Source organism: Aquarana catesbeiana, linkage group LG03 (genome assembly GCF_042186555.1).
Source record: "Aquarana catesbeiana isolate 2022-GZ linkage group LG03, ASM4218655v1, whole genome shotgun sequence".
NCBI lineage: Eukaryota > Metazoa > Chordata > Amphibia > Anura > Ranidae > Aquarana > Aquarana catesbeiana.
Window position 1 is genome coordinate 729,613,108 of NC_133326.1, and position 109,044 is coordinate 729,722,151.

Sequence of the window (109,044 nt, forward strand, 5' to 3'; positions counted from 1 at the left end):
TTATTGAAAAAGCTAAATATAGCTAAATTAATCAAGAGCCAATGGTTCATATAAGAAGCAAATCAGAAAAATTAACCACCAATCAGGATCGATATTTTTCGGTGAGTATACCTTCTGCACCATTGGAGCTTGAGATCCCAAAAGATAAGGAACACCTATGGGGCAGGAAAACGAACACTTACGTTGGAAATGCTAAAAGCATTCTGAGCATTTTGGCATCTCAAGCTCCAATCGTGCAGAAGGTATACTCACCGAACTATCGATCCTGATTGGTGGTTAATTTTTCTGATTTCCTTCTTATATGCACCATTGGCTCTTGATTAATTTAGCTATGAGTAAGCATCAAACGATGTGAAACGCATTAGCCAGTTATCCCTGTTTTGTCCACATCTTCATTTGACTGTCATGTTGGATTTTAGTACACTTTTTCAATAAAGATGCCTTTTCACAGAGTGCGGCAGTCCAGGATCTTTTTGCTTCTATAGACTTGTGCAGAGCCAGCACCTGAGAGTTCAGAGCAAGACGGGAGCACCAATTAGGGTCCGGAGGCTTGGTGAGCGGCTTTCCTTTTTCGGCTTTCACACTGGAGCGGTGCGCTGGCAGGGCGTCAAAAAAAGTCCTACCAGCAGCTTCTTTGCAGCGCATTAGGAGCGATGTATACACCACTCCTAAAGCGTCCCTGCCCATTGAAATCAATGGGCAGTGCCGACGAACTGCCGGCAAAGTGCCGCTGTAGCAGCATTTTGCGGGCGCATTTAACCCTTTTTCGGCCGCTAGCGGGGGGTTAACAGCACCCCGCTAGTGGCCGAAAAGCGCTGCCAAAACTACGGTAAAGTGCCGCTAAAAATAGCGGTGTTTTACCGCCGACGCCCGGGCGCTTTCAGTGTGAAAGGGGTCTCAGGGCTTCCAGTTGGAGACGGCTCCACCCAAGGGAGACAGGAGGTCTCCAGGAGTCATAGAGTCTGCACGTGGGTCTGCAAGACCAATTGCAGCCTGAGGACGAAAGCCTGAAAGGAGCTGTGTGCATTAGTGTGAAGCCGTCCACACTGAAGAACCAGTGAAGAGAAGAGGTACTGTGATTAAAGATGAGTGAAAGCTTAGTAGCCAGGGCTAGCATTTTCATGTGATTTTTACCCTGTGTGGGAAACATTATATGGTGGACTTTTGCTTTATTTTTATTTATTTTTTTAATAAATATGGGCTGCCAATACCTTAAATATAGTACCTGACTACCATGAATCACTAGAAAACGCATCAACCACTAGAGCTAATGATCCCCCTGTGTTACAATAGTTATAATACCAGTAAATGTTCGGACCACTAATTAATTAATGGGTAGTGACTGTTCAATGATGATGTACAATTAGGTGTCTATGACTAAGCACCGTGCCTGGTGTGAAACATGTCAGCGGCAATAATAATGTGTAAATGGGTGGTGATTGTTCAATGATTTTTTTTTTAAAGCCCATGGTGTGTGAACACACTCCAAAAACTCCACCCAGTGCCAAAAAAAGTGCACACACATAAAGAGTGCTACACAAAACGTGCAACGGGTGTACACATAGTCCTCCAAAATCGAAGGATCTTGCCTTGATCCCCCTGCGGTGTTAGGCTCCAGACAGGGACTGGGGTACTTACACTTGGTCCATCTAGCCGAAACCAGACAGACCCCGTTCTCTGGGAGGTCTGCCGAGACAGACCCACCCAAGCACTAGGTGGGGCTCCCCCGAAGGGAGACCCCATGAGAGAGGGCAAACTAAGCCAAAAGGCCATGTCCAGCCCCTCCCAAGACTTTCAGGGCAGGCCCAAGGACCTACACCCTACCAGTCACACATGCAAAACAAACAAAACAAAAAAGTGTACAAACAAAAAAGACAAAAAAGTGACAAAGGGCAATAAATAAAATAAGTGGAGAGAGGAAGTGAAAGTGACCATTGTGTAATACAAAGGCCAGCCCTTTGGCCAGGAATAAAAAAAATCCCCTGGTCCTAGACAGGCTTGGCCCTAGAGGGAGGTGTGAAAAAAGTTTGTGAAGTGCAGTGACCTTAGTGCCATAATTCAAAGTGACACTCACTCACTCACTCACTCACTCACTCACTCACTCACTCACTCACTCACTCAGACGTTACGGCACCCATGGACTACAACTCCAGGAGCACATACACCATGGGCTTCTTTCGGGCTCAGCCGGACCAATGCAACCTCTGTCCCTGCCAGATAGTGAGCCCTTCTAGGTTTTCTTGGGGAGAGCCGCAGACGACAAATACGGACCCAATTATCCCAGTGGATTTGGATGGCAACACCCCAACCCGCCCAAAGGTCAGGGTGACCGCTCCTCCACCAGGCGCTGACAGCAACAGAGACCAGATTGTTCAATGATTGTGTACTAGTGGGTGGTGATTGTTCAATGATAATGTACCAATAGGTGGTGATTGTTGATCAATGAGGGTGTATTGGATTTCGTTCTCTAAGTTATGGAGGCTTAGCAGCACATGTGGGTGTCTGTATGCAAATACAACCTGCCTGGGAATGCCCACTCCTCCAGACTGACCCCCACCCATCAAGGGGTTGTGATTTTTGCCTAACTTCTCCCAATGCTTCCATCAAGACTGAGAGCTCTTGAGAGGAGTACTGAGGTCAGGTGCTGTGATGTTTTCAGGAAGCCATGTACATCCCCCTGATGGCCCCTCCCACCAGCCATGATCTGCCTGGATTGCATAGAAGCACATGAGCCCCATACCCTCAAAAATATAAAATAAATAGAGAACATTTTTTGTTTGAAAAAAAAAAAAATCAAAAAGTCATTGTTGGAAAAAAAAAACAAATCCTTAACATCTGGCCTTGTCTGCCAATGGAAATGAAAGGGTCAATGCTTATGGTACAACCACTTCTTATGATATGACACGTGTCTATACTGTGCTCAGAGGCTCCTGTTGTTTCATCTCTGGTATTGTGCAATGCTGATCTCACTGGGGGTGGCAGGGGAAGGAGGAGGAGGAGGTCTGAGCAGATGGTATAAGACTCCTTTGTCTTCTCATCCCACCATTTTCTGAGCACTGAGAGGGGCTGAGGCTGGAAAAACGGAGATAGATTCAACCAGACCGATAACACAGGGATCGAAGGTAACGCACAAATGATGGGGGTTACATTAAATGTGTATGTGGTTATTGACCAGGAGTGAGTATGCAGATAAGAGAAGTCAGAAATCAGCATAACAGCCAGGAACCTAGGAGGAGAGGTCACCATATAGAGAAATCTATTATCCTGATATCTGTACTCCTAGGAGGAGGGGTCACCATATACAGAAATCTATTATCCTGATATCTCTACTCCTAGGAGGAGGGTCATCATATACAGAAATCTATTATCCTGAAATCTGTACTCCTAGGAGGAGGGGTCACCATATACAGAAATCTATTATCCCGATATCTGTACTCCTAGGAGGAGGGGTCACCATATAGAGAAATCTATTATGCCAATCTCTGAACTCCTAGGAGGAGGGGTCACCATATACAGAAATCTATTATGCCGATCTCTGTACTCCTAGGAGGAGGGGTCACCATATACAGAAATCTATTATCCCGATATCTTTACTCCTAGGAGGAGGGGTCACCATATAGAGAAATCTGTTATACTGATATCTGTACTCCTAGGAGGAGGGGTCATTATATACAGAAATCTATTATCCCAATATCTGCACTCCAAGGAGGAGGGGTCACCATATACAGAAATCTATTATCCTGATATCTTTGCTCCTAGGAGGAGGGGTCACCATATACAGAAATCTATTATCCTGATATCTTTGCTCCTAGGAGGAGGGGGTCACCATATACAGAAATCTATTATCCCGATATCTGCACTCCTAGGAGGAGGGGTCACCATATACAGAAATCTATTATCCCGATATCTGCACTCCTAGGAGGAGGGGTCACCATATACAGAAATCTATTATCCTGATATCTGTACTCCTAGGAGGAGGGGTCACCATATACAGAAATCTATTATCCTGATATCTGCACTCCTAGGAGGAGGGGTCACCATATACAGAAATCTATTATCCCGATATCTGCACTCCTAGGAGGAGGGGTCACCATATACAGAAATCTATTATCCTGATATCTGTACTCCTAGGAGGAAGGGTCACCATATACAGAAATCTATTATCCTGATATCTGTACTCCTAGGAGGAGGGGTCACCATATACAGAAATCTATTATCCTGATATCTGTACTCCTAGTTGGAGGGGTCACCATATACAGACATATTTGTCTATATGGACGACCTTCATTCTCCATCTTTCCATTCTGCAGCAGCTGACCTTTGTTAAAGGCCAGGGTCTCGACAATAGACTACTTGACCAATCTTTACTCCTTGGGGTCTACTTTAGGTTGCTTTCATACTGATCCGCTTTTGCATTAAAAAAAGCGAACGAAAAGCACAAGACCATGAAATCCTATGGAACTTTTCACACTGATCAGTTGAAGGTTTGTTGCATTTGTAAAATCCTGCCTGCTGCATTTTTGGTGCATGTTTGTTTCCCCAACAAGTACCTACGTCCCCATTGAAATAAATGGAAACTGCATCAAAAATGCACTAAAAATGCACTAGCGGTTGCATTTTTGGTGCGTTTTTTGAGTTTCACGTCCTTTGTTCACAGGTGCAAAATGAAAAAAACAACTCTTTTTGCAAGTGAGCAGTGTGAAAATACCCTAATTGTTGTTAAATTCTTTGTACATTGTATGAAAAGATACATTTGTTGTACACTGTATAGCTTTATTAAAAATATTGAAAAAAAACAAATTAATACATTTACACATTTTTGCAGGAAAATGTGCATTTATTCTTATTTTATTTTATTTAGCTATTTATTTATTTTAAATCATGCATTTTAATAGTTTTTTTGTCATAGAAAAGTTCCAGCAATACGAGACATCAAAGTACAGGGTTAAATCTCTAAGCCACATATCACTGACATACAAATTACAGCTGCAGATGTTTCTCTAGTAAACTGTTCCATACTGTACAGATCTTGAAGATATTGTATACTGACAACAAGAGTCATTTTTTTCCGTTGACCCATCAAATCGCTCTTCCTAACCCCTCCATAAAGAAGGGAAAACCAATCCTGATACCTCAAATCACTTTTGCAACTTTGACCTGTGTTAGTAAATCTGTACACATCATCACAACTACTGAGTGTATCCAGGTAGATTATAGCGCGTTTCTTTCAGGATGAATTGTTCTCTCTTTTGGTGGTAAATGGTAATGGATATTTCCAATTTTTTTTTAAATTATTATCAAAGAAAAACTGACCCAAAATAGTAAGAATTTTTTTTTTTTCAAAATGTAGCATTCAATTTCTTGCTTTTACCATGACCTGCCACCAAACAACAACCCAGAATAAATTCTCCTGCGTCTGACGATTGCAGAGATACCACTGGTGGCCCACCCATGTGTGCCAGAATCACCCACTGCTCGCTCCATGGGGCCCATACAAGCACAATGGGCTCACCCACCCTGGGTTCACTCACCTCCCATGAGTAGCAACCCATCTGCCCGCCAGCCGCACACATGGTGTGCCAATAACATGTGGCCTGAACTGTAAAGCCCACTCACTATGCTACTGGTCTCTCTCTTGACAACCGCATGTCTTAGTGCCAGGGATATCAGGTACTTCAGGCCTGAAGGTTTCTTGTGTTTCCAGGATAGCGTCTCTCTCTGCTTATCCCACATTGGCCCCTAGCTAGACCAGGATTGTAACACTGTTGGGTAAACCAGGAAGATCTTCTTTACCAAGTGGGAGTTTGTAAGGGGTGCTCTGTCTAGCTTAACCTAACAGGCTGCATTCCCACCACTCAGCAGCAAGGTTACTGGAACCCAATTCTGACGTGTTGGGTGAACTGTTCAGGCCAAGCAAAGGTTCGTCCCAAACATTGCCTCTTCGCCCGTTGGAGGAAACCTGAATTTGCGGGGCGCTCAGTGGCATGTCCACCCGCCGAGTGCCCTGCAATGCACATTGCACTGCACAATGACTTCTATGCCCTGTCTGGGCAAAGCTTTGCCCAATCAGTGCGCAGTGAATAGCAGTTGTTAAGGAGTAGGGTCGGCCGCTGCATCCTTAACAATGGAGTCATCAGCTGTCGATGGGCTTCCCCACTGACAGCTGAATGAAAAAAGAAAAACATTGCTCGCAATGAAAAAAAATGATGTGGTACCCCCCCCTATCCATACCAGGCCACCCTTCAGGTCTGGCATAGATTTTAAGGGGAACCCCAAGCCAATTTGTTGTTAAAAAAAAACACAGAGTTCCCTTCAAATCCATACCAGACCCTTACCAAACATCCAGAAAAGCTGGGGGACAAGGCCCCCCCCTCCTGAACCATACCAAGCCACATACCTTCAACATGGTGGGGGTGCTTTGGGTCATGGTGGGGGTGCTTTGGGGCAGAGGGGGCTCTGCCCCCCACCCAAAAGCACCTTGTCCCCATGTTGATAGGGACAAGGGCCTCTTCCCGACAATGCTGGGCTGTGGTTGTGGAGGTCTGTGGACAGGGGGCTTATCAGAACCTAGAATCCCCCTTTAACAAGGGGGCCCCCAGATCCCCCCTCCCTATGTGAATGATTAGGGGTATGTCGTACCCCTACTCATTTACCAAAAAGAGTTTCAATAAAAAGAAAAAAAACACATTTTTTCATAATTCATATATTAAAAAAAAACAGTTTTAGATCTGCCCACTGCCACCGCCAAACCACAAAAAATTTATTAACCACTTGACGACCGCCTCTCGCCGATGTACGTCGGCAAGGTGGCACGGACAGGCAAAATCACGTACATGTACGTGATTTGCCTTCCGCGGGTGGGGGGTCCGATCAGACCCCCCCCCCGGTGCCCGAGGCGGTCGTCTTTTGTCCCACGGCGATCGGAGGTGAGGGGGAGGCCATCCGTTCGTGGTCCCCCCTCGCGATCGCCGCCAGCCAATCGAATCATTCCTTTGCTGCTGTATGCTAAACAGCAGCAAAGGAAATGATGTCATCTCTCCTCGGCTCGGTAATTTCCGTTCCGGCCCGAGGAGAGAAGACATGTGAGTGAGTGCACAACACACACACACAGTAGAACATGCCAGGCACACAAAACACCCCGATCCCCCCCCCCCCGATCAACCCCCGATCCCCCCCCAATCACCCCCCCCTGTCACAAACTGACACCAAGCAGTTTTTTTTTGTTTTTTTTTGTTTTTTCTGATTACTGCATGGTGTCAGTTTGTGACAGTTACAGTGTTGGGACAGTTACTGTTACCCCCCTTTAGGTCTAGGGTACCCCCCTAACCCCCCCTAATAAAGTTTTAACCCCTTGATCACCCCCTGTCACCAGTGTCGCTAAGCGATCATTTTTCTGATCGCTGTATTAGTGTCGCTGGTGACGCTAGTTAGGGACGTAAATATTTAGGTTCGCCGTCAGCGTTTTATAGCGTCAGGGACCCCCATATACTACCGAATAAATGTTTTAACCCTTTGATGGCCCCCTAGTTAACCCTTTCACCACTGATCACCGTATAAGTGTTACGGGTGACGCTGGTTAGTTCGTTTATTTTTTATAGTGTCAGGGCACCCGCCGTTTATTACCCAATAAAGGTTTAGCCCCCTGATCGCCCGGCAGTGATATGCATCGCCCAGGCAGCGTCAGATTAGCGCCAGTACCGCTAACACCCACGCACGCAGCATACGCCTCCCTTAGTGGTATAGTATCTGTACGGATCAATATCTGATCCGATCAGATCTATACTAGCGTCCCCAGCAGTTTAGAGTTCCCAAAAATGCAGTGTTAGCGGGATCAGCCCAGATACCTGCTAGCACCTGCGTTTTGCCCCTCCGCCCGGCCCAGCCCAGCCCACCCAAGTGCAGTATCGATCGATCACTGTCACTTACAAAACACTAAATGCATAACTGCAGCGTTCGCAGAGTCAGGCCTGATCCCTGCGATCGCTAACAGTTTTTTTGGTAGTATTTTGGTGAACTGGCAAGCACCAGCCCCAAGCAGCGTCAGGTTAGCGCCAGTAGCACTAACACCCACGCACGCACTGTACACCTCCCTTAGTGGTATAGTATCTGAACGGGTCAATATCTGATCCGATCAGATCTATACTAGCGTCCCCAGCAGTCTAGGGTTCCCAAAAACGCAGTGTTAGCGGGATCAGCCCAGATACCTGCTAGCACCTACGTTTTGCCCCTCCGCCCGGCCCAGCCCAGCCCACCCAAGTGCAGTATCGATCGATCACTGTCACTTACAAAAGACTAAACGCATAACTGCAGCGTTCGCAGAGTCAGGCCTGATCCCTGCGATCGTTAACAGTTTTTTTGGTAGCGTTTTGGTGAACTGGCAAGCGCCAGCGGCCTAGTACACCCCGGTCGTAGTCAAACCAGCACTGCAGTAACACTTGGTGACGTGGCGAGTCCCATAAGTGCAGTTCAAGCTGGTGAGGTGGCAAGCACAAGTAGTGTCCCGCTGCCACCAAAAAGACAAACACAGGCCCGTCGTGCCCATAGTGCCCTTCCTGCTGCATTCGCCAATCCTAATTGGGAACCCACCACTTCTGCAGAGCCCGTACTTCCCCCATTCACATCAATGGCGACCCTAGGGGGGGGCCAGAGGGGGCCCTGACCCCGCCAACATTATGCTGTGCCCCACCATGTGCCCCCCCCAAAAAAAAAAAATTTTTTTTTTTTTTTTACAAAAAATCAATGTCTAAGAGGGAGAGAGTCCCCAGTCAGCTCCTGCGGGTGATTCCTCCCCCCTCCCCTGCTAGCTGACACTGCATAATGCGAGCGTTCACACAACCACGGCCGCCTGATCTGCTCCTTCACCTGCATCCTCATTGGCAGGGAGAAGAGCGAGTTGCAGGAAGGACTCCACCAGGACTTTCAGTTACTGAAAAAACAGACTGATTTCTCCCATCCTTAGGACAGGAGAACCAGCCTGTAAATTCCAAGAGATGCCAGACCAGCACTGTCAATAGCAGGGGCAGGACAGCAAGAGGAGGCTGGGGAACCCCACAGTGGCAGAACACCAGGGCCCGGAGGCAAGACAACCTTTGCAACCCTGATAGTTCTCCCACTGCCTTGGATCCTTATATTTTCTTGATATGCTGGTGACATTTATCTCTTGTTTTCTGCCACCCTGGGGGGCCCCAATACAGTAGGAAGGGAGCTCACTGCAGAACATGTGAAAGGGCCCGTTGTGGGGTCGTAGTAAAGGGCCCCAGGAGATATATATATATATATATATATATATATATATATATATATATATATATATATATATATGCATTTTATAGTTGCCCCCATACTTTTGTCCCTGTCCCCCCATGTGCCCCCCCTAAATTTGAAAGCTGGAGACGCCACTGATTCACATCCCCAACCAAATGCAGTCGGCTGCATGAGAGGCATTTTCTATATGTCCTCCCGAGTACCCCTACCCAACGAACCCCCAAAAAAGATGTCGTGTCTGCAGCAAGCGCGGATATAGACGTGACACCCGCTATTATTGTCCCTCCTGTCCTGACAATCCTGGTCTTTGCATTGGTGAATGTTTTGAACGCTACTATGCACTAGTTGAGTATTAGCGTAGGGTACAGCATTGCACAGACTAGGCACACTTTCACAGGGTCTCCCAAAATGCCATCGCATTTTGAGAGACCCGAACCTGGAACCGGTTACAGTTATAAAAGTTAGTTACAAAAAAAAGTGTAAAAAAAAAAATAAAATATATAAAATAAAAAAAAATAGTTGTCGTTTTATTGTTCTCTCTCTCTCTCTATTCTCTCTATTGTTCTGCTCTTTTTTACTGTATTCTATTCTGCAATGTTTTATTGTTATTATGTTTTATCATGTTTGTTTTTCAGGCATGCAATTTTTTATACTTTACCGTTTACTGTGCTTTATTGTTAACCATTTTTTTGTCTTCAGGTACGCCATTCACAAATTTGAGTGGTTATACCAGAATGATGCCTGCAGGTTTAGGTATCATCTTGGTATCATTCTTTTCAGCCAGTGGTCGGCTTTCATGTAAAAACAATCCTAGCGGCTAATTAGCCTCTAGACTGCTTTTACAAACCGTGGGAGGGAATGCCCCCCCCCCCCACCGTCTTCCGTGTTTTTCTCTGGCTCTCCTGTCTCAACAGGGAACCTGAAAATGCAGCCGGTGATTCAGCCAGCTGACCATAGAGCTGATCAGAGACCAGAGTGGCTCCAAACATCTCTATGGCCTAAGAAACCGGAAGCTACGAGCATTTTATGACTTAGATTTCGTCGGATGTAAATAGCGCCATTGGGAAATTGGGGAAGCATTTTATCACACCGATCTTGGTGTGGTCAGATGCTTTGAGGGCAGAGGAGAGATCTAGGGTCTAATAGACCCCAATTTTTTCAAAAAAGAGTACCTGTCACTACCTATTGCTATCATAGGGGATATTTACATTCCCCGAGATAACAATAAAAATGATTAAAAAAAAAAAAAATGAAAGGAACTGTTTAAAAATAAGATAAAAAAGCAAAAAAAATAATAAAGAAAAAAAAAAAGCACCCCTGTCGCCCCCTGCTCTCGCGCTAAGGCGAACGCAAGCGGCGGTCTGTCGTCAAACTTAAACAGCAATTGCACCATGCATGTGAGGTATCACCGCGAAGGTCAGATCGAGGGCAGTAATTTTTGCAGTAGACCTCCTCTGTAAATCTAAAGTGGTAACCTGTAAAGGCTTTTAAAGGCTTTTAAAAATGTATTTATTTTGTTGCCACTGCACGTTTGTGCGCAATTGTAAAGCATGTCATGTTTGGTATCCATGTACTCGGCCTAAGATCATCTTTTTTATTTCATCAAACATTTGGGCAATATAGTGTGTTTTAGTGCATTAAAATTTTAAAAAGTGAGTTTTTTCCCCAAAAAAAGCGTTTGAAAAATCGCTGCGCAAATTTTTACCCACCATTTTAATCTGTAGGGCATTTGCTTTAAAAAAATATATAATGTTTGGGGGTTCAAAGTAATTTTCTTGCAAAAAAAAAAATAACTTTTTCATGTAAACAATAAGTGTCAGAAAGGGCTTTGTCTTCAAGTGGTTAGAAGAGTGGGTGATGTGTGACATAAGCTTCTAAATGTTGTGCATAAAATGCCAGGACAGTTCAAACCCCCCCCAAATGACCCCATTTTGGAAAGTAGACACCCCAAGCTATTTGCTGAGAGGCATGTCGAGTCCATGGAATATTTTATATTGCGACACAAGTTGCGGGAAAGAGACAAATTTTTTTTTTTTTTTTTGCACAAAGTTGTCACTAAATGATATATTGCTCAAACATGCCATGGGAATATGTGAAATTACACCCCAAAATACATTCTGCTGCTTCTCTTGAGTACGGGGATACCACATGTGTGAGACTTTTTGGGAGCCTAGCCGCGTACGGAACCCCAAAAATCAAGCACCGCCTTCAGGCTTTCTATGGCCATGGAATGCCCAGGTGGCACAAAACCCCCCCAAATGACCCCATTTTGGAAAGTAGACACCCAAAGCTATTTGCTGAGAGGTATAGTGAGTATTTTGCAGACCTCACTTTTTGTCACAAAGTTTTGAAAATTGAAAAAAGAAAAAAAAAAAGTTTTTTCTTGTCTTTCTTCATTTTCAAAAACAAATGAGAGCTGCAAAATACTCACCATGCCTCTCAGCAAATAGCTTGGGGTGTCTACTTTCCAAAATGGGGTCATTTGGGGTGGTTTTGTGCCACCTGGGCATTCCATGGCCTCCGAAACTGTGATAGGCAGTCAAGAGTGAAATCAAAAATTCATGCCCTTAGAAAGCCTGAAGGCGGTGATTGGTTTTCGGGGTCCCGTGCATGGCTAGGCTCCCAAAAAGTCCCACACATGTGGTATCACCATACTCAGGAGAAGCAGCTAAATGTATTTTGGGGTGCAATTCCACATATGCCCATGGCCTGTGTGAGCAATATATCATTTAGTGACAACTTTGTGCAAAAAAAAAAAAAAAATGTGTCACTTTGCCGCAACTTGTGTCAAAATATAAAATATTCCATGGACTCAACATGCCTCTCAGCAAATAGCTTGGGGTGTCTACTTTCCAAAATGGGGTCATTTGGGGGGATTTTGTGCCACCTGGGCATTCCATGGCCTCCGAAGCCCTTAGAAATCCTGAAGGCGGTGATTGGTTTTCGGGGTCCCGTGCATGGCTAGGCTCCCAAAAAGTCCCACACATGTGGTATCCCCATACTCAGGAGAAGCAGCTAAATGTATTTTGGGGTGCAATTCCACATATGCCCATGGCCTGTGTGAGCAATATATCATTTAGTGACAACTTTGTGCAAAAAAAAAAAAAAAATGTGTCACTTTCCCGCAACTTGTGTCAAAATATAAAATATTCCATGGACTCAACATGCCTCTCAGCAAATAGCTTGGGGTGTCTACTTTCCAAAATGGGGTCATTTGGGGGGGTTTTGTGCCACCTGGGCATTCCATGGCCTCCGAAACTGTGATAGGCAGTGAAGAGTGAAATCAAAAATTTACACCCTTAGAAATCCTGAAGGTGGTGCTTGGTTTTCAGGGCCCCGTACGCGGCTAGGCTCCCAAAAAGTCCCACACATGTGGTATCCCCGTACTCAGGAGAAGCAGCTGAATGTATTTTGGGGTGCAATTCCACATAGGCCCATGGCCTGTGTGAGCAATATATCATTTAGTGACAACTTTTTGTAATTTTTTTTTTTTTTTGTCATTATTCAATCACTTGGGACAAAAAAAATAAATATTCAATGGGTTCAACATGCCTCTCAGCAATTTCCTTGGGGTGTCTACTTTCCAAAATGGGGTCATTTGGGGGGGGGTTTGTACTGTCCTGCCATTTTAGCACCTCAAGGAATGACATAGGCAGTCATAAACTAAAAGCTGTGTAAATTACAGAAAATGTACCCTAGTTTGTAGACACTATAACTTTTGCGAAAACCAATAAATATACGCTTATTGACATTTTTTTTACCAAAGACATGTGGCCGAATACATTTTGGCCTAAATGTATGACTAAAATTGAGTTTATTGATTTTTTTTTATAACAAAAAGTAGAAAATATCATTTTTTTTCAAAATTTTCGGTCTTTTTCCGTTTATAGCGCAAAAAATAAAAACCGCAGAGGTGATCAAATACCATCAAAAGAAAGCTCTATTTGTGGGAAGAAAAGGACGCAAATTTTGTTTGGGTACAGCATTGCATGGTCTAAGAAAATTTTATTGCATCAGTCACAGTTCCATTTGAATAGTAAATGTTCTCACAATCGTCTAAGCTTTGCATCCTCCGTTCATATAATTCTAATTCAAGGATTCAATGTCTCCATCCCTCAGGAGAAGCACATCTATCTACCTCCTACAAAAAAAAGCTTGGGTCTCTGATCCTTATAAACTGTATCCTCCTCCCATTTGTCCATAAAGAGGTTGGCCATGTCAGGAGCAAACTTAGCTCACATTGCCACTCCTCTATTTTGTAAAAAGTAAGACCCTCCAAACAAAAAAAATGTATGTCCCATTGGAAATTCTAATAGCTGTAGTACAAAGTTCATCTGTATAGATGACAAACTTATATCCCGCTTAAGAAAGCCATCCACAGCATCAAGTCCCTTCTGATGGGAAAGAATAGTATATGAAGATGTCACTTCGATGGTTATCGGTGGACATCAGCAAATATTGTCATGTCCATTATGGTCACCCAGGAGGCCAAGCCCCTAATATGTCAGTTGTCACCAGCCAGACCTGTCATTCAGATTCAGCGTGAAGGAAGGGGTGGAACAAGATGTGTACAGGACTGAACATTCAGCTCATCTCTAGTTGTGACTTATGTGGCCACTTATTGAATACGGTGTCCAGATATCTTTGGCTGTAAATTTTTTGTTCTACTCACAAATGCTGAGTAGAGATTCATTATTTCTCATTTGTGTTTGTATGTTCTCAGAGAGATGGAGCTGAGTGTGCTGGTGTTGCTGTTGCTGGTCCCCACGTCTCTTGCACGGGAAGGTAGGTGATAAATCCTGCGTATACTTACTGCTAGTGGAAATAAGTGACTTGTAATATTCCATCTTCTCTGCTATTCAAATGTTCCCCTGCTTTTCCATTTCTCCTTTATTTAAAGAGGTTCTCCAGAGAAGAGCTTGGGTTCTCCCCTCCTATAGGATGCTCTGCACACTGCATTACAACTTTTATATCTCTAAATTGCATAGGAGAGCCCGGGGCTGGGTGAGGTCTGAGCCATGACCTGAAATCATATGCTCAGAGAGAGACAGCCTGTTAAGGGTGGAGCTGTCATAGACACCCATCTGCAGTATGTAGTCTGTGTGTGGAGAGGGGAGGGCTGGGCTGGTATTGGACAAGTTTTGGGGTTGGCCATTCAGTACAGTTCTCTGCATGGACCTTTTGGAACCAGAAACAACTGAAGGTCATAAAGTGTGAAAAGTTAATACACTCTGATATGTTGTCATTGCTGTCTGTTTCCACTTTGGGCAGAATGAGTGAGTAATGTATCTAGAACTGTGAGCTTAAAATGGTTGTAAACGCTTACATGTATCAACTGAAGTAACTATCCTCGGGTGATGTACAGAGATAAAACAAACCCTCCTACATAAGTTGTACCTGTTTATCTGCCACACACTTTTCTCTCTAGCCATTCAAAGTGCACAAACCACAAGCTATTTTTTAGCTCCTGAAGGCAGGAAGGATGGGGATCTGATACACACACTGCACAGCATTGAGAAGGAAGCTGAGTGTAATCCGAGCCCTGAGTGGAGGGAATGGACACATCCCCCTTTACAGGGAAACATGGAATGCTGAGGTTGTCAATCATCAGAACATAACACTGACAAGGTCTCCTGAAATGACATGTGGGTTTCTTATATGCACGATGTGATAAGACCTCAAAGGGCTGACCAGCAGTGATATCAAAAGCCCAGAAACACAGAGAACAGTGTATCCATTGAAACAGTGTAGGTTTATTCTACACACAGTTAAAACCAAATGACATGAACAGTGGTTACCAGTTGATGACCAAACCCATACCACAGGCATGCAGGATATGCTGGGGAACACGGTTACCAATGAGGACCGTGGGATCCATGTTGGACCCTTCTCGCCGGCCGCTGCAAGGGGGCGGGTGGATAACCAGAAGAAGCCGGAACCAGGAAGTCTGTGGTGGTGGATACTCAGACTGGGACACACCAGAGAATCACGCCGGTTGCCAGGATAACATGTTTTGGGGTAAGGGACAAACCCTGTAACAAGTTATCATGACAATCAGCATGATTCTCTGGTGTGTCCCAGTCTGAGTGTCCACCACCACAGACTTCCTGGTTTCGGCTACTTCCGGTGACGTGGATCCACCTGCTACCTTGCCTCCTCATTCTCAATAACCAAAATGAGAAATTATTGCATAAGACCAAGATCACCCTCCTGCAGCAACAAAGTGATCGTGTGGGCTATGGTGGAATTTGCAGAAGAGGAGAAGCAGGAAGAAAAGGGTCCATTTGCAGCAGTTGGAGACAACTGGTTGCCTTTTACCTTAGAGGAGAAAGAAGAGAAAAGCATTGTCATCCTCTCAACAACCTTCTGTATGCTGTGGCTGTAAACCACAAACACTCTGAGATAGAAAAGGCAGACCTGCCCTGCCGCTAGATAGTGGGGTCTGATCACCACTTCACCCTGTAGAACCTGATTTCCCCCACTACATCCACATGCAGAACCACTTTAGGCATGTACCCCCCATCTTGAACTATACCAGGCCACATGCCCTCAACATGAGGAGGGTACCTTGCCAGGGGGACCCCAATGGAAAAGCATCTTGTACCCATGTTTTTGAGAACAAGGACCTCTTCTCCACATTCCTGGCATGGTGATTGTGGGAGTTTGTGGGTAAGAGGCTTATTGGAATCTAGAAACCCCCATGAATGCAGTATAAATGAACCTCCAGATATCCACCCCCTCCCAATATGAATGAGTAAGGAGTATATACTCACAAAAAAAGTGTGGAGTGTAAATAATGACACGTTTCTATAAATTCTTTATTAAAAATAAGAAAAAACAAAAAAGTCTCACAATTTAAATCCATCATCAATCATGTCATCAAACCATTCAATCCCAATGAATGACATCTATCACTTCACGGTGCTACAGTCACCAAATGACAGCTTCCCCATTGACAATTGGAATTTCAGTAAAGGGGCTGAGATGGTTGATGATGTAATTGACCAAATATGGACATTTCTATATTTGGCTGATGATGTCAGCCATCTACCCCCACCATTTGTTTACATTCAGCCGTCAGCCGTAGGGATGAGCCGAACACCCCCCCGGTTCGGTTCGCACCAGAACTTGCGAACAGGCAAAAAATTTGTTCGAACACGTGAACACTGTTAAAGTCTATGGGACACGAAAGTGAAAAATCAAAAGTGCTAATTTTAAAGGTTATGATGCAAGTTATTGTCATAAAAAGTGTTTGGGGACCTGGGTCCTGCCCCCGGGGGACATGTATTAATGCAAAAAAAAAAGTTTTAAAAACGGCCATTTTTTCGGGAGCAGTGACTTTAATTATGCTTAAAGTTAAACAAAAAAAGTCAAATATTCCTTTAAATTTCGTACCTGGGGGGTGTCAATAGTATGCCTGTAAAGTGGCGCATGTTTCCCGTGTTTAGAACAGTCCCTGCACAAAATGACATTTCTAAAGCAACTACTCGCGGCTATAACAAATTATCGGGTCCCGGCAATACAGATAAAAGTCATTGAAAAAAATGGCATGGGTTCCCCCCCAGTCCATTACTAGGCCATTTGGGTCAGGTATGAATTTTAAGGGGAACCCCTAACCAAAATGTAAAAAAAAATTGCGTGGGGGTCCCCAGAAATTCCATATCGGGCCCTTCAGGTCTGGTATAAATATTAAGGGAAACCCTGTGCCAAAATTTTAAAAAATGGCGTGGGGTTCCCCCAAAAAATCTTTACGAGACCCTTATCCGAGCACGCAACCTGGCAGGCCGCAGGAAAAGAGGTGGGACTAGAGAGTGCCCCCCCTCCTGAACCATACCAGGCCACATGCCCTCAACATGGGGAGGACGTGCCCATGTTGATGGGGACAAGGGCCCCACAACCCTTGCCCGGTGGTTGTGGGGGTATGCGGACAGGGGGCTTATCAGAATCTGGAAGCCCCCTTTAACAAGGGAACCCCCAGATCCCGCCCCCCATGTGAATTGGTAACAGGGTACACTGTACCCCTACCATTTCACAAAAAAATTGTCAAAAATGGTAAAAAACACAAGACACAGCTTGGGACAAGTCCTTTATTAAAAAAGGAAAAAAAAATCCAGCGATGTAATCCATTCTCGACCTGTGATACGGAAAAACACGCCGCCACAATCCGATTCTGCCTCCATGGGAGGTGCCCGCCGAATGACGCTACACCCGCTGTGACAGCTCTTAAATAGCTGAGGGCGGGGCCACCAGTGACGTGCGTGGGTGACCCCCACCCCCCTCTGACGCAATGGGGAAACGCCGCAGGGTTACCCGAGTGACATGTACGGGTGACCCGCCCTCCTCTGAGGCAATGGGAGTTTCCCATGGAGTCAGAAGGGGGCAGGGTCACCCATGACGCCTCGGGGAAACCGCCAGAAAACCCATTGTGTCACACGGGGGCGGGGTTACCCACGTACATCACGGGTGGCCCTGCCCTTAGCTATTTAAGAGCTGTCACAGCGGGTGTTGTTTTTCCGTATCCCAGGTAGAGAATGGATTACATCGCTGGAGTTTTTTTTCTTTGGAATTTTGTCCCAAGCTGTCTACTGTGTTTTTTACCATTTTGACACTTTTTTTGTGAAATGGTAGGGGTATCGTACCCCTTTACCAATTCAAATGGGGGGGCGGGATATGGGGGTCCCCTTTGTTAGGGGGGCTTCCAGATTCGATACGCCCTCGCCCACATACCCCCACAACCACCAGGCAAGGGTTGTGGGGATGACGCCCTTGTCCCCATCAACATGGGGACAGCCTCCCCATATTGGGGGCATGTTGCCTGGTACGGTTCAGCAGGGGGGGCACTCTCTCGTCCCCCCCTATTTTCCTGCGGCCTGCCAGGTTGAGTGCTTGGATAAGGGTCTGGTATAGATTTTTGGGGGGACCCCCACGCAATTTTTTTTTTAAATTTTGGTTCGGGGTTCCCCTTAATATTCATACCAGACCCAAAGGGCCTGGTAATGGACTGGGGGGGAACCCATGCCGTTTTTTTCAATGACTTTTATCTGTATTGCCGGGACCTGACAATTCATTACAGCTGCGAGCAGTTTTAAATTACTTTTTTTCCTTTAGAAATGTCATTTTGTGCAGGGACTGTTCTAAACACGGGAAAAATGTGCCACTTTACAGGCATACTATAGACACCACCAGGTATGAAATTTAAAGGAATATTTAACTTTTATTGTTTCACGTTAAGCATTTTTAAAATCACTGCTCCCGAAAAAACGTCAGTTTTTAAAACTTTTTTTGCATTGATACATGTCCCCTGGGGCAGGACCCGGGTCCCCAAACACTTTTTATGACAATACCATGCATATTAGCACTTTTGATTTCTCCCACAGACATTTAAAGGGTCCGCGGCTTTCGAAATTTGACGCGAACACCCCAAATTATTCGCTATTTGGCGAACAGGCGAACACCCGATGTTCGATTTGAATTTGCGTTTGACTCGAACTTCGGGCTCATCCCTAGTCAGCTGCAAATCTCCCACTGACAGATGAGGGGGCAGTAAGGCTGAGTCATGACATAGAGTGTATTTATGGGATGCACAACTTGAATCAAAGAACAAAAACCAGGGACAACTTCCTCCCTATGTACAAGGTATTGAACCGTCCTCCTTTCCGGACACTAACAGTCTCTTAAGATGAAAAAATGCAAAAGCTCCTTAAGGGCTAGGAACTCTCCCTTAGAAAGGATTACTTTATGTAGTAAGCAACAACCAGGAGTATCTCCCACTCCTCTGTAGAAACTGATCCCAGTTCTACTGCCTGCAAGACTACCAGCCCACCTGACTGCTCCGAAGATTTCCCAGGGCAAGGGAAAGGAAGGGTTAAGCACAATGCTGTCTTCCAGAAAGGCTTTCTACATGTGGCAGTCTCTCCTCTTGTAAGACCCTGAGTGTGCTGATGTAATCACACTGTCCTTCTTTCTCCCACTGCTCCTTAGGTAAGATTCCTTTCAAACCACACTGCTGTTAGGGTCCTCCAAGGCCAGTCCAAGCTCAAGCCCGAGGCAGACCCACCTCCCCAGGTAGAGGGTTCCCCTCATGGGCCACCACAAGTCTTCTTAACACTCCATCTTCCACCTGACTCCCCCTGCCAGCATGACTTATCCATATTTAAGGCCTGGCTCAGCCACCATGCAAGGCCCACTGCCTGGGAATTGGCAAAGCTCCCCTAAGTATGCAGATCAACCCTCCTGGCCTCTGCCCTCCAGCTTATAGAAATGTCTCCAAACTTCCAGAACCAGGTGGAGGCACCAGAGACCTGCCTGTTTGAGTCATCCAGCCTGACCTGCAATCAATTCTTGACCCAGATTCAAGACTCATTTTACCATGAGCCAATAAATTTGCCTGCACCAATCTAATAGCATACTAGAGGGTGCTACACTCACCCCCTCCTAAAAACAGCCACCCCAGAAGCAAGGGCATCCCATAAGAAAAATTGGAGGGGAACAACATTGGAAGGGGCTATGCACAAAATATACAGCGCATTGCTATAATAAATTAGTGTAGAAAAATATAGTAGTTCTGTACATTAGCATATACATCACATTTACAATCCTAGCTGACAGATCTCTGTCACTAGCTAAACAAATATACAATGCAACTAGGTACACATTACAATAGGTCAGCAGAAGCACCACTTCCGCAGAGGGGGCCCTTCTCTGACACAACATCAAGAAACCTTCAAAAAGAAAATATATACACAGAGTCCATGTAAATGTATTTTTTTCAACATGAAGCAGTCCAGGCCAAACTCCTCCTCCCACTCCTAAAAAGAAACAAACAGCAAAAAGCAGGGATGAGGGATACATTACCGGCCCAGTGCTGAACAAGAAATGGAAGGCATCAGCATCAGCAAGTTCTTTCCAGACGCTGGAATCCTGCGTCAGCCACTTTACTTAAATGAGAACGCCACTTACTGCAACAAGGGTGTCCCTGGGCTCAAAAATACATTTGAGGGAGGGGCATCTGGTTGATACTTTAAGTCCACTAGCATCCAGAATGATAATTGAGTAGCTTCTTTTAGGCCATCCGGCCTTAACCAGGACTACTCTGTCTTTGTAGATGGCCTGTCCCAAGCTCCATTCCTGCTTGATATCCTGGAACCGGGCCCAAACTTTAGGATTGTGAGGTCCCCAAGTGGCTTTGGAACATATAGAAAGTCCCACAAAAGTTCATCCTCCCACTGAGTATGAAAGGTCTCGATGTTGTCCATCACATCTTTGGGGACATACGTGTAGTCCGATCCCCATTTCAGGTCCTCTTTTGCACTTATTGCTGGAACCACAAAAAACGAGGAAGTTCCTTAATCCTGCCCTGTCCAGGGGGAACATAGGACTGTGGGGACCTAACAATCCAGTCCTGATATGCAGCATTCTAGCCCCCAGACTGGACCCAATGCTATATGTAAGCTGAGATCAACTGTAACCCTTCTCCACAAGATAAGAGCTTGTCAACTACAGTAAATCGCTCGACCTGTGTAGGGGTTGACACTTCACCAGAGAGTTCTGCTACCAGTTCCCCTTCCTGTGTGTAATTCCCCTATTCCCACTAGACTTCAGACTCACTGGCAGTGGACCACTTGTCTAGCTGTGACTCTAGGGGCCCAAACTCAGCCTGCAGTCTAGGTGACCCCTAATCAATCTCCCCACCGCAGTCACTCCCCGCCGGCTCACCTCTTTCCACGCTGGGGTGACTGGAACAGCTGGCTTCTCTGATCCATCTACCTGCTCTTGAGAGACAGTACTGGTGGGCACCAACCGCTCAGTAGTAGTTTTGCCTGGGCTGTGGGTGGTGGCGGGCCTTCAGCCTCTGCTGCGGGTGTACTTCACAGGGGAATCTCAGTCTGGGGATTCAACCCTGCTGGTGTTATTTATCTTCATGGGGGAATCTCTGTCCTGGAACTCAGCTATGCTCTCTGAATCCACTTCCTTGCTCTTTCTGGCCAACCGGGACTTCTCCACTGGCTGCTCTGTACACAGACCTGACTGCAGATCCACACTGTAGTTAACATGTGCCAAGTCGCTAGGTGGAGATCACTCACCTGATGCATTTTGTCACTTCCGACTTCAACTGAGGGCATCAGTTGAAGTCGGAAGTGACGAATTGTGTCAGTTACATGATCTCCATGACAACCGGAAGTGACGTTTGCGGGTCACCGTCAGCTGGTAACACCAGGAAGAAGCTAGTACAACTGTTCGATAGATGCAGTTGCCTCTCTTCACAACATGACCGGTGACTTTGCTACGGTTTGCTTCTCAATGCTCTATTGTATATTCTTGCTAGTACAGTGGAACCTCGGATTGCGAGTAACGCGGTTAACGAGCGTTTCACAATACGAGCACTGTATTTCTAAAAAATCCTTACTCGGTTTACGAGTGTTGTCTCGCAAAAAGAGCAGGATTCAGTACTGCTTTTGGCCTGAGGTGGGGAGCGCCGAAGCCGATCGTCGCCATTCAGAAATGCACGGAAAGGCCCGAGGACAGTTCGGCTGACCTCAGCAAACCTCGGAAAGGCTTGTGAACGGAGTCTTTCCGAGGTTTGCCGAGTTCAGCCGCACTGTGCTCTGTCCTTTCTGGCCGTTTCTGAGGCTCTCCGGCGCCCCCCGCCTCTGGCCGCATGCGGTATTGCATGCCATTGAAGTCAATGCAGAACAAATTATTTTCGTTTCCATTGACTTCAATGGGGAAACTCGCTTTGATATGCGAGTACTTTGGAATACGAGCATTCTCCTGGAACTGATTATCCACAGAACAGAGTTTCCACTGTACATATATTTTGTAAGGGGGGCTTTTGGATTCAATAAAAATTAGGTTAAACAGGATTATGCTATGTGGTTCTTTTACTCTTTCACATGATCCTAGTTTACTGGAGCCTTCCATACCTAATAAGAATCTTAGCAGAGCCAGTGGATATCTCTTAGAAGTGATAACAATCGATGTGCTTAAGGCATATGTTTTTCTGATATGTGGTGAGTTTACCCCCAAAGGGGCGAGATCTTTTTCACGTGGTAATACGCCTGGGTGTGTGGTGCACAAGTATCAAGAACTTAAATCACCGTAAAGAAATTTCACCCACTCACAGAAGTTACTTCATTGAACTTTTCTTATATAAGGAATTATAGAAAAGCGTGTCATATGCAGATGGACTGACATGAGTGCTGCTATGGCAGTTTAAAGACACAGCATGTGTTGGACTTTTTAATTGCTATTTGTTAAATGTACAATATATTTTATAGTAGCTGCTAAAAATATACGTGTGTGTAGAGTACAGGTGTATATTATTGACATCAATTTTCGTAGAGAAGTTTTCCTTGGCGCTGAGCTACTAGGCCGTTTTTTATGCACTTTGTGTTATAATGACTTTTGTCTGTTTCCTTCCCTAGACTTGGAGGGTAAAGTCTTCGTCTTCCCCAAAGAAAGCAACACAGCTCATGTTATTATAAGACCTACAATTACAAGACCATTGCAGGATGTCAGCGTCTGTCTACGTACCTTCAGCGAACTTTCACGCCAGTATTCTCTCTTCTCTTTATCTACTCCAACATACAGAAATGCTTTTCTAATCAGGTTCCAGGCTCCAACCACCTATACTGTATACATAAACAATGGAATCCTTGTTTTCAAGAGGGATTCAGAGCCTCTAGACTGGAGCCATATCTGTGTGACCTGGGACTCGAGAACTGGGGCGGTCCAACTTTGGGCGAATGGGAAAATCTCCACCACAGGATATATTTGGGGACAGTCTTCTATTGAAGTTAAAACCAGTGTTATTCTGGGACAGGAACAAGGTTCTTATGGTGGAGGGTTTGATGCTTCTCAGTCATTGGTTGGAGAAATAAGTGACGTCCACATGTGGGATTATGTCCTGACACCAGAAGACATTCAGAAGGTCATATCTGGTGACCTCCAAGGAAATGTCATTAATTGGAAAGCTCTAGTCTATGAAATGAAAAGTGACGTTCTTCTGCAGCCTATCAATTTGCGTAAGTCTGTAATTTTATCTGTATATACTATAATTATTTAGATCCTCCGACGTAAAGGGCAGAATAACTCAGAAAATGGTGATTTATTTGTCATGCACATCAACAATTAGAAGCAGGGCTACTGTTAGAAATCATGGGGCCCCATACAGCCTACCTGACAGCACCCCCCCCCCCCCAGCCAGAAGTGACTGAGGACATAGGTTTAATAGGTTTATCAGTCCCTTTCTCTGTAGCCTCAGCTGCACAGATGAATAAATTGGAACAGCTCTGAAGCGTCTTGCTCATTCACAAATTGAAGCCTAGTAAAGACATTTCACTATGCTTCAGTGATAAATGTACCGATCACTGACCATGTTAATTCAGGAAAGGAAGGGGCTAATAAATTATATTTTTATTGGCCCCTTCCCCTGCTCTCCATCTTGAAACATTTCCTGTGTGCCTGCAACAGCTGCCTGCCCTGCAGCAGAGGAGAGGAGAAAAGTAGGCAGTGCTGCAGGGGAAAGGAGCACACAGGGGGGTCCGGACAGCAGATGGAAGGGGACAATGTGCTAGAACCAATCTCCCAGTAGTGCAGCAGAAGGGAGAAATAGGAGGAGAAGCTGGCAGCACTGGAGGGGAAGGCAGAAGAGGATTGGTGTCTGCAATAAGAAAGTACAGTCAGCCCTGGGCCCCCCTTTTGAACTGATGGGGCCTGGGCCCAGTACAGGATGGCTGGCTTTATTGCCTTATCAGCAGCCCTGATGAGAGGTAACAATGATAATTATAAGTGAAAAATCACACAACAAGGAATCCATGTTCTCATGGAGTAACTTGAAAAACTGAAAGTTGTAACCTAGATTCCTAATGATGAGAGTTTTTCTCAGGGCTAAAATAAAAGTTCCTTCTTGTGACTTTATAATTTTCAAGTGCAGCACTGTCCCCGTAGGGCTTGCTGAGTGTTGACTTCATAGGCCCCTCTCTGGTTACCTGCAGCTGGTTGCTAATAGTTTCCACTTGGTTGCTAGGGGTTTCCAGATGGGAGAAGAGATTAGTGGGATACTCCAACTGGAACTATTCACAATGGATAAGAACAACTCTTACTTGTGAAAGCAGTCACACTGCTTTAACCATACAACCACATGTATGGATGAATTAAGTCTTCTTGCTCTCACTAGCAGCAGACTTGATGAACTACATTATATTCAGGACACACTCTAGTATCCCCTTTACTTACCCCCATCCACTGACTCTTCTAGCTGAAGGGGGTGACCCTTACTCGGCAGGCTCCAAAGACACAGATGTGTATTCACAATAGGCAGAATCAGATCCTCCCTGGTGTCTCCCTTTCAGTCAGGTCTGCAGGACCTCTGGGTTTAGTTTCTCTCTCTCTCTAGGTCCCTGGGTCGCCCACCCAGAGCCGCGCGGCCTCCTCTGCAGAGGAGAGGGCAGCTCCACCCTTCCTCCTGGACTCTGTTCCCCCGGCTCAACTCCCTTGAGCACATGTGCCCTGGACTTTTATTATAGCTTCCAGCTGTCTCTGATTTTGAGGGACTGTCCCTGATATGGAACAAAGTACCTCTGTCCCTCTTTCCTTCTCATTTGCCCCGCATGTTGGTCTGATCTATATAGATGTATATAGAATGCACTATTTATCTTTCAAAAAGTGTTTCAGACCGCTATACCTTTCATGCAATTTCTAATTTGCTGCATTTGTAAATTCAAAGTAACGTACAGGTATGTTACTTTGCCCACTTATATTTATATATATACCCTATGGTTTTAGTCTTTACATCTAGGATTAGCGCAGCACCACCCATCTATATCTAACGTACAGGTATGTTACTTTGCCCAGCCGTGCCATTCTGCCAATGTATATGTACAGGAGGCGGTCGGCAAGCGGTTAAACTCCATCTGGGCATGGAGAAGAAGTCAGTCCCCTGACCCTAAACTACCATGGACCCTATATTGCAGAAGAACCTGCTCGGTGAACATTCCACTGAAGAGGATAATGACATACCACCCCTATGGAAGCAAACTGTGGACAAGGCTCTTCCCACATATAAGCCCGGAGGCTAGAGTCCAGCCCTACCAACTCAACAAGACTGAAGTTATACAGTCTACCTAATCCATGGAGGGTATAAGTATAAGTGAAGAAAAAGAGGGGAGAGAAAAGGAAAGAGGACACCAAGGTGGCCTTGAAAAAAGAGAAAGAGGAGGATGTTGAAGCGAAGAGTCTACCGGGAAATTTCCTACTGCTGAACTGTGAGTCCAGAGCAGAGAGATATTTTGATATAGTCTGCCCGAGGTTCAGAGATTTCCTCAAATTTTCATGTAGTGTCCAGTAGTTTAACCACTATTTGTTCCTGCATCATGATCCAGGTGATCTTCCTCTTAGTTGCCAAAAAAGAGATCAATGGTTTCTTCCATACCCCTGCGAGTGTAATCTTGGCTCCCAGAAGAATGAAGAAGATTAAGGCCTGCATACTGTATATTTGGAAACTTTTCCCACCATACATCTCAGCAGGAATATTGTGGGGTCCGTAGGCACTGATACCCCGTATTAGGTGGAAGATTTTATTCCAGTACGATCTGATGAGGTGACAAGAACACCATGTGAGAAACATGGAGCCCACCAGACCACACCCTCTGTAACATAGGGGGGAGGTGTCTGGATAAATAGTGGCCAGTCTGGATGGAACATAATACCATCTTGTTTAGATTTTCAAATTTGCTTCAATCAGGGAGACATTCATAATACCTTTGTATGATCGTTTGAACGATTGGAACCAACGGTTCTGGTCCCACATGATCACCACATCCGACTCACAGGCTCGTGCATAAGATGGTTTGTCTTCTCTGTTTGCCAGTAAGGAGTAAAAAACGATACTCACTTACAGCACCTACCTAGGAGAGTGCTGCACAAGCTTAAAATAATACAGTATACTGTTAATAATTGGTACAAAACAGGATACAGGAGAATGCTTGTAATCCAAAGCACTCGTATAGCAAAGCAAGTTTCCCCATAGAAGTCAATGGAAACAAAGATAATTTGTTCCACGTTGACTTCTATTGCATGCATGTGGCCATGCATGGGATGTGGGGGGGGGGGGGGGCGCTGGAGAGACTCGGAAATACTCAGAGACCGCTCAGAAAGGCTTGGAAACACTCGGAAAACCTCGGAAAGGCTCGGAAACACTCAGGAATGGAGTATTTCCAAGTATTTCCGAGGGTTTCCGAGCCTCTCCAAACGGCCACTGCACCTCTGGCCAAATGCGGTACTGCACACCGCAGAGGCTTGAATCCAGCACGTTTTGTGAGACAACATTCACAAACCGAGTCAGGGTTTAAAAAAAATAATTGCTCGTATTGCGAAACGCTCGTTAACCGTGTTACTCGCAATCCGATGTTCCACTGTACATATAATCTATATATTAACTCCATTCTTTCTGTGTCTGTTCCTTGTTCTAAAACTCTATCAGTGATAGAAAAATTATAGCTGAAATGTAAAAGATTAAAAGAGTTACTATCAAAGGTTCAATTGTCCTTTAATGTTATATGGTGACCTATAGGGATGAGCTTCGAGTTCGACTCGAACATTGGCTGTTCGCAAGTTCGCCGAACAGTGAACAATTTGGGGTGTTTGCGGCAAATTCGAATGCCGCGGAACACCCTTTAAAAGTCTATGGGAGAAATCAAAAAGTGCTAATTTTAAAGGCTAATATGCAAGTTATTGTCATAAAAAGTGTTTGGGGACCTGGGTCCTGCCCCAGGGGACATGGATCAATGCAAAAAAAAGTTTTAAAAATGGCCGTGTTTTCGGGAGCAGTGATTTTAATAATGCTTAAAGTCAAACAATAAAAGTGTAATATCCCTTTAAATTTCGTACCTGGGGGGTGTCTATAGTATGCCTGTAAAGGGGCGCATGTTTCCTGTGTTTAGAACAGTCTGACAGCAAAATTACATTTTGAAGGAGAAACCCATTTAAAACTACCCGCGGCTATTGCATTGCCGACAATACACATAGAAGTTCATTGATAAAAACGGCATGGGAATTCCCCAAAGGGGAACCCCGAACCAAAATTTAAAAAAAAAAATGACGTGGGAGTCCCCCTAAATTCCATACCAGGCCCTTCAGGTCTGGTATGGATATTAAGGGGAACCCCGGCCAAAATTTTTTTAAAAAATGACGTGGGGTTTCCCCTAAATTCCATACCAGACCCTTTAGGTCTGGCATGGATTTTAAGGGGAACCCCGCGCCAAAAAAAAAAAAAAAAAAAAACGGCGTGGGGTCCCCCCAAAAATCCATACCAGACCCTTATCCGAGCACGCAACCTGGCAGGCCGCAGGAAAAGAGGGGGGGATGAGAGTGCGCCCCCCCCCCCCTGAACCGTACCAGGCTACATGCCCTCAACATTGGGAGGGTGCTTTGGGGTAGCCCCCCAAAAAACCTTGTCCCCATGTTGATGAGGACAAGGGCCTCATCCCCACAACCCTGGCCGGTGGTTGTGGGGGTCTGCGGGTGGGGGGCTTATCGGAATCTGGAAGCCCCCTTTAACAAGGGGACCCCAGATCCCGCCCCCCCCTGTGTGAAATGGTAAGGGGGTACTTACCCCTACCATTTCACTAAAAAACTGTCAAAGATGTTAAAAATGACAAGAGTTTTTGACAATTCCTTTATTTAAATACTTCTTCTTTCTTCCATCTTCCTTCATCTTCTGGTTCTTCTGGCTCTACTGGTTCTTCCTCCGGCGTTCTCGTCCAGCATCTCCTCCGCGGCGTCTTCTATCTTCTTCTCCTCGGGCCGCTCCGCACCCATGGCATGGGGGGGAGGCTCCCGCTCTTCTCTTCTTCTTTTTCTTCTCTTCTTCTCTTCTTCTCTTCTTCATTTTCTTCTCCGGGCTGCTCCGCACCCATGCTGGCATGGAGGGAGGCTCCCGCTGTGTGACAGCGCTCCTCGTCTGACAGTTCTTAAATAACAGGGGGCATGCACGGGGTATGACAGGACTTCCCTGTGGTATTCCCCGTGACATCACAGGGAAGTCCCATCAAGTCACCGTGCGTCAGAGGGGGGCGGGGTCACCGGGTGGCCCCGCCCCTGTTATTTAAGAGCTGTCAGACGAGGAGCACCGTCACACAGCGGGAGCCTCCCTCCATGCCAGCATGGGTGCGGAGCGGCCCGGAGAAGAAAATTAAGAAGAGAAGAAAAGAAGAAGAGCCTCCCCCCATGCCATGGGTGCGGAGCGGCCCGAGGAGAAGAAGATAGAAGATGCCGCGGAGGAGATGCTGGACGAGAACGCCGGAAGAAGAACCAGAAGAGCCAGGAGAACCAGAAGAACCAGAAGGTGAAGGAAGATAGAAGAAAGAAGAAGCATTTAAATATAGGAATTATCAAAAACTGTCTCTTGCCATTTTTAACATTTTTGACAGTTTTTTTGTGAAATGGTAGGGGTAAGTACCCCCTTACCATTTCACACAGGGGGGGGCCGGGATCTGGGGGTCCCCTTGTTAAAGGGGGCTTCCAGATTCCGATAAGCCCCCCGCCCGCAGACCCCCACAACCACTGGCCAGGGTTGTGGGGATGAGGCCCTTGTCCTCATCAACATGGGGACAAGGTGTTTTGGGGGGCTACCCCAAAGCACCCTCCCAATGTTGAGGGCATGTGGCCTGGTACGTTTCAGGAGGGGGGGGCGCACTCTCGTCCCCCCCTCTTTTCCTGCGGCCTGCCAGGTTGCGTGCTTGGATAAGGGTCTGGTATGGATTTTTGGGGGGGACCCCAGCCCGTTTTTTTTTTTTTTTGGCGCGGGGTTCCCCTTAAAATCCATACCAGACCTGAAGGGTCTGGTATGGAATTTAGGGGGAACCCCACGTCATTTTTTTTTTAAATTTTGGCCGGGGTTCCCCTTAATATCCATACCAGACCTGAAGGGCCTGGTATGGAATTTAGGGGGACTCCCACGTCATTTTTTTTTTTAAATTTTGGTTCGGGGTTCCCCTTTGGGGAATTCCCATGCCGTTTTTATCAATGAACTTCTATGTGTATTGTCGGCAATGCAATAGCCGCGGGTAGTTTTAAATGGGTTTTTTCCTTCAAAATGTCATTTTGCTGTCAGACTGTTCTAAACACAGGAAACATGCGCCCCTTTACAGGCATACTATAGACACCCCCCAGGTACGAAATTTAAAGGGATATTACACTTTTATTGTTTGACTTTAAGCATTATTAAAATCACTGCTCCTGAAAAAACGGCCATTTTTAAAACTTTTTTTTGCATTGATCCATGTCCCCTGGGGCAGGACCCGGGTCCCCAAACACTTTTTATGACAATAACTTGCATATTAGCCTTTAAAATTAGCACTTTTGATTATTCATGTTCGTGTCCCATAGACTTTAACGGTGTTCGCGTGTTCGAACTAACTTTTTTCCTGTTCGCATGTTCTGGTGCGAACCGAACAGGGGGGTGTTCGGCTCATCCCTAGTGACCTGCAACCATTAACATACAAATAAAATGTACCGCTATCATTATTAAAGTGATTGTAAGGGTTTTGTTTTTTTAATTTTATTAAAATAACAAATATGTCATACTTACTTGCTCTCTGTAATGGTTTTACACAGAGCAGCCCCAATCCTCCTCTTCTTGGGTCCCCTGCCGAAGCTCCTGTCTCCACCCTGAAGCTGAGTGCCCACCACAGAAAGCAGCAAAACCAATGAACAATAATGATGATAATGGACTTTATTATACAGAATCATTAACAATAAGGACCAGGCGTTGGATGACACTTGCCTCCCAGATCAGCATAAACAGTAACAATGTCACCTGAAGTGCAGAAGTGAGCAGCAATCAGACCTGAACTATAAACCACTGGAGCTATACTGAAAGGGAGCATGGTGGCTATAATAGGACTAAGACCATCTGGTAAGCACTGTCAGAGCTTCAGAGGTCAAAAATGGGTGAAAGGAGATGGGGCGGGAGAATTTGTGGGCTGGTTATGTGACTGGGAAAGTCCTTAAGATGTTTCCTCCACAGCTACGGTCAGGGCCCTTCAAGAAGCATTAGTGCATTAGACAGTCCTGATCTGCATGCAGCAAAGGTATTGTCACGTACCTGGTGCTAGAGTCTGGTATGCAGAGGGAGGCCTCTCTTACACCTCTGACTCCAGGCCCCTGATAGAGAAAACAGGAGACGCAGGAGTGCAGAGTCGCACGAGTGCCTGGCAAGGTTGCTGGTAGATGAGCTGGACCGGAACTGAAGCAGGAACTGGAACAGACCCAGGAACAGCTGTCAGACTGGAAATTGGAGCTCAGGCAGGTGCAGGCAGATAAACTGGAAGTGTAGGCACACAAGTCCAGAGCAGGTGGATACTGGAGCAGGGTCAGGTGCGGGCAGGTTTAGCAACGGGCTGGCAGCAAGGTAGCAGAAGGAGCAGGCAGGAACGTAGTCAAAACAGGCCGAGGTCAGATGCAGGCAGATAAGCAGGGATAGTCAGCAGCAAGTCGGATAGGATCAACTGGAGCAGGATACAGGCAAATGACAATCAGGGGTCTCAGGTAACGCTGTAGACCGGACAGCACCAATCCAAGGAAGTAATGCAGTTTAAATAGTCTGTTAGCGACACAAACATTACTTGGCGCGCACGTGTGCGCCTGTGCATGCCAATGTTGGCATTCAGTGCTGCAATAGTGCGCACGCGTGTGCACAGGTGCGTGCAAACGTGCCCACACAGCCCTTCTCTGTGGGACATGCAGAACAGGGGGACCGCCATCTTGATTGCTGGAATGCCCTTCCTGACAGGTATACTATATGGTGTGGTATAGTCTTTGCACATTTGCAGTATAGATGTGGGACAGGCACCGGGTAAAGGCGGGTCAGATGCAGTGACAGTTTAGTGTAGCGGTCGTATTGAGTTGGTAGGGGTGCACTATAGGTCTGGCATAACTGTGGTATGCGCTGGGTGTACTTGGCATCCTGTTCTCAGCGAATCAGTCTCTGTTAGCAATGTCAGTAATGGGCTGATGGCCCTCTCACTAATCCCAAGGGTACAGCAGTAGGTACCAAGGTGGATGGGACCCCATCTGTCTCTCCTGAAGACTCTAGCAAACAGCGGTGTGAGTGGGTGGTGGTAAATAAATGCTCTGATCTTGTAGCAGTGGTGTGGGTACTGCTGCTGGAGCCACTTCTGCACTGCAACAGGTGTCCTCAACTAACAGTCGAAGGATCAGGTTTTATCCAGCCAGACCTACAGTGAGCAGGAACATCTCTCCTCCAGACCCTGGGCACCAAAAACCCTGAACATTCTCAGGCAGTGCAGTAAAGATCTTCTGTGACTCCTCTCTTGCTGCTGATTAGTTGAGTGGCGGCAGCCAGGATGAAGGGAGGGGAAGAGATAATCACACAGACACATGCCGCCTGCTGCTGCTGCTGCACTCTTTGGGGGGGGGGGGTGGACGCACCAGACAGACAGCACCCGGCTACACATTCATGAATGTAGCAGCCAGTTTTTGAGAGTGTTAGGACTCCTCTACTTCAATAACTGAGGCCTCTGCTTTTATTAAAATGTGAGCAGAACGTTTGAGGAGAAGTTATACCATTCATTTGGGAAGATGGGAAATGTAAGCTGGCAATGCACATTGGTTTCTGGATCCAAACCCAATATTTAGAAACAAAATAAAATGGAATCTACTGATCTCTGAGATATATGAGAGTATCTAATTTTTTATTCTAAATTATACTATTGTTCAGTATCTAAAGCTTTGATTTCTAGCAGTAATGGTCTTTGTTTTCTTCCCTAGACCTGGAAGGTAAAGTCTTCGTCTTCCCCCATGAAGCCAACACATCTCATGTCCTTCTAAGACCTACAATCACAAGGCCATTGCAGAAAGTCAGCGTCTGTCTACGCTCTTATTCAGATCTTTCACGCTCCTATACGGTCTTCTCTCTTGCTACTCCCGAAGAGGAAAAGGCTTTTCTAATAAAAATACAACCTCCACACACTTGTTCTGTATATATCAACCAGGAAGTCACTAGTTTTAAGATAGACTCAGAGTCTTTGAGACACACCTGTGTGACCTGGGACTCCGACACTGGAGTGGTCCAACTTTGGGTCAATGAGAAACTCTACCCAGAAGGTGTCTCCATGAAAGCGTCTTCTATTGCAGCTGAAACCAGCATAGTTCTGGGACAGGAACAAGACTCTTTTAATGCTTCTCAGTCATTGGTTGGTGAAATAAGTGACATCCACATGTGGGATTATGTCCTGACTACAGAAAACATCAAGAAAGTCCTCTCTGGTGACCTCCATGGAAATGTCATTAACTGGTTATCTCTACACTATGAAATCAAAGGGGACGTTCTTGTCCAGCTTAAACACCAGCGTAAGTCTGTCATCTATCTATATAAAGCTTTTTAATTAATAAGATTCTCCAACTGTCAGTATATAATTATATTGAAAATTATGATATATTCCTCATGCCCATGAATAATGAGAGGTGACAATGACAATTATAAGTGAAATATCACCCAACAAAGAACCCAGGGGTGGACTGGGTGGCAATTTCCCCTGGGCCGCTCCGATACCAAAAAAAAAAGGCTGCCACAGCGCCGCCGCCACTTCACTCACAGTCAGACAGTAGTATCCTGACTGGCCAAGAACCATTTTCACTTGTTCCACTGCTGGGCAGTGGACACTGGTTGCTAAGCCACCTCGCATCTAGCAACCAGTGACATCACGTTCATTAATGCACAGCGAGGCGAAGGCCCCAGAATTCAGAGTGGAGGAGGATTTAACTTCCTCCTCTGCGCCTACTTCTTAGCTCCAACCACCTAATCCAGCTTGTGCAGCGGCATGCTCAGAGGGAAGAAGTGAACTGGATTTCAGAATCTCTCAAGAATGTGAGGTGAGGCCAGGTGCTGGGGATTGAACCATGTGTGTCATGAGGAAGAGATCCAAACAGAGAGGAAGACGGCAGTCGGCAGATGAGCTGGGTGCAAAGCAGGGAGCAGATGACACTCTTAAAGTGATGGGAGGAGGAGGAGGAGGACACATACTCAGCTCTGAGAGGCTCATGCTGTGACTTGTAGTCCTTCACTTTGGGGTGGGAATGTGATCCCCCCAAAGTGAAGGACTACAGGTCCCAGCATGAACCCCTCAGAGCTGAGAATGTGTCCCCCCGGCCCTTCAACTATCGAAGGAACTACGGGTCACAGCATGAACCCAGAAAATCTAAGGGGTCACATCCTTAGATCTCAGGGGTTCATGCAGGGACTTGTAGTCCTTCACTTTTGGGGATGTAACCCTCCAAAAGTGAAGGACTACTGCTCCCAGCATGGACCCCCAGAGCTCAGGATGTGCCACACAGCCTCACCCCCCCCCCCACCCGCGAAGAACTACAGGTCATAGCATGAACTCGTGAGACCTAAGGGGGTCGCATCCTTAGATATCAGGGGTTCATGCAGGGACTTGTAGTCCTTCACTAGTTGTGGGGGTGGGGGTCAGGCCCTCAGCTCTGAGAGATTCATACAGGGACTTGTCTGTACTGTTTGTACTTTAGTTCCTGGAGTCCATGGTTTTACAAGTTCCCCACATTATCCCCCCCCCACCTTTGTGATCATGGAAAACCTTAGACTGTTTCCTCTGATCTACCACTTTGCCACCACCAGCTCCACTCACCCCCCAATCCCCCGCCAACCACCACCTTGGTAAACAACACAGAGCTCGGTACACTGATAAGCGATCTTGCTTTTTTTATTCCCTGCAAAGCAAGGAGAAAACAACAAGATCACTTAGTAAAAGCACCACCTATCACACACAAATTGATGTGTCCCACCACTTCCTGCTCTGGGATGGTGGATCGGCAAGCCCAGATTGTGGGTTCCTGACCGCCATCCCCGAGCAACAGTGTGAAGAACGGAGCCGGCACTAGAAGAAGCAGAGCCGATGCTTCCTGTATAGCACTGTCAAAGGCAGATTGATACCAAATGTACTCCGCCTGTGACAGGGGTGATACAGGAAGCATTGGCTCTGCTCTCTCCTGCAGCCACATGCTCAGGCCCGGATTTACTCCCAAGGCCGGGTCCTTCAATGCCACCCTCCCCCACCCCAACCCCCCACACACACACACACACACCACCACCATTCTCGTCCTTTATCGATGACTGCTACAATACATCAATTAAAAACATATCTCCACACACGAAAACACTGAAAATAACTTTAATTGTACAGACTGAAAATACTCTATAATGCAGAAAATGCCTTTTAGACCCCTTTCACACTGGGGCGGTTTGCAGGCGCTATTGCACTAAAAATAGCACCTGAAAACCGACCTGAAAGTGCCGCTGCTTTGTCTCCAATGTGAAAGCCCCAAGGGCTTTCACACTGGAGTGGTGCGCTGGCAGGACGGGAAAAAAAGTCCTGCTAGCAGCATCTTTAGAGCGGGAAAGGAGCGGTGTGTATACAGGAAGAGAATACACTAATGAGACCTGGAGGGGAGTCTCTCTGATGCACACACAGAGGGCTGTCTGTTAGAAAGAGCCCCCAGACATAATACGGTCAAAGACTGCAGACATGTTACAAGAGACGGTCACAGACTGCAGACATGATTCAGGGGATGGTCAGAGACTGCAGACATGATACAAGAGATGATCAGAGACTGCAGACATAATACAGAAGATGGCCAGAGACTGTAGACATGGTACAGAAGCTGGTCAGAGACTGCAGACATGATACAAGAGATGATCAGAGACTGCAGACATAATACAGGAGATGGTCAGAGACTGCAGACATAATACAGAAGATGGCCAGAGACTGTAGACATGGTACAGAAGCTGGTCAGAGACTGCAGACATGATACAAGAGATGATCAGAGACTGCAGACATAATACAGAAGATGGCCAGAGACTGTAGACATGGTACAGAAGCTGGTCAGAGACTGTAGACATGATACAAGAGATGGTCGGAGACTGCAGAAATGATACAGGAGATGGTCAGAGACTGCAGTTCCTATGGACGTTAGTAGATAATGGCCGATCGGCCCTCACACCTGACCCAGCGATAGAGCAATGGTTCCTCTGATCAGGAGTCAGCTCACTCTGAATTGCCCGTGACGACTCCGCTGGATAGCACCCAGATCTGTTTTCCTGCAATGACTCCATTCCTTTCTCCGCCAAGGATGGCGCCAGGCTGTGTGGCTTTCCCTCTGGTGGCGCAGGGCAGAGGGGTTCTCTCTCTGATGGTGTTCTCTCAGCACTGCTCTCTCCCTCTGGAGCCCTGGGTGTAATTCCTGGGTGTAGACCCCCCAGGACAAACCACCCCCCCTCCATTAGTACAGACCCCACCCAGGACAAACCACCCCCCCTCCATTAGTACAGACCCCCACCAGGACAAACCCCCCTCCATTAGTACAGACCCCCACCAGGACAAACCCCCCTCCATTAGTACAGACCCCCACCAGGACAAACCCCCCTCCATTAGTACAGACCCCCACCAGGACAAACTCCCTCTCCATTAGTACCAACCGCCCCAAGGACAAACCACCCCCCCTCCATTAGTACAGACCCCCCAATGACAAATCACCCCCCTCCATTAGTACAGACCCCCACCAGGACAAACCCCCCTCCATTAGTACAGACCCCCACCAGGACAAACCCCCCCTCCATTAGTACAGACCCCCCCAAGGACAAACCCCCCTCCCTTCATTAGTGCAGACCCCCCAGGACAAACCCCCCTTCATTAGTACAGACCCCCCAAGACAAACACCCTCTCCATTAGTACAAACACCCCAGGACAAACCCCCTCCATTAGTACAAACCCCCCCAGGACAACCCCCCTCCATTAGTACAGACCCCCAGGACAAAACGCCCCCCCTCCATTAGTACAGACTCCAAGGACAAACACCCCCTCCATTAGTACAGACCCCCCCCCAGGACAACCCCCCCTCCATTAGTACAGACCCCCCAAGGAGAACCCCCCACCTCCATTAGTACAGACCCCCCCAGGATAACCCCCCCTCTATTAGTACAGAACCCCCAGGACAAAATGCCCCCCCTTCATTAGGACAGACCCCCAGGACAACCTCCCCTCCATTAGTACAGACCCCCAGGACAAAATGCCCCCCCTCCATTAGTACAGACCCCCCAGGACAAACCCCCCCTCCATTAGTACAGACCCCCTCAGGACAACCTCCCCTCCATTAGTACAGACCCCCCAGGACAAAATGCCCCCCCTCCATTAGTACAGACCCCCCAGGACAAACCCCCCCTCCATTAGTACAGACCCCCTCAGGACAACCCCCCTCCATTAGTACAGACCCCCCCAGGACAACCCCCCCTCCATTAGTAAAGACCTCCCCAGGACAACCCCCCTTTATTAGTACAGACCCCCCAGGACAACCCCCTCCTCCATTAGTACAGACCCCCCCCAGGACAACCCCCCCTCCATTAGTAGAGACCCCCCAGGACAAACCATTAGTGTAAATAAAAACACCTGGGCGGCAGCTGTAGAGGAGAGGACAGTGTGCAGCAGCGCCGCCCGGGTGGAGAACAGATGGAGACAGCAGGCTTGGGCGGGAGTGGGAGACAGAGGAGGAGAACTTGTCGGGCATGGACCTCCCCGCCCCCAGCGATCTCTGGTGGCTGCTCTCCTTTTGACAGGGTGAGGTAGGGGGGACGGGCTTGAGCCTCGAAAAATACAGCAGCGGTGACCTCAGAGGGAGCTGCCTCTGGACACAGAGAGGAGGAAAAGGGAGGGGAGCACTCTGGCGCTTCAGCGCGCCCACTTCTCTGGCGCCCGGGTGCACGGCACCCCTCCTGGGATCGGCCCTGCATGCTGCTATGTTAGTGAGGGGGAGCGAAAGCCGAGAAGTCGCCGCAGGAGGGGCGCCGCCCATGCACCACTGCTGCCCCAAGGCCTGGCCTCGGTGGCCTTGTGGGAAATCCGGCCCTGCGCATGCCACCTGTACCTTTGTACACTGTCACACTGATGCTTGGGGATGGTGGGTGGGCCACTTGACTGGACTTGCCCGCCTGCCTAAGGCTACCAGCCTTCAAGTGAAAGAACCAATGTTCTTATGGAGTAACTAGAAGAGCGGAAAATTGTGAACAGGATTCCCAATCAAAAACACTTTTTTTGTGATTTCATAATCTGTTTACAATTTCTCTTTTAAAGTGAACCCAGTATACTGAACCATAAGTAGGGATGAGGTTCAGAATCCCCGCTGCCTTGAATTTGCCAGAACAGAATCACAGCTTGAAACTCAAAGCTCCAAAACACTCATTTCTCTGTGTGCCGGAAAATCATGTGAGTTTGCACACATTCCCGACATGCAGAGATTAGGGATGAGCTTCGTGTTCGAGTCGAACCCATGTTCGACTCGAACATCGGCTGTTCGTTCTTTCGCCAAATTCTGAACGTTATGTGCCGTTCGCGCCAAATTCTTGTGGCGCGTCACGGCCCATAATTCACTGCGGCATCGCAGTGCATTGCTGGCTGATGATTGGCCAAGCATGCACTATGACCCGCATGCTTGGCCAATCATAGCGCCGTCGGTAGAGAGAGCTGTAATTGGCCAAAGCCAGGGTGGCTTTGGCCAATTATGGCTCAGGGGATTTAGTACACGCCCCACACTATATAAGGCTGCCTGCACGGCGGCCCTGTGTAGTGTGTTCCGGCGTGCTTAGATAGAGAGAGACAGACAGTGTCATTTAATTTGAGTTAGCTAGATTAGGCAGGACAGTCAGTGAGTTAGCTGCACTTACAGTGTATTGTGTATATATATGCATCCCAGGTGTTGCATATATATATATACACTGTATTCAGTTTAGCTAGATCCATTCCTGTGATCTTCCTACTGACAGGCAGGCTTGTCTTGTTACAGTATTAACAGCAACCTGAAGAAAATTGCTGGTGTTCTTTTGATCCGATTAGTACCACAGTCAGGCAGCTAGACTATTTACAGTTAGTATAGTGCATCCTGCACACAGTGTTCAGCTAAAACTACAAGTTAGTGTAGTGAGACCTCTGCACAGTGTTCATCTAAAGCTACAAGTTAGTGTAGTGCGTCCTGCTCACAGTGTTCAGCTAAAACGACAAGTTAGTGTAGTGAGACCTCTGCACAGTGTTCATCTAAAGCTACAAGTTAGTGTAGTGCGTCCTGCTCACAGTGTTCAGCTAAAACTACAAGTTAGTGTAGTGAGACCTCTGCACAGTGTTCAGCTAAAGCTACAAGTTAGTGTAGTGCGTCCTGCTCACAGTGTTCAGCTAAAACTACAAGTTAGTGTAGTGAGACCTCTGCACAGTGTTCAGCTAAAGCTACAAGTTAGTGTAGTTCGTCCTGCTCACAGTGTTCAGCTAAAACTACAAGTTAGTGTAGTGAGACCTCTGCACAGTGTTCATCTAAAGCTACAAGTTAGTGTAGTGCGTTCTGCTCACAGTGTTCAGCTAAAACTACAAGTTAGTGTAGTGAGACCTCTGCACAGTGTTCAGCTAAAGCTACAAGTTAGTGTAGTGCGTCCTGCTCACAGTGTTCAGCTAAAACGACAAGTTAGTGTAGTGAGACCTCTGCACAGTGTTCATCTAAAGCTACAAGTTAGTGTAGTGCATCCTGCTCACAGTGTTCAGCTAAAACTACAAGTTAGTGTAGTGAGACCTCTGCACAGTGTTCAGCTAAAGCTACAAGTTAGTGTAGTGCGTCCTGCTCACAGTGTTCAGCTAAAACTACAAGTTAGTGTAGTGAGACCTCTGCACAGTGTTCATCTAAAGCTACAAGTTAGTGTAGTGAGTCCGGCTCACAGTGTTCAGCTAAAACTACAAGTTAGTGTAGTGAGACCTCTGCACAGTGTTCATCTAAAGCTACAAGTTAGTGTAGTGCGTCCTGCTCACAGTGTTCAGCTAAAACTACAAGTTAGTGTAGTGAGACCTCTGCACAGTGTTCAGCTAAAGCTACAAGTTAGTGTAGTGCGTCCTGCTCACAGTGTTCAGCTAAAACTACAAGTTAGTGTAGTGAGACCTCTGCACAGTGTTCAGCTAAAGCTACAAGTTAGTGTAGTGCATCCTGCTCACAGTGTTCAGCTAAAACTACAAGTTAGTGTAGTGAGACCTCTGCACAGTGTTCATCTAAAGCTACAAGTTAGTGTAGTGCGTCCTGCTCACAGTGTTCAGCTAAACCTACAAGTTATTTTTTTGCGAGCTCTGCACAGTGTTCACCTAAAGCTACCTGTAGAAGGTTGGTGGTGTTCTCATACTACAGGCAGGCAGTTGATTTTGCTAGCTGCAGTATCAGTACATATATATATATATCCCAGCTTAGTGCAGCTACACGCCATTAGTATGTCTGGAAGGCCAACAAGGAGAGGCAGACAGTCACAAGCCAATAAAAGAGGGCAAGCAGGCTCTGTGTCTAGTGCTGATCGTGGAGACGGTGCATCCTCATCAGCACGCGGCCGTGGGACACGCTTGGCCTTTTTTTCGGCAGCTGGCCGTGTTGAGCTGCAACATGCGGAAGACTTGGTCGAGTGGATGACCAAGCCGTCCTCATCCTCCTCATCCTCTCTCACCCATGCTCAGGGTGGCAAAGCAGTGGCCTCTTCCCTCGGCTCAATGTCATCAGTGACTCCTTCCCTAGCCCCACCATGTCCTCCTGAGGAGTCCCTCGAACTGTTTGACCACAGTGTTGGGTACATGCTCCAGGAGGATGCCCAGCGTTTAGAAGGCTCTGATGATGATACTGAGTTAGATGAAGGCAGTAACGTGAGCACGGACAGAGGGGGTGCCCAAGAAGGACAGCAATCTAGCAGTCATGCTCCCCCTGCTGCAGCATACTGCCAGGTTTGCTCCAGTGATGAGGGAGGGGATGATGAGGTCACTGACTCAACGTGGGTGCCTGATATTAGAGAGGAGGAGGAGGAGGAGGAGGTGGCACATCACCAACGAGGCAGGATGCCCTCCAGGGGCCAGCCTAAGGGCAGCACACTGACTGCATCACACCCCAAAGCTCCACATGTGCAGGGCGCTGCAGTCTCTGCACATTATTCAAAAAGTTCTTTGGTGTGGGCCTTTTTTGAGACGAGTGCATCAGATCGTACCGCTGCTATTTGCAACATATGTCTCAAGCATATCTCGCGTGGCCGAAACATCTCCCGCTTGGGTACCACATGCTTGACCAGACATATGTTGACCTGCCATGCAGTTCGTTGGCAAGCGTATCTAAAAGACCCACACCAAAGAACAAAGAGGACCTCTCCTTGCTCCTCATCAGCTGAGATCTCCAACCCCACTATACCTTCAGTCCTCTCTGAGACCTGCACTGAGAGGAATGAAGGTGTAGAATTAGGTGTGTCACAGCCAAGTACTTGTGGGCAATCTGCTTTCGGTACACCAACGTCAGATTGTACCAGGCAGATTTCCCTGCCCCAGCTGCTGCACCGCCGAAAGAAGTTTGCTCCCAGCCATCCACATGCCCAGCGGTTGAATGCTAGCTTGGCAAAATTGCTAGCACTTCAATTGCTGCCTTTTCAGTTGGTAGACTCTGCTCCCTTCTGTGAGTTTGTGGAATGTGCGGTTCCTCAGTGGCAGGTACCCAAACGCCACTTTTTCTCACGGAAGGCAATTCCGGCTCTCTACCGGCATGTGGAAGGCAATGTCCATGCCTCGCTGGACAGGGCGGTCAGCGGTAAGGTGCATATTACCGCTGACTCATGGTCCAGCAGGCATGGACAGGGACGTTACCTAAGTTTCACGGCTCATTGGGTGACTCTGCTGGCAGCTGGGAAGGATGCAGGACAAGGTGCAGTAGTGTTGGAGGTTGTTCCGCCACCACGCCTCCAAATTGCTACTATTAATGATTGTGACACACCTCTCTCCTCCAACCCCTTCTCTTCTTCTTCCTCCATGGCCTCTTCCTGTGCTTTGTCCTCGGAACCAGCGGTGCTCCGTAGGTGTTCAAGGGGCTATGCATGTACACAGCTCAAAAGATGCCATGCGGTGCTTGAGCTGGTGTGCTTGGGGGACAGGAGCCACACTGGGGCAGAGGTTCTGTCAGCTCTGCAGGGGCAGGTTCAGAGGTGGTTGACGCCACGCCAACTTAAGGCAGGAATGGTGGTTTGCGACAATGGCACCAACCTCCTCTCTGCCCTCCGACAGGGACAAATTACCCATGTGCCCTGTTTGGCTCACGTCCTTAACTTGGTGGTGCAGCGGTTCTTGGGCAGGTACCCGGGCTTACAGGATGTCCTGAGGCAGGCCAGGAAAGTCTGTGTGCATTTCTACCGGTCATATAATGCCAGTGCTCGGCTGGCAGACCTCCAAAAGGAGTTTAACCTGCCCAAGAACCGCCTAATCTGTGACATGCCCACCAGGTGTAACTCAATGTTGGCCATGCTGCAGCGGCTGCACACATAGCAGAGGGCCATCAATGAGTACCTGTGCGACTATGGCACCAGGACAGGGTCAGGGGAGCTTGTTTTTTTTTCAACACGCCCGTGGGCCATGATCAGGGATGCATGCACTGTCCTGTCACCATTTGAGGAGGCCACGAGGATGGTGAGCAGTGACAGTGCATGCATCAGTGACACTGTCCTCCTTGTCCACCTGTTGGAGCACACGCTGCGTGGAATAATGGACAGGGCACTTGAGGCAGAACAGAGGCAGGAAGAGGAGGACTTCCTTAGCTCTCAAGGCCCCCTTTATCCAGACAGTGTTCCTGCGTGCACGCCGATCACACAGGAAGAGGACGAGGAGGAGGAGGATTGTGTCAGTATGGAGGTGGAGCCTGGCACTCAGCATCAGCAGCAGTCTTTAAGGGATCAGTCCCAAGAAACACATGTACTTGTACGTGGCTTGGAGGAGGTGGCTGCAGACCATGTCGTCCTTAGTGATCCAGAGGACTCTGGACCGAATGCCTCAGCAAACCTACGCTGCATGGCCTCCCTGATCCTGCAAAGCCTGCGGAAGGATCCTCATATTAGAGGTATCAAGGAGAAGGACCAATACTGGCTGGCAACCCTCCTTGATCCACCTTACAAGGGTAAGGTTGCGGACCTTATCTTGCCATCGCAGAGGGAGCAGAGGATGAAACATCTTCGGGAGGCCTTGCAGAAAGGTCTGTGCAACGCGTTCCCAGAGACTGGGAGGTTACAAACTCCTGTTTCTGGACAACGTGTTGCTGAGGCTTCGTCAGTCAAAGAAGGAGCAGTGGAGAAGGTGGCCATCTGACCGATGCGTTCAGACAATTTTTTGGTCCGCAGCCCCAAGGTATGATCGGTTCCAGCAACCATCGCCAGTGTCTGTTTTACATGGTGCAGGAATACCTAGGGGCAAGATCTGACTTGGACACCTTTCCCACCGAAAATCCTCTGGGTTACTGGGTCTTGAGGATGGATCACTGGCCAGAGCTTGCACAGTATGCAATTGAGCTACTGTCCTGTCCTGCATCCAGCGTTCTTTTGGAATGCACATTCAGTGCTGCTGGAGGCTTTGTAACTGATCACAGGGTGCGTCTGTCCACCGACACGGTCGATCGACTGACCTTCATAAAAATGAATCAGTCTTGGATCACCACCAGCTACCAAGCACCTGATGCTGATGTAACCGAATAATTTTTTTTGAAATCTCAGATCCCTTCAAAGACTGCCTATGCTGATGCTGAGTGACTATCCTGAGTAGGGATGAGCTTCGAGTTCGAGTCGAACTCATGTTCGACTCGAACATTGGCTGTTCTCAAGTTCGCCGAACAGCGAACAATTTGGGGGAACACCCTTTAAAAGTCTATGGGAGAAATCAAAAGTGCTAATTTTAAAGGCTAATATGCAAGTTATTGTCATAAAAAGTGTTTGGGGACCTGGGTCCTGCCCCAGGGGACATGGATCAATGCAAAAAAAAGTTTTGAAAACGGCTGTTTTTTCAGGAGCAGTGATTTTAATAATGCTTAAAATCAAACAATATAAGTGTAATGTCCCTTTAAATTTCGTACCTGGGGGGTGTCTATAGTATGCCTGTAAAGGGGCGCATGTTTCCTGTGTTTAGAACAGTCTGACAGCAAAATGACATTTTGAAGGAAAAAACTCATTTAAAACTACCTGCGGCTATTGCATTGCCGACAATACACATAGAAGTTCATTGATAAAAACGGCATGGGAATTCCCCAAAGGGGAACCCCGAACCAAAATTTAAAAAAAAAAAAATGACGTGGGAGTCCTCCTAAATTCCATACCAGGCCCTTCAGGTCTGGTATGGATATTAAGGGGAACCCCGGCCAAAATTAAAAAAAAAAAAATGACGTGGGGTTCCCCCTAAATTCCACACCGGACCCTTCAGGTCTGGTATGGATTTTAAGGGGAACCCCGTGCCAAAAAAAAAAAAAAAAACAGCGTGGGGTCCCCCCAAAAATCCATACCAGACCCTTATCCGAGCACGCAACCTGACAGGCCGCAGGAAAAGAGGGGGGGACGAGAGTGCGCCCCCCCCTCCTGAACCATACCAGGCCACATGCCCTCAACATTGGGAGGGTGCTTTGGGGTAGCCCCCCAAAACACCTTGTCCCCATGTTGATGAGGACAAGGGCCTCATCCCCACAACCCTGGCCGGTGGTTGTGGGGGTCTGCGGGCGGGGGGCTTATCGGAATCTGGAAGCCCCCTTTAACAAGGGGACCCCCAGATCCCGCCCCCCCTGTGTGAAATGGTAAGGGGGTACTTACCCCTACCATTTCACTAAAAAACTGTCAAAAATGTTAAAAATGACAGGAGACAGTTTTTGACAATTCCTTTATTTAAATGCTTCTTCTTTCTTCTATCTTCCTTCATCTTCTGGTTCTTCTGGTTCTTCTGGCTCTTCTGGTTCTTCCTCCGGCATTCTCGTCCAGCATCTCCTCCGCGGCGTCTTCTATCTTCTTCTCCTCGGGCCGTTCCGCACCCATGGCATGGGGGGGAGGCTCCCGCTCTTCTCTTCTTCTTTTCTTCTCTTCTTCTCTTCCTCTCTTCTTCTCTTCTTCATTTACTTCTCCGGGCCGCTCCGCAACCCATGCTGGCATGAAGGGAGGCTCCCGCTGTGTGACGGCGCTCCTCGTCTGACAGTTCTTAAATAACGGGGGGCGGGGCCCCCCTCTGACGCACGGGACATGACGGGACTTCCCTGTGGCATTCCCCGTGACGTCACAGTTAAGTCCCGTCAAGTCACCGTGCGTCAGAGGGGGGCGGGGTCACCGGGTGGCCCCGCCCCCCGTTATTTAAGAACTGTCAGACGAGGAGCGCCGTCACACAGCGGGAGCCTCCCTCCATGCCAGCATGGATTGCGGAGCGGCCCAGAGAAGAAAATGAAGACGAGAAGAAAAGAAGAAGAGAAGAGCGGGAGCCTCCCCCCATGCCATGGGTGCGGAGCGGCCCGAGGAGAACAAGATAGAAGACGCCGCGGAGGAGATGCTGGACGAGAACAGCAGAGGAAGAACCAGAAGAGCCAGAAGAACCAGAAGATGAAGGAAGATAGAAGAAAGAAGAAGCATTTAAATAAAGGAATTGTCAAAAACTGTCTCTTGTCATTTTTAACATTTTTGACAGTTTTTTAGTGAAATGGTAGGGGTAAGTACCCCCTTACCATTTCACACAGGGGGGGGGCCGGGATCTGGGGGTCCCCTTGTTAAAGGGGGCTTCCAGATTCCAATAAGCCCCCCGCCCGCAGACCCCCACAACCACCGGCCAGGGTTGTGGGGATGAGGCCCTTGTCCTCATCAACATGGGGACAAGGTGTTTTGGGGGGCTACCCCAAAGCACCCTCCCAATGTTGAGGGCATGTGGCCTGGTATGGTTCAGGAGGGGGGGCGCACTCTCGTCCCCCCCTCTTTTCCTGCGGCCTGCCAGGTTGCGTGCTCGGATAAGGGTCTGGTATGGATTTTTGGGGGGACCCCACGCCGTTTTTTTTTTTTTGGCGCGGGGTTCCCCTTAAAATCCATACCAGACCTTAAGGGTCTGGTATGGAATTTAGGGGGAACCCCACGTCATTTTTTTTATTAATTTTGGCCGGGGTTCCCCTTAATATCCATACCAGACCTGAAGGGCCTGGTATGGAATTTAGGAGGACTCCCACGTCATTTTTTTTTTTTTTTTTTTGGTTCGGGGGTTCCCCTTTGGGGAATTCCCATGCCGTTTTTATCAATGAACTTCTATGTGTATTGTCGGCAATGCAATAGCCGCGGGTAGTTTTAAATGAGTTTTTTCCTTCAAAATGTCATTTTGCTGTCAGACTGTTCTAAACACAGGAAACATGCGCCCCTTTACAGGCATACTATAGACACCCCCCAGGTACGAAATTTAAAGGGATATTACACTTTTATTGTTTGACTTTAAGCATTATTAAAATCACTGCTCCTGAAAAAACGGCCATTTTTAAAACTTTTTTTTGCATTGATCCATGTCTCCTGGGGCAGGACCCAGGTCCCCAAACACTTTTTATGACAATAACTTGCATATTAGCCTTTAAAATTAGCACTTTTGATTATTCATGTTCGTGTCCCATAGACTTTAACGGTGTTCGCGTGTTCGAACGAACTTTTTTCCTGTTCGCATGTTCTGATGCGAACCGAACAGGGGGGTGTTCGGCTCATCCCTAATCCTTAGTAATTATCCTCTTCCTCCTCAATTATCATGCTGATAGCTTGTAAGAAAATTTTTGGTTCTGGGCGCCACCACCAGTGCCTAAGGCCCAATTTTTCAGCCCCTGTTTAACAGGGGCGTGTAATTACAATTCTTGATCTAATATTTCACAGCAGGGCCTGTTTCTGTGCCCACCAAGAGCGAGTGAGGACTTACAGTGTTGTGGCACCAGCACCACCACCACCACCAAAGGCCCAATTTTTCAGCCCCTGTTCAACAGGGGCATGTAATTACAATTATTGATCTAATATTTCACAGCAGGGCCTGTTTCTGTGCCCACCAAGAACGAGTGAGGACTTACAGTGTTGTGGCACCAGCACCACCACCACCACCAAAGGCCCAATTTTTCAGCCCCTGTTCAACAGGGGCGTGTAATTACAATTTTTGATGCAATACTTTGCCGCAGGGCACGTTCCTGCATTCCAACTAGAGTATCTGTGAGGGGTTGCAGTGTTGTGGCACCAGCACCAGTGCCTAAGGCCCAATTTTTCAGCCCCTGTTTAACAGGGGCATGTAATTACAATTTTTGATCTAATATTTCACAGCAGGGCCCATTTCTGCGCCCACCAAGAGTGAGTGAGGACTTACAGTGTTGTGGCACCAGCACCACCACCACCACCAAAGGCCCAATTTTTCTGCCCTTGTTCAACAGGTACATGTAATTACAATTCTTGATCTAATATTTCACAGCAGGGCCCTGTGAGGGCTTACAGTGTTGTGGCCACAACAACACCTAAGGCCCCAATTTCTGCAGAGTATATAGGGCAGGCCCCTACTTTCAAACATCTAACTTACAAATGACTCCTACTTGCAAACGGAAGGAGACAACAGGAAGTGCGATGAAATCTACCCCTAGGAAGGGAAAATTCTCTCCTGTAAGAGTTAATATGGGAAAAACATTTCTCCTTTCCACTGATGCTTTATCACCAATCCTTGTTTCACTAAAAGCCCCACATTTTCAAAAAACATTTGTCATTGGGACAAAAAGTGAGGTGAAATCTTCTGAAGAGGAGCACAGACAGCAAAACAAATGTCACAGGGGTGATAACCCTTCCCTATGTTTTCCAAAAAGCTTAAAAAAGATTTTTTGGCTGGAGCTAAACACGTTAAAAATGTACCCGTTCAAAATTACAAACAGATTCTACTTAACAACAAACCTACAGTCCCTGTCTTGTTTGCACCGCCTGTATACTGCTGTTCAGAGTATATAGGGCCTGGTGGCCCCACACCTTTCCTTATTTTAATTTGGGTGCGGAGTTCCCCTTAATATCCATACGAGACCCAAAGGGCCTGGTAATGGACTGGGGGGTACCCATGCCGTTTGTCTCACTGATTTTCATCCATATTGCCAGGACCAGACATTACATTAAACCCGCAAGCAGTTTTAAATGAGATTTTTTCCTTTAAAAATGACATTTGGTGCAGGGACTGTTCTAAGCACGGGAAACACGCGTCACTTTACAGGCATACTATAGACACCCCCAGGTATGATATTTAAAGGAATATTTCACTTTTTTTTTTTTTTTTACTTTAAGCATCATTAAAATCACTGCTCCCCAAAAAACGGCCGTTTTTAAAAGTTTTTTTTGCATTGATACATGTCCCCTGGGGTAGGACCCGGGTCCCCAAATCCTTTTTAGGACAATACCATGCAAATTAGCCTTTAAAATTAGCACTTTTGATTTTGAACGTTCGAGTCCCATAGACGTCAATGGGGTTCTAATGTTCGTGCAAATTTTCGGTCCGTTCGCAGGTTCTGGTGCAAACCGAACCGGGGGGTGTTCGGCTCATCCCTAGCAGAGATATGAACCTGGCCAAAATGGTCTGTAAATGCCCATTCTCAGGTGTGAATGCAGCCTTTAAAGCGGTTGTATACCCACTTTTTTTCATTTTTATCTGCGGGTAAGCCTATAATAAACCTGTAGGTAAAATGAATATCTCCTAAACCTGTACAGTTTAGGAGATATTTACTTTGCATGCAACCGCTGACATCAGCAGTGGATGCCCTGTAAATTCCCCGGCTGAAGGTCCGGCCACTCACAGCGCCAGAGCCGCGAACCCGAAAGACATGCCGAGGGCAAAATGTCAGCTCCCTTGGCATGGACCGGCCTGCGATACGGGGTCCTTGTTCTAAGGTAAGTATTTCAGGGTTTTTTTTTACATTTTTTTTTTTTACTGAGGGTATACAACTGCTTTAAGTTTTTTTTTTCACAGATTTTGTGACGGAATGGCTTTGGCACCCCCCTTGAGTGCTTCCTTGAGGGCCACCGTATTCCCTCTGACCATTAGGGATGAGCCGATGTTCGAGTCGAACGTAAGTTCGACTCGAACATTGGGTGTTCGCCGAATAGCGAACAATGTGCGGTGTTCGCGACAAATTAGAAAGCTGCGGAACACCCTTTAAAAGTCTATGGGAGAAATCAAAAGTGCTCATTTTAAAGGCTTATATGCATGGTATTGTCATAAAAAGTGTTTGGGGACCTAGGTCCTGCCCCGGGGGACATGTATCAATGCAAAAAAAAAGTTTTAAAAACGTCAGTTTTTTTGGGAACAGTGATTTTAAAGCGGAGGTTCACACAAAAATGTAACCTCCACTTTTCGGAACCCTCCCCCCCTCCGGTGTCACATTTGGCACCTTTCAGGGGGGAGGGGGTTGCAGATACCTGTCTAATATGGGTATTTGCACCCACTTCCTGGTATAGACTCCCACGAGACTCTTCCTGTCTCCCCCCCCGCTGTCTGCTGGGAAACACATGGGTCCCAGAGACAGCAGGGACCATCCAGATTGTGCAGCGCGACTCGCGCATGCGCAGTAGGTAACCGGGATGTGAAGCCGCAAGGTCACCGAAGATGGCGGCAGCAGCACCCCAGAGCTGAGCGACAAATCGGCTTTGGGTGCCAACATCGCTGGTGCCCTGGACAGGTAAGTGTCCATATTTTAAAAGTCAGCAGCTGCAGTATTTGTAGCTACTGACTTTAAAAAAAAAGAATTCGGAGGACCTCCACTTTAAGAATGCTTAAAGTGAAGCAATACAGATAAAACTCATTGAAAAAAATGGAATGGGTTCCCCCCAATCCATTACCAGGCCCTTTAGGTCTGGTATGAATATAATAAGGGGAACCCCAAGCCAAAATTAAAAAAAAAAATTGCGTGGGGGTCCCCCCAAATTCTATACCAGGCCCTTCAGGTCTGGTATGGATATTAAGGGGAACCCAGCGCCAATTTTTTGAAAAAAAATGGCGTAGGGGTCCCCCTCAAAATCCATACTAGACTCTTATCTGGGCATGCAACCTGGCAGGCCGCAGGAAAAGAGGGGGGAACAAGAGATCGCCCCCCCTCCTGAACTGTACCAGGCCACATGCCCTCATCATGGGGAGGATGCTTTGGGGTCTGACCCCCAAAGCAACTTGTCCCCATGTTGATGCGGACAAGGGCCTCATCCCCACAACCCTTGCCCGGTGGTTGTGGGGGTCTGCAGGTGGGCGGGCTTATCGGAATCTGGAAGCTCCCTTTAACAAGGGCACCCCCAGATCCCGGCTACCCCCAATTGTGAATTGGTAACGGGGTACGCACAGCCCCCCTGCCCCAAAGAACCCCCCATATTGGGAGCATGTGGCCTGGTATGGTTCAGGACAGGGGGGGCACTCACTCACCCCCTTTTCCTGGCCTGCCAGGCTGCATGCTCGGATAAGGGTCTGGTGTGGATACCTATTGTACTGCATTATTTGAGAAGGTGCAGGAAATCATGCAGATTTTTCTGGGTTGCAGGCTAATCTAAACCGAAAATAACATCTGGTCAGGCCCCCTTGTACTGGAGGGCTCATGAATAAACGTTGCTAAACTGTTGTGAAGAGGAAGGTGAAGAAGGGTAGTTAGGCATGAAGAGGAGAAAGAGGGAGTAGGGGTGAAGGAATGAGAGAATGCCAGCAGGCGGGGGAGAAAAAGATAATGAAGCAGAGAGTATACAGGGAAGGGGGAAACGGCAAGGAGGCGAGGCAGTTCCTCAGGTGGGGTTATAAGTGGAATCAAAAGATCCATGATAGGATGGCTCTGGTATGCATATGCAGGGGGCTCAAGAGGGCAGTAATGTCTAATCAAAATCAGAACAATATATCTTTCTCATGATACACAGTATCAGTGCAGAACACTCAGTATCATAATACGGTACCATAGTTTCAGCCCATCTTCCCAGTTCTCTTAGTGAGCCCCCAAAAGTGGTTTCTTACACAAGGTGTCCCTCTGTCAGTCAGGGGTCAGGCTCAGAGACCAGTAGCTATAGCAGTAGAGAGGTTCATACCAACCAGCACTAACTGGTCTAAAGACCGATCTACATCAGAGCTCCTGATGGTGGAGATGGGTTTTTCTGCATGATAGTACCAGGTTGCAGTCCTCAGGATTGCCCCACCAGGAGGTGAGAAAGCCGGGGTCTGGAAACAGATCTAGCAGGAAGGGATCAAGCAGAAGTGTAGTCAATAACCAAGCCAAAGGTCAGTAACAAGTGTTTGCAATTTGAGATCAAGTGAAAGCATAGTCAAGATACAAGCCAAAGGTTATTAACAAGTGGTTGTAGGTTGGAATCAAGCAAACTTGTAGTCAGTAAACAGGCCAACGGTCAGTAACAAGTGGTTGCAGGTTGGGATCAAGCAGAATCGTAGTCAGTAAACAAGCCAAAGTTCAATAACAAGTGGTTGCAGGTTGGAATCAAGTGAAAGCATACTCGAGGAACAAGCCAAATGTCAGTAACAAGTGGTTGAGGGTTGAGATGAAACAAAAGTATAGTCGAGGAACAAGCCAATGGTTGGTAACAGGTTGTTGTAGGTTGAGATCAAGTGTAAGCATAGTTGAGGATACAGCCAAAGGTCAGTAACAAATGGTAGCAAAAATAAGGACAGCTGCAGGTATACAAAGAAGCAAGATATCAGCTGGAGAGAGCACAATAATCTGGCAAACAGGAAGTGCAGAGACATGGCTTAAATAGGAAGTTCACAGGAGGAGCAAAGAGTTCAAGGTTCACCAGGAACAAGATACAAGGCAATATTTTCCAAGGGATTAGACAGGGAGCAGTCTATCATCCCGGATGGGACAGCAAGTAGAGCTACAGCCAGAAATTGCAGAGCTCCCAGGTTTATATCTGGACCCTGACGCCCTCAGTCTCAGGCCATGAGGCCAGCAAAACCAAGCTACTGACCTGCTAGGCAAAAATAAAGGATAGCAAGGTTTTTCCACCTTCTCCATTGTGAGTCCATAACTACTCCTCCTGGCACTCCAGTCTTGCAGAGGGCTCTCTCCTCCACTCAGGTACACAGGCCACAGGCCTATATGGTGTTGGTCAGGGGTGACCTGTTCCCATACCTGAACTACCAGTCCCCACCATAGCTGGTATTAAAAGGGCACTGACTTCACCCACTACATCACAAGGGGAGTGGCAACAAATAAACACACGGTTCAGGATCTGCAAACTACATATTTATACACAAACAAAAATGTATATAATTACCTTCCTGAGATTTATCATTGTATCTTTTTATTTTTATTTTAGACTTCATAAATAAATATTTTTTTTTCTCTAGATCTAAAGCTTTGATAAGTATCAGCCATAAGTTTTGTCTGTTTTCTTCCCTAGACATGGAGGGTAAAGTCTTCGTCTTCCCCAAAGAAACCAACACATCTCATGTCATTCTAAGACCTACAACTATAAAGCCATTGAGGAAAGTTAGCGTCTGTCTACGTACCTTCAGTGATCTTCCACGTCCCTATTCTTTGTTCTCTATGGCTACTCCAAGATGCGCTGATGCTTTGCACATCTACTTTGAGCCCCCACACACCTATAAACTATTCATAAATAATGCAATGACTGTTTTTACACTAAACTGGAAGTCTTTTTACTGGAGGCACATCTGTGTGTCCTGGGACAACAGCTATGAAGAAGCCTATCTTTGGCTCAATGGAAAGCTTTCCTCCCATAGGGGTAACACAAGACTATATTATCACAATTCTAATAATATTGATGCTGAAAGCAACATTGTTCTGGGACAGGACCAGGATTCTTTTGGTGGAGGGTTCGATGCTTCTCAGTCATTGGTTGGTGAGATAAGTGACATCCACATGTGGGATTATGTCTTGAATCAGGAAGACATTCAGAAGGTCCTCTCTGGTGATCTCCATGGAAATGTCATTAATTGGAAGTCTTTACGATGTGAAATTAAAGGGGAAGTTCTCATCAAGCTCGAAACTCAACGTAAGTCTGTCATCTTACTATATATACCTTATTAATTAAAAAGATCCTTCAACTTTCAGTACAGAATTACATTGAAAATTATTTTATTTGTCATGCACATCAGCAATGAAAGGTGACAATGACACAAAACTGAAGGGTTGTGGTTTCAAAAACCAAGGTCCACCTTGAGTCTATTATCTCTTGTGTCAAACAGGATTAAAAAACTATGAAACCCCCTAGCGGGGCTTTAAAGCAGCCAATAAGATTCCATAGAAGTAGTCAAAAAAGATTAATTTTATTGGTACAAAAAATATAATAGTAGGGTACTATAAAATAAGTAAATGGATTCTGACTGTTAAAGTCAGGACATGAACTGGATACATGTTAAAAATTGCAACGGACAATACCCGTGGTTAGAAACAGTACAAATTACAATGTATTATGAGACAACCAAAGTTTCTTTAAGGGTTGGATCCCCAAAGTATTGCAACGGACAGTGCCTGAGAATAAAAGCAATGTACAATACAATATATAGGACAACAAGAGTTGTACATATAAATCCTATAGGACAACAAGAATTGTAGATATAAATCCTGACGCGTTTCGACCCTCGCTGGGTCTTCTTCAGAGGATGGGTTGTCCGCTGTGGAAATGCAAATATATATCGAACATAGCATAAGGCTCAACAATAACAAACCCATATGTATACAATATAACATATCAGCGTAAGTTCCATAATTACCTATCACTGAGGTTCCTGGCAATACAGAGTATTTAAGGTGATGTAGTTCCTCCTATGTCCTCTGTCTCCCCCGTGTCGGGCCAACTCCCCAGAGGACAGGTGATAGACCAAAAGTGCCTTGAGAGGGATCACGCTTACATGCTCCCCACATATGCAGGAGAGGGAAGGGACTGCGGATGGCCAGAGGCTGCACCCAGATGAAATCACGTTGGCACTAGAGACAAAGTAGAAAGCGAGGAGTCAGTTGACTCCTCAAAAGGTTGGAAGTTTCCCTATCGCAGGGCAATATAATGGGTCCAAGGGTTTGCAGGGAAACAAATACGGAAAGTAGAAGGAAGAAGAGGGACCTGGGTCCCCACAAACCAACAAAACAGGCAAAGGTCTGGACCCCTTTGTGGTGCAGATTCAACAAACCACCTAAGTGTGGTTAATCTATCCTCTATTAACCTATCATCAAGTTTGACACAACTTTTATCTCGTGGACTTACCTTTTGTCCCGAACAAAACTTTGATGTCTTTGAAACAATTACTGACCTACAACTCTTTGCACGCAGGCTATTACTAAAATACCTGCATGCTAAGGACGACTCTGATGATGACGCTGTGGATAGGTCCCTTTACAGCCTAAAGGAATGTAGGGCCCTACGAGACCTAACTCTCCTTTACCAAGAAAACAATACGGTGGATTTAATAGACCAAATTGATTTGGACGCCTTACTGCAGGAGGTGGACAAATAGACTCCAAATCCCCTAGTAATGTTTAAAAAGGCCTCCACAACATTCCTCTCTTCAAGCATTAACCCCAATGTAGCAGTATTTTTAAGGCAGACTATTCGTGACATATGCCAACTACCACAAACCAAATCAAAACCAGTTAATCTCTCATATGATGCAAATCTGGCCCTCCAGCGCCTTATAAAAAACCCCAAAATTGTAATAAAACCTTCAGACAAAGGAGGTAATGTGGTCGTCATGAATAATGACGACTACGTTTCAATGTGTCTAGATATTCTAAAGAACAAAGAGTGGTATAAAGTAATTTCAGCCCTCAACATCAATCAATACAACTCCAGCTTTTATAGCATGGTTGATCGTGCATTCTATAGGGGTGAAATCACCAAGAATATTTATGAGTTTGTTAGGACCCCACATCTCAAGGTAGCTACGTTCTATAGTCTACCTAAGATTCATAAAAATTCTAACAAACTCACAGGTCGTCCCATCGTCTCTGGCAATGGAGCTATATCAGAAAACCTAAGCCGAGTCATAGATGCACACTTGCAACCTCTTGTTCTGTCTTTGCCCTCCTTTGTGAAGGATACTATACAATTTCTACAACTCATCAACGATCTTAGGATACCAGACAATGCCATTCTGGTGACCATCGTCATTGAGGCGCTGTACAGCAGCATTCCCCATTCTCAGGGTTTGGCCGCCCTGCAAAGGGCCTTGAAACAGCATTCTCAGTATGATCCTGCACTGGTTAGGTTCATTTTGAATGGTCTGCACTACATACTGCACCACAATTATTTTTGCTTTGACAACTCCCACTACCTCCAGGTGCAGGGTGTGGCTATGGGGACCTGTTGTGCCCCCTCTTACGCCAACCTGTACCTGGGGGAGTGGGAGAAGTCCCTCTTGGACGACGAGGATCTTGTCGTATACACCAGCCATATAACCAAATGGCTGAGGTATATCGACGTCTTTGTCGTCTGGGAGGGACCCGAGACCAAACTAGTCGAATTTTTCAATAGGATTAATGTGAATGATCGTAACTTGCATTTTTCGATGATTCATGACCCCCACAGTGTCACCTGCTTAGATGTCTCCATTTCGGTCACTGCGGAAGGAAGTCTTTCCAGTACTTTGTTTCGAAAGACAACTGCTGGGAATACGGTCTTCCACTCGGATAGTTTCCATCCTATTCCACTAAAGAATTCTATCCCTTACGGACAATATCTGCGCCTTCGGCGCAATTGTTCGGATGATGCTCTGTTTAAAAAAGAAGCTGAGGGGCTTCAGAATCGACTGTTAGCAAGGGGTTACAGCCGATCATGCCTTAAAAAAGCGTACAATCAAGCCATAGGACATTCTAGACCCCAGCTGCTTTTTAGATCTAAACCCTCCAAAAGCTCTGAATGTAACCTCACCCGGATCATCATGCGTTACTCTCGACAACATCAGGCTATCAAAAAGATTATTGAGCGCCATTAGAGCATCCTCACAGATGACCCCAAATTGCGTGAGTTCGTCCTAGAAAAACCCATCATAACATACAAAATAGCTATGTCTCTATGGGACAAGCTCGTCCAGAGCGAATACATCAATGAAAATAGGAGATTGAAGCACCGTTCCATAGTGGGTTCTTTCCCCTGTGGACATTGCTCATACTGTTCACTTATCAAGAAAGATAAAACCTTTGTCCTTCCCAATGGAAAGACATTTACACCCACACAATTTGTGAACTGCCACACCCGTGGAATAGTATATCTGATGGAATGTGAGTGTGGCGCTTACTATGTGGGAAAGACCAGGCAGGAATTTTGGAAACGCATCTCCCAACATGTCTACAGTATGCAAGTGGGGAACCCGTATCTCCCTATTGGGAGGCATATTATTTTCACACATAACTATAGGGTCCCAAGAGTGACCTTTGTGGCCCTTTACAAAATACAGATCCCAATGAAAGGTGGCGACTGGAACAAGTCTCTGCTGCAAAAAGAGCAGAGATGGATATTCCAGTTACAGGCCACCTCTCCACCGGGCCTCAACGAATCAATTTCGTTCGCCCCTTTTTTGCAGGGGTTTTCATCTGGAAAGACACAATAAACGCATGGGAAGGGACTTTTCATTTCGAACGTTCCACAGCGTTCTGTGGAGACGTTTCAAAAAAATATATTACCATTTATTCTTTTTTCCATTCCATCCCCTGTCTTTTCCTCTCCCCCTTTTTCCCTCCCCCCCCCCCCTCTATGGAGACTAGAGGAGTGCTTTTTTTATAATATATACTTTAACCACTTAAGGACCGCCTCACGCCGATTTACGTCGGCAAGGCGGCACGGGCAGGCAAAATCACGTACATGTACGTGATTTGCCTCCCGCGGGTGGGGGGTCCGATCGGACCCCCCCCAGGTGCCCGAGGCGGTCCCGTTTTGTCCCCCGGCGATCGGAGGTGAGGGGGAGGCCATCCGTTCGTGGCCCCCCCTCGCGATCGCCGCCGGCCAATCAGATTACTTCCTTTGCTGCTGTATGCTAAACAGCAGCAAAGGAAATGATGTCATCTCTCCTTGGCTCGGTATTCCGTTGCAGCGCCGAGGAGAGAAGACATCTATGTGAGTGCACTAACACTACACAACACAGTAGAACATGCCAGGCACACAATCCCCCCCCCCAATCACCCCCCCCCCCCCGTCACAAACTGACACCAGCAGTTTTTTGTTTGTTTTTTGTTTTTTTTTTTCTGATTACTGCATAGTGTCAGTTTGTGACAGTTACAGTGTTGGGACAGTGAGTATTACCCCCCTTTAGGTCTAGGGTACCCCCCTAACCCCCCCTAATAAAGTTTTAACCCCTTGATCACCCCCTGTCACCAGTGTCACTAAGCGATCATTTTTCTGATCGCTGTATTAGTGTCGCTGGTGACGCTAGTTAGTGAGGTAAATATTTAGGTTCGCCGTCAGCGTTTTATAGCGACAGGGACCCCCATATACTATCTAATAAATGTTTTAACCCCTTGATTGCCCCCTAGTTAACCCTTTCACCACTGATCACCGTATAACTGTTACGGGTGACGCTGGTTAGTTTGTTTATTTTTTATAGTGTCAGGGCACCCGCCGTTTATTACCGAATAAAGGTTTAGCCCCCCGGTCGCCCGGCGGTGATATGCGTCGCCCCAGGCAGCGTCAGATTAGCGCCAGTACCGCTAACACCCACGCACGCAGCATACGCCTCCCTTAGTGGTATAGTATCTGTACAGATCAATATCTGATCTGATCAGATCTATACTAGCTTCCCCAGCAGTTTAGGGTTCCCAAAAACGCAGTGTTAGCGGGATCAGCCCAGATACCTGCTAGCACCTGCGTTTTGTCCCTCCGCCCGGCCCACCCAAGTGCAGTATCGATTGATCACTGTCACTTACAAAACACTAAACGCATAACTGCAGCGTTCGCAGAGTCAGGCCTGATCCCTGCGATCGCTAACAGTTTTTTTGGTAGCATTTTGGTGAGCTGGCAAGCACCAGCCCCAGGCAGCGTCAGGTTAGCGCCAGTACCACTGACACCCACGCACGTACCATACACCTCTCTTAGTGGTATAGTATCTGAACGGATCAATATCTGGTCCGATCAGATCTATACTAGCGTCCCCAGCAGTTTAGGGTTCCCAAAAACGCAGTGTTAGCGGGATCAGCCCAGATACCTGCTAGCACCTGCGTTGTGCCCCTCCGCCCGGCCCAGCCCAGCCCACCCAAGTGCAGTATTGATCGATCACTGTCACTTACAAAACACTAAACGCATAACTGCAGCGTTCGCAGAGTCAGGCCTGATCCCTGCGATCGCTAACAGTTTTTTTGGTAGCATTTTGGTGAACTAGCAAGCACTGGCCCCAGGCAGCGTCAGGTTAGCGCCAGTACCACTAACACCCACGCACGCAGCATACGCCTCCTTTAGTGGTATAGTATCTGAACGGATCAATATCTGATCCGATCAGATCTATACTAGCGTCCCCAGCAGTTTAGGGTTCCCAAAAACGCAGTGTTAGCGGGATCAGCCCAGATACCTGCTAGCACCTGCGTTTTGCCCCTCCGCCCGGCCCAGCCCAGCCCACCCAAGTGCAGTATCGATTGATCACTGTCACTTACAAAACACTAAACGCATAACTGCAGCGTTCGCAGAGTCAGGCCTGATCCCTGCGATCGCTAACAGTTTTTTTGGAAGCTTTTTATTGAACTGGCAAGCACCAGCGGCCTAGTACACCCCGGTCGTAGTCAAACCAGCACTGCAGTAACACTTGGTGAAGTGGCGAGTCCCATAAGTGCAGTTCAAGCTGGTGAGGTGGCAAGCACAAGTAGTGTCCTGCTGCCACCAAGAAGACAAACACAGGCCCGTCGTACCCATAGTGCCCTTCCTGCTGCATTCGCCAATCCTAATTGGGAACCCACCGCTTCTGCAGCGCCCGTACTTCCCCCATTCACATCCCCAACCAAATGCAGTCGGCTGCATGAGAGGCATTTTTATGTCCTCCCGAGTACCCCTACCCAACGAACCCCCCCAAAAAGATGTTGTGTCTGCAGCAAGCGCGGATATAGGCGTGACACCCGCTATTATTGTCCCTCCTGTCCTGACAATCCTGGTCTTTGCATTGGTGAATGTTTTGAACGCTACCATTCACTAGTTGAGTATTAGCGTAGGGTACAGCATTCCACAGACTAGGCACACTTTCACAGGGTCTCCCAAGATGCCATCGCATTTTGAGAGACCCGAACCTGGAACCGGTTACAGTTATAAAAGTTAGTTACAAAAAAAGTGTAAAAAAAAATATATATATATAAAATAAAAAAAAATAGTTGTCGTTTTATTGTTCTCTCTCTCTCTATTCTCTCTCTCTATTGTTCTGCTCTTTTTTTACTGTATTCTATTCTGCAATGTTTTATTGTTATTGTTATTATGTTTTATCATGTTTGTTTTTCAGGTATGTAATTATTTATACTTTACTGTTTACTGTGCTTTATTGTTAACCATTGTTAACCATTTTTTTGTCTTCAGGTACGCCATTCACAACTTTGAGTGGTTATACCAGAATGATGCCTGCAGGTTAAGGCATCATCTTGGTATCATTCTTTTCAGCCAGCAGTCGGCTTTCATGTAAAAGCAATCCTAGCGGCTAATTAGCCTCTAGACTGCCTTTACAAGCCGTGGGAGGGAATGCCCCCCCCCCACCGTCTTCCGTGTTTTTCTCTGGCTCTCCTGTCTCAACAGGAAACCTGAGAATGCAGCCGGTGATTCAGCCAGCTGACCATAGAGCTGATCAGAGACAAGAGTGGCTCCAAACATCTCTATGGCCTAAGAAACCGAAAGCTACGAGCATTTTATGACTTAGATTTCGCCGGATGTAAATAGCGCCATTGGGAAATTGGGGAAGCATTTTATCACACCGATCTTGGTGTGGTCAGATGCTTTGAGGGCAGAGGAGAGATCTAGGGTCTAATAGACCCCAATTTTTTTTAAAAAGAGTACCTGTCACTACCTATTGCTATCATAGGGGATATTTACATTCCCCGAGATAACAATAAAAATGATTAAAAAAAAAAAAAAAAAATGAAAGGAACAGTTTAAAAATAAGATAAAAAAGCAAAAAAATAATAAACCCCTGTCGCCCCCTGCTCTTGCGCTAAGGCGAACGCAAGCGGCGGTCTGTCGTCAAACGTAAACAGCAATTGCACCATGCATGTGAGGTATCACCGCGAAGGTCAGATCGAGGGCAGTAATTTTAGCAGTAGACCTCCTCTGCAAATCTAAAGTGGTAACCTGTAAAGGCTTTTAAAGGCTTTTAAAAATGTATTTATTTTGTTGCCACTGCACGTTTGTGCGCAATTGTAAAGCATGTCATGTTTGGTATCCATGTACTCGGCCTAAGATCAACTTTTTTATTTCATCAAACATTTGGGCAATATAGTGTGTTTTAGTGCATTAAAATTTAAAAAAGTGTGTTTTTTCCCCAAAAAATGCGTTTGAAAAATCGCTGCGCAAATACTGTGTGAAAAAAAAAAATGAAACACCCACCATTTTAATCTGTAGGGCATTTGCTTTAAAAAAATATATAATGTTTGGGGCTTCAAAGTAATTTTCTTGCAAAAAAAAAATAACTTTTTCATGTAAACAATAAGTGTCAGAAAGGGCTTTGTCTTCAAGTGGTTAGAAGAGTGGGTGATGTGTGACATAAGCTTCTAAATGTTGTGCATAAAATGCCAGGACAGTTCAAAACCCCCCCAAATGACCCCATTTTGGAAAGTAGACACCCCAAGCTATTTGCTGAGAGGCATGTCGAGTCCATGGAATATTTTATATTGCGACACAAGTTGCGGGAAAGAGACAATTTTTTTTTTTTTGCACAAAGTTGTCACTAAATGATATATTGCTCAAACATGCCATGGGAATATGTGAAATTACACCCCAAAATACATTCTGCTGCTTCTCCTGAGTACGGGGATACCACATGTGTGAGACTTTTTGGGAGCCTAGCCGCGTACGGGACCCCGAAAACCAAGCACCGCCTTCAGGCTTTCTAAGGGCATGAATTTTTTATTTCACTCTTCACTGCCTATCACAGTTTCGGAGGCCATGGAATGCCCAGGTGGCACAAAACCCCCCCAAATGACCCCATTTTGGAAAGTAGACACCCCAAGCTATTTGCTGAGAGGTATAGTGAGTATTTTGCAGACCTCACTTTTTGTCACAAAGTTTTGAAATTTGAAAAAAGAAAAAAAAAAAAAGTTTTTTCTTGTCTTTCTTCATTTTCAAAAACAAATGAGAGCTGCAAAATACTCACCATGCCTCTCAGCAAATAGCTTGGGGTGTCTACTTTCCAAAATGGGGTCATTTGGGGGGGGTTTGTGCCACCTGGGCATTCCATGGCCTCCGAAACGGTGATAGGTAGTGAAGAGTGAAATCAAAAATTCACGCCCTTAAAAACGCTGAAGGCGGTGATTGGTTTTCGGGGCCCCGTACGCGGCTAGGCTCCCAAAAAGTCCCACACATGTGGTATCCCCATACTCAGGAGAAGCAGCTAAATGTATTTTGGGGTGCAATTCCACATAGGCCCATGGCCTGTGTGAGCAATATATCATTTAGTGACAACTTTGTGCAAAAAAAAAAAGTGTCACTTTCCCGCAACTTGTGTCAAAATATAAAATATTCCATGGACTCAATATGCCTCTCAGCAAATAGCTTGGGGTGTCTACTTTCCAAAATGGGGTCATTTGGGGGGGGGGGTTGTGCCACCTGGGCATTCCATGGCCTCCGAAACTGTGATTGGCAGTGAAGAGTCAAATAAAAAATTTACACCCTTAGAAATCCTGAAGGCGGTGATTGGTTTTCGGGGCCCCGTATGCGGCTAGGCTCCCAAAAAGTCCCACACATGTGGTATCCCCGTACTCAGGAGAAGTAGCTGAATGTATTTTGGGGTGCAATTCCACATAGGCCCATGGCCTGTGTGAGCAATATATCATTTAGTGACAACTTTTTGTAAATATTTTTTTTTTTTTGTCATTATTCAATCACTTGGGACAAAAAAAATAAATATTCAATGGGTTCAACATGCCTATCAGCAATTTCCTTGGGGTGTCTACTTTCCAAAATGAGGTCATTTGGGGGGTTTTGTACTGCCCTGCCATTTTAGCACCTCAAGAAATGACATAGGCAGTCATAAACTAAAAGCTGTGTAAATTCCAGAAAATGTACCCTAGTTTGTAGACGCTATAACTTTTGCGCAAACCAATAAATATACACTTATTGACATTTTTTTTACCAAAGACATGTGGCCGAATACATTTTGGCCTTAATGTATGACTAAAATTGAGTTTATTGGATTTTTTTTATAACAAAAAGTAGAAAATATCATTTTTTTTCAAAATTTTCGGTCTTTTTCCGTTTATAGCGCAAAAAATAAAAACTGCAGAGGTGATCAAATACCATCAAAAGAAAGCTCTATTTGTGGGAAGAAAAGGACGCAAATTTAGTTTGGGTACAGCATTGCATAACCGCGCAATTAGCAGTTAAAGCGACGCAGTGCCAAATTGGAAAAAGACCTCTGGTCCTTAGGCAGCATAATGGTCCGGGGCTCAAGTGGTTAATTAGCTTTTCCATTTTTTAACATCCATTCCTGCCTGGATTTCCCCACATGCAATTTATACCGCTAACCACAATCACTTTCAATATCCTTCCGTATATGATGTACAATTCTATGTGTGGGAAATGGAAGATAATAAAATATGTTCTATACTCCCAAATATCCTATTTTCAGACGAATCCAGCCTGAAAACAGTTCATAGTTCTCTATATACCTTTATATGGTTATTTTCATACTATGAAAGAATTTTTTTCTTTCTTTCTCCTTCTTGGTTAAATGTGTTGTTTGATCATTAAATTGCAATAGGATGAGGCCAATATAACCAAAGAACCACCTTTCAGGTGATAGTGGCATGTGGAGTACAATGTACGAATTATGGTCACCCAAGGGTTAACTCTAGCTACACAGACCCTATGTATATTATCCAGTGAGTAAGTGACGAAGATTGGCTGAGTCACATCTTAATACTACAATGTGCATACAATTGTTGCCTGTTTTTATGTCCTTTCTGTCCCCCCTTTAATGCCGGTGTTTTCCCTCTAGGGGGCGGGGGCGCACCATTTGTGCCTTCCTGGCAGGAAAAGAGGGGAGACGCTTGGGCCCTGCGTCTCCTGTACACGCCCACCAGGTGGCAGCACCTGTGTCTGGGCGCTTCTTTCCTGTCAGCGGCATCCCGGATCCCTTCCGGACGCCGTGCTCACAAGCGCGTGACCTAGTGTGCGTGCGCGTCACGTAGCGGCGCCTGCGCAGTTGTGGCGGAAGCTACGGGGATGCCCGAGAGTATACACTCCTTCAGAACGCCGGGGGGTCACGTTTGAGCGCACAGCTGTGCTGCTCTTTCCCCCAAGTGTGGGGGGGAGGAAGGACAAATGTGTCAGTATGTCTGCACCTGATGGGAGTTAGTCAATCGACACTCCCTATAAATGCATTAAGCTTTAGGGGAAGATTATTGAACCTTTTCAAACCGTGCAATACCTGGCTATGCACTCACCGATCTGAGAGATTGGTAAGTATACTTGATACGCTTTCCAGCATCTTCCCTTTCTTATCCTGCTAAGACTTACCATCCGTACTCTAATTTTTCAGAACTTGGAATATTATATCCAACCACTTTGGTTCGCCTAATAGGGTAAACAGTTCCGCTACCACCTTTGCACTTTATCATCGTTATTTCTCACGTATTGCTTTGTTTGGTGGAGGGTTGTGCATATTTGTGTTCTCACCTCTAAGCCCATACACTTCCCATTCCCTTTCCCCATATCACTGTGCACTCCTGTTCCCACCTTGTCCACACACCACTCCCCATCCCCCTCCTTTTTCTCCCCCCCCCCCCCCTCCTATCCAACCTTGGTTGGTCTTTCCCCATCATCTGGTCACCTCACCGGTGGGTTGTGGTGCTGCTACCCCATTGTTTTCCATCAATATTCTAACTGCTATATGGTCCTTGATGGGCAGCAGGGCCTTTGCTGTTTGTTCGTTTATTCCTGCTATTCACTTTCACACTTTCTTCACACTGTGTGTTTTTTTCTGTATTGACACTCATTCTCTTTTCCATACTTTTCCCACACCTTCCTTCCCCTCTTTTTTCCCTTCCCCCCTCCCCCCTTCTTCCCTTCCCCATCTTTCCTTTCCCCCACCCAACTTTTTTTTTTTTTTTCCCCTCAACCATAGTGTTGCCATGGTTAAGGAGCAGTTGTAGCTCAGAACAAACACCAGGCAGGCCGTATGTAAGTTCAACCAGGAATCTCTTTTATTGAAAGGAATACAAGTCTTATATGCAGTAAAAGAGGAGGTGTATACCTCCTGCTCATATTACTCTGAACATACACCTGTGACCAGAAACCTAATTAACATGGGCTAATTAACTAATCCCTTTAGACAGCCTAGATGACTCAGACATGACCTTTAGGCCAGACTGGCCATCTTGTAGCTCAGAAAACCCAATCAACATTATCACAATAGCAGAGTTAATTAACACAAACAACAATGAGGATCTAATGACTCTAGACTTATTTACAATACCCATTCTAGCAGGCAACAGACAGACAGGTGGCTGGAATTGACATCAGCATCTCCTAACAGTATTTGTCCCAGCATTATGAATCAGCCACTATTTCTAATATGGCAAATCCAAGGTCCCCAGAGTCTGTGTGTCCTGGGGGACCAGGACCCCAATCCACAGTAATACCACCTCAAGGGTCCCCAGGCATACAGCTCACAAAGAGCACCGTTCCCCCAAATGCCAGGGCCCACGACTGATCGGAAAGAGGCTAGCATTCAGTCCCCTCCAAAAGTCTCTCTCCCGGCTAGGTCTGTCACAAGCACTTACAAAAGATCGTTGAGTTTTAAAAGACATGATAAAATCAGGAGTCCTCATCTGTGGGATGTGTCCATCCTCGGCACGGTGGTAGAGAGCAGTGTAGAGCCATCCAGCAGCTGTAAAGCATTCTCATATGTGTTGGAGAGAGGAGGCAGCAGGGAAGCCTGTATTCGGGGTTCACTGCGGGACACACGAGGCTGATGGTGTCAGTGGGGAGAAGGGGGCAGTAACGCGCTTCGGAGCATGTGCGGCTCCTTCGTCAGACCTACGCCCATACTCTTCAAGCTGGCTTATGAATGGTGAGGGGGAGGAGTAAGGGGAGGAGTATGGGCAGATGCTGAATACACAATGATAAGGGAAGTGACAGATGTGTTACGAGGATGGCCAAGACGACCGTGCAACCGCAAATTGGATCATTATCGTCAGTGCTATATACAATGAAGTCCTGAAGGAATTTGACACAGGGGTACAGGGCACAGATGGCAGTGGTTAAATTAACCATAATAAATAAGTATACAAATGTAAGGTTGACATTGAATCAGTATACAGGCGTGTTACATGGTCGGCCGGGCGTCTATATGCACGTGTTACAAAGGCGGCCGGGCGTTTGTACACATGCAAATAAGGTCGTAAGTCTAATGTTGAGTTGGCAATGAATAAATATACAGCAGTGTTACAAGGGAGGCCAGGCATTTATACACATGTGTTACAGGGGAGGCCATGCGTCTATGTGCACGTGTTACAAAGGCAGCTGGGCGTTTGTATACATGCAAATAAGGTCGTAAGTCTAATGTTGAGTTGACAATGAATAAATATACAGCTGTGTTACAAGGACAGCCGGGTGTCTATACACCTATGTTACAGGGGCGGCCAGGCGTCCGCCAGATGTGGGTGCAATCTTTTAGGTCTACCTGACCTTGGCTTGGTATCAAAAGAGCCCCGAATTTTCCACTTCTTAATAAGGGATTAAACAGTATTGACTGGCATATTCAAGGCTTTGGGTACCTTTTTATATCCTTTTTCATCTTTATAAAGTTTCCTTACCTTGTTACGCAGGTCTTTTGACTGTTCTTTTCTACCTCCTCATGGCTCAGTGTCTATCCTGCTTAGTGCATCCAAGTGAGAGCTAACAAACTCATTGACTATTTATACACAGACACTAGTTGTGATTTAAAAAGCCACAAATGAGAGAAATGAACCTTTAATTGTGTAACAAATGTCACGTCTACCCCAATGCAGGTGGTTAGACACTATAGCTGGCTACTGTGTGCTCCACCTATAGAAGCCCCTTTCCCTTAAGACAAGCAGGCCTACCGGTACTTGGTTGCCCCCAGGACTTATACACAATGCTATAGAGCCTGGCCACCACGCTAGGGCAGATACGAACTGAGAAAAGCAAACAGGTACTTGCAGTTTAGCAGATAGCGTGGTTCAAAAACAGTTCAGGTAGGGGGGCGTGGCTAACTGCCAAGCAGTATGGAAGCCTTATCCCACAGCTCCAGTGCCGAACGGAGAACCGAACAGCTGTACCGCTATCCTATCGAGCAGCGATGGCATCCACAGACCCCCACACACTGGGGCACCAGCCCGGTCCATCCCGCAAAAGGTAAGAATACCGGCAGCAGAAGAAACTGATGGATTTCTTCACAGTGCCACCTGGAGGCCGGATCCAAAATGTTGCCCGCGGCTCCTCACAGCACAATGACACCTCTTACACAGATCTCCCTGATGCTGATGGACCAGAAATAACCCCATCAGAGGATTCTACTACCTCCCCTGCATCATCCCAGCCATCTTCTGTCAGCAACAGTCCTGCCAAGGCGCGGATGCGACTGGATTCTGGATCACAGCCTCCTGAAGTAAGCCCTGCTTTGGACACTCTCACTACACAGCAGGCCCAGGCATCCCCCATAGCAGCATTTCCCAGTTCTAACCAGTCCAGCCAGATACCACTATGAAAGAGATGTTCATGTTTCTACACAGCTCGCTTCACAGTGACATATCATCTATGTTCACAAGATTCAAAACTGAAATGAACTTTATGGACCAGAAAGTATGTCATATTGAACAAAAAATGATGGTCATGACTGAAACAGTAAATGACCTGGTAGACGCCCATGATCATACCCGTGACGAACAAATATGGGTCAGAGCCAAGATGGGGGACCTGGAAGACAGGTCGAGACGTAACAATGTAAAACTGTGGGGTATACCTGAAACAATTATGCCAGCAGACCTCAATTCTTACGCCAGGAAACTCATATCCACGCTTCTGCCTGACCTATCACCCATGGAAACCATCAATGACCACATACACCGACTGCCCAAACCCCCCCAAGATATGTGTTAATGAGAATCCATTTCTACCACACAAAAGATCTACTCCTGGCCAAAGCGAGACACCTAGGGCAGCTACCAGTGCCATACATGAAACTTCAACTTTATGCTGATCTCTCTCAATACACCCGTCAACAACACCGACAACTAAACACCATCACTAAACATCTCATCAACCACAGAATTCTTTACCAATGGGGATTCCCGACCAAACTTGTAGTATCCAAGAATGGAACGAAACACAACATATATACGGTTGAAGAGGCCATTCACCTGTTGCGCACCTGGGGAATTATCCCTGCTGAGGTCACATCAGCAAAAACAAATCTCAAGGAGGAGTCCAACTCCGTACATAATTACCACTTAAATAACACCTAATAGTTACGATGTTAGTGGTATCAACTCATCTAAGCTACTACTGCACTCCGTTCGGTGACTGCTTGTTGCAGATAGTTCACGAACTTTCACCCTCACAAAGCCCAGCAGTTACCTTAGATCACTGCTGATCCTTGTCTTCCCTACCCCTATGAGTACTTTAGTCTAACCAAGTTGTCTTGTTTATTTATACCCTCCTTCCTTTCCAAGAGCATAAGAGGAAACCTAGTCAGACTCTACCTACCGCGTCCAACCCGCCAACTCTCCAGAAGATCCAGGTCAACAACTAATGCCCTGTACACACGGTCGGACTTTGTTCGGAATTCCGACAACAAAATCCATGGATTTTTTCCGACCGATGTTGGCTCAAACTTGTCTTGCATACACACGGTCACACAAAGTTGTCGGAAAATCCGATCATTCTGAACGCGGTGACGTAAAACACGTACGTCGGGACTATAAACGGGGCAGTGGACAATAGCTTTCATCTCTTTATTTATTCTGAGCATGCGTGGCACTTTGTGCGTCGGATTTGTGTACACACGATCGGAATTTACGACAACGGATTTTGTTGTCGGAAAATTTTATATTCTGCTCTCAAACTTTGTGTGTCGGAAAATCCGATGGAAAATGTGTGATGGAGCTTACACACGGTCGGAATTTCTGACAACAAGGTCCTATCACACATTTTCCGTTGGAAAATCCGACTGTGTGTACGGGGCATTAGAGGGTGAACCTCATACCCACAGAACTGTAAGTACCGCACTCTTAACACTGCTACAACACCCTACAAGCCGCAATGCCTAAATTCCTTTCGCTTAATCACCCAGCTAAGAGAACGTCCATGTGGTGCACAGCACAGGATTCTCAGAGCGAAGTCCTATGCATACAAGAGACCCATTTTAAATTGCACGCAGAACCTACATGTACTAATAAACATTTCACACAAATATTCAGAGCATCCGTACACTCGAAAAAAAACTGAGTCATGATAGCTATTAAAAATACGATCGCTTTCACCCTCCACAACAGTCTTGTGGACGCTGAAGGCAGATACCTCGCACTTGACTGTACCTTGAACAACTCCAGATATACTATAGTAAATATCTACGCACCCAACTCTAAACAGATCAGATTCCTTACTAAATTGATGAAGAAAATTTACGTTTTCCACCAAGGCCACCTCATCATATGTGGAGACTTCAATATCGCACCAGACATTTCGCTTGACACCTCTTCACATACCAGCAGACTCACGTCACCCATGGGAACCTTCATAAGGAACAATGATCTCTACGATGTATGGAGATGTCACCACACCACTGAGCGAGACTACTCTTTCTTTTCTCACCGCCACAACTCGTATACACGGATTGATTCCTTTTTGGTGGATAAATGGACTCTACCCAAAGTAACCGAATCGGCTATATCCACAATAACCTGGTTGGACCATGCACTGGTCACAATGACTACAGATGACTTACCGTCTACCCCGCACACAAGGATTTGGAGAGCCAACCCCCTGATCATCCATTCGCCTATCTATTCCACTTACATCAAAGATCGATTGGAAGAGTTTTTCACTCTGAGTGAGGGAACTGTTTCTGATAGTACAACTCTTTGGAACGCGCATAAAGCATTCATAAGAGGAATCATTATTCAAATGAGTGCCAGAGAGAGGAGGAAGAAATCACCGTCTAGACACCCTCACATCTAGTATTAAAACTATAGAATCACAAAACCAAGCCAATCCTATTCCTGCACTTAAAGCTGAACTAGGATGTCTCATACAAGAACTGAGAGCGCACCTATTAGAATCCTTTGAAAAAACACTAACGCACTTCAAGGCCAAACATTACTCTACAGGAAACAAGGCAGGGAAAGCTCTGGCAGCCAGACTAAAAGGGCACTACGCTAAAAACAAAATCACACATTTATATCACCCTACCACACAAAAGAAACTATTAGAACCACAAGCCATTGCAGACGCATTTAGTAAGTACTATAGCACACTGTATAACTTAAAAAATGACACCTCAGTCCTACAGCCATCCACTCAGGACATAGAGGCATTCCTACAAGAAATAAATCTCCCTAAATTGTCAACAGAACAACTCACCACACTGAATACACCATTCTCCACATCAGAAATTTTGATGGTAATATCCGCTTTACCCTCTAATAAATCTCCTGGACCAGATGGCCTCACAAGCGAGTATTACAAGCAATTTAGTGCAGTGCTAGCACCCTTTTTATCCAAAGTATGTAACAACGCTGCTTCCTCCTCCTCTCTCCCACAAGAAATGTTAAATGCATTGATTGTAACATTGCCGAAGCCAGGGAAAGAACCTACCGCATCACAAAATTTTAGACCCATATCGCTACTCAATTTAGATACTAAAATCTACGCAGAACTCATAGCCACGAGATTGATAGACTTAATGCCCATGCTGATCAATCAAGATCAATCAGGGTTTACAAAAGGTAGGCAAACATTTGACAAAACACGCAGACTTATTAACATAATCCACACTGCTGAGATGACTCGAACGCCTTCTCTGCTCCTATCTCTGGATGCAGAGAAGGCCTTCGATAGGGTCCACTGGTCTTACCTAAAAGCGACCCTCTGCAAATTTGGTTTTCACGGACACATCTTATCTGCCATACTAGCATTATATTCAAATCCAGCGGCCCAAGTATACACTTCGGAGATGCTATCCAAACCATTCCATATTACTAATGGCACCAGACAAGGATGCCCCTTGTCACCTCTGATCTTTAACCTCACGATGGAACCTTTAGCAGAACACATACGATCTAGTGCCACAATCTTGGGATTCACAATAGGCGCCGTAGAACATAAAGTAAATCTATTCGCAGACAATGTGATAATAATGATGATGAACCCCCTTGCTTCCCTGGCTTCGGTACATCTTTTACTACAACGATTCAGCGCTCTTTCTTATTATAAGGTAAATGAAAATAAATCCTACATACCAGACCTAGGACTAGATGCAGTGACCAGCAATTTACTTAGAAATTGTTTCTCATATCCATGGGCAGATTCTGGAATATCCTACCTAGGTATCACTCTTACTAAATCCACAAAAAAGCTTATTTGCCAATAACTATGTGGAAGCCAAACAAATGCTAATAAGGGAAACTACCACACTCACCAATCATGCAGTGGCATTGCTAGGGGGGTGCAGGGGGTGCGGTCCACCATCCCGAGGGTGAGGAAAGCTCTGGCTGACTTTGGAAGTTTTTTTGCTTTCAGCTGGAAACCCACCTCCAGCGTGGCGACCGCGGGTGTTCTCCTTCTCCACTGTCTCTCACTACGGCGCTGCCATCCATTCTCCACCCGGGCAGCGCAGCTGCATGCTGTCCCCTCCTCTCCAGCTGCCGCCCGGGTATTCCATGTACCTGAGCCGCCTGAGTTAGTGCGGTAACGGGCAGGGGGAGGGGGTGTCAGCTTGCGATGAGGGGGGATGTCCTCCACAATGTTGTGACAGGGGGGGGGGGCTGTACTACTGATAAAGGGGGTCATTTTTCCTGGGGGGGCTGTACTGATGAAGGGGGGTAGTTTGTCCTGGGGGGCTGTACTGATGAAGGGGGGTAGTTTGTCCTGGGGGGGCTGTACTGATGAAGGGGGGTAGTTTGTCATGGGGGAGGGGTCTGTACTAATGGAGGGGGGCTTTGTTCTGGGGGTTGGGTCTGTACTAATGGAGGAGGGGGTGGTTTGTACTGAGGGGGTCTGTACTAATGGAGGGGTTTATACTTAGTGGGGGATCTATACTGAGGGAGGGGGGTCTGTAGTAAGTGGGGGGTCTATACTGAGGGGGGGACTATACTTTGTGGAGGGAGGGTCTGTACTGAGGGGGGACTATACTTGGAAGGAGGTCTGTACTGAAGGAGGGGGGGTCTGTATTGAGGGGCGACTATAGTTGGTGGAGGGGGAGGGGGGGTGACACCATGTTTTACCAACCCTAGTGACGCCACTGCAAACATGAACTTTCATGGTCAGGACAACTGGCAGCATTCAAAATGCTCGTCCTACCCAAATTTCTCTATCTGTTCCACATGCTACCGATACCACTATCACATACATACCTCCGTTCTCTCCAATCCATCCTCAACCATTACGTATGGCAAGGAAAAAAACCTATGAGCAATCACACAAAACTTATCAAACACAGGCTTGCAGGGGGGATGGGATACATTGACCTGAAGGACTACTACCTGATTAACATATTATCACAACTGAAAGACTGGATGACCGTAAAGCCCAATACAACAGAAAATTACATGACACCAGGGAATGACCTCAAAAGCTGGTTACTGAGTACCCCCACTAGGCAATTTCTTATAACACACTACTCTCCAACCATAAGAGCATCCATCAAAGCATGGAAAATACTGCATTATAGCTACGACTAAGCACTCCTTGCAGTACGAAACGCATAAGCTTTGTTCCACTTTGCTGTGACCTGTATTTTGGATGGCACCTTACTGAATAAAGGCAAATATTTTCAGAGTGCGGCTGTCCAAAATTTCTTTGATGTCTAACTGCCATAGCATTGCCAGCACCTGGACTTCTAGACTGAAGGAGATGCCTTTTACCTTGATCTGACCCACCTGGAGCGGTGATACTCTCTCTCTATGTGCGTACACTTGCTAATACGAGTTTATGTCGTGCAAGTTATCTGTATTGCTTATTGTCATATGCGTACCTCACTTTGCACATGTATCGCTAAAATACTTCAATAAAAATCTATTGAAAAAAAAAAAACAGTTCATGTTAAGGCAGGCTGAGTTCAGGGCATAGTCCAGTCCAATCATACTCAGGGGATCCAACAAGAAGCAAGGCAGACTAGCGGGAGGCTTGATCTAGAACAATGCAGGTAAGTCTGTCTCTATCACAAGCAAAGGATAGAGTGTTCGGCTTGCCTATATTAGGTGACTGAGCAGATCAATCATCTAACAGGTGAACACAGACAGGGAGGAAAAGCAACAGCCAACACCCGGTGCTGGAATGAGGAACAGGGGCACCAAGTGATCATGACATTGACCCCCCTCTGAGGAGGGGCCCCCAGACCCTCAAAGGCCAGTTGGACATCCAGCACAGGACCATCAGACTGGGCAGAGGTCCGTGAATCCACTAGGTAATTTTCTTAATGAGCAGTGATCAAACATCCAGTAAGTACATACAAGAGTCCCTATCTGGCCTCTTTAACCCCTTCAGTAGCGGACACTTTCACCTTCTTCCTGCCTAGGCCAATATTCAGCTTTCAGCACTGTCACACTTTGAATGACAATTAGTCAGTCATGTAACACTGTACACATATGACATTTATATAATTTTTTGAGACAGATAGAGCTTTCATTTGGTGGTATTTAACTACTTCAGCCCTGGAAGGATTTGCCCCTTTAATGACCAGGCCATTTTTTGCGATACGGCACTGCGTCGCTTTAACTGATGATTGCGCGGTCGTGCGTCGCTGTACCCAAACAAAACTGATGTCCTTTTTTTCCCACAAATAGAACTTTCTTTTCGTGGTATTTGATCACCTCTGTGGTTTTTATTTTTTGTGCAATTTTGAAAAAAACACAATATTTTTTACTTTTTGCTATAATAAATATCCAAAAAAACGAATAAAAAAAAAAAATCTTCCTATTGCTGGCAAAAGAATTCTCTTCCTCAGTTTAGGTCAATATGTATTCTTCTACATTTTTTTGGTAAAAAAATCTCAATAAGTGTATAATGATTGGTTTGCGCAAAAGTTATAGCGTCTACAAAATTGAGGATAGATTTATGGCATTTTTTTTTTTTTTTTACTATTAATGGCTGCAATCTGTAACTTTTATCAGGACTGCGACATTGCGGCAGACAGATCGGACACTTTTGACACTTTTTTGGGACCATTGACATTTATACAGCAATCAGAGCTATACAAATGCACTGATTACTGTGTAAATGTCACTGGCAGGGAATGGGTTAACACTAGGGGGCGATCAAGGGGGTTAAATGTGTTTCCTGCTAGGTGTTTCTAACTGTGGGGGGAGGGGACTGCCCGGAGGAGGAGACCAATCGCTGCTCCTAATTACTAGGAACAGCAGATCTGTCTCTCCTCCCTGGTAGAATGGGGTTCTGTCTGTTTACATTGACAGATCTCCGTTCTGTCTCTCTCAGGAGCGATCGCGGGTTCCCGGCGGACATTGGTCCCTACTGTACGTAACGCGGCGGGTAGTGCGCGTGCACCCCCTATACCCCTTGGAGCGCCCGCGGTAGAGTTACGGCGATTTGCACAGGGGAGCCGGTTAATCACCACTGCATTTTTTATTTGCTATATAGACTATAGAATAGATATTATACAATTTTGCATCTAAATAACCTTTCTTTATAAATGTAGGCCAATCTACTACATTTCTTTGGTGAAAATAACCCAATTCAGTGTATATTATTTAGTATGGAAACACCCGCAAAATGACAACATTTTGGAAAGAAAACACTCCAAGGTATTTTCTAATGCCGCGTACACACGAGCAGACTTCTCGTCGACTGAACTCTGGCGGTCTTTCCGACGGAGTTCCGCTGAAACGGACTTGCCTACACACGATCACACTAAAGTCTGTTCGTTTAGAACTTGATGACGTACGACGGGACTAGAAAAAGGTAGTTCAATAGCCAGTAGCCAATAGCTGCCCTTGCGTCGTTCTTGGTCCATCGGACTAGCATACAGACGAACGGTTTTCCCAATAGGAATTGAGTCCGTCTGAAAGATTTGAAACATGTTCTATTTCTAGGTCCGTCAGAATTTTCGTAAGGAAAGGTCCGATGAAGCCCACACATGATCGGAATGTCCGACGGAATGGTTCCATCAGACCTTTTCTGCCGGAAAGTCCGATCATGTGTACGTGGCATTAGAGGCATAATGAGTCTTTGGAAAATTCCATTTTGTGCCACAAGGTTTTGGAAAATGCAGGAAATAAATAATAATAATAAAATTAAAATTATTATTTTTACACAAAGTTGTCAACCAATAAGATATTTCTAATACACAGCATAGGCATACTTAAAATTACACCCTAAGACACATTTTTCTACTCCTCCTTAGTATGGCAATACCACATGTGTAAGACTTTTTCACAGCCTAGCCACAAATAGGGCCCAAAATCCAAGGGGCACCTTTAGCCATCCTATAGGCATAAAGTACACATCTAATTTCCTGACTACCTATCACATTTTGAAAGCCAGTAGAAACTAGACATGTGCATTCGTTTTCGTCCGAATGCGTTTTCGACCATATTTCGAGGATTTTGGCATTAGTTTTAACAAACGATAACGAACGCGCAGAATCCAAAATCCGAAAGATCCGACATAATAAATGCTTTATTTTCGTTTCATTGCGACAACAGTTTGATATGGATAGAAGATTCGACATGACGGTGACAATAGCGATCTGTGTCTATCGAACCTGCGGTTGATTGTGCCTAACCTAACTATATTAATCCAAGATTATTCGACATAGAGAGAAAAGGTTCGACATTATAGAGACATGAAGATTCGACGAAGCAGCTAAAAACATACGATCGCCGCGAGCGGACATTTATGGTCAAATGCTCTGCCCATAGGCTATAGAATTCTAATGTTGGTTGACTAGTAATAATAATTAATAAATATAATTATTACTAGTCATACAACATTAGAATTCTACTATAGCTTGTGGGCGGAGCAATCGACCAGAAATGTACAATTGCGGCATCGTACAGTTTAGCTGCTTCGTCGAATCTTCTTAGAACATTCGACAGACACCATAAGCATTCAATGACAGATTCTACCTTAATTAATTCGGATTTTCGGACGAATGCATTTTTTAACTAAACTAAATAAATAAAAACGAATTTCGGGAGTAACTAAATAAATTTATTTTTTAGGCGAAATTCTGAAGCTAAATATTTCAGTGTGCACATGTCTAATAGAAACACCCATAAAATTACCACATTTTGGAAAGCAAATTCCCCTTCATTAATCCCTTCCCCAGCTTGGACATCTTTTGAAGACTTCATTTTTTTTCAACATGTTTTTGGAAAATGTGAACTGAAAATACCGTATTTATCGGCGTATAACACGCACTTTTTTTCCCCTTAAAATCAGGGGAAATCGCGGGTGCGTGTTATACGCCGACCCCCCCGCCGATTGTGAGCCTTTTGGCGGCTCTCGGCGGCTTTTGGCCGCTCTCTGCGGCTTTCGGCCATTCTCGGCGGCTCTCGGCCGCTTTCAGCCATTCTCGGCCGCTCTCAGCCATTCTCGGCGGCTTTCGGCCGCTTTCGGACATTCTCGGCGGCTCTCGCAGTCCCGCGTGAGCCGAGTGCGTCCGAAAGCCGCTGAGAATGGCCGAAAGCGGCCGAGAGCCACCGAGAATGGCCTAAAGCGGTCGAAAGCCGCCAGAAGAGGCTGAGAGTCGCCGAGAATGGCCGGGAGCGCCCGAGAACGGCGGCGCCATTTTTAAACGCCATTGCAAACACAGTGCAAGGCAGATGGACACTGACAAGGCTGCAATGAGGGACACAGCTGCAATGAGGGACTACAGATGGACACTGACGAAGCTGCAATGGGGGACAAGGCTGCAATGAGGGACACTGACAAGGCTGCAATGAGGGACACTGACAAGGCTGCAGTGGGGGACAAGGCTGCAATGAGGGACACTGACAAGGCTGCAATTATGGACAAGGCTACAGATGGACACTGATGAGGCTGCATTGATGGGCATTTAAATGTAAGTTTTTTTTCTTAAACTTCCCTCCTAAAAGTTTTTTTCCTTAAAAATCCCTCCTAAACTTGGGGTGCGTGTTATACGCCGGCACGTGTTATACGCCAATAAATACGGTATATATTTTTTTTTTACAAAAGGTTTTCATCTTTCATATGCCAGGAACCACCATGCACCCCATTAAAGTAACTTCAGACCAGGCTTAGAACAGTTGATACAACTTTACTAACGATTTTGCGACATAGTTCACATGTACAGTTCAATGTCACATCCCCTGTTTATCTCAGATAGGCTGCTCAGGTATACCTCAATAAGGTGATAGTCCATAGACCAAGGCTTGGTGGTTTTCCGGGCTCCCAGTGACTTTCGACAGACTGTAGGACCCAAAAGTCCCCCCCGGGAACTCCACAGCAGTCATGGCATCTTCTTGAGCCGTCCAAAGCTCTGGAACTCGGCCATCCCCTATATATATATATATATATATATATATATATATATATATATATATATATATATTTTGTATACAGTATATCACAGGGCAGGTAGACTGGGTCCAAAAAGCCTGGAAACAGAGACACAGCTCATTAACCCCTTCCCCAGCCTGGACCAACCAACTCACTAACCCATTGTGGGCAACCTGCCTACAGGCATCTATAAATAATTTATGAAACTATTGTTCAGCATCTAAAGCTTTGTATCAGTAATGATCTTTGTGTGTTTTATTCTCTAGACTTGGAGAGTAAAGTCTTCATCTTCCCCAAAGAAACCGACACAGCTCATGTCATTCTAAGACCTACAATTACAGAGCCATTGCAGAAAGTCAGCATCTGTCTACGTTCTTATACCGAACTTTCCCGCCCCTATACTCCCTTCTCTCTTGCTACTCCCGGGAAGGACAATGCCTTTGTGATCTACTTACAGCCTCCAGACACCTGCTCTGTATATATCAACCAGGAACTCACTAGTTTTAAGACAGACTCTGAGTCTTTGGAATGGAGACACATCTGTGTGACCTGGGACTCCAACACTGGAGTGGTCCAACTTTGGGTCAATGGGAAACTCTACCCCAGAAGAGTCTCCATGAAAGGGTCTTCTATCGCAACTGAGACCAGCATTGTTCTGGGACAGGAACAAGACTCTTTTGGAGGAAAATTTGATGAGAAACAGTCATTGGTTGGTGAATTAAGTGATGTCCACTTATGGGATTATGTCCTGACTCCGGAAGAAATCCATAAAGTCATCTCTGGTGGACACAATGGAAATGTTATTAACTGGTTATCTCTATACTATGAGATCAAAGGGGAAGTTCTTCTCCAGCCCAAATTTCAGTGAAAGCGAATGAGCTCATCATATACAATTTGTTGTTAGGATGCCCCAACTGCTGGTTCTGAATTACAGTGATAATGATGATTTATTTGTCACCCCCGTCAATAAAGAAGGTTGACAATGACAATGATTAGTGAAGATCAAATAACAAAAGAGTCAACGTCCTCATAACGTAACTAAAACACATAAATATTGTAAACAGGATTCTAAATAATTGGATTTTTTTTTCTAAATGGTAACATAATAGTCCAGGTCATTTTATAATCTTATAACAATAGGTAGTAACATAAACCATCTGAAATAAAATATCTATAGAAGCAATATACAATCTGCAATCTTTCTGTGTTTTTTCTTTGTTCTAAAAACCTGAAATCTGATTGGTTAGTTTTATTCACCTTTCAACCCTCCCTTCTACTTCAAGTATTTGTAGCAGGTAATAAGAGTTAGAACCAAAGATGAGATCCCTCAAACACTCCCAGGCTAGCACAGGGGGCAACAAGTGTGGAAGTTGTGATCTGGTAAGTCAAAGAACAATCACCGCATTGCAAATATCTGGCATCCATTGATAATATTCACCATGGTTATAATTAGCAATCAGCCAAAATGTATCCAGTTTTGGTTTGGGGTACTTCACCAAATTTGGATGTCAAATCTGAACCCCATTGAAATCAATGGGAGTGTAGCCCCCTTGTCCTAAACAGGGGCTACTATCTAAATGTAGTTTTTAGCTGGGCTATAGTCTCCCTGGTTGATTGTATAGATTTTTATTTGGTCTTTCCCTAAGCTTAAATTGGGGTGTGATCCCTTACTGCTGCCAGTAGGTGTCACTGGTACCACTGGCAATAGAATGAGATTTCCCAAACAGAACTGTGTTATAAATATGTATATTTCCTTTAGCCAGTCCAGTAATAGGTTCAGGCAACTAATGCATGCTAGTGGAGTATATAAATATTTTGGACAGGCCATGTGCTCGCTCTCTTCCCCTGGGCAGAGGTCTGGGGAGGTGCTGCTGGACAGCTCTGTTAGGCCCAATAGCCTGTTTTGGGGCCTAATGAGGAAGCTGTGCCAAGGAGAAGACCCAGAGGAGGCCCCTTGACAGAGAAAGAAAGAAAGAAGGCTGGTTTCTCGCAGGGCCGGGTGACTCATTTGAAAGATGCACTGAATTTGGGAATGTGCTTACCTTCTGACACTGTGAAGCTGGATATGGATCTGGAGAGTCTGTAAGTGATCTGCATGGTATATGGGACCCCTAACTCCATCACCGTCACAAAACAGTGCAGTAAGTTGGATCACACCAAAGTCACATCTCCATTATCCCACATCTACACATAATATAACACTTGATGTAGGTTCCCAGGATCATGTAATATACTGTATGTAGGTGTGGCACTGCCCCCTAGGGGGTTGCTTGTAATGGCATGTTCTTCTGTGCAGCCTTGATCCTGTGAACATTCCAGCCCTCCTGACACTCTAGGTTCAGACATGTTGTGTATACCTTTAAATAATACACAGACACTATGCAAGTAGTGTTAGCTCTCTCAAATTTACTTGATCATCAGCTGTCGGGTGCTGCCGTCGCCATTGCGTGTAAGGGAACACGGCAGTGTAGCCTTACAGTTTCAAGCCGGGAACTCTACTGCGCATGCGCAAGGCTCCGCTTCTCTCTCCTATTGGCTCAGCGGCAGGGGAAGGAGGAGGGAGCCGAGCGGTGACGTCAAGGGCCGAGGGGCGGGCTCCCGGAAGTGGGGAGAGGATACCTGTGAAAGACAGGTATCCTCTCCCCCCTCCCCCTGAAAGGTGCCAAATGTGGCACCAGAGGGGGAGAGGAATCAGATGACCAAAAGTTCCACTTTTGGGTGGAACTCCGCTTTAAAGGGGTATTAGTCAGCCAAGTCCTGGATAAACAGCCAAGACTAGGTTGACATAGTTTTTAAAGCAGTTAAATGACAGTTAGCAATTACAAGTAAATGATACCAATGTACACAATAACAAAGAGTAGTAAATGGATTCCTCAAGAAGGCAATTGGTTTCTATAAAGAATACTTCTGCTAACAGGGAACCCCAGGGGAACGCATTAATCCTAATGAGAGATAAAGTATTATAGATACCAGTAACGTGTTCCCTTTAGGAGCAATAAAATAGCAGTGTTCAGAGTGCAAGGCCTTGAGATTATCTTTACCGGAAGTTGGAGCTTAAAGAAACAAAAGTCCCTTAGTGTGACACAGTGATGGCAATCAAGACAAAGCAGCTGGTTCTGATAGCAATCCTTAGGCAATCCAGATAAAATGTGTCTGTATACAGTGTTCAGAGTGTAATATTAATGGCTGGTTATTGGATTTGTTTTGGGCAAGTGCCCTCTCACCAATCCTGAGAACATTCTGGAAACCTCTCGATGAACAATGAAACAATTCTCCTTACCGCATACAGGCAGAGACGGTTGGGCGGTGCATGCACAGTAATGTAATGGCGCCGCCTGTCGCCATTTTTGAATGGAAGCCAGTCCACTTGTTCTTTTTTTTTATAATCACTTTTTCTTTATTAAGACGAATTCCAACATACAACATAAAGAAACACATTGCACAATATATCTATATAAATCTTTTCATTAACATACACCACACTAACCCACCCCAAGAAAACACACCGGATCCTTGATCATGTCCTCTTCAAAAGAGAGAAAGAAAAAAAAGGAAAAAACTCACCCACTTGCCTACCCATAACCAAAACTCAATTTGTGCAAAACATTATTCAAGGTATAATTAAGGAGGGGGCTTTACAGCGCCCTATTACATGTGTCAAACAACCAACAATACAAAAATAAATAAATCAATAATAAAGAAAAAATATATAAACAAAAAAAAATAAAAAAAGTGTATCATTTCAAATTACTATTTTTGTGTGCTTCTATGTTTAGTGTTTTAACTCAATATAATCTGACTCTACTATTTCATTTTTTTACCTCTCCAACTTTCATTCAGTCTACCCTTCTTTATGTGATTCCATTACGTGTTGCCCATCCCGTGCCTAATTTACTATTATAACTTATCCTCTTCCTTTAATGACATGAATCAGCTCTCCACTGTGCCTCCCAGAGGAGGAAAAAAGAAACAACACAAAAAAAGAAGAAAAAAAAAACACCTCCTCCCAATTTCCCCCCACCAGATGCATCCCGTAGACTATCCGATCCATAACACAGCATTGACCCCAAAATCCACCAAATCCACATTTAATCCACCCCTATTTCTGAGGAATAATACAGCCATCCTGCCCATGTATCTTTACATTTATTCTGTTGGTCTTTAATCATATGCATCCATCTCTCGGCTTCCATTATTTTTTCTACCTCCCTTTTCCAATCCATTATAGTGGGACATCCAGACTGTCTCCAAAATCTAGGTATCAATAATTTGGCTGCATTTAGCAAATGGGGAGTAACGCTTCTCTTATAAAACCGAGCAGATGATGGCATCCCATGAAAAAGAAAATGTAATGGAGAGAATTCTATAGGTCTAAGAAAACTTTCATCTTTGGGCAATGCCACCATAAATGCACAAATGAACCCCTTTGGTTACATCCCATCCAGCAGTTAACATCCGTCGATGGAGATATTTGAGCCAATCGGACCGGTGTACAATACCATCTTGTCAGGAACTTATAAGACATCTCCTGTATATGGGAACTTATTGAAGTATGGTGTGTCGCTCCCATCAGCCTTTTAATTTGCTCTGATGTAAAATTATAGCTCAGTTTTCTTTCCTATTCTCAAATGAAATATTTTGGGCACTCAGCACCAGCCTATACATTTGAGACAACATATGACCCAGCTCTGATAAGTTAACACACCATTCCTCAAAAGTAGTAAGCGGATCAGTCCACTTGTTCTTGGCAGGGCTGCGGAGGCTCCTCATGCACTCTCCACAGCAGAGGAGGAGCAGAAGAGGGGTAAGGAGAGTGACACTGTGTGGGGGGGGCAGAGGAGGACATTATTGGGGGGGTGAAGCCATGCAGGGACAGAGGAGGACACTGATGTGCTGCCCTGTGGAGAGGTTAAAGGGGCATAGGAGGAGGACACATTGATGTAGAGAGGGAATATGAAGGTGGACAGAGGAGAAATCTACTGTGAGGGGGTGAGGAGGACACTACCATGTCCGCAGCCTCTGTCCACCTCCTGTATCATGTGCGCAGCCTCTGTCCACCTCCTGTATCACATCCATAGCTTTTGTCCACCTCCTGTATCACGTCCGCAGTCTCTGTCCACCTCCTGTATCATGTCTGCAGTCTTTGTCCACCTCCTGTATCATGTCCACAGCCTCTGTCCACCTCCTGTATCACGTCCGCAGTCTCTGTCCACCTCCTGTATCATGTCCGCAGTCTCTGTCCACCTCCTGTATCATGTCTGCAGTCTCTGTCTACCTCCTGTATCATGTGCGCAGCCTCTGTCCACCTCCTGTATCACATCCATAGCTTTTGTCCACCTCCTGTATCACGTCCGCAGTCTCTGTCCACCTCCTGTATCATGTCTGCAGTCTTTGTCCACCTCCTGTATCATGTCCACAGCCTCTGTCCACCTCCTGTATCACGTCCGCAGTCTCTGTCCACCTCCTGTATCATGTCCGCAGTCTCTGTCCACCTCCTGTATCATGTCTGCAGTCTCTGTCTACCTCCTGTATCACGTCTGCAGCCTTTGCCCACCTCCTGTATCACATTCTCAGTCTCTGTCCACCTCCTGTATTACGTCCGCAGCCTTTGTCCACCTCCTGTATCATGTCTGCAGCCTTAGTCCACCTCCTGTATCACGTCCACAGTCCACTGTCCACTGGAGGGTCTATTGTCAATGGCTAGGATCTATTGTTGCTTGGGCCTATTGTTGCTGGTGAGGGTCTAATAATGCTGGGGGGGTCTATGGTTGTTGGGAGGGATCTACTGTTGAGGGAGGGGTCTATTGTTGCTGCCTGCAGGAGGGTCTACTAATGAAGGCTGCTGGGAGATCTATTATTTGGGGGGGTCTAATGTTGCTGGAGGATCTATTGTTGCTGGGGAAAACTGATGTTGCTGGAGGGGTCTTCTGTTGCTGGGGGTAATCTACTGTTGAGTTGAGGGAGGGATCTATTACTGCTGACTGCTACAGGGTCTTTTGATGCTGGCTGCTGGGAGATATAATATTGGTGAGGGGACACACTGGACACCTTTACTGCCAATATGCTATGTGCTGGGTGTCCAGTGTGCCCCTGTGCCTTTAAGGAGGATTGGGCTACCGCCAGGCCCACCTGTCCCCTATCTATCCATTAGAATACATTTGCTTCCACTGTGGAGAATCACTGTGGAGTTAGGACTGCAGGTAATACAGGGTGCCGCAAAGGGCCTTGCAGCTTACACATGCGTTTGCAAATGTGTGCTAACTAAACCCCTGTTTTTAACGCATACTCTTAGACAGGTTTACTTGGTTGGTAAGCAGACTGGTTGGTGAGTTGAGCTGGGAATTTTCTCTGGGTTTTGTCTTTGCCTGCGTTGCCCTTCCATGTGCTCTTTACTGTGAAGGCCAGTAATAGGTGGAGGCAGGGGCCATTTTGTTTGTTGCTGGGAGATCTACGGTTGCTGGGGGAGGAGAATCCAGTGTTGCTGGCTGTAAAAGATCTATATTCCTGATTTTCTTGTTATCATTAACAAATTCCATACAAATTACTTAGCACCACAAAATGATACTTGGTTCTGTATTCTCTAAAAAGGATGACAATGGGAGGTGGGTAGAGGGTGGGACCAAGGGACGTTGCTCAGATGTGGGTAACGGTGAAGCCAAGGGGTGACTCAGAACGGGAGAGTACCTGCACCTTTTTCTGAGAAAAAAAGCTCTGAAAAAAAACTACTATCAAAATCAAGTATCTAAAGAGGGTGAAGCACCTTTAGGATCCAAAGTCAAGATGCTGTCATCACCACGTGCATTACCTGTCACTGGATTTATTGAACGTGCAGAGGGAGGCTTCTCATAGGAAAGTGGAGTGGGGCGGACAGCTGATGTGCATTTTTTAGAAAATTGTGTGTGAAACCCATCATCATGTAAACATCTTTTGGTCTTCCAAGGAGACTTTTTTATAGGCACAACCCTCCTGAAAGGCCATTTTGTCCCACCAGACCTTTTTTTCCTGCACCACCAAAGAGAGCCACGCTGTACCCGCACCACCAGAGAGAGCCACGCTATACCCACACTACCAGAGAGAGCCACGCTGTACCCGCACCACCAGAGAGAGAGCCACGCTGTACCTGCACCACCAGAGAGAGAGCCACGCTGTACCTGCACCACCAGAGAGAGAGCCACGCTGTACCTGCACCACCAGAGAGAGAGCCACACTGTACCCGCACCACCAGAGAGAGAGCCACGCTGTACCCGCACCACCAGAGAGAGAGCCACGCTGTACCCGCACCACCAGAGAGAGAGCCACGCTGTACCCGCACCACCAGAGAGAGAGCCACGCTGTACCCGCACCACCAGAGAGAGAGCCACGCTGTAACCGCACCACCAGAGAGAGCCACGCTGTCCAGCACCACCAGAGGGAGAGCGCCATGCTGTCCAGCACCACCGGAGAGAGAGCAGGTCAGTGTCACTGGGCAGTGTGGGCACAATAGGAGACAGACAGTACTAGCATTGTATGGCCACCATAGGATTGGGACATCGTAATATAAAGGGGACTGCACTGTAATCATTGCAGTGCCGCTTTTACAGTGCAGTCCCCTTTATATCACAATGTCCCTGCACATTACAGGTGGAGGACCGACACCAGCCACCCCCGCGAATGTCTACTGACTATCCCACAATCCCCCTGCCGCCAACCCCACCCAGTCCCTCTGGAAAAGTTGGCTGCTCAGTCTAAAATGCCCGGGCCTATTTTTTGTCCCAGTCCGGGCCTGGTTGCGAGCACTGAACTTATTCTCTCTGGAGAAGAGACGCTTGAGAGGGGATATGATTTCAATATACAAATACCGCACTGGTGACCCAACAATAGAGATAAAACTTTTTCGCGGAAGGGAGTTTAACAAGACATGTGGCCACTCATTAAAATGAGAAGAAAAGAGGTTCAACCTTAAACCATGTAGAGGGTTCTTTACTGTAAGAGCGGCAAGGATGTGGAATTCCCTTCCACAGGCGGTGGTTTCAGCGGGGGGCATTGGTCATTTCAAAAAACTATTAGATAAGCACCTGAACGACCGCAACATACTGGGATATATAATGTAATACTGACATATAATTACACATAGGTTGGACTTGATGGACTTGTGTCTTTTTTCAACCTTGCCTACTATGTAATACTATGTAACTATGTATAAGTCCTGGGGCAACCGAGTACTGGTAGGCCTGCTTGTCTTATGGGAAAAGGGGTTGCTATAGGTGAACAACACAGAAGCCAGCTATAGTGTCTGACCACCTTCTTTGGGGGTAAGTGTGACATTAATGCACTCTTTTTATAAGTACTGATTGGGATAGTTATACTTGTACCTCATATAAGAATTTTTTGATAGATATCCCTAACTCTCTCTATACAGCCCTTATGCACTATGTAAATACATTTCAAAATTGTGCAAATATACCCCTTCTCTTGATAAATTTAGATAGGGCACATAGTTGGGAAGTGTGTTACCTGTTCCTGGGGTGCCTCCCATTGGTCTCTGTTAGGACCCTGTACATAGTTGGGACATGTGTTACCAGTTCCTGGGGTGCCTCCCATCGGTCTCCCTACCTGCATGGGCGATTTCTGTCTTTCCATCCCTGGGCGATATAATGGACGCTATTCCTTGTTTTTAACTTGGTCAGCTGCTCTATCTGTACTATTCCTCAATTACACATGCTGTAAGTGTCGAAGTGTAATCCAAGTTTCACTGTAATGCTTTGTTGGTTATGATATTTAGACTAGGCACTTTAAATGATCATATCTATTTTTAGAATCGTGCTGTTCCACATACACCAATCAGCCATAATATTATGACCACTGACAGGTAAAGGGAATATCTCATTACAATGGCATCTGAAAATTGGTGGTACATATTAGGCAGCAGGTAAACATGTTGTCCATGAAGTGGATGTGGTGAAAGCAGAAAAAAAATGGGCAGCCAGGGACACTGATAGAAATCATGGCGCCCCGTACAGCCTACCTGATGGGGCCCCCTTCAGCCCCACCCTCAAGCCCACCCCTGGCCCTGTCCCTGGCCCCTCCCCTGACCCCACCTTGGACGGTGTCAGTAGAGCAGTGGACAGTAGTTTTTTATTATTATTTTTTTTTTATATAATGTTTTTTTTTTTTTTTTACAATTTAATTTCTTTTTTGTTTTACATTTTTTCACAATTCTTTTTTTTTTTTTTTGGGGGGGGGGATAATAGTAATTCAGTATGGATGATGATAGTAGAGAAGTGGATGGTGTCAGTAGTTTATTTATTTTTTATTATTTTCATAATTTATATATTTTTTATTTTTTTTCAATGCTTTCTTTTTTTTTGGGGGGGGGGGGGGGGGGGTTAGACAGTGTCAGTGTCTTTTTTATTTTATTTTCTATTATTTTTACAATTTAATTTTTAAATATATATTTATTACAATTCTTCTTTTTTTTTATAAGCCCTGTTGGTTTGGTGAGGGAGGGGGCTTTGGTGAGATATCAGGGTTCCCCAGTCCCTTTTTCTGCAATCTCAGCTGCACTGAGGATGAATGAACAGAGACAGAGGCTCCTCCCCATTCATAAACTGAAGCAGAAGAAACACAGTTTACGATGCTCAGTTATGAATCGACAGTCAGTGATCACTGACTGTTCATTTAGAAAAGGAAGGAGCCAGTAAATAACATATTTACTGGATCCTTCCTTCGCTCTCCATCCTGACAGATCCGGTATGAGGGTGGACTGGAGGAGGACCTGGAGAGCCATTGGAGCACGTGGAGGACACAGAGAGCCGTAGGAGGACAGGGGGAGAAGGACACTGGGAGCTGGAGGAGGGCACAGGGGCCCAGAGATTAAGGGACATTTGATGGGCAGTCTGGAATGATCGGTACGGCAGTTAGGGGGGTTACAAGCACCGATCTCCCTGTGTGGCTTTCAATGAAGCAGCTAACAGCCTCCTGCAGCTGCCAGCTGCTTCATTGAAAGCCACATAGGGAGATTGGTGCTTGTATCTCCTCCCATCGCTACACCGATCTTCTGTGAGGCTGCCTGGGCCCCCCCTGCTGAGTTGAGGATGCCGGGCCTGGTACAACAGGGCCAGCTGTACTGGCTTATCAACTGCCCCGTCCACAGCCAAAAGCTTCTACAATGGTCACATGAACATCAGAACTGGACTACGGAGCAAAGGAAGAAGGTGGTCTGGTCTGATGAATCAAGTTTTTTTACATAATGTGGATAGCCGAGTGCGTGTCCTTCACTTACCTGGGGAACAGATGGCAGCAGGATGCGGTATTAGAAGGCAAGTCGGTGGAGGCAGTGCGATGCTTTGGGCATGGTTCTGCTGGGAAGCCCTGGGTCCTGCCACTCATGTGGATGCTACTTTGGTGTCCATGCCTCAAGGGGTCAGGGCTGTTTTAGCAAAAGGGAGCAATACCCAATATTAGGTGGGTGGTCATAATGTTATGGCTGATCGGTGTATGTATATATATCACTGTAAGTGTTCTTGATGTTATACCTTCACACCATCCGCTGTTTCATTTTATCAATGTATTGGTCATTTAAATAAAGTTTGTACCTATCTTTTAAGGTTTACCAATTTTTCATTTTTGGTTATTTGAGAACCAATTGACCTTTAAAGTCCCTAGGGGGATCTGTATTATCCAGACAAATTTTTGGATGTAGCCCCATTTATTTTCTGTCTATGCCTCTACCTTATGATGTTCTGGCACTGTGCATGTGAGATAATAACAATAGGACAGAAATACTTCTGTCACCAGACTTCAGATACACACAGAAGCTGCCAAGTTAAATGATTAAAACACAGGAACACTTGCCAAATAGTCTCTGCTTAAGGTCTGGATGAAACATAGCAGCAGCTGCTGAATGTAAGGTCATAAAGTCCAGTTCTGTCTCTCTTTTCTGGAAACTTCCCTTAAAAAAAAAATAAAATCATAGTCCTCTAGTTGGGGGTTCTGATCCAGTCAACAGGGACAATAAGTACCTATTTAAGAGCAACTAAAGCCTAATACACACTATCCATTTTTGATTTTCTAATACAGTGGGGAAAAAACCCGAAGAGCTTGGGAGGAGATCCTGTACTAACAATGCAATGCTAGTACAGCAATATCCCCACGCTGAGCTATTGTATTCTGACAGATGGCACCTCCGCCAGATCACACCAGTCAGATGCTGATCGGCAAACCTTTTTTGGTCATGCCCCTCGGACAGAGTCGGGGTGTTTTTGTCAGACCGGCTGCCATACACATGGAGCGAATGTCGGCCAGTTTCTATTTAACTGGCCAATACTGCCCAATATTCGCCCCGTGTGTATGGTCCTTAATTGTGTGAAGTGATAACTGATGGAAGCAGCCCCCTACATACGATTATGAAGGTTCCTCCCCTCTGTGTCTATTTTCACTTCTTACTGGTTTTCTCACATTTATTGTCACCCCAACTCTTCCACTTAGAGAAGGTTCTGATTCTCCTAATTACCTGCAGGTTTAGCACCACAGTCTTTTATCTGGGGGGGGGGGGTGGATAGACAAATGAAGTGAACAAATGTCCAGAAGCACCAGTTTCATAACACGGCTGCCTCCTTTCCTTAATTGTGTCTTTTTTTGCAAGTTACTTTTGAGCCTCTGTAAGATGGACCCCAAAAACCAAAATAGTAATTTTTCGATGCTCCTTAAGGTGTATGTCAGGGCAAAAAAATAAATAAAAAATTCACAATGTTATATCCCTTTAAAGACCTGACAAGTGCAAATTACCTGTTGATCTGCCAGCTCTAATTTCCTGTTGTGGGATCATAACAAAGCATTATTGTGGTGTCAGCCCTGCCCAGTTTTTTTTATAGCTACTTAAACCCTCACCTTCTCCTTATCTCTGTAACATTGAATCATTCTGGAGTCAACATAAGAATTGGGACCGTTAAATAGACTTCCGGAGATAACACAGGATGTGAGCTTAGGACATTGGGTAGCTCTGAATTTATGAAACTTGCCAAAAATATATACAATCAGCGCAAACAAAAGTAAATATAATCAATCTATTGCAAGCTGAACACATAAGGGTTAACACCAAGCCCAAATGACATAATAAAAAAACAAGATAAAGTGCAGCGCAAAATCAAGTGAGAACTAAAGTCCTATATGAGGAAACACTGCTCTCCTGTAATCCTTCTTCTTGTTATAAGACACCACAAGCTCTTCACCATTATTGTGCATATAAAATGCTTACCAGATTGAAGATCAAATAGGCATAATTACCCCTGATGCTGGATACACCCGGATCGGATGATCTGATTGTCCTTACTGATGACCGGCAGCTTTTTTTCCAATGCGACAGGTGAATAGATACCCTCCGAAGTGCAGTATAGCAGGAAAGAAAAGGGACATCTAAGAGCGTTCCGTATGGTTCAATTGGTAATTTATTATAAAGTCAGGATACAATCCATAAAAAAGCGCATCAAGGTAACGCTATTAAAACCAGTAAAATTCACGAGCGGAGAAAAACAGACTGTTCGCGTCCGAACAGCTGTGAGATGGCAGCGGGTGACATGAGACTCCGCCTCCCTCCCTTTCTCCACGAGGATTCCTGCTCCTAACCTTCTACTACCCTTTCCTTTCTCCCCCCACTTTACCCCTCTGTTCTTCCTCCTTCTTTCCCTATCCTCCTACTATCTTCTTTCTAAAATCCTACTAAGTATGATGTGCAAAGGTTGAGAATAACGTACCTTGCAGAACTCGCCTGTAGTGTTCATTTTTCCTTTGACTACAAATTATGGCTGTACAGTTTAAGAATGGAAAAAGTCACAACATAGTGATTTAGCATGTACCTTCTCTAATTTTTTGGGGATAGCCCCCTGTGTAAGTGATATTATCTCTTACGTTAATGTTGGGCTCACATTTTGCTTTTTCGTTACTATAGAGCTCTTGTTTGTTCAATGATGGGCGGTCCGTGAGTTCAGGACGGGTCCAGTGAAGGCCTTTTTGATCCCCCAGTGCTCCTCTCGGCTGGTCTGCGTACAGCAGGTTCCCATTTGGAGTGCGTGGCCGACCCTTGAGGAGCCCTGGCACCTCCGAGCCTTGGTCTCCCTATCCTGACCTCCAGCGGCCATTCTCTAGGAGTTAGAGTACTTAATGATGCCCTTGAGTTTACACTTTTATTTTGAAGCTGAATCTGTGGAAGGTACATGTATATCTTGATTCTAATGTAATTTACATTGCTGTGTTATCTCATTTGGTCTCTGCCATTTTGATATTTTTGTACTGTTATTTATATTTCAATAAACAGTATTTAAAATGAAAAAAAAAAAAAAAAAAAAAGAAAATCACCCAAGAAGCAATCTCATAGCAGATGTTCTGCACAAGGTTTTTTTTAACCCAACTCTTTTTTATTTAACTTTGGTTTTTGTATTTCTTTCTTGTTACCATCTCCATTTATTTCTTCTGATGTTTCGACAAATGCTCATTGAAGACAAATCTTACTGGTCATGGCTTATGTTGTTTCCAAGAACCCCCTTTCACACAGATTACCTGCTTATGCTTCAGTTTCTATTACACCTCAATATGGACTTTAAAGTTGTCTCCTTGAATACCAGGGCATGAACCATCTGGCCAAAAAATAATCTATTGTATGTGGAAAGAAGATTCCAAACTGCAAGCTGACATTATTTGTATCCAAGAGACTCAATTTCATATTACCCACAGTCCGAAATGTGACTATCCACATATATTCCTAGCATCTGCACCCTGCAAGAAAAGCAGTTGCCATCAAAAATTCCTTGACATTTACGTTACAAGTATCCTTGCTAGACCCTGAAGGCAGATTCATCATTTTGATCTGTGAAATCAATTCTCAACCCCATACCTAATTGTGTATTGGTTGCGCAACCAGTACGCAATATTGCATACACTTTTTTGAGTTGTGGGAACACAATTTTTTGATTGTGGCTGTCAAAGGTGGAGTCTGGTATCAGTTTATTTAAGGAGATAGAAATAACGCATTGTTTCATTTTTATTTAACCCTATACCTAAACTTACACCAACTAAGGTTCCTTCGCAGGCTTTTCTGCAAAATAAATGCCGTCAAAAAGGGACACCTTCTCATTTGTGGGGGCTTCAATGTCACTGTGGATCCTGTCATTGACTCTTCATCTCCAGTCAAATGATCAACACCCAACCTCCACACCCTCCTCCATTTAGAGGACTTGTTCCACGTGTGGCGTTGTCAACACGCCGCTGAGAGGGACTATACTTTTTTTCTCATAGACATCATACGTACATCCCCATTGACATGTTATGGCAGACAAATGGTTTCTCCAGCAGATCTCCTCCTCGATTTCAGACATAACATGGACTGATCATGCTGCTGTCTCCATTTACGTGTAGGAGAAGGAGGCCTGCAGACCTGTATGTTTGGAGATGTAACTCAAACGTAATTAGCACTCCCTCTACTCCTGAGAAGCTTGCTCAGCATCTCCGAGTTTACTTCAATACTTACACTGAATCTCCAATTGATGCCTTCCTACTTTGGAATGCCCATAGGGCATACATAAGAGGCATGATTATACAGGCCTGTGTGCGAGCTAAGACAAACTATACTAAAAAAATAGATACACTTCTCGCAGGCATCCACGCTTTAGAATCAGCCAATGAAGTGAATCCTGATCCTATCCGATCCACCTTGGGTAAATTGCATCAGGAACTGAGAAGTCTGCTCTTTGCCAAATTCGATCAATCTGCTCATGCTCTTAAGATTTGCCATTATGCCAGTGGAACCTGAGCAGGTAACTTTTTAGCAAATAGGCTTAAGGCCCAAAAGAGTAAAACTAGAATTTCTCACCTTGTACATCCCCAATCCCATCATAAAATATTTAATCCCCAAGACGAGTTTTGTTTGCCGACTACTATATTTCTCTGTACAATCTTAAACAAGTTACCCAGACACCACAACCATCCATACAGGCCATTGATAACTTCTCAGCTCGTCTACAGTTACCTACCCTATCTGATGAACAGCTATCTAGTTTAAACGCCCCCTTTTCCATATCTGAGATCATAAAAGTTGCCGATTCACTCCCTAAGGGAAAAGCTCTAGCCCCGGACAGCTTTACGACCAACTAAGCTGTTTAAACATACTTTGTCACCATATCTTTGAGATACTGTATCTTTACTGCTGCAGCTTCTACTGATACTTTTCCCTCAGTAATGCTGAAAGCTCACATTGTAACTATCCCTAAACTAGAAAAAGATCCAAAGACCCCTGCTAATTTCAAGCCAATCTCGTTACTTAACAAACATGTCAAAATCTATGCCAAACTCTTAGCAAGCAGACTTTTTAATATCTTACCTTCTCTTGTCAAAGCTGAACGGGTTTCACTAAAGAAAGACAGGCATCTGACGCCACCAGCAGAATAATCAATATCCTCCATTATGCTAGGTCTTGTTGTACACCTTCTATGTTCCTTTCTTTGGACGCAGAGAAGGCGTTCAACAGAGTTCATTGGGGCTACATTTCTTTGGCATTCGAGGTTCCATCCCCTCAGTCATACTAGCCTTATACTCGTATCCCTTCGTCCAAGTGTACACGTCCAATCTTTTATCAAAAATATTCAAAATCACTAATGGCACTCACCATGGCTGCCCACTGTCCCTTTCCATATTTAATTTGGTAATTGAACCTTTGGCAGAATCTATCCGTTCCTACCCTGACATTCAATTCAGTGAAATCGAAATTTGAGAAAGATTGGGGAAATGACTGCGCTAAACCAATATGGGTGAAGCTGCTAACACTGAAACAAAGTCCAAAGTATATGTGAAAACAAAGTGCAGAAATTTTCTCATAGAATAATATAACAGTGATAAATTGAAAATATTGAAAAATGAACATGTGATATGTAAACACAATAATAGCGTATACAAAAAATATTGTCAATAAAGATAAGGTCCAAAAAGTAAAAGCCTAAATGAAAACACCAAAGTAGTGAACTTCCTAAAACGTGTGTCCACCAAATGGTTGGCTTAAAATCCTCTGTAGGGATAATACTGATGTGATGGGATTTAATGCTAAGGGTTAAACCACATTTCCCACTATCACATGTTTACTCGTATTTATAACATATCATATTAATAAAATGTGATAGTGGGAAATGTGGCTCCACCCTTAGCATTATTTCCCATAACACTGACGCATTTCTTCCCAACAGACTTCAACTGGGGCATAACACTGCTCCCCCACATTGCTCGTATTTATAACATATCATATTAATCAATGTGGGGGAGCAGTGTTATGCCCCAGTTGAAGTACGTTGGGACGAAATGCGTCCGGTGTGATGGGATTTAATGCTAAGGGTGGAGCCACATTTTCCACTATCACATGTTTGATTAATATGATATGTAATAAATACGAGCAATGTGGGGGAGCAGTGTTATGCCCCAGTTGAAGTCCGTTTGGATGAAATGAGTCGGACTTGCATCACTCGCTCCCCACATTGCTTTTAACCTTTTATCCTGTGATCACAATTTTTGTACTCATCTGTCATCGATGTTTTTACCTTTTAGGAATAAATCCCCTTTTTTTTACTTGCACCATATGGAGCATTTCTATTTTTTCCATATTTTTATCCTGGCTTGACTGAGAGCACCCCTTCATCCAATACCAGTCTTCAGACTGACCCTTCATTGGGTTACAGTCTCATTCATTCTAAGGAATCGCCTGAGTCCCAGGCTTCTGGCCAAAACGCATTCCAATGATCCATCTTTGCTGACAAGTGGACCCACCATGTTTGGATCGATCCTTCTTCGGGTTCCAGTCATATCTGAGTTGGTACAGCTTCTGATTCCCAGGCTCCCGGCCAATACGAGCTTGGTTGACCCACTGTTGCTGGCAAGTGGGTCCACCTTGTCTGGTAAGAGTATATATCTACATCTCTTTGATAGAAGAATTTTCCGCTTTAACAGCTCCACAGCCAGTCTTATTTCATCCCATCACATTAGTATTATCCCTACAGAGGATTTTAAGTCAACCATTTGGTGGACACGTTTTAGGAAGTTCACTACTTTGGTGTTTCCATTTGGTCTTTTACTTTTTGGATTTTATCTTTATTGACAATATTTTTTGTATATGCTACTATTGTGTTTACATATCACATGTTCATATTTCAATATTTTCAATTTATCACTGTTATATTGTTCTATGAGAAAATATAGCACTACACTTTGTTTCACAATTCAGTGAAATTATAAAGTACATTTTACTAAATTCCTAATCTTGGATTTAGGTATTCCTTGGTGCTTAAACGCTCCTTACAAACCACACTCCCATATTCTTGGAGTATTACTAGTGTTTCCTATCTAGGAATACTGCTGACCCCAATTCTGCCCAGTTGGTGGACATCAACATTGACACCCTCTACAAGAAAGTGTCCCATGAATTGATCCACCTAGCCAAGTTTGAAATATCTCGATAGACTAGCCTCTCTTAAGATGCTCATTCTTCTACAACTACTGTATCTATTCAGAATGCTGCCAATCCCTTTTAAATCAAAGTACCTTCAAATCTTTATCTACTTGTTTCGTCATCTCATCTGGCAAAAGAAGAGAGCTAGATGTCCTCATTCCCAGCTCCTTAAGTATAGGTGGGCAGGTGGTATGGGTTATGCGGATGTCTCTGATTATTATACTGCAGCTCACTTGGATCAGCTCAAACAATCGTTTCACCCTCCTAATCTTATGCCTTGGACAGCCATATAACAAATCCTGGTCCCAGCTTTTTAGCTAACTTATTGTGCCCCTCTCCATTAGATAAGCTTCTCTCTTCAGTACAAGCCTCTCTCCTAGCATGGAAGGCCCTCTACTCTGCCTTTAAACCTAACCCTGAGAGCATGAAATTGCCTATTCCCATCAAGGTTTTAGCAGTTCTTATTCCGAACATCTCCCTTCAATCTTGGTATAATGAAGGTATTACAGTTATTGATGACTTACTCCACAATGGCTCTCTCAAAAGCATGGAGGATCTAGGGGGGGGGGGGGGGGATGTGGACTCCACTTCACATACAGTATTTACAAATTCAGCAATCCCTCCCCTGTGACAGATTTGCTGGACCCGGTGCATCAATTTTACTACTCAACTACTCCTGAGAAAAAGTCATCTCCCTTTTCTATTACCTATTCCAAGATAAAATGACCTTCTGTAAATCCAAGACTTTTCTTAAATGGGAAGACGATCTAGATATTACATTTACAGATGCACGATGGAGTAAAGCTTTCCAATTGATTTATAATGCCACACACACACTGTTTCCAAAAAATGTAATTGCTTTGGTATCTTACCCCATACCAACCAGCTCAAATGTCCCCCTCTTACTCTCCTCCAGGTAACCAGGTATCTTAATGCATATCCTCTGGACATGTAAAAATATTGTTAGCTTTTTGTGGAAAATCTTCTAGGTAATACATACTGTAACTGGGACTTTATTATCCCCAACCCTGCTCTAGTGATCCTGAATCTGGGTATTGGAAAGGTTCCCTCTCGTTTCCGCATGATTGTCACTTATATCCTCCTGGCCTCTAGACTCATGATTGCTAGACATTGGAAGCAACAATTAGCTCCCAACTTATCGGAAGCTCTTACCCTAGTAAACTTAATTTTTTTCTACGAAAGAACAATTGCATTACCAAATGGTTCTGTTTTGGCCTTTGCTAAAATGTGGAAACCTTGGTCCACTTGGTTTAACAACTGGTGCCAGCGCCTTTGCCAGTCATTGTTATATTGACACTTATGAAACCAAAAAATAGGATTGAAAGAGAAATCGGAGTAGGGACCTCTCCAATAGGGTCCTGCCTCTTTCAGAAGAGGAAAAAAGAAGAGGACTATTGCGGTACCATAAAGAGAAAACTTGATTTAAAAGAAATGTAAATTTATTTCAAAATTCATAAAAAGTCCTGTAAGGGACATGTTTGGTACATATTGATAATATTGACATACAAAAACAAACACAATAGTAATTGTTTACAGCATTGTTGACACTAAGTTTTAGTATAGCTAATGCCCACAAGGTGCATAGACAAAGGTTTATATGGTGTGATACTTACACTTATACCTTAAAGTCATATTATTGTTCTATTGTCAAACAATGTACATGCTTTTCTCACTCTATTCTTACTCTTGGCACTCCACCGGGGATGCCTGATGTAAGGAGGGACTCTGCTGGGGACAGCTGATGGCATCTGGTGGCAGGCGACCTGGTAAGTGACACGCTCAGAGCCCCCACTGATTCTACATTATGGTGAGTTGAACTTTTTCATTTTATATTACAATGTTGCCTTTGATGTTCCTTTGTTTCTTTGTTCTTTTTTTGTTTCCGCTATTGGCAGTCTATGTTTGTAACTTCCTGCTAAAATGTATTAAAAAAACTATTAACCTGTTACCGAACGCCCCATGTACATTTATTGCGGGGCGGTGGCTCCTCTGTGCAGAATCACATACCTGTACGTGATTCTGCACTTCTGGGGTCTGGGGCGTGGCGCCGGCAACCCGCTGTGATTGGGACATAGCGGACGCCGATCAGCGGGTCCGGCGGACTCTATGTTTGCCAGCACCCATCGATCATTCGGGAGAGAAGCAGAACGACGGTCTGCCTAAGTAAACAAGGCAGATCGCCGTTCTGTGAGAAGGGAAGGTAGTGATCCTGTGTTTCTGCTAAACAGAAACATGGATCTCTGCCTTCCCACAGTACAAGCACCTCCCCCTACACACCCACACAGTTAGTAAGCACTCCCTAGGCACACATTTAACCCTTTGATCGCCCCTGATGTTAACCCCTTCCCTGCCAGTGTCATTAGTACAGTGACAGTGCATATTTTTTAGCACTGATCACTGTATTGGTGTCACTGGTCCCCAAAAAAGTGTCAAAAAGTGTCAGTTAGTGTCCGATTTTTCCACAGCAATATCGCAGTCCCCCCATAACTAGTAAAAAAAATAATAAATAAAAAATCCATAAATATATCCCATCATTTGCAGACGTTATAACTTTTATGCAGACCAATCAATATACGCTTATCAGGATTTTTTTTACCAAAAATATGTAACAGAATACATATTGGCCTAAATTGATGAAGAAATTAGATTTTTTTACTTTTTTTTATTGGATGTTTTATAGCAGAAAGTAAAAAATATTGTTTTTTTTTTCAAAATTGTCAGTATTTTTTTGTTTATAGCACAACAAAGTAAAAGACACAGAGATGATCAATTACCATATTGTAAAACATGGCCTGGTCATGAAGGGGGTAAACCTTCCGGGGCTGAAATGGTTAAAAAAAAAAATTAAAAATCCAAATATGGTAGATGAGAGGAGGAGGAAAAGAAAAACGTGAGTTGTTGGGTGAAGTTCCACTTTAGGAGGAAATAGCATCACAATATACAAATATGTAAATGGTGACTGTAGCATTCAGAGAAAATGATTCAGTCTAATGCCGTGTACACACGGAGGGACTTTTCGGCATCAAATGTCCGACGGACTTTCGACGGACTTTTGACGGACTTCCGACGGACTTTCCGAATGAACGGACTTGCCTACACACGATCAACCAAAGTCCGACAGATTCGTACGTGATGACGTACGACCGGACTAAAAGAAGGAAGTTCATAGCCAGTAGCCAATAGCTGCCCTAGCGTCAGTTTTCGTCCGTCGGACTAGCATACAGATGAACGGATTTTTCGACCGGACTCGAATCCGTCAGAAAGATTTTAAACATGTTTTAAATCTAAAGTCTGTCTGATTTTCGACCGGAAAAGTCCGCTGCAGGTCAGATGAAGCCCCCCACACGGGCGGACTGCCTGACATATTCCTTCCATCGGACCAGTCTGGTCGAAAAGTCTGACCGTGTGTACACGGCATTAGGTCGCTTACCAGGACATGTAGCCACTCAATGAAGTTGAACAAGAAGTGCTCTAACCTTAAACTGTGTAAGGGGGTTCTTTACTGTCAGAGCAGTAAGGATGTGGATGGTGGTGTCAGCAGGGAATGTTGATAATTTCAAAAAAATGTTTAGATGGGCATCTTAGTGAACACAGTGTACAGGGATATGGGAAATGGTTGTGACTTAACCATCTGAAGACCAGGCCCTTTTCTGTTGGTTACACGTTAAAATCAGTATTTTTTATGCTAGAAAATGACTTGGAACCCCCAAACATTATATATATATATATATATATATATATATATATATATATATATATATTTTTTTTTTTAGCAGAGACCTTAGAGAATAAAATGGCAGTTGTTGCAATATTTTATGTCACACTGTATTTGCGCAGCGGTCTTGCAAATGCAATTTTTTTGGGGAAAAATACTATTAAAAACAGTAAAGTTAACCCAACTTTATTGTATATTGTGAAAGATGATGTTATGCTGAGTAAATAGATACCTAACATGTCATGCTTAAAAATTGCGCACACTCATGGAATGGCGACAAACTACGGTACTTAAAAATCTCCTTAGGAAAGGATTTCATTTTTTTTACAGGTTACCAGTTTAGGATTACAGAGGAGGTCTTGCTCTAGAATTATTGCTCTCGCTCTAACGATCGTGGCGATACCTCACATGTGTGGTTTGAACACTGTTTACATTTGCAGGCGCGACTTAGGTATGCGTTTGCTTCTGCGTGCGAGCACGGAGGGATGGGGGCGCTTTAAAAAAAATATATTATTTATTTTACTTTATATTTTTTGTTTTTACACTGTCCTTTTAATTTTTTTTGTATCACTTTTATTGCTATCACAAGGAATGTAACCATCCTTGTGACAGTAATAGACAGTGACAAGTACTCCTTATGGAGGGATTTGGGGTCTAAAAGACCCCAAACTCCTCCACTGCACTTGAAAGTATTCAAAATCTGCATTTTTTTAATACTTTAGATTTTTTTAAACTGGCGCCTTTAAGGCTCCAGTAACCAGAAGTGATGTCATGATGTTGCTTCCGGGTTACTACATCCAAGACCCGATCAAACCCAATTCCGGCTTTGTCCGGGTCTCCAGCCAAATGGCAGACGTGCGGCCATGGGCGTCAGCAAGGGGGAGCAAGGGCCCCTCCCCTCCCCCCCTGGAATCAGGAATCGGCAAGGTGTCCACATGCAGAAACAGGTGTCCGTGAGCGGTCCTTGCAGACTTTTTTCTGAGTCTTCTGCTCTCGGACTCACTGAGACTGTCCCTCCCTCACCCCCGATGCGATGGCTCAGGCCTCCAATCCCTCCTGTGTACTGTGTAGAGAGAGATGTAGATCCGGCCGGCGCCGCCCACTGAAGTGGAGTGGTGGTGGAGTCCTGCCTGCATGTGGAGTAATCTGTGGGACTGTCTGGGGAGGGACTGTGCTGTGCAGTGGCCGCCCAGCATGGGAGAGAGAACCGGAGAACGGGCAGACAGCCTGAGCCGAGGAGGAGGAGGAAGCAAGGAGGACTCATTGAGTGTAAAATATATATATATATTATATTCTTTGCAGGGGGAGAGGTCGAAGAGCTTGGAGTGTGGTGCTGCAGGAAAACCTGGGGATTCTTTTCTATATACAGGTGAAAAAAAGGTAAGAATAAGAAGACTAAGTAAAGGGGGGTTTATTCTATAGGGGACCTGCCCTGGCTTGACCTGCTCTAAAAGGGGATCTATTTGGGGGACCCTGGCCTGGCTTGCTCTAAAGGGGGATCCATATGGGGGACCCTAGCCTGGCCTGCTCTAAAGGGGGATCTATGGGGGCCCCTAGCCTGGCATGGTCTAAAGGGGGATCTATATGGGAAATCTGCTCTGGCCTGGTCTAAATGGGGATCTATATGTGGGACTCTGGCCTGGCCTGCTTTAAAGGGGGATATATGGGGGACCCTAGCCTGGCATGATCTAAAGGGGGATCTATATGGGAGACCTGCCCTGGCCTGCTCTGAAGGGGGATTTATGGGGGGCCCCTAGCCTGGCATGGTCTAAAGGGGGATCTATATGGGATATCTGCTCTGGCCTGGTCTAAATGGGGATCTATATGGGGGACTCTGGCCTGGCCTTCTTTAAAGAGGGATATATGGGGGACCCTAGCCTGGCATGATCTAAAGGGGGATCCATATAGGAGACCTGCCCTGGCCTGCTCTATAGGGGGATCTATGGGGGACCTGCCCTGGCCTGCTCTAAAAGGGGATATATATGGGGATCCTGACCTGGCCTGCTGTAAAGGGGATCTTGGGGGGCCCTGTCCTGATATAAAGGGGGGGACCTGGCCCTGGCCTGCTTTAAATTGAGATCTATATGTGGGACCCTGGCCTGCTCTAAAGGGGGTCATGTTGGCTAAATATATATATATATTCTTTGCAGGGACTGTCTGGAGTACCTGGTGGTGCAGGAAAACGCGGTGGTACGGGGAATATAGGTGAAAAGGTAAGACTAAAGGGGGATCTATGGGGACCCTGGCCTGCTCTAAAGGGGAATCTATGGGCACCCTGGCCTGCTCTAAAGGGGGATTTATGGGGAACCCTAGCCTGGCCTGCTCTAAGGGGGGGATTTTTGGGGACCTTGCTCTAAAGGGGATCTATGGGGGACCCTGGCCTGGCCTGCTCTAATGGGGGATCTATGGGGGTGAAAAGGGGCAGAGCATGGGTGACCTTAAAATGATGCCCCCCTGAAAAAAGTTCTGCGGACACCCATGTGAGCGGCTGCTTAGCTGGATCAGTTTTTATTACAAGAAAGCCAACCGCCAACTGTCGGCTTTAAAAAATGGTACCGGGGTGATCCCTGCAGCTGCATATCATCCGAGGGACAATCATTTGAAGCAGAATGACGTACAGGTACCTGATTTTGTGGCAGGTGGTTAAATACAGACGCAGGTTGAACTGGATGGATTGGTGCCTTTATTCAACCTCACCAGCTTTGGAAATACATAGAAACTGGTTGTACAGAATATCACTCTGTATGGTGTCTGGTTTGGGGTTGGAGGTATATTATTATTAGGATTTGTATTGGTGAATTAAAGCCACCAGAGCCCAGTACTGGAAAGGGACGAATCTCTTCTCCAAAATGTTCAGAATGTTTTTGCGCCATACACCACCAATGTATGGGTCAACATCTGATCATATTTGGGGTCCCTGCAATCAGGACAAGTAGGGGATTATAATTTAGTTAAGATATTTGGATCAGTATAACACAATACATTATGAAAGCCCCGTCAGTGCAAAGATAAAGAGCGAGAAAATTATTCTGGTTTGCATAAGGTTAGTACTTATGTGCAATATTTTATTATTTTATGGCCTTCCTTGTGGAATATTGACCTCATTAAGAAAGAGATTTAATAAGGATATATACCATGTTTGATCTCATAGGAACTTCTCAGTCGGTAGCTCTATTGGGGTGTTTATTAATAGATATCTGAGCTGTTTAATTGAGGAAGTGGAGATAAAAGTATATTGTATGTACCTGAGATTACAGGACACACTGCATCATTTTTAATTTTTTTAAATTTCTGTCCTTGTGTTGGACTATGAGGCTCTTGTTGAGTAATTTTATTGTTTTGAGAAATGCTGATCTTGCTGATGGAGGTCGGAGGAGGAGTTATTATTGAGGTAGGGACTTTATAATCCCCCCTCCAGCCTCCCATCTCACCATCACCAGGAGGATCTTCTGAGGGCTGAGATTGGACAAAGGGAGAAGGTTTCAACCAGACCAACAACACCGTAACCAGAGATCGCAGGTAACACACAAAGCTGGGGAACTAAGCTGAATATGTTTGATTGTCCTGGAGTAAGGAGGACAAGGATAAAAATCTTAATAATCCTTGATTCTGGTCGATGACCAACTACATTAAAGTCACAGGAACCGAGCGCCCTTAGAAGGAAGGTCACCACTGAGGTCAGCCATTGCTGGGATAGAGGAAGAGAGAGAGCCAAGGGTGGCTTTTAAATGAGTAATCACACTCAGTCCTTCGATGCCAAGGTGGGTGTGGGGGAGGGGGGTGCTCAATGTCTGCTGTGTCCTAGAAACAAGTTGGGACATAGGAATACCTCCCATCAGTTTGAGATGGGAATGAGGGACACCTACTAGCAAACGTCTGTAGGCATAGAACAAGGCTCCTGCCACACCCCCTTAAAGGAGAATTAGCCAAAAAAAAAAGGTTAATTAAATTCACAAGTGGAGTTCCTTTAGATTTAGGCTTTTAAAATTTACAAATGCAGAAATTTAGAATTTGGATGAAAGATTTAGCAAATGGACTGAAGAGTGTGCAAAACTGAAAACGCACTAAAAAAATGCATAGGTGTGAACCAGGCCTAAGAGGACAAGGGACACACAATGAGATTGGAGGAAAAGCATTCTAACCTCAAACTGCGTAGGGTTTTTTTCACTGTCAGGGCGATAAGGATGTGGAACTCTGCGGGGAGTATGGATATTTCTAAAGCCCCACACACACTATCAGATTTTCTGCTGATTTTTGTCTTCAGATTTACCAAAACCATGTAGTGCGAGGGCCTGCCTGATTGCATACAAATTGAAACTCCTAAGGTTTGACCTCATATTATATGGTTTTGTTGGTTTTTGTTGGTTTCATATGAATGAGGTCATATGACGTCCAGCAGGATAACATGCCGGTGCGCACCCGCGGGGGGCACGCAACGCGGCGATCGCGAGTGCGGCGTGTCAGTCTGGCACACCACATCTCCGATAGTGATAAGAAGCCTCTGACAGAGGCTTCTTACCACGTGATCAGCTGTGATCAATCACAGCTGATAATCGCGAGACCAAGGAAGTACCGGTAAACGGCATTCCTCGGTTCGCGTTGACAGGGAGAGCCGATCGGCGGCTCTCCCTGTCAGGGGTGTGGGGGGGGGGGGTCCGTGCTGATAATCAGCACATTGATTATCAGCACAGCCCCATCAGATGTGCCAATCAGTGCCCAGCAGTGCCCCAATAATAAAGTCTGCCAGTGCCCATCACAGTGCCAATCAGAGCCCAGCATTAATACCTGTCAGTACCTGCCCAATCAGTGCTGCCCATCAGTGCCATCTATTAGTGTCCATCAATGCCACCTGTCAGTGCCGATCAGTGATGCCTATCGGTGCCAATCAGTGCCGCCGGTCAGTGCCCATCAATGCCGCCTGTCAGTGCCCATCAGTGCCGCCTGTCAGTGCCCATCAGTGCCGCCTGTTAGTGCCCATCAATGCTGCCTGTCAGTGCCCATCAGTGCCCATCAGTGACGCCTGTCAGTGCCCATCAGTGCCGCCTGTCAGTGCCCATCAGTGCCCATCAGTGCCGCCTGTTAGTGCCCATCAGTGCTGCATATCAGTGCCGCCTATCATTGCCCATCAATTCTACATATCAGTGCCTCCTCATCAGTGCCCATCGGTGCCGCCTCACCTTGCCCATCAGTGCCCGTCAGTGAAGGAGAAAACAAAATTTTATAACAGAAACGAAGAAAAACTTTTTTTTTTTCAAAAATGGCAGTTTTTTAGTTTGTTTAGCAAAAAATAAAAGCCGCAGAGGTGATCAAATACCCTGCCTGGTTCATAACAAGTGTACCGGTCCAGTGTGGCCGTGTCTGCAGAGTTACCAAAAGAATATACATTTCTGCATCAACCAGACTCCGTGTGAGTTCTCCCCCCCTGGGGGCAGTCTATGAATAGAGGAGGAGGAGGGGGGGAGCAGAAAGAGCGAGAATGTCCGCACTCTTGATGGTTGTCCATGACGGGTCAAATTCCAAATGACAATGGCGGTTAAATTAACTTCTGCAGCACCAGAAGATTACGACTGTGAGGTTGGAGGTGAGGTACGGAGGACTTTGGGCTTAACTAAAAGACCAGCCAGCAGCTCAAAGGACTCTTGTAATACTTTCCCTTGTACTGTTTTTTTTTTTTTCTTTTCATTTTTTGTCTACTACGCAAATGTTGAATTATTTCTTAACCACTTACCGACCGCCCCATAGTAGATTTACTGCTACAGGTTGGCTGCGCTGTTCAGAATCACTTTTTTTATATATATATATATATATATATATATATATATATATATATATACATGTATATATATATATATATATATATATATATATATATATATATATATATATATATATATATATATATATATATATATATATATATGTATATGTATATATATATATATATATATATATATGTATATATATATATGTATATATATATATATATATATATATATATATATATATATATATATATATATATATATATATATATATATATATATATATATATTCAAATCGTAGAGGAGAACCGAACCCAGCTTACGATTCAGTGGCAGCAATCAGGTCTTCCCACCAACCTTGTATATAGAAGAAAAGTCCAAAGGGTTGCTGCACTTCAAAACTTTCAGTTGCTTTATTTCACATGGAAAAATTACAAAGCAAGTACAATCTTTCCAGACGTAATCATGGCAATAAATGCCTATATAATGCAGATAGATGGATGGATGGATTACGTTTCGGGCTAGTATACTTGCGCCCTTCCTAAGATCCGTCAGAGCATATCTAACAGGTTCACTGCAATCAGGTTCAGTGAGAGAAACTTCTTTTTATTTATGTGAATGAACTATTTCTCAAACATTGCCAATGTTGGTATAGATTTGTGGACGATATTTTCGTTATATGGGATGACAACATGGAGAGCCTATTTCTGTTCGATAGGTATATCGATTATTTAATACCTGGCCTGCAATTTAATATCGAAATCGGTAAAGATAAGATCCTCTTTTCTGGACACTACATTGAAGTTGAGTAACACACAGATCACCACTGATCTGTATATGAAATCCACATACCGCAACCAGTTATTACACTTTAATAGTTTTCATCCCCCCTAATGTTTTCTCGTCTATTCCAAAAAGTCAAATGCTGAGGGTGCAGCGGATCGTGAGTGATCCCCTGTGCCATGACCAGAGACTTAAAGAAATAAACTTATTAATAGAAGATACCCCTGAACCTTGGTTGATATGGAATGTCTCAATACTGACCATAACAAAGCAACCCATAGAGAAACAAAGAGAATTCCCTTTATTCTGCAATACCATCCCTTTTTCTAAAAAAATCTCCCAGATAATTAAGAAACATTGGAACCTTTTAAGAACTAGTTATCCGATGATACAAGAATTCTGGAATCCCCCCCCATGTCCTCGTATAGGAAAGGCAGAACAATACGGGACCGATTCATAAAATCGGACCAACCTACATCTACAATTATAAAACCAACATTTTTTAGGACAAAAAAACTCTGGATCGTATCCGTGTCTGTCATGCATACAATGCAATTCCATGATAAAAGGAAAATGTTTTGCACATCCCTTTTAATATCCCTATACGTGGGTATTACACTTGCCAATCATCATATGTAATATATGCCATCAAGTGCCCATGCGGTTTAGTGTATGTTGGAGAAACTACACAAAAAGTAAAAGATAGGATAGCAAGACACAAATACTCAATACGTGACAAATTAACACAACTACCGCTAGCGAGACACTTCGTGGAATATGGACATAATATAATGTATCACAATTAGAGTATATGGTCCTATAGGAATAGAGAAAAATAGGAGGGGGGGAAACCGTGAAATGATCTTGAGAAAAAGAGAAGTATATTGGATACATTTTTTAAATACTATTGCTCCACATGGTTTAAATGTTGATTTGGATCTTTATTTGTTTGTTTAACCAGTAAGCCACTGCCCACCGTCATATGACGGCGGGACGAGGCTTCTGTTGTTCTGGCTTCTGTTGTTCTGGGCGGACGTCATATGATGTCCTCGCCCTCCCGAGCCACTAGGGGGCGCGCGCGCGCCGCCAGTGGCGCGTGCCCGCGAGCGTCGCCGGCGGCGCGTGCCCGCTGCGTCGCTCAGGACCCGGTGCGCGTGCCGCGGCGGCCACGATGTCCGCCGGGCACCCGCGATTGTCGGGTAAACAGAGCAGGAGCGTGGATCTGTGCATGTAAACACAGATCCACGTCCTGTCAGAGAGGAGAGGAGACCGATGGCGTGTCCCTTGTACATAGGGACACTGATCGGTCACCTCCCCCCCGTCAGTCCCCCTCCCCCCACAGTTAGAATCACCTCCTTAGGTCATACATTAAACCCTCGATCGCCCCTAGTGTTAACCCCTTCCCTGCCAGTCACATTTACACAGTAATCAATGCAATTTTATAGCATTGATCGCTGTATAAATGTGAATGGGTCCCCAAAAATGTGTCAAAAGTGTCCGATGTGTCCGCCGCAATATCGCAGTCACAATAAAAATCGCAGATCGCCGCCATTACTAGTAAAAAAAATAAATAAATAATAAAAATGCTATAAATCTATCCCCTATTTTGTAGACGCTATAACTTTTGCGCAAACCAATCAATATACGCTTATCGCAATTTTTTTTACCAAAAATATGTAGAAGAATACGTATCGGCCTAAACTGAGGAAAAAAATTGTTAAAAAAAAAAAAAAATGGGATATTTTTTATAGCAAAAAGTAAAAAATATTGTGTTTTTTCAAAATGGTCCCTCATCTTTTGTTTATAGCGCAAAAAGTAAAAACCGCAGAGGTGATCAAATACCACCAAAAGAAAGCTCCTATTTGTGGGGAAAAAATGATAAAAATTTCATTAGGGTGTAACATGACCGCGCCATTGTCATTCAAAGTGGCGACAGCGCTGAAAGCTGAAAAATGGCTTGGGCAGGAAGGGGGTGAAAGTGCCCCGTATTGAGGTGGTTAACAGTATTGATTTACAAGTGATCATACGAACGAAGAAAAAATATAAATGTGTTTTGATATAGGGAGGTCTGTATATGGGTATGCTCATTCTATGTATGTATTTCTCATAGGTTAATAGAACACCATTTGAAGAATAAAGAATGAAGAGATAGAGATATCGGCCGCTATTTGTCAGATCTTGTGTCTATGGTGTAAAAAACACGTATCTGCATAGGTGCTGAATATACTATGAATTGAATCAATTAACCATATTGTTTCCACATGTGATGTATACCACTAATTTGTATTTAAAGGGTTGATTGCAGTGAACCTGTTAGATATGCTCTGACGGATCTTAGGAAGGGCGGCAAGTATACTAGCCCGAAACGTAATCCATCCATCCCATCTATCTGCATTATATAGGCATTTATTGCCATGATTACGTCTGGAAAGATTGTACTTGCTTTGTAATTTTTCCATGTGAAATAAAGCAACTGAAAGTTTTTAAGTGCAGCAACCCTTTGGACTTTTCTTCTATATATATATATATTGTGTGATTCTGCACTTCCGGGTAGGGGGGCGCACACATGCCGCCAGCGCACCCCTTCTGCTGTGATTTGTCACAGCAGAAGCCAATCAGCAGGTGCCCGGCCCGATGGATGTCCGCTGACACCTGCCGATCTTCAAGAAGAGAGTTAGTGGAGTGGCCTCTATAGTGGGGTAATTAAAGTAACAAAAATTGTATAGGTGTACATCATCCAGAAATGAATAATCAAAAGGATTGGAAGCCAGATCCCCAGTCAGGCGACCAAGAAGTGGGGGGCATATTGGACTATTCCGGTACGATAAACAGAGGTATGGGTATTGAATATAAAAAAAAGCAGTAATAAAAATTATAATTGTTTTTATTGATGCAGAAGACACAACAATGGTAATACAATAAAACATAATAAAAGTACAGGTATATCACCAGTAGGATCATTGGTATACAGTACAACACAAAATCTCAGATATCATATCCTCGACTAGTTTTCGCGGACATAAACCGCTTCGTCAGGAGGGGAATCTGGAGATGATTTTGAGCAAAACAGTCTCAACCTAGCAAATAGAGGATATACAATATAATTACCAAATTACATAATTAATATAATTATAATCTAGCATCAATATTCACAAAAAAAGGGTAATACAACGTTCTAGGGGGAAGGGGAAGCGAGTCTGCTTACCCAGGTCCCAACAGGTCCCAGGCGCGCGGCCCCATCGCCCAAGAATATTCTCCCACGGCGACCTGGGGGAGCTAACAGAATGACGGGGGTAATAAGCATAAGGTAATTATTATCGGGTAATAAGGTAACCTAAATTATCACGCACAGAGGTAGAAATAAAATTTATGAATAATTAATAATTAATAATGAATAATAAAAAAGTGGGGGTGATACTAAAAATTAGTGATGAGGGGAGTGACTGGTGAGGGATATGAAATGGCATAATTTGAACCTTAAGTGTACGAGAATAAAGGGATGAATATGTGACCGAAAGGGTAAGAATAAGTGATAAGGGCCAAAAGGCATGGTGGTGCATAATATGAGACAGTGGGGAAGTGAGAAGGAAAGATAGGGGCAGGGAAAGGGAGGGGGAGGGGCTGGGGACGGAGAGGAGGAAGGGGAAGTAGGGAGGTAAGGAAGCCCAGGGGGGGGAAAAGGGGAGGGGGGGGGGGGAAAGGGGGGGGAAGGGGGGGGGAAAGAAGGGGGGGAAGGAAGGGCCAGAAGAAGAGGGAGGGGGGGGAAAGAAGGGGGGGAAGAAAACAAAGGGGGAGAGAGAGGAGAGAGGGGAGAATAGAAGGGGAGGAAGGTAGGGAAGGGGAGAGAGGGAAAGGGGGGAGGGAGGATGTGACAGTGAGGGCTAAGTGAACGAGGAGTGGAATTACCTGATGCTAGTATGAACGTGGATGGATATCCATGGAAGGCATCCTGCCAAAGCAAGTGCCATGGTGGAATGGGTAAGAGGGTAATAGAGGCTGTGAGCAAAGGGTGAACACAGATCACAGCACGTTCAACTCAGCCTAGGGCAACTGCAGAGGGGAAAAAATAGTATGTTGAATAGTCGATGGCTAGTGCCCAGAGGTACGGGACTTGAGTAAAAGATAGAAAGGTACTGACCTCAGACTTGCGCCAGGCTGATTCGGGTATGGAGACCTAGGAGTGATGAACCAACCGTCAAGATAGCAGGACTAACCTGCCATTTGTAGCTCCCAACCCTGCGACGCTGCGCCGCGCTCCTGTGGGACGCTGGCGCGTGACGTCACAGGGTCAGAGGTTCCACATGGCGCGCGCTACGAAGAGATCGCGCGCGCAACGCATGCGCACTAGCCATCTGGCCACGGGGACAACCTCCCCACCAAGACCTATGCAAGAGGAGGGGGGCGGTCCCGTGTCCGAGACCAATCCCTCCACCAGGGACCTCACCAGGCCGCCGCGGGAAAACAGGGGAGGAGGGGCCCGCGCCGGTGCCCTGGACAGAGCCAGGGAATGGGAAAGCAGAGTCACAATACAGAATGGGTAAAAAGCAACGATAAGGAGGTGTAAGCAACATAAAAAAAGGAATAATAAAATGGTAGAAACAAATTGAAAGGCTTAAATAGGTGAGCTAGGGATTGGTAAATACCCTGGAAACCGGTGCAATAAACCCTCCGAGGCATGGACCCATAAACACCTAATAGCATAAATGCATATAAGTAAGGAGGGCCAAGGACAGAGCCACATGAGTGGGTAAAAACATGTGGAAAAGGGGGCGGGTAGCCAAGTAAAAGTGTCTGGCCGACCTAATGGGCGTCTAACTTGCATGTAGAAAGAGGCCCCCCCAGAGAAACACAAACTATATGTGTCAGTGGGGGTAAATTAAAAATGAAGGGTGGGGCAACTGGGGTCTGTAGGGTAGAGGGCAAAAATGACCCGTCCCCTATGACAGCCCACCCCAGTATCCCACTCAACATGATGCCGGGTGTGTTATCCACCCAATGTATACAATTAGTGGAGTGGCCTCTATAGTGGGTAATTAAAGTAACAAAAATTGTATAGGTGTACCATCATCCAGAAATGAATAATCAAAAGGATTGGAAGCCAGATCCCCAGTCAGGCGACCAAGAAGTGGGGGCATATTGGACTATTCCGGTACGATAAACAGAGGTATGGGTATAGAATATAAAAAAAAGCAGTAATAAAAATTATAATTGTTTTTATTGATGCAGAAGACACAACAATGGTAATACAATAAAACATAATAAAAGTACAGGTATATCACCAGTAGGATCATTGGTATACAGTACAACACAAAATCTCAGATATCATATCCTCGAC

General features: G+C 45.4%; 1 protein-coding gene across 1 annotated transcript; it reads left to right on the forward strand.

Annotated features, from left to right (window-relative positions):
- The first annotated feature begins 2,710 nt into the window (after nt 1–2,710).
- LOC141133796 (uncharacterized) lies at nt 2,711–77,148 on the forward strand. The gene is made up of 6 exons (XM_073623352.1): nt 2,711–3,122; nt 13,988–14,049; nt 22,689–23,288; nt 32,056–32,637; nt 51,524–52,138; nt 76,237–77,148. The coding sequence occupies exons 2-6, from the start codon at nt 13,992–13,994 to the stop codon at nt 76,836–76,838; spliced, it is 2,457 nt and encodes an 818-aa protein (XP_073479453.1). The 5' UTR covers nt 2,711–3,122; nt 13,988–13,991; the 3' UTR covers nt 76,839–77,148.
- The last annotated feature ends 31,896 nt before the right edge of the window (nt 77,149–109,044 follow it).

Bases quoted from the DNA above. Each gene is read 5' to 3' on its own strand.
- LOC141133796 (XM_073623352.1), top strand. From the start codon at position 13,992: ATGGAGCTGAGTGTGCTGGTGTTGCTGTTGCTGGTCCCCACGTCTCTT. The intron at 23,289-32,055 runs GTAAGTCTGTAA...TTTCTTCCCTAG, and splicing joins TCTGCAGCCTATCAATTTGC to ACCTGGAAGGTAAAGTCTTC. The intron at 52,139-76,236 runs GTAAGTCTGTCA...TTTATTCTCTAG, and splicing joins CATCAAGCTCGAAACTCAAC to ACTTGGAGAGTAAAGTCTTC.